General features: G+C 35.8%; 1 long non-coding RNA gene across 1 annotated transcript; it reads left to right on the top strand.

Annotated features, from left to right (window-relative positions):
- The first annotated feature begins 25,363 nt into the window (after positions 1-25,363).
- Positions 25,364-96,037, top strand: LOC118148911 (uncharacterized). The gene is made up of 4 exons (XR_004735982.2): positions 25,364-25,432; positions 30,162-30,303; positions 46,778-46,870; positions 93,348-96,037. It is a non-coding gene; the product is annotated as an uncharacterized LOC118148911 (long non-coding RNA).
- The last annotated feature ends 48,142 nt before the right edge of the window (positions 96,038-144,179 follow it).

Raw genomic sequence — 144,179 nt, 5'->3', positions numbered from 1 at the left:
CTTTACCAACAATATTAAAACTACATTTACCAAAAGTTATTAAAGTCATAAATTTGACTTAAATTGTTTTGAAAAGCATTTGAGTTGGTTTTTAAATTTATGAGTATGTATGTATTATAAATGAATGGTGCCATATAGCAATATATAAATAGACACTTAACACTTGCATTCATAATACAGACAGAAACACCTAAAGACTTTATAGCTTTAATTTTAAAATTTTAGCTGTGAGACCAGCAATTCACTAATTTAAAAGGATAGTTGTAGTCACACTGTGCCTTTATAAGTAGAAATGTTTAAAGTTTATCTGTCATACATGAGCAAAGTCATTACAGACTTTTAGAGAAAATAGGGTAGCAAATTTATATCTCAAAGCACTGACAGAATTTAAGCTTTTCAGGAAGGAGTTTGGATGTGATAGGTAGAAGAAGATTAAAAATTAATGCCAGTTTGGGCACAGTGGCTCACGTCTGTAATCCCAGCAGTTTAGGAGGCCAAAGGCAAGGAGGATCACTTGAGGTCAGGAGTTTGAGACCAGTCTGGCCAACATGGTGAAACTCCATCTCTACTAAAAATACAAAAAATTCGCTGGGTGTCCTGGTACACACCTGTAATCCCAGCTACTCAGGAGGCTGAGGCAGGAGAATCACCTGAGCCTCAGAGGCGGAGGTTCAGTGAGATGAGCTCGCACCATTGTACTCCAGCCTGAGTGACAAGAGCAAAACCATCTCAAAAAAAAAAAAATGCAAAGGTAGTACAAAATCACAGGATTTACCATAGTATTTCATAAGAAGACCCATTTTATTGAAGTTAGTAGCTTTTAATTTAGTCTATTTTCCAACTGGACCACTAAGCTTAGGGTGGAGCACATTAAGGAAGAAGGCCAACAAAGCATTTGCAGTTTTTACAGCCTAATAATTTATATATGTTCAGTTTTTAGGGCCTAATAATTTAAATATGTGAAAAGCAGGCACCATTCGAAGGCAAAGCATGTAGATCTTTACACTAAAATGAGCGTCCCCCACAAAGAGTGAAAAGCCGTGGGACCAGACCAAGCAATGCTGTCACAGTATGCTTCACTATGAAGACATTTATCTAAGTGGTTATGCCTTTATCTAAACATGCAAAGACAAAAAAAAAAAAAAAACCACAAAGTAACCTCCTGTAGTAATAACCATTTATCATTAACAACTGTTATTAGCCACCTCCAAGACAAGACTGCAGCTCTCACCTACAGCTCACCAGCCACCATATACACAAAGGTCAAGTACTCTCACAGTACAATGTAATCTCTGCTACCTCAAAAGCCAAAGACATCAGGCAGTGCAATACAAAAACTAGCAGGATTTTAGAGCTGAAAGGAACCTGTTCATGATTCTTCAGACTCTGAGGACGGAAAAAGTCCTTAATAAAAGTGGTCAGTAGTTCCTTTTTCTGTATCCTGTAAGGAGTCTCAGTCATTAGAAGTCTCCTGTAGCTCTTGTCATGCGGTACCAAAGATAGCAAAGACAAAAGAGGAGCTTGAATATCAGCTTTTAATTGAGGTGACTTTTGACCACAACACTCTTTAAGAAAATACTTGTTTCAAAACTTTTACCAGATTTTAGCAAGGACAAACAGCTATATTCCTGGCTCTTGAACATTTTTTTTAAATCAAAGATCCCCTTTCAAACAACTCATCCAAACCAATAAGACTAAGCCAAGGTTACAACTTAACCAAAGATGCATGAGGCATCTTCAAAGAGGTGAAAAGCAGTTCTCACAACATCCAAAACCACTCCCAAAACAGTCAAATAAAGGAAGCTTTCACTAGCTGCAAATGGAGTACAACCCACATTAATGTCAGCCATGTTTTCTATAATCTCACCTCATCTGAGCACCTATGTATGAAAGCTCAGAAGCCCCATCGGCCTCACATGGAAAAAAAGACAGGAAATCAAAAGCTGTTCATGGAAGGAAAAAGGATCAATAACAAATAGGTAACTCTACAAGTGAATAATTATACATATAATTTCAAACGAATGGGATTTATTTCCTTACCAGTAATTGAGCCCAAACTACAGTGATAAAAGTGCTGAATCCCAGGTTGAACTTTTTGTTGTTGTTGTTGTTTTGTTTTGTTTTTCAAAAATAAATTCTATAGGGGATCCAAAGTAGGCAGTTTCAGCATCTTAAGGATTTTAACTTGTTTCAGATCTGATCTCAGTTGGAATGCTGCTTAGCTAATTTCCTGGACATTAGCATTTCAATGATATTATATCATTTATATAGTATTGTGTGATATTGAGTCAATAAATTAGTGTCATTCATTTGTTCTGGCTTAGAAAAATAGCTATAGAATTGGCATTTATATAATCACAGTGTGAAAGAAAAATAAATCTTGGGTTCCCCAAGGTAAACATTAAAGTCAAGCTGGGAACTGCTTAGGGCAAACCTGCCTCCCATTCTACTGAAAGTCACCCCTCTGCTCACTGAAATAAATGCATATCTGTTTGCTTCCTTTGGAGAGGCTAATTAGAAACTCCAAAGAATGCAACCATTTGCCTCTTATCTACCTGTGACCTAAAAGTCTCCTCCCCACTTACAGTTGTTCTGGTCTTTGCTTCCAGTTGTCCCACCTTTCCAGACCAAACCAATGTTCATCTTGCATATGTTGATTGATGTCACTTGTCCCCCTAAATGTATAAAATCAAACTGTGCTCCGACCACAATGAGCACATGTCCTTAGGACCTCCTGAGGTTGTGTCATGAGGGTGTCCTCAACCTCGGAAAAATTAACTTTCTAAATTAACTGAGACCTGTCTCAGATAGTTGAGACTTAACAACAGGAGTATTATTCCTATCCTGTCTCATTGTTCCACTTTTCTTCTGTTCTAGATTTAAATTTATTTCCCTTTTCTGAAAAGAAGAAATATGTGCATTGTGAATTTCCTAAAACCTCTCTGCCTAAGAGATGCATGGTAGCCAAGGGAACAAGCAGATCAGGGGGTAGAAGGAGAAGGTGCTGTTAGAGGAGAGAAAAAGCAACTGAATTCTTTTTAATATTTCAAATATCCTTTTGTTTACCTCTTGAATGGAGGCAATTTCTTCATGATTTCTTTTAGAAGTTTTTAAAGCCAAATACTGGTCAGTGCCTCTGCTTCCCAAATAAAGAAAAAAAGTTATTTTTTAAAAAATGTTTTTAGGTTCCATTCGAAGTCTCCAATTTGTCTGGTTCTAAAACCAGCTCTTTACAATGGTGTACAAAATCAAATTAATTTAGATATTTTTAAAAATCCCCATTTTTCATCGTTGTTGTCTATGACCATCCTGGGTTAGGTAGATTTATTTTCCTAGATATCTACAAGAGGGTGCTTCACATGGATTATATATAAATCCAACTGGTGTTTCTAAAAAGAGTGCTCATATTTTGAAGATTGATTTTCCATAATTTAGGAACTTTTCAAAAGTTGACAAAACTGAGAATGTGTTGTTGAGAAAGGAGAAAGGAAGAAACCAGTCAGGCAGGCAGTTAGGGTGGGTCCTTAGTTAAATTCTTTCAAATGAAAGAACAGTCTATAGGCACAGATAAGGGAACTTGCACAGGGGGACTTGCCTAAGACATGCCCACAGCTGCCAAGATAAGAAACGCTACACAGATGACTTGCACAGATATGCCTACAATGGAAAATTCCATCCTCTGACACATGTGCAGTAAGGGGAACAAAGCAATATGAAGTAACTTAACACAAGCTCACAGCCCACATGTGCACTATGAGGACGGGGTAGAGTTACCAGAAATTCATGCCTTATGCAAATAAGACACCCAACCCTCATCAGTTTCTTGTAAATGCCTTTGCATTCAACTGTAAAAATGGCACCCTCTTCCAGGTCCCCTCTCTGTGGTGGAGAGTTTTCTTCTTTTGCTTATTATACTTGTAAGGTTTATTGCTGGGGTAAAATGAGGAAACTGAGGCAAGTATAAGAAAATGAGAAGCTAATTTATTCAGCTCCTGGGTGAGGTTCTGTTGTCCAGGAAGGGGCCAAAGAAGTTGCCCAGCTGTTTAGGGCGTGGAGTTTTATGGGAAGGGAAAGCAATTGATTGGCTATTGGGGAAACAAAGTGAAGGCAATTTCATTGTCTGTGAAGAGGCAGGAAATGTCTGGAGTGAGCTGCCATTGGTAGGCGGGCGAGACCTCAGGTAAGTGGGCCTTGGTTGGCTATTGGGGAAACAAAGTGAAGGCAATTTCATTGGCTGTTGAGAGGCAGGAAATGCCTGGAGCTAGCTGCCATTGATTGGTAGGCGGGTGGGACCTTGGGTAAGTGGGCCAGCCGGGGTCATAAGGGTCAGACTGCTACTGGGCAGGGTTTGGTGGGGCTTCTTTAAAAATTCTTTTGCAGGTTTTTTCAACAGCGGGCTGGGGGTTGGATGCATAGTTTAGTGCTGAGTGTGGGCTTAGGTATGGTATGCAGAGGTGAGTTCAGGGAAGCCATGTGGTGAGGCCAGGTAATGAGCTTGGGTGGTGAGATAGTTATCAGGTATGGAGAAGGATGGATGTGTTCCTTTGACTCCCGGTGAGGCAACCAGCCTTATCATACTTCCACTCCAACCTCACCCTTTGTGTCCACACTCCTTAATTCTCTTGATCATGAGTGGGTGTTACCTCACAATGAGAGACTGCTACATTGTGGTGCATTGGTGAAGGTTGAAGTTAAATATGTCTTGGACTATCTCTTACCACCAAGTGATAGCAGAGTGCTCAAGGTATGGGAGACCTAGAGTCTCATATTATACCTGTCTGGAAGAGCAAAAAAGGGTATACTTTAGTTAGAAACTAATGAAGATTGATCTAAGTCTGAATTTTCAAGTGATAGAAAACGGCTGCAATTTTAAAAGCAAGCTGTGCAACTGCTATGGTAGCCCCTAACTACCAATCCTTTGATCCAAACTTCTGCTATGAGACAGAGGTGGAAAAACCTTGACCAGACTTACCAGAACTTCTGCTGTGACAGAAAGGCAGGGAAAAAAGGCAGTTCCCTACAGAGCTCTTTACCTGAATATCATATCCAGAGACAGAGATCGAAGCTTTCACTCTTAAAGGAAAGACAGGGGTTGGAAACAGCCCCAAAAAAGTCTAGAGTCAGAGTTCCAAATTCAGGAGAACTCACCCCTAATGCCCAATGGGGTTTTTGAAGCCAGAGTTTATGAGGCTACCAAGTACTACTTTCAGAGACAAACACCAGGGGGCTGAAGGGAGTCACACTGAATCCTGTCAATATATGCCAGATGTGTTGACCTGAAAAAAAGAAGCTGAGGCGCCGGGCGCGGTGACTCAAGCGTTTAATCCCAGCACTTTGGGAGGCCAAGGCGGGTGGATCACGAGGTCAATAGATCGAGACCATCCTGGCAAACATGGTTAAACCCTGTCTCTACTAAAAATACAAAAAATTAGCTGGGCATGGTGGGGCGTGCCTGTAATCCCAGCTACTCGGGAGGCTGAGGCGGGAGAATTGCTTGAACCCAGGAGGTGGAGGTTGCTGTGAGTCGAGATCGCGCCATTGCACTCCAGCCTGGGTAACAAGAGCAAAACTGCGTCTCAAAAAAAAAAAAAAAGAAAGAAACTGAGGCAAAATCAATATGAGTAGATAGCTTTTGTGCCAATCTTAAGGACTGCAACCCAGGAGAATAGATTCAAGTTTCTCTGAATATACACTCTGATTAGCAGCAGTTACACGTGGATTTTTTTGAGACGGAGTTTTCTGAACCCTCCTGGGTTCAGACAATTCTCCTGCCTCAGCCTCTTGATTAACTGGGATTACAGGCACGCGCCACCATGCCCAGCTAATTTTTTATACTTTTAGTAGAGACGGGGTTCCACCATGTTGACCAGGATGGTCTGGATCTCTTGACCTCGTGATTTTTAAAGGGAAGGAAGAGGTAGTTCCTGAGTTGTTTATTAAGAATTTACATTAAAATGACATAAGCTATTCATTGGCTACACATTGTTAAGCTATACGGTGTTGGTTGTAGTATCCGGTGTGGCATTATTGGTTAATTTGTAGCTACTTCTGGCAATAGTAAGCAGTTAAAAAAGACAAATACATAGCTTGAAAGGGGGAAGGCCAGACATGATTGCTCTCTTGTTTTAATGTCTCACCGAGCCTAGTAATTTAAAAGGACTTGTATTCCTCAGATAAAACTCTTTTTTTTTTCTAAATCTCCACCTAACCCCTGAGTCTGTCTATGTGGTAGCTTTTTGTAGGTGTTCATAGTCAGACCCACTATGGTAAAATTACCAGTTTTGCGGACCGAACTGAGCTGGGAAGTGGCACCCATAGAGGCAAGGATTCAGACTAATCTCTAGCAGATTCTGCAGAATTTACTGATCTCTTCATGAAGGCTCTCTTAAATTTTTGCAAAAGCTTGAGTACTTTCATAATAACAAAAATATTAAAAAATAAAAATCAGAAAGGTTGAGAAAGTCATCTATTTTTCCACCCCAGAGTAGATCTTGAATCCTGCCTTATAACTAGATCCTAAACCTTAAGAACTTTTTCTTCAAAGCTTTTCAGTATTTAAAAAAATATTTTGCCAGAAATGGTGTATTGTTTCCTGATTTGTTCTGTGACTTTGGCCAAGCCAACTATTGTTGCTGTATCTTTTTTTTTCTTCTGCAAAGAGAAAACAGTAACATTCATTCCAGAGAACACTATATGAGTTCATTATTTTTTGTTAGGGAGTTCTGAATAAACAGTGCTGGGATTTAGTCTTAAATAAAACACTAGCCCTAAATTATTATTTAAAAAGATCACAAAACAGTACAACTAATTTGGGGCAGTGGAGACACTTGTGAAGGAACAGAAAAACGTCAGAAAGAGATTCCTGAGAACCTGTAGGTTTTTTGAAGGACTTTTAAACTTGGAGATTTAAATGACCTAAATTGAATCTTAATTGTTCTTCCTCTGGAGAAAAATAGTGACACCCAGGTGGGTGGTTGCTCTTTATGATGAGAAAATAAGGTAAGTCAGTCACTCCTTTTAGAAAAACATCCTGTTTTGGTTTTTAGTAGCTCCGGGCAGTAGGCAAAGTTCAAATGGGTAAATTTGTCTCTAAAGCTCGTTTAATTTGAAATTTCATTGTCTTTTTCATTTGAAAACACACAAATATTTACTGGACATGGGAGTGTGTGTGGGCGGTGGTGGTGGGGAGGAGAGAAGAAAAAAGAAAGCATATACCCACATTTTTTTACTTTCTGTAAGCACACAGTGATGAGGGAAAGGAGTGAGCTAACACATGGTATAAATCTAGTTACTTCAGACCAATAGGTCTTATCTATTGGCGTTTTTCATCTGTGAGAAGGAGAAATTGCCGGTTTTTGCTCAGGCAAGGGTGAGCAGGTAGATATATCCCAAAAGTCTTTAAGTGACTTTCTGATTAAAGAGGAATGTCTTTTGGGTAGTTGCACCATCAAAAAAATTTATTCTTCAATAAAATATTACTAACTTTAGGAAAGTGACATCTGGATTAATGAAGTCTGAGGAGTCTTCATGAAGCCCTTCAGATCTTTTTTTTTTAATTTTACATTCACAGTGTAGGGCCTACTAGCTAACTATTACCATAGATTAGACCTGCTTTAGGGAATAGATAAAATTGTATATTTGCTTATAATTAATGTGTTTATGATTTTTAAAATGACTGATTCTTTAGAACTATTTGGGCAGTCTTTGTAATGTTATATAAGATGTTAATTTGGATTACAAAAAATCCGTGGTCGTAGGTAACCTGGATTGAATGGCTTTTCAGAGCATTTTAGAGTTGCCAGGAATCTTTCAGATATGTGGCCCTATCTCCTTTCTTAAGCAATTTCTGTCAGATGGTGGTACACTTTCTGGGAATGCTTCCCAGCAAGTTCCAGCCTCATTTTTCCTAGCTCTCACTCAAGATGGAGTTGCTCTGGTTCAAATGCCTCACGCATCAAGGTTCCTGTGAAGAGGAGGTTCATTACACATAGAGGCCATCAATTCCAATCTTAACACCACTGTACAGTTGGAGGTATATCATTGGCATCCTATAAATAATTGGAATAATGAAATTGTATCAAATATGGAGAAACTGTCCTGTCCTAACCCCAATCACACCTGTCAAATACTTGTTAGGGGTAGTCTGTGTGCTTTGCTTACATAAAGCTCAGGTTGATTTTTCTGTTATTTCTAGTTTCAAAGAGGCTGAATTGTGTAATGGTTAGAAGCAAAGAATCTGGAATGACTGCTTTCGTTAGCTTTGTGACAACCTTCTTACTTTTCAACTCGAAATGTGAGGTTGAAGATTAAATAACATTTACCACTTATTATGTTTTAGACATTGTTTTAAGCTGTTTGTTTCAACTCTTTTAAACTTTAAAATATTATAACCACTTTATTTAACCCTACAGTTTTCTTATAGTTGGATACATGCTTAAAGGGTTGGATGCCCAATTTTCCATGATGCGATTATTATGCATTACATCCCTGTACCAAAATGTCTCATGTACCCCATAAATATGTATACCTACTATGTACCCACAAAAGCAGAAAATACAATTACAAAATAAACTAATCATCATACACAGTGACAAGAACATGACATAAAACTAGAAAACATTATGCCTTCAAATATTTTGAGATATGGTAATATTGGGTAAATAAATAACTTTCAGCCTTTTCCAGCCCAAAGAACTTAAGTATACCTCCCACCCCCCAACACACAAAAGTAGAATCTAAATATAGCAACATTGTTAACAGAAGCCAATATATATACATAAGGAAGTCTATATAAAAATCTGACAATTTAAAAAGTTTTAATTAACAACAGAACATATATTATTTCCATTAGATATTTATTCAAAATATCACCATTAAATTTACCAAAGTTTTGATTGATATTGTCATTCTGCATTTTATACATTATCTTCATGAAAGTATTTGTTTAAATTATTTATTAATGTTTTTAAATTTTCTTTCTGAAATGTTTATTCTTGTTTTTCTTATTAAATGCATGACACATCTTTTTATTTAGCAGTTCCTCTAGAAGTACCTAAATTGCTTTTGAAATCTTCTTTATATCTTTACAGTATCCCTGAAGGGCATTGTGATGGTATATTCTAGTTTGGGAAAATAAACCCAATAAAATTTAAATCATAATTTTGATTACTAGTGACTCTGACTGAGAAACAAGATCATTTTGCTCTCTAGAACCTAATGCAAAATAAGATTTTTATGAATCACTGATATTTTCTTAATTCACTTACATTCAAGTCTGAAATACTTGAATTTTCCATAGGCAAAGAGTCAATACACCAAAAACAAAACTCCAGAAGATGTCCAAATGTTGATGATTATCAGTGGACTTTTGAGAGAAGCCATAAGTGAAAAATTATTTTGCATTAATAATTTTGATATTTGTTACCTGGTTTAGAGTAGGAAAAAATTGTGGATTTAAAATTATAACTCTTATTTTCAGAAAAAAATAATTATTCTCTATCTTGTTTGTAATATGAGTATTAGAAAATAATTATAATGGATCAAATAACATTTTTCTTGAGCTGTTAGATTACATATGATTTTTGAAGTCTAATGTTTCAGTGTATCCTTATGTCTCCATTTTTAGAGTTAAAGATGGATACCAGATGGACACCATCTGTATCTGTCATTAATGGACTAATATTTCTCTACAATTGGCTTAAAAATGGGAAATTGAAAAGGTAAACCAGAAGTTTTCAAAATAATGTATAATAAACTATTTTGCACTATTTGGAACCAAAGTAAAATATATAGCTTTAAAGTTGAACTATATGCTACACTGTGTATTACTATAAAAACAAAACTAGCAAACGTTTCAAGAAAGTAAGAATCCATCAGAGAATATAATTTGATGCCATCTTTAGTTACTCTGGACCTCAAAATCAATCATTTAAAAATATAATTTAAATGGCAATTAAAGTAACATGATTTTATTCTGAGATGTATGAGGAACATATTTCTTGTGCTAAGACTATGTATATAAAGTATCCAATAAAGGGAAGGGAGAGTCACAAATCTTCCTTAAATATTTTATCCCTGAAATGATTTGTATATGACTTCATTGCTCTAAGGAAGATAAAGATAACTGAAATGACTTTCTCCAAACAAAAATCTCCTTACATAATAGAAAACATGTGTTATATAAATACGTATAAACTGTTTTTAAACAAGTATGATTAAAGAAAAAATGTTTTCAAAACTTGTGGACACTCATCTGATGCTTACATTTTTTTCCCTGATAGCCCAATCAAATAGTCATCTATACTGTATTTGAATACTTTCACTGATGTAAGTTTAGGAATTCATATTTGCATAGAGGACTTCTAATCTTTAAAGGCGTCTACATAAATTATTACTTATGGCTTTTACCCATTCATTCTTGCTTGTTTTTAGTAGTTACAATAGTAATACAAATAAATATTTTTAAAGTATCATTTGCAAGTATTTCAAAATATTTTCACCTATGTTCCTTTTATAGTATTTGGTCTGCACATTAGCCTTAAAAGATAAATTTAGTCATTTTTATATCTATTCTTAGATAAAGAAATTGAGATTCAGAGAGATAGTAGTTGGTTAAAAGTTATGTTGCTAGCCAATAACAGATACTAATCATAAACTTAGATTTCCTGATACCAAATTTTTCTATATTTTCATAATAAAGTATCATAATACATATGATACTCTATTGTAGAAAATTATAATCCTTTTTGCAACTATTAGTTTCTCAGATATTTAGTAACACCAGCTAATGACACTATCAGGCAGTATCACGTTTAATAACTCGAATTCTGGAGTTATACAGACCTAGGTTTGAAGCATCAACTTATAATTTAGTGACCTTGGACAAATTATTAGACAAGACAAATCTTATTTCTTCGTTTACAAAAAAAAATTTTTTAATGTAACAAATCACTTAGTACAGACTTATATAATCTTAATAGAAAGGAATGCCTGATACATAGGTAATATTCAATTAGGGTTAATTATCTTTATTTCCATAAATTATCATTACCATCGTTATTATTATTTTTTAGCATCTCATCCAGTTTTCACTTCTGTAAACAGGACATCAATTCTTCATATGATATCATTTAAATTCTCCTCATAATCCTAATTGTACTTTTCTGGATTGACTTTATCTGTATTATTCTTTAAGTGAGGCATACAAAGTTCTTATCATATATTTCTTAATATAAGCAAGGAATAAATTTGATTAAGAAATTATATTAAATATTTTCTAATTGTTTGCCTTCAAGACTAAAACCTCCTTGAGCACTGGGTCATGACATATTCTACCTTTTACCTGAAAGCCTAGTAGAAAGGCAGGCTGACCATTAGCTGTCAACTAAAACAACTAAACTTTATTCACCTGTGTATTACTAGCTCTAGCACATTCTATGTTTCGTACATTTGTTTGTTTGTGGACCTATCAGTAGTGTTTTACATTCATTACTTTTAGATGATATACACTGCCTCAAATTCTTTCAAATTTACATTTATTTTTTAATCATCCATTATGATCACTAAGTTTTTTCTGTTTTCCAGCATCTGCAGTTTGCAATGACATCTTTCAAATAACCGTTTCAAATAGAGAGAGTTATCAGTGAAGTCTTGCTGTATATTACTAGAAATTTCCCTCTACTCTGATACAGATCATTTAATTAATGATATGATTTAAGAAGATATTCACCTACTATTCTCAAATCTATATTGTTTCACTTTGAAGTATTTTCAACTGTGATTAGAAAGCTTTATTGAAAAGAAAGTGGTAGAACACGAGACTGGAAAGTTAAAATATATCATATCATTTTTTGGTTAATAAAGTCAAATATTTTTAACTTCATTGCATAGGTAATGGAAAGATTCTTTAAAAATTTATACCTGAAAATGACTTTTTTACATTATTTATTTTAGAAATACAACTCTGTTGGGAAGATGGAACATATATTAGAGCGTTATGAGGCTGCAGGCTTACTATTTGGGAGATTAAAATAGTCATTCAGAAAAGAGGATATGAGCATTAGAACAAAGGAGGTGAGATTTCTGCACGGTTTCTAGTTATTCCCAAGATATACTATAAGATATATGTCCACAATTTAAAGATATAATCAAGAACATAGATATATATCTATGCAAAATATCAGCACATTCTAAAAATAAGATACAGGTGATCTAGCATAAATATGTTTACAATAAAAGTTTCAATGAATGAAGTTTAGAATAGTGTAAAGATTATAAGTTTTTGAAAATGTATGAGATGTTGAAAGTAAATCACTTAGGACTTGTACCAAATATAAACTAAATTGTGATTACCTGCTATGTTTTTCTTAGGAATTCCACTGGTTTCTTACTTGCGTTAAGTTTCTTAATTTTCCTTAAAAATTAAGTATTTGGATAAATTCCTTATCTGGTATTTAATTACCTTTCTTATAATAATCAAATTGTCACAACGTATTACTCAGATTTTATAATTCTAAGATTGACTTAATTCATTTTAAAAACTATAATGAATCTCTTAGTAGCATCTCACATATATATGTAGTATCCATTGATGACAGTTTCTTAGGAAAAAACATGCATATTAAACTGAAATAAACATATTTCATACATCTAGGCAATATTGATAGTGATAATAATTATACCATTATTGTAAACATTGCCTCATTTGTCTGGGCAATGCTGATAGTACATTTTTATAATATCAATATATCTCTTTAACAAAAACAAAATCTTAATAAATTATTGGCTTGACCTAAACTGTTTCAAAAGATTATGATGTTGAATCTTAAACATGAGAAAAGTGGAGAGAAACTAAAGGAGACATAAAGAGGGCTTAAAAGTTTAGAAATGGAAACTGTCAGAAAAGGTAAATCAGTTAATGACACATCCAAGCTACTCCAAAACTCTGTGACATACCATAGCAACCCTTTTTTTCCTCCCCTATCTGCAAGTCAGCTGAGATTAAGCTGATTAGTCTTGGTTTAGCACAAGTTGGTCTAAAGCCATTGGGTGGGTTCAGGTTTCCTCCATGTGCTTCTCATTCTTTGCATATTGGTGGCCTACCTTAAGTATGTTCTTGTCATGGTGACAGCAGAAGTTCGACATATATTTTAAAATTGTTATTTATACACACATTCCATTGTTCAACAGAAGTCATATGACTGAGCTCAAAGCCAAGCCATAGAGTAAGAAAAGACAGCAGTTCTAGTGGGAGCAATTGCAAAATTACATGTCAAAGTATACTGATAAGGGAAGGAGGAAATATTGGGGTCAGTTATTCAATCTACCATAAAAAAGCTAATTGAAAGTCTGATGATAAAATTTGGAGAAGAAAGTGTCATGGATAAATTCAAATTCAGCTATTTCTCAATCCTAAACATATTTCTGAAAAAATTACTGAGTATTATGTCACAACTATGAATTGTTTGGAGACTCACCTAAGCTATGTGATTCTGTTTCATGACTGCCCTTGGAAACCTCTACTAAGGCCTCTGCAGGCCTCCAGTACTGCCAGAGGTGCAAGGTCATTAACAAATCAATGAAAAGAGCCTTCAAACTTGAGCTAATACCTGAAATTACTTTATTCATAGTGACTCTTCATAGTCAGAAAATAACCAAGTCATATTTGATTTTGTAGCTCTCTACCACAGATTTATATCCTCAAGCTTTCTTGCTGTTAGATGAAAGATACCTAAAATTTCAAAAATACTGTCCAAGCAAGCCACTCACCTGGAAATGAGTCTATTAGCTTTCTTTTATATCTTATCAGCAGAGGAGTAGGAAAAGCAACAAGGAAGAAGGGTTGCTGGGCGCCACATACCCTCATTTGCTGAGCTGCAGGTGGCAGGACTGAAAGAGTTGTGACACACCCCTGTTTGCTGAAGCTGTGGGCAGTGAGAATGAACGAAAGCTGTAACACTTCCTGTGGTCTCAGACCTTGGGACTCCCCAAGAAGAAGCTGAAACAACCCTTGGGGGTCTGCGGTTGCTGGCATGTCCGAGTTTTCAGGAGCCACCACTTCTCCGTCGACTGAATGCTAGCACCCAGTCACAGAAGCCACTTACAGCATGCCTGGTCCCACCACGGGCTGAGCATGGATTCCCATGGGGATCATGGGATTCAGTCTGGGGAGTGAGCCCAGCGCAGCGTGCTGGGTAAAGTGGGCAGAACAAGCCTGCTGGGCACAAGCAAAGCCCAGGCAGAGATGCTACCGGCCACAGAGATTTCCAGCTGTGGAAATGGCACCGAAAGAATTCTGTATGAAAACCTAACCTAAGAAGACAGGGACAATAATAACATAATAATAAAACATTTTTAGTGGATGTTTACAGCAATGCTGAGTGTTTTCATTTCAGTCATTTCCCTGTTGTCCACTTCACAGATGAGGAAATTGGGCAGGAAGCTTGCAGACTCATATTCTTCACCATTATGCCATCTTGCCTCCTAGAAGGTGAGTTGAAGAGTACTTTTGCTAAAGTCTGGTATGTCTGGGATATTGTATGTCACTTGTCTTTAGACATACTGATGCTTAGTGCACATTGCTGGATTCGCACTTTAGTTTTATGAAAGGTATTACAGTTCTAAACCATTCTAGTTCTAAACCTTACCTAATTGAAATCTTGAAAATCTTCCTATTTCTGCCAAGGTTATTTGCTTTGGGAGTCCCACTTACTAGACATTGCACACCTGGGTACTGGTTTGAAAGAAGCTCAAGTTTGCCTTTCTGTTGCCATATTTTAATTTGAGTAGCTGACCACTCTCAAAGGAGCATGGCACAGAGTGCAACCCGTGTTCAATGGTTTCTCCCTTTTCTAAGATACACATTTAAGTTTTATTACAGGAAGTCCTCACTTAATGTCATCAGTAGGTTTTTGGAGACTACAACTTTAAGCAAGTTGTAAATCAAGGGTGTCCAATCTTTTGTCTTCCCTGGGCCACATTAGAAGAAAAATTGTCTTAGGCCAAACATAAAAACTAACACTAACAATAGCTGATGAGCTATAAAATAAAATCACAAAATAATTTCATAATGTTTCAGGATAGTTAGCAAAATTGTGTTGAGACACATTCAAAGCAGTCCTGGGCCACATGTGGCCCATGGGCTGCGAGTTGGACAAGCTTGAATGAAACCCACTTTACCACATACTAATTGGTATAAGCAAGAGTGAAGTTCCCATGGTATATTTCTGGTCACATAAACATATTAAACTTCTAAATAAAGACTCAAAAATACTTTTAATATTAAACACTGAATTGTGATCCATACATACATTTAAGAAATATTAATGAAAACAAGATAAGTCTGTACTCAATTTTTGGTAAATCAGTGAGTGATGGGCATGTTAAAGGGTGTGTTAAATCAAAGGAGAAATGTTAGCAGCGAAAACCATAAGGAGCATCTTCTTCAGAAGCAACAAATATTGTGTAGGCTTCCTTTCCTACTGCATTTTTTGTCATGCATTTATATGATTATTATAGATTTTACAAATTTTTATTTTATATATAATTTGTATTCATTCATTCATTTTCCAACCTGCTTATTCCACTTTAGGGTCACCAGTGGCCAGATCCTCTCCCAGCAGCTCAGGGTACAAAGCAGGAACTGCCCTGGACAGGAAGCTGTCCCATTGCAGGGCGCACCCACATATACCCAATACTCACTCACATTGGAACCATGTAGACACACTAATGAACCTCATGTGGACTTTGGGATGTGGAAGGCAGAGAAAACCCAGGCACATATGCAGAGAACATGTAGACTGCACATAGACAGTGGCCGTGACCAAGAATCGGTGATTTTCTTCTCATCAAAGTGATGATAAAACAACTTTGAATGAATGGTGTTATTTGAGGACTTTCCCTATCTCATAGCTAAGCCTATCTGAATTGTGAGAGAAATGAGTCTGGCGTGAGTCATCTACTCTCTTGTTATTCACTTATCACCAATAAAAAGCATCTTAACTGAGATGGTTGGTATTGTTGTCTTCAATTGCATCCAGATTGAACCTGTGACATCTTTATTAGCATTATATTATATTCCAAAGTTTCTAAATTCATTACTCAAAATGCTAGCAGGTCTCAATCAGTTGTTAGGTGCCACAGTATTCAAAATACTCATGGTTGTGAATGACTTATTTTAATTCTGTAAATTAGGTCATAGGCAATATTTCAGCACAGAGACATTATTTTTATTCACTTGAATCCTAGCATATTTGCTTAAATTGTAGGAAAATCTGGTTACATCTTAGTCAGCAAACCAGAAATTATATCTCACTGCTACCTCTTATAACTACATCTTACACAAACATTCATAATATGTAGTATATTCTCTCTAAAAATATATAGGTTTTGTGTTCATTTCTTCTAATTGATCATGTCTGCTTAGTTTTCTCTGGATAAAGGGTCAAGGAGATAGTGTATTAGATGATTCGATAAATTTCCAATGCTTTGCAAAATAGTTGAACAACTTTTTCTTTGTGATGCTAGGTGGCACTACTAGTCAAGACTTAGTATTTCATAGCTGGCTTTCTTATTCTGAAGATTGTAAATAGGCATATGAAATAATATTTAACCTTGAAAAATTGATAATCAATTTGATTATGAATTCTCATAAACATTCAGAGTAAACTTTCCATTAAAGTTAAAAATCTTTCAAGTGAAGAAAATTAGAAAGTCACATGTAAACACCAAAATAAGAGGAATAGAGCAATAGGACATTTTTGGCTTTATAATTCAACTTAAAAATTAAGGTGCATTTATTTTTTTGGCAGCTGGTCATAAAACTTTAATGTCCAGTAAGCAGTTGCTTTGAAAAGGAAAACAAAAAGGAAATATCAGTCTGTAGATTTCAGTGCTCCTCGATACGAGTGTTTTCATAACACCTAAAATATTTCTTCAGAGTATTGTCACATACCATTTCTCTTAAATCCTATAGTCATTAAAAAAAAAAAAAGCTGTAACTTTCTTTTATTTTAGAGGGATATCACTGCATGAAAGCATTATCTCATTTTCTAGGCAATTTATATTGTTAGATGTCTGTGGAAATGAGTATGTTTTTTGGTAAATGGCAATGGGTTTACACTCAAGGAGAATTAAAAATCTAATACAGAAATGTAGGATCCTGAAGTTGTTCTTCCAATGCCACATAAAGATTTGTATCTTGAATATACTCATCCGATGTTACTTTCCTTCTCCATGTTTGGTTAGTATCAAATACCAGTCTTTTGTTTATTGTATAGTAAGCTTACAAAGAAAAGGCAATTTCTCAGCCATTTATGTAGACATTGAAGTCCCATGTTTTAACGTTTGGATCATCCAAACGGAACCTACAGCATTCTGACCATTAGCTGGGTCACTAGCTAGGCACTGAGGGCCTCACCTGGGTAACTTGAGAATCTCCTCAATCTGGCTCTTTGATTTGGCTTTCACAGGCCAGTACTTTTTATTTCTTCTCATCTGTCTGCTATCATGTTAACAAGCCAAGGCAACTCTCAGCATCTCATTGATAACATCATAAAACAAGATTAGGATTTCACCAGCTAAAGAATGCCTTACTTTCAGGGCTTTAGGCTTGAGACGAATATTTGCGTGTGCCTTGGTGATCAAATAAGAAAAAAAAAGATCCAAACACCAATCAAACACACAAGTAAAACCCATAATTGTTGCCCACAAGAACTACGTGCTCAAGTTGGCTAAGCCTGATTGATAACCCAGATACATTCCAAACCAAAAAACCTAGCATTTGTCATGTTACTGACGTATTATGGCTAGACTCATCTCAGTATTGTTGCAGCAGTAATAACTTATCGAATTTATATTTTGTTAATATGAACTTTGGTTCAAGAAAAATCAATTGATAATGTTTGTAGCTGCTGGACGACTGCCTTTAAAAAAATTAAAAAGAGAATTTTGAACAAATAGGTGAAATACATGATCACTGAGTTACTGAGGTGGATATTGTATTAAATTTCTCATGGTTTCTGAAGATTTGGGGAACTTCTAAAGCCTTTTTTCTCCAACCTAAATAAAAGTTTCAAAAAAACTGAAAGAAAGATAATGTTGTTTACTGAGCAAGAACAGTCAAGACTACTTAAATGGGATATTGTGACACAATGCTGCCAATTCATGCTGTGTCTAATCTCAAATACATGCAAGACTTTTATCCTTCTTAGTAGGCTGACCAAAAAGACTAAAAGAAGTTGTCTTAATTGTGTTTATATTTTCAAGCCACATTTTCCATATACAATTAAGCTATTTAAAATTCTACAATTGAAGTACTTGTCTTTAATGATAAGGTCTGGCTTTATTTGATTAAAATGTGATTTGGTATAGTTGCATGACTGACATTTTAATTAAGAAAATTGCATTTGTTTTTTGATATTTGTCTGTATTCTAACTAGTTGTTTTATCAGTTACACATGACACTAAACACATTTTGAAAATTAGTTCACTGGATATTCCTTATCCTGCAAAATTTTAATAGCAGAAAGATGTACACTGTATGTAAATAATATATGTGTGTATTGGCTTGCATGCAATGGGAAGGTAGATAAATAAAGTAACTTTAATGTACTCTATTTATTATTGATTAGTGCAACACAAGAACTTAAATAGCCCAGGCCATTTTAGGAGGAATAAAGATGTTTTTAAAAGACTAGCAGACCTGTAGCAAATCCTGTTTCTCTGTTATACTAACTGCTTTTATTGCATTTAAAACCTTGCTAGTGCTGAAAGGTAAAAGCAAGCTAGGAAGCTGCATGACTGAGAAACCCAAACAACTCTTTATTTTTTTTCTTTTTCCTTTTCCAGTCCTTTGCCTTGAGAATTTGCCATCTGGATTGCATACTGTAGTCAGTATTTTAGCTCTTGAGGTTTTTAAACAATAGCAGTGTAGCATTTTAACATGTTTCAGGCTAAAATCAATATGCCATGCATTAAATTATGCAGACATATATTTACAGCTCCTCATGTGCCCAAGGTACATAGTGAGGACAGTCACTTGATGCTTCTATATGATATACCACAGTGTAGAGTTGATAATGTATAATGCATGTATTATTAACCCTGCATTTATTAGTATTTAGGGGAAAATATTTCAGAGAAAATACATCAAATTTTGCTTTGATTTGGGCTTCTCAAGGTTAATCAGTATCCAAGTGACTGAGGTGCTTTATTTCTCTTTAATACGTTCATCTCAGGGATATTTGCCTGAGGTTGAACTGTTTTTGATTAACTCTATGTGATAATGAGAACCATGAAAATAGCCTTGTGTAGGGAGTTCCTTCTTTCTGATGTTACATATAAAACTGCGGAAGTCTTACAATATTTAACACTGAACTTTTTCCCGTTCTGCACCCAGACCTCAAACTAATTATGAAAGTGTAGGGAATTATTTTATCTAAAGTCGTTGCTCTTTTGTAAGGTGTGCCTAAGTGAGGAGTTCAACTAGTTTTATTGGGGTGAAGAAAACACATTCTAATAAGAGTTCAAGGAGATTTTTTTGTGCTCTCCAAGGACAGGCATGGAGTCAGGTCAGCAATTGTGGACCTACACTTCCTCTCTTATGATGATCTGCATGTTTTTAGCTAATGGCTACTGACTAGTTTTTAGCTAATGGTGTTTCCTCCATATTCTGAATTTATAGTAGAGAGACAACTGACTAGGTAAAATTGTCAAACTTGTTTGAGGATGGCTCTAAAAAAATAACTTTTTCCTTCAGAACCTATATAAGATTGTGGAAAAAAGGAAATTCCTTTCTTCTATTTGATTTTACTTGTGTTTTGATGAGCTCATTTTGATGCTGATTTTTATCAAATGAAATGGTTAATGAGCTCAGTGTCCACATTCGTCACATAATCACAAAGAGGACTGAATATATCTAGAGCTGCCTATAACCTTTCCACCCCTTAATTTATTCTTTGCAAAGCTATATCTGAAGCCAAATGGGAAAGATAATTCATAAACAAATTTGTAAGATTATTGTATTTTCAAGAAGCTAGCACTTTCTATTACATATTCTCTTCCATTTAGTTTTCTCCCATTGATTGGAGCCATTTTTATCAATGAAAAATGTTTATATCCAATGAACTTGGACATAATAATTTATATATTGTTTGATGTTTTTCAGGTTGTAAGAATAAATTCAGTTTGTTTCCACAAATGGTTTGTTGGAAAAGTTGCGGGGTGGACAAAGAAAATGTCTCAAATGTCTTAATGAGGCATTGCAGATAACTATAACATCTTTTGTTGCCATTTAGTCAAACAAAATTAAGATTTATAGTTCAAGAGCACTTCCGGTGACTCAACAGCAATTCTATTAGCTATTGCAAAAGCATTGAGCCACTTCTCTACCTTTATTCAACCAGTTTAGTCAATTGCCAGCTAACTTATCTTTTTTTCTCTTTCTCTCTCTTAAGTGGGGAAAAAGAGGTTGTAACAGGTTTGGCTGGTCGCCCCAGAGTAGATAGACACATTGGTCAGAGTCTCCCTCATACTCTCCCTGCAGGATGGTTGCTTTGACTTATTTCCCATGTCTATTTCAATTAGCCGTAGTCCAGGCAGACCACACATGGTAAATCTAAGAAAAGAACTTTTTAGAAAAAGCAATTCAGGCATAACAAACACATCAGATGGGTTATGAGCATGCTAGCACGCCCATGAGTCTGAGATTTCTCACAAGACTGCTGTATAACTGGCAGATAATTTATGTAGCCTGACCATGCATATGGATCCAGAGATCATGTTATTAAAATTTTTACTATTTTAGTTGCCCAAAGTATAACTAATTGATAATTTTAAAAACAACTATTTGAAAAAATACTATACAGTTAATGAGAATACATATTATAAGAAATACAAAAATCATTTCAGATTTAAAGTTACTTGAAATGCATAGTCCCTTCCCCTCATCAGTTAGTTGAGTGCCATAAAGTACTGATATTCATAAAATTCAGTTGCTGAGACCTTCTAATGAAAACTGACATAAGCCTGCATAATTGGGTCCTTTAGTTTCCTTAAAGAAATACATTTAAAAGAAACTGAATCATAATTGAATAAGCTAATTCTAGCAATTAAGGTGTTATTTAATGGACTATTTCCTATATAACACAACAAATGGAACATTTTTCAAAAGGAAGGAATGTCATGAAAATGCTTAAAGACACGAAAGAATAATAAAATTTTTAACTACAAAGCTAATAAACTAGATAAACTGATGTCATGCTAAGGAAACCCATCCTAGTTCATTAAAGTCTGACATCTGAAACCACTAACTGATCCATACCTTTCCACTACCACAGTACAAAGGTGCTAAGTTACAGGCATCAGATGAACTCCTCATACATTTAGGCTAAACTTTGCTTAAAATGTCACCATACATGTTTAAAGACAGAATGTTTTCTTTCCAGAGTGTTTGTGAAAACTCTGATTATATTTATATGTGTATATGCATACATGCATACATAATTTTATTTCCATTTTTTTAGCAAGTCAGTATCTTAAAAGGAAAATCAAATCCAATGGCCTTTTGACAATTAAAAGTTGTACTTATATCATTCATGAGATTCTGGGGTCCCAATACCACTGCTGATGCTATTTTCAGTAATATTAAAACCTCTTAATTCTTGGTGATCAGATTAAGTAGTTTATATTTGGCTTTTGTGTAAAAATATATTGTAAGAATTAATATTTTGAAATATTTAATACAATTTAGCACTGATTTCTTTTTTATAAAAAGCATTGAAGTACTCAAATCAATGATTCAGTGAATATTTAGTATTTCCATAATATCAATCCTGGACTAATGAACAGCTGCTTCTGTTTTTATATGCATGTCATATTTAGGTCTAGTCTCATTTATTCTGATAATTTTGAAAACATTATAATTTAGAATAACCTGGCTACAAAGTCTTAAATTTTGTTGCATCTTTGAAAGTAAAGGGTATTTTAAACCTTTATTGGATTTGTTATTTTACATGAATTAATTACTTTAAATTTTACTTTTTGGGCAATAAACACATAAAATGGAGAAGCTGCAGAGATAAGTAAGACATGGTATACAATTTTAGTATGGAAAATATACTCTTTTAGAAATATTTACCATTTGAAAAAATTTTGGAAATAATGACAAAAACAAGAAATGTGTTTTCTGTATTTATTATAATTTTTCATTTCTGCAAATATAATTGTCTGAACTGTTTAGACTCACTATACAGCACTGTCCAATATAACTTTTTGCAATGATGAAAATGCTCTATGTCTGCATGTTCCAAAACAGTAGCCACTAGACACATTTGGTTTTCTCCAAAGACTTGAAATATGGCTAGTTCAACTGAAGAACTGAATTTTTTATTTTATTTAAAAAATTAACTTAAATTTGAATAGCACATAGCTAGTGACTACTCTGTTGGACAACATAATATAGAATATTGGCTCAATAAAATGGATAATTTCCTTAGCATTGACCTTGATTATTACTAGGAAGAGTGAGGTGCTACAGTAATTTCTAAAACTATTTTTGGAGACTAAAAAATTAAATATAAGGAAACACTTGTGTTTGGGTAATGAAAGAGACACTTCAGCCACACTATTGTGGACATTTTTTGTCAGTGGACAAAATTTGTAACTACTGATGTAGAAAATAATATCTGTAATTCTTGTGGAGTTTCCTCTAAGGCTATTACCAGGTGCACTCTAATTTGCTCTTTAAATGCATGGGCAAGCCTTTGGAAATGAATAAATATGTAAAGTATGTTACTATGACCTGACTATGCAACATGAAATCCAATATCCTGAAAAATTTTCAGTAACTCATGCAGCTCTAAACAACAAACTACATTTTAAAGCAAAATCCAGAAATCTACCTGTATCTATATATGATCCAGCAAAATTAAAGTAGGCAAGTGTTTCTAAATACTATATTTCTTTATTCCAGTGTGTTAATTCATTAACTTCAGAATAATAATCCAGTGTCAATACTTTACAGCCAAAGACAAATTGCTGTATTAATTCTAACTCCTTCTATACCTGATTACCTCCCTTTTTCCACTCTTTTCTTTCCAGAATGCTGATTTTCTGTACAGGCCCCATTAGCCTTTCTCTCTGAATACATTATTGCTCCCTGGTTTCCAGTAAAGGCTCCTGGTTTCTGTGTTTCTAATCAAGGTCTCCATTAAACAGTCACAGAGGTTATTGTTTGGTTATGTTTGTAGTTAGTAGCTCTTAGCTTTATCTACTTAGTGGTGGTTTACAAATTCCTGCTAATGCTAAATTAGAACAGTAATTTCTGGTGGCTTCTACTTATTTTCCCTTTCCCCTTCCCTGTTGCAGATCAGAGATGGGGGGGGTGGGTGTAGGGAAAGCCACTGAGAGGGGATGAAAATCTTTAACAAACTCACTTTGTGGGACAGTGGATAAGGAAGATCGCAGTTGTTTGGCCTGGGGATCTGGATCTTATTAATGTCACCAGTCTTCCCCAATTCTCAGTGGCAGAAATCTGAATTCTTCTTGCTGTTAATAGGCCTTAACGTTAACTGAAGTTCAATAAACTTTCTGTAACTAAATAAATTGAAGGTTGTTGAAATTGTCCTCTTTCCTTTAAACGTACAGTGAATGGAGTAGTGTGAGTATCACCACCATGTCGTTGTTTAATGTCCAAAACCTGACAGATGCCAAAGCATGTCATTTGGGCTGCCCTTCTATCAGTCATAACCTGGTTTTCTAAATTTGAGGTTTAAACATATAGTTTGGTAAAGCATATGAAGGGAATGTGCTATAATAGATTTTCTGCATTGTGTTTGCTCTTGCATTCTGACTTAGAGCAAACTTCTGCTTTTGCGTTTTAGTTGAGACCGCAGATATTTTGAGAACAAATAAGGAATCAGTTAAAGGGAAAAGGAGCGTTAAATATTATATATGAGGAATGAGCTTTTATTTATTCTCTCATAAAACATTTAGAGTATTAATAAAAGTAAGTTTTCTTTTTGTCCTTCTTTTCTCTTTTTTTTTTTTTTTTTTTTGAGACAGAGTCTTGCTCTGTTACCCAGGCTGATGTGCAGTAGTGTGATCTCAGCTCACTACAACCTCTGCCTCCGGGTTCAAACGATTCTCATGCCTCAGCCTCCTGAGTACTTGGGATTACAGGTGTTCACCACCAGGGCTAATTTTTGTATTTTTTTTATAGAGACAGGGTCTTTCCATGTTGGCCAGGCTGGTCTCAAACTTCTGCCCTCAAGTGATCCGCCTGCCACAGCCTCCCAAAGTGCTGGGATTACAGGTGTGAGCCACTGCTTCTGGCCATAAATTTTCATTTTATTAAATCCAAGATATTTGTTCATATGCAGCAGTAAATCAGTAAGTGTTGTATGATTTAAAAGTATATACATAGTTTGTATATGTGTATTTATACAAACATATATAATCATATATGCATATATCTGACAGCAAGATAGCAAATATATTTATATATTATTATAATAAAAATGATGTGATAGTTTTAGCTATGATTTAATTTGCTTCAATATTTTAGAGAGGAAGATAAGCTTTTATGGCAGAAATTAAACTTAACTATTTGTGATAAATGAAACTAGTTTTGATAAATAATGGAAACTTGTCATATAATTTCTAATTAGTGCAGTTCAGTAAAATTAGTACAATAAGAATGTTACTTATTAGATATATTGGAAGGAAAATCAATAAATACTTGTGAGAAGTTTCATAGTTTGTGGGATACTTTCCTTTTTCAAAAATTATAGCAATGTATGGAGAATAATATATCAATACAAATGAAATAATTCAATTTAATTAAGTATGAATGTGAACCTCAAACTTAGTCAAATGTAACTGGTTAATGGGCATCAGTACAGTAGCTAATACTTATATAGTACTGACTTCATGCCCCTACTTTACATATATTAGCTTATATAATCCTCTTTCCAACTCCATGAGGTAGGTACAGGTATTAGCTCCATAAACTAAGATGTCAAGATGCTTTGTTCATGATCACACAGTTTGTAAGCTGCAAACTGATTTAACCCAGGCAGTCTAGCTCCAGTGTCTGTTGTAGTATTTTTAATTATGATACAACATCTGTCTCTTTCAATTAAAAAAAAAAGGATTTTTCTCTCGTTACTTTCAACTCTTTTCTATTACGTCCCAATCCCCTTTAGTATGTATTGATATGCTGAATAATTTTATAACTCTCTGGTGACTTCTGGTTATTAAAATTAAACTACACCTTTGCAATTACTGACAGAGAAGATGACTAAGAGGGCTCAGAATAGAGAAGCTATGGCTTGGTTCAGAAATATTTTTTCTCTTTCTTTTTTTAAGGCTTGTATTCTTTATTGAGTGAAGTGAAGATGAGGAAGAGAGAAAGAGAAATCTCTACTTTAATTTGGTATGTACTTGTGGTCTCCCTATAGGTGGTGTTGATACGAACAGGAGACAGGGAAATACTGGGTGGAAGGCATCCCGTCCCCGACAAAGGCCCCACCCTCAAGCCTGGAAACCTGCAATCTTAAATAAGAACAGGCATTCCTGTTTCCACACCCAAAAGTTGCCTTTTGGCCTGACATGCCCCTCTATCCTATACCCGTGAAAACCCCAAACTCCAGGCTCCATGAGGAGATGAACAGAAGAACAGAAAAATGGCAGAATGGCACAGCAGAGAAAATAAAAGGAATGTCAATATGCCGAGAGGAGTTCAGCTGGGGAGGTTGGAGAAGTGACTGGCCCCTGGATGGCCAAAGTCCGGGAAAAGATCATCCTCTTACTCCATCCTCTTTCCAGCTCCCCATCCATCCCGCTGAGAGCCTTCTATCTCTCAGTAAGACCCCCGCAGTTATCCTTCAAGTCTGTGTGTGACCTGATTCTCTCTGGACACCAGACAAGGACCTGGGTACCAAGAGCGCACTGAACTGGTTAACACTTAAGCCATCTGCAGATGGCAAGGTTAAAAGAGCGCACTGTAACACATACCCACCTGGGCTTCAGGAGTCGCAGGCTTCCACCCCTGGTTGCTGCTGTGTGGCCAGAACTCAGGGGTACTCACCCCAGTTCCTGCACCTTCTGTCTGCATGCTCCCTGTCTCATGAGGGGTTTGAGCATGCATGGTGAGCCACACCTCTGTCACACATCCTGCAGGGGGGTCAGGGAATGCTCTCATTTCAGTATATGTGTGATTTTCCAGTGGTAGTGTTCAGAAGTGTGTCTTTGAATGGGCTATAATTGTAAAATAAAGGGAGAAACAAATTAAAGATGTAATTTGTAACCAAACGCGAAGCAGAACTTAAAGAGTTGGAAAATTATCAGCCTGGTCATGTAAAGAATGAAAAGGCAAAGCATGTTGGGGAGAAAAAGAACCAGAATGTGGCCAAGCAACCATTTAAGGAGATTGGTATGGATGAAAAAAAAAAAAGGAAGCCAGATGCTATTCATGAAAACAATGGAAGCATGACCGCATGACCCCAGGGACATTTCAGAGAGCTTCAGGGCTGACACTTGACACTCCCATCAAAGGCCCAAAGTGCCAGGACCTTGAGGGCAGAATGAATTTTGAGTGCAGGTGGGGGAGTCCCAGGGCACATATAGGACCCCAGGCTTATTACCCAGAGCTGTCTCAGGCTCCTATTTCCCAAATTTTGGTGCAGCACTCCTCAGCTGCCCCAGTTGTGGTTCAAGAAAGTGCATGTGTGGTTTAGGCTGCTCATCCAGAAGGCACAAGCCATAAACCTTGGCAGTGTCCCCTTGGTGCTAATTCTGCAGGTTTGCAGAGTGTAAGAGCTGTGGGCACATCTTTACTTCCACATAGATTTCACAGGCTATTTCAGTCAGCCTCAAGGCCTCAGCAGTGACTTGCTGCAGGAGTGGGGCTGCCACAGAGTGTCTCCACTAGGGCAAGCCCAGCAGAACTAAGGGGTGAAGACCACCACAGACAGTTCCCACTAGGGTGGTATTTACTAGAGTCATGAGGCAGGGCTGCTCCTGAGATTCCAGATCTGTAGAGCCTTTTACATGCAATACTAGCCTGGGAGAACCACAGACACCTGACTATAACCCACAAGAATAGCAGCAAGGAATGTGTCCAGCAAAGCCATGAGGGTGGGGTCCCTCAGATCCCTGGGGATCCAATCTCCTTCCAGTACTCCTGGAAGTTGGGACGTGGAGTCAAAGAAGATTATTCTCAACCCACGATATTTAATGATTTTTGCCCTGTTGGGGTTTAGACTTAGAACCTGTTACCTTTTTCTTTCTTTCTTTCTTTCTTTTTTTTTTTTTTTTTTTGGAATGAGAATGCCTATCCAATGCCTATTACACCACTGTATTTGAAATTACATAACTTGTTTGATTTCACAGGTTCATAGCCAGAAAGTAATTTGCCTCAGGATGATTTCTAGGTGAGACCCTGGACTTTAGACTTTAAATTTCATGCTGGAATGGGTTAAGATTTGAGGCTTTGGGATATAATGAATATATTTTTTACAAGAGAAGGACATGAATTTTGAAGGGCCAGAAATGGAATAATACAGTTTCAATATGTACCCTCCAAAGTTTAGGTGTTGCTTATGTTATAGCATTAAAAGGTGGGGCCTTTAAACAGTTGTTAGGCCATGACAGTTTCTCCCTCTTGAATAGGATTAAGGCCCTTATGAAAGGCTTCATACAGTATTTGATCTCTTGCCCTTCCACCTTTTGCCATGGGAGGACACAGCATTCCTCCCCTCTAGAGAATGTAGTCCTCTCCAGACAACTGATTTTGGACTTCCCAGCCTCCAGAATTATGAAAAATAAATTTCTGTCCTTTATAAATTACTCAGTATGTGGTATTTTGTTATAGCAGCATAAATGAACTAAGACAGGTGAGAAATTATTCTGAAATTTCCCTATTACTGAAATTTCATCATAATAGCAGATTTGAATCCTTGAAAATTGTTCAAGTTTCAGTGGGTTATTGTGACTGATAAAAATTATTTTTAACATGATACTTACCCAATTGTCCATAGCACAGTCTTGTGAAAAATGTTGGCTTTGTATAAACAGAAGTTAGAGAAGAAGGGACAATTTATCTATTTTTCTTATTTTAATGATATTTGATAAAAGACTTGTGTCCCTGCATTAACAAAATTGCAAAAGATGAAATGCCTCACATTCTGAGTGGATCATATAAATCAGAAGAGACTTAGATTTTACCAACCAGAAAAATACTAGCTGCGCAGTCAGCATTGTCTCCAGAGACCTTCAGCTCCTAAGGCAATGTTCACATCTGGTAATTCCTAGTGGTGCAGCCATTTGAAAACCCTAACTTTTGCAAAATAAGGAGGTGGAGATGGAGGTGATGGTATATTGTGCCTGCTAGAGACTTATATAAAGATGGGAGTAAATGTCTTATTTGTCAGAGGACTTAAAGATAGGAAGGTATAGTGTCCACCTTAGGCATTGCCTGGAATATATGCCAGTCCCTGCAGTAACTGTTCAAGGAAGTGGAAGATTGTGCAAGATTCTGCAGAATTGTTGTGGGACTGTTTCTCTTCTTCCGCACATAACTTGTGACCTAGTTTTCGGTATTCAGTATTTTTCAGTATATTCGCTATAACTGTTTATCATTCATTTTATTTGTAACAGGGGCCCCAGAGAGTAGACACGTTTTTCCTTTGAGAAAAGGAAGGTAAAAACATGGGAGTGTAGTTTTTTCAGGAGCATTTTGCAAGTTGAGGGCCTAGTGAACTCTACTTCTCTTAGGTCTTTTCACACATCTTCTGCAAATATGATTTCTCATATCATCTGGTTGTCTATTGGGTAATTGGTGGAGCAAACACATGCATTCATACTGAAGAAATGGGTTAATGGTAGTTCTTCTTTGTCTTTCTTCAATTTGTTATTTTCTCCCAATTGGCTGGTTCTTTTTTTATGCTCTAGCTTTGTTAGTCACACTGCCATCTGTTCATACTCAGTCACCAAAGTGAGAAATGTAGAAAATCTCCTTAAGTTCTTCTTTTCTTTATGATCTCTTCTTAGTGAATAACCAAGTCTGGAGTATTTTACCAAATACTACCAAAATGTTTTCAAATATATATTTTTTTCATCCTCAATACCGCTATTTGTCATTTTTTATATATACTACTTTTTACATATACTTCTGAATAGTATCTTCACTCAGCTTTCATCCTCTTTTCACCACAAAACACAGTAAAAATGTTTTTGTCTTGATTCATTGTGCACACATGCATATGTAACTATGGTCCAGGACACTAAATCCCTTGTAACATGGGATCATCATATCCATATCATTGTTCAAGTTGCTATTTTATCCTAGAACTTCCCAGCCTGCACCCTTCTTGCCATTTACCCAGATTAACAATGTCTTCTTGTGAAAAACTCATCACATATGTGAGTGCCTCCAAAACAACTTCTTGCTCTTCTCAGACTGAGTAATGATATGAACAGAAGGCAGGGAAATACTAGGCAGAGAAGGGTGGGGTCCCTGGTGAAGCTCCACTCTCAAGCCTGGACCCATGGCACAAAGTGAGAACATGCATTCCTGTTTTCCTGATTCATTGTTGCTTTTTGGCCTGCCCCACTCCTCATCCTATACTCATAAAAACCCAAGCTTCACTGGCAGAACAGCAGAATGGCAGAGAAGGAGAGAAGAAAAGAAGTTACTGAGCATTGAAAGAAGCAGCTTGACTTCAAAAGGATGGCTTGATGGCAGGACTTTGGATAAGAGTTTAGTTAAGGATGGCTGAACTCCAGGGGAAGACTACCTTCCCTTTCCATTCCCTTTCTAGCTCCCCATCCCACTGAGAGCCACTTGTACCATTAAATAAAATCCTCCACATTCACCACTGTTTAATTCATTTGTGTAGTCTGATTTTTCCTGGTTGCCAGACAAGAGCTCAGATACCAAGAGGGCAGGTAAAAAGTTTGTCACTCTGATCCTCCACTGAGTTATTAAACACTTAAGCCATCAGAGGATGGCAAAACTAAAAGAGAACACTGTATCACACACCCTCTGGATGTTTATACTACTTTTATATACTGTTAATTTCAATTAAAGTACCATCCGTACCAGTTTTTACATTGAAAACTTTTTACTTTTTATTGTTGATATGCAATTTTTGTCTCCTTAGGAGATTTGGAGCTGAAACGAGATTGTTCCTTAACCTCCCTCATGACATGCAAGAAGGGTGTGGCTCATCTGCTCTGCTACCACTCACACTCAAACACCTTACAGGAAGGGAAGCACAAAGAATGACAAGTGCAGGAGCTGGGGTGAGTACTTTTGAACTCCAGCCCTCTGGTAGTGTCTAGGGGTAGGTGCTTGCAATTCCCAAAGCCCCAGTAGGTATGTTACAGTGCTCTTTTAGCTCTGCCATCTACATATGGCTTAAGTGTTAACTAGCTAAGTGCCCTTTTGGTACCTAGGTTCTTGTGGCAGGCCAAAAGACAACATTTGGGTGCAAACACAGGAATGCCTGTTCCATTTAGGGCCACAGGTTTCCAGGCTTGAGGGTGGGGTCTTTGCTGGGGAGCCACCCTCAAGAGCTACCCAGTATTTCTCTGCCTCTTGTCTGTACCAGAGCCACATAATATCACAAACTAGGAAATCAAGAAGTTCTAGAATTCCTGTAGTGCAACATTTTTATTTATCAGTAAGAAGACTGAGACATACTGAGGTCGACTGATTTGCCCCAAAGCAAATCATTGATGACATAAGCTAGCCTGGATTCTGCATGCTCCAATTTCTAGCCATTAATGTTTCCATTATAATATACTGCCCCTCTGGTGGGAAAATATGTTGAGCAACCATTGAAGGATAAAGGTTATTCAAATCATAAACAATGCCTAAATGCCTACTTTTAAAATTAGCACTCAGACAAACCTAATGTGGGATGGTTGTATGGATTCAAGCCCTCTTTCTTAAAGTCCCCTGTGTCCTTTCTTCAAGTTTCTCTTTCCTTTCCATGTTTGTGTTCTGTGCAGATCCCTAATTTCACTCCATTCACTTAAATCCAATTTTCTTCAGCTTTCTTTTTATTATGGTTTTTATTTGACACTCAGTGCCAAGGTGAAAGTTTTTCTAACAAATCACTGTTATTTCATGTTTTTTTTTCTTCTTCATTTGCAATGTCTAGTCAAATCCCCTTTAGAAAGCCCTTTTATTTGATGATGATAATCAATAGCTCTCATCAAGACAAAACAATTCTGATGTTTTTCATCTTTCTCACATAGATACCACTATCATTTTGATTATTTTATTCATTTTAATTGTGGTAAAAATTATATACATTAAATTTACCATTTTATCACCTTAATATAGAGTTCAGTGAATTTAAGTACATTCACTTTGTTAGGCATCTATCACCACTGCCCATTTCCAGAACTATTCTCATCTTCTCAAGCTGAAGTTTCATGTACATTAAATGGTAACTCCCATTCTTCCTTTTCTTTCACTCTTGGCAACTACCATTCTACTTTTTATCTCTATGAATTCGACTACTCTGAGTACCTCAGAAAAATGAAATCATACATTTATCTTTCGATAAATGGTATATTTCACTTAGCATAATATTTTCAAGGTTTATACATGTTGTAGTTTGTGTCAGAATTCCCTTCCTTTTTAAGGATGAATGATATTCTATTGTTATTTATATACCACATTTTGTTTATCCATTCATTAGTTGATGGACATTTGGGTTGTTTCTATCTTTTAATGTGAACAATGCTGCTATTAATATGGGTGTTTAAATATCTATTTGAGTCCCTCTTTTCAATGATTTGGGGCACATACCCAGAATTGGAATTTCTGAGCTATATGGTAATTATAATTTTAATCTTTTGATTAGCTGCCATATGGTTTTTATATAGTGGCTGTACCATTTCTCATTCTCACCAGCAGTGCATAATGATACCAATTTCTCTACATCCTCACTAATTCTTTTTGTTTTCTATTTTTTTTGATAGTAGACATTCTAATGGGTATGAATTGCTGTCTCCTTATAATTTTGATTTGCATTTCCCTGATGACTAGTGACATTAAGTATATTTTCATGTGTTTATTGACTGACATATCTTTTCTTGAGAACTCTCCATTCAAGATAGTTGCCCATTTAAAAAGTTTTTGATTGTTGTTGAGTTGTAGAAGTTCATATATTCTGCATATTTGTATCTTATCAGGTATATAATTTGCAAATATTTTCTTCCATGCCTTGGGTTGCTTTTACACTGTTTTATTTTTCTTTAGCCTATTTGAGTTTGATATGCTTTTGTACTCTGTTGATAGTATTCTTTGATGAATAAATTTTTCAAATTTTGATAAAATCCAATTGATCTCTTTATTATTTTGTTCATTGTGCTTTTGGTATCATATTCAAGAAATCTTTGCCAAATCTAGTGTTCTTAAGCTTTCCTTCTATGTTCTTTCTAAGATTTTTACAGTTTAAGTTCTTATGTTTAGATATTTGATCCATTTTGGGTTAATTTTTGTGTAAATATAAAGTAAGAGTCTAACTTATTTCATCTGCAGATATCCAGTTTTTCCAACATCTTTGTTGAGAAAAATTGTCCTTTTTTCATTAAATGGTCTTTCATTCTTGTTGAAAATCATTTCACTTTATATGTGAGGGTTTATGTCTGGGATCTCTATTCTTTCTCACTGGTCTATATGTCTGCCTTTATGCCAATACAACATTGTTTTGATTACTTGGGGTCAGTTGAGATTCCATATGAATTTTAAGATGACTTTTTCTATTTTTGCAAGAAAATGAAGTCATTGGGAGTTTGATAGGGATCACATTGAACTGTAGATTGCTTTGTATGGTATAGACATGTTAACAATATTGGCTTTCAATCCATAAACAAAAGTTGTCTTTCCATTTGTGTTTTCCTTAGTTTCTTTCAACAGTGTGTTGTAAGTTTCATCCTACGTGTCTTTCACTTTCTTGGTTAGTTTATTTCTGAGTACTTTATTTTTTATGTATATGTAAATAGAATTCTTCACTTAATTGCATTTTTGAATTGAAATTAAGAATTAAATTATATTCAAAAATTAATTTCGTTTTTGAATTAAATTTTCATTTGTTCATTACTAGTGTTCAGCAAAGCAGATAATTTTGTGTGTGGATTTTATATTCTGTAATTTTGCTGAATCATTAGTTCTAACAGTTTTTTTGTGCATAGCATCTTCAGGATTTTCTACATATAAAATTACATCATCTCTGAATAGAGATAATTTTACTTCTTGCTTTTCAACTTGGATGCCTTTTACTTATTTTTCTTGCCTAATATCTCAGGTTAGAATTTCTAATACTATATTAAATAGCAGTGGTGAAAGCAGGAATTCTTGCCTTGTTCCTGATATTAGAGGAAATATTTTCAGTCTTTTATTATTAAATATAATGTAAGTTGTGGATTCTAGCTATTACTACTTTTTAGTATTATTACATCATATCTCAATCTCCTTCAAGTTTGAAATCATGCTACAGTAAGTCTATTTCACTTAAGACGTTTTTCTAATGCAAAAGCAATTTCCTGAAATGTGTCTTCTCCCTTTTTGCAGATGTTTAGCAAGTATGAGACTAGAAAGCATTAGAGTGTGTTTGCTTCATTATAATAGCCCCGTCTCATTGTTGATGTTCCATACCTCACCTCCTCAAGGCTAATTAACTACTAGATGCCCTTTGTTCACCACCACTCCCTTCCTTCGGGTCCAAATGGGAGTATCATTTTCCTCCTTTGGATTATTTTATGTTTTATTTGGCCACACTTCAGACATACATACTTAGCTTATGTGGCATTAATTTATCCCCACTGATATACAGTAAACGTAATTTAGCACCTACATTTTGCATCCTTAGTTAAATTAAGTTTTGTGAGTGTGGCAGAGTCAGTACTTTGTAAACAGTAGGTTTCAGTAAATGTTGACTGAAGACTGGCTGAAGCCTGTGAAGTAATTTTATTATCACAGCAATTACATCTCAACAGTCATCAACAAATGCTGCTACGTAGGACAGTAGCGTTTCACAGCTGCTAATAAGTTCTGTGAGAAAACACAGCTGTTGATTATCACTGGGGATAACAAAACATTCCAGTAAGAGCAGGAGGCAGGAAAGAGAGCAAGTGCAGCGCAAAGAAAATATAGATCTGCTTCTAATTTTAGAAGTATTTTAAAGAAGATGTAACAGGAGAGCACTCAATGTTTTTAAAAGCAGCAACTGCAACCAAATTGAGCTAAAAATAAAAATTGAATCTACTTATTTTACTGTCTGAAATTCTTTATTTTAAAATCTAAATTGTAAAAACTTTGTAAAATAATTTGTTAGAACTAAAAAAAAAAACAAACTTTCAGGAGAACTAAAGTTGTGTATTATCTAAAGCTATAGAACCAGAATATCACAACCTCAAAATATTTTCTTTAAAAAAAAATCTAATTTTTTTCAAGTCACCATTGAAAAGTAACTCACAACAGTATGTAAGAACAGCAGCCTGGTTTTCCTTTTGGTAATTCAATCACTGACATAGTGAATATTTAATTTCTTAGAAAATCAACTAGACCTGCTTTGAGCCAATTCATTCTATTTAGAAGAATCAGTAACTGTCAAAAATGGCAGTTATTCCCTAATGTTGTTATTAAATTCAATGAAGCCTTCAAACACATGTTTCTAAGGAAAATAAAAGAGGAATCAGTTTGAGGATAATACGTTGAGAGTGATGCGGATGACCTGAACATTTTCATTTGCATTGCATGGTTCCAAAGCAATGATTTTTAAATGTATTTATGGAAATATTTGAGAATGAGTTTAATAATGTATTAAGCTATTGGACATTCTAAGAGCTTTTTATCTTGCTAAAGAGAAGAATTTGTAGGTGTAATTCATTTTTATAGTAACATATATCATGGGTTGCAACATTTTTAGCATTTGCTAAATGGAGCCATGTTATTACATTTGCCCAGTTTTAGAAAGGATTTGCCCCGTGTCAAACAAGTTGAGAAAGAAGAATAGAATATTACAACTATTAATAGGTGGCCTACTGATAGGGGGAGAGTCTACAAAGAAGAGAGAGTGCTTTCATTCAATCACATTTCACGGAAAATTCCAAAATGGACACAATAATTTTTCTTCCCAGAAGGTAATTGAACAAATAAACCTGATGAGTTGTCACAAAGATGGAAGTTGTACGCTGATATCTCAATGGCTGTGTTTCCTGGAAAGATGACTTTTGTGGAATAGGATTAAATCCTTCACAGCCTGAAATTGGTTACATGCAAGAGTCTTCACAGCATTCTGTGCATAAACAAGTAAATGATGCTTTATTAAAATTGTAGTACTTTTATCAATAAGCATTTTTGTTGTTCAGAGGCAATTCTATTTTTTGTTCACTTTCTGAGAAAGTGACTTATAAATGATCACTGGAGTTATGTTTTTCTGCATTAGTTTCTTGGAGAATTTTTTTTTGGTGTTTATGTTATTAAAGGGAGAAAAATAAGGTAGCATGGAATTGTTTGAGGAACCATGGGCTTTCGTATACGTTCTACTACTCTCCTGTAGGATTTTCTTGGACAAATCACTGTTCTAGCTCAGATTTCCCATGTAAAAAAAATGAAGATAATATTATTTATTCAGCTTTTTGATAGCCAACAACATTCAGTCTCTCTGCAACATTAAAAAATTTTATATAAATATATAATTTTTCAAGTAGAATGACATATGAACAACACTAATATGAGTTAGACACTCTACTAAACACAGAATATCAGCAACATAAATTGGAACTGTTATGTCGATCTTAGAGAAGCAAAGTTAGGACACAAAAGCATTAAGAAACTTGCTAAATGCCCCCTATTACACATCATTATGACAGTTCTTAATACTGAAGATACCGTTGGGCCTGAGGCATTCTCTTTGGATGGGATGGCAAATATCAGCCTTCACTGTTGAAGACTTGGCTAAAACAGGCCATAACATTCAAGTGTCGGGTTAGTGAAGGTTTTACTGTATCACTAAAGTGGAGAAACAACTTCTTTTCTCCATAAACTCCAACAGGCTGTGACAACCTAATGCTCCAGCTCTACTTTTTTCTATTCACTATTTGCTGCATTTCTTTCTTTCTAGTTCCCAAGAATATATGTATGAAACTGCATGGTGGCTTAACAGTAGACCTGAATTTTTCATTCTGCTGCAAGTGCCTTTCTTTTTGGTTCATTGTGGTGTTCCTCTTGTTACTGGACCTTTTGCAGGAAAGCTCTGGACTGCTGTAACATATTTTGAAAGGTCCATGGAAATTTCTGTTATTTTTCGTCCTGGAAGAAGTAATTTGTTACATTATTTTGGGTTAGGGAAGAGTTTATTTTAGATTGCCACCTCTATATTTAAGCAAATCTAGACATTTTGGACAAAAATGTAAATATATTGACAAATTATCAAGGAAAATAGGGTTATCCAGCATGATTTAGGCTGCAGAATCTGTACAGTGACCCTAAGGTGTGTCCTGCAGAGGATAGGGAAATGCAACTGCTGCCTTGGTCCTTGCATTGCAGCCTGTTAAGCCACTCATCACTTCACTTAGATTTTTTTTTTTTTGAGACAGAGTCTTGCTCTGTTGTCAGGCACCAGGCTGGAGTGCAGTGGCGCGATCTCGGCTCACTGCAACCTCCTCCTCCCAGGTTCAAGCAATTCTCCTGCCTCAGCCTTCCGGATAGCTGGGATTACAGGCGCATACATCACCATGCCCAGCTAATTGTTTTTTGTACTTTTTAGTAGAGACAGGGTTTCACCATGTTGGCTAGGATGGTCTCGATCTCTTGACCTCGTGATCCGCCCGCCTCGGCCTCCCAAAGTGCTGGGATTACAGGCTTGAGCCACACTTCACTTAGATTTTAAAAAGATATCTCAATAAATTCCCACTAAATGTCCACTCTTTGCTCCTTACTAGGACTTCAGTCCTAAATTCTTAGCTGCTTTCAGTGAGCTGGATTAAATGGTCATACAAAGACTTTGAAACTTCTCTGTCAAAGCATAGATTAGAACCAACTAATCTTTGCTAGTCCACATGATGCGCTTAGAAAATCCTAAGTAGCCTCATCTATGTACTCTAACAAAGGATTAGAAGGTAGGGAAACAAGGAAAGCAAGATGCCTTTTACTATTTTTTTTTTTCTGCAAAGCTTTCTCTCATTGATTACTTACCTCTCAGCCTGCCCCAGGTGATCTCTGGACCGGTCTGCCTTCATGGCATCTCTCTTCTCCCAGGAGACTGGAGCAAATGAAGCCTTTTCCAAAGTTTTTGAGGTTGCTAATGCCAAATTCTGCAAGGTCATGGCCAATGCATGTGCTGGGTATAAGTACATCTGAAAGCATTGAGTGAGTTGATGGAGACCTTCGTGATTGAGGTCAAGTTTAAAGGAAGCAGCAGCAACTGTTCAGCTCCAGCAGATTTGTGTTAAGGAAATGCAGCCTCAATTTTAGCAAATCTTTAAGATTTTTCAGAGAAACCAGAACCATAGATTTCTTTTTCAATATGAAATCTTCTATTTTAAAAAGTTGTCCTGTATGTTATGTAAAACTCTGACATAGGCCAAAGAAAACATTTGTGTCCTTGATTTGCCCAATGGAACACAAATTTGTGCCCTCTGCAATAAGAAGTGACATTTATTATCTGTTTGATGATGGGTCAGACAGTGTGCTCAGTGCCTTACAGAATTTATCCCAAAAAAGTTTTTTTCAGTGTGTTCGTATGTGTATTTGTGTGTAGGATGTTAAGATGTGTATCCTTGGCAAACTTTTCCTTTGGCTTAAGTAATGATTCTCAATTTGCATAAATTTGAGCAATTTGTACTAACTTGGTTTAATTGTCAGCTGCTCCATATAGACTACCATAACAATGATGTCTCCTAGCTCTGAAATTCATTTCCATATATTTTCTATACCATTAATTTACTGTTTAATAAAATCTATTTTGTGGCATCTCTTATAACTATTACTTTTTATATTGCTCAACTTTTCTTTAATATCTTTTTTCCCAAGCTAAATTACAAGTTCTTTTAATGAAAGAGTCACATAGACATCTTAGTCTCTTCTAGTGAAGTGTATATGTGCGAGGTAGTTTTTGACTATTTGGGTTAATATGTTTAAAGTCGGTGACTCTATTCCAAGACATCAATAGATACTTAATTTCTTAATTAAAATGTGATAATAACAGCTATCTATTGGGTTCTTAATAGTCACTGTGATAAAGGCTTAAAAAGCTCATTAGCTTGGTATTATTGGCTCTATTTTGTGGAGGCAAAAAAAAAAAAATCCTGAGGCTTGAAAAGTGTTTTGGCCATCACATATAAGTTGCAAAGTGGGTATGGACTATAATATTAAAAGCACCAAACATAGGCACTAATATTTGTGTGGAACGTATAACTGAAAAGATAAACTAGCTTCTAACCACGAGAGTATGTCATCCATAAGGTAGCAAATAGTATCATGAAGAGGATTTAAATACAGGTATTAAAAGTCTCCATCCTCAGATAAATGTGAATACTAATAAAGACTCATTATTCTGAATGCTGAGCCCAGTGCTGTAGCTATTCTCAGCTGTTTAAATATAACATTGCCTTTTCTGCAAATACCTATCTTGAAAAAATTAATTCTTTTCAAAACTAGTTGCCAGAGTTATATAAAAAAAGAACATTGGAATTAGAAGAGATTTAAAAATTTGTTTGGCCTAACCTATTCATTATTAAATGAAAGCTATACACATAGGATGAGATTTCCTTAAGTACATACTACCCAAAAATATTAGAACCAGTACTGCTTTTTCACGTAAAATAATAAAATAATAAAAACATTTTATTCTTAGAAAATGACTACAGTTTATCTTACATAGCCTGATATGGTTTAGCTCCCAAATCTCATCTCAAATTGTTGGGAGAGGGATCTAGTGGGAGGTGATTTGATCACGGGGGGCGAATTTCCCTCCTGCTGTTTTTTTGATAGTGTGTTCTCACAAGAGAGCATTTAAAAATATGTGGCGCTTCCCCCCTCCTTCTGCTCTGCCACGGTAAGACATGCTTGCTTCCTGTTTGCCTTCCACCATGATTGTAAGTTTCCTGAGGCTTCCTAGTCATGCTTCCTGTACAGCCTATGGAAATATGAGTCAATTAGACCTCTTTTCTTCATAAATTACCCAGCTTCAGGAACTTCCTTATAGCAGTGTGAGAATGAACTAAGTATGCTGGGTCCTCATCTCTTGATTGAGAGAGAAGAAATGCAAATAGTTTTCAGCAGAGAATTCTTGATCCTGATTGACAATGGTAGTTCTCTATATTCATCTGGGCCAGCTGGGTGGAGGAAGATATGGTAGATGAAGCTTGTGATAATAAAATGATGCAGGAAATATATAGTTCCTAGATTCTAGTAAATATGACTGACCTCTTCCAGAAAAAAATTGTATTTTGCTGGGTTTGATTTTTCAGCAAACAGCTAAGTGCATGACACTTGTTGCTAAAAGGAATGATGGAGATTTTTCTTCTTCTCTGATCCAATTATCATTTAATGGTTGTTTTCTGCCTGTCATACCCTGTGCCTTGAGCTTTCATCTATAGTAATCTCATGTAATCATCACCAAAAGAGAACAAAACAAAACCACCAACACAGAATCCCCAAAAAACTTTTTGAGATAAATATCATTCTCATTTCACAAATAATGATGCAGATGTAGAGATGGTAATTTTCAGTACCTGCAATTAGTAAAACAGATGCTAAAATACGTGATTCAAATTCCAGAACCCTTTCTGTTACACTGCTTTGTCTCTCACACTGTCTGTTAAAAATACTTGTATTTGAAGCTGTTTGAGCAAACATCATGTCACTGAGCCTACTATTGTACATTTATTATGATGAATACAATGTTATGACCATCTTAGCAGGAGGTAGCTATTGAAGATGGTAACAATGTTAGGAGTTAATTTTTTGAACAGAAATACAAGACTTAGCCATCAAAACAAGCGTTGCCCCTCCCTGGGAGGTGGTACTATTCAGTCTTAGAAGAGCCACAGAGTTACTAAAATATCACCAAAATGAAACATTCCTTTTCCATCTACAATAAAGACATAGGCATTGATAAAGCCCCTGCTGTACCAAGAGAACTGAGCTACATCAGAAAAGAGAAGACACTGGGACTCCATGTTTGGGTCACCTTCCACAAACATTCTCATGGAAGCTATCTTTCTCTCCCCTGGATTTCCCCTCTGGAGCCCCCTTCCACACACTCTCATGGAAGCCTGTCTTCCCCTCCTAAACTCCATCTCTCTCTATTCCCTTCCACTCAGTGTGGAAGCTGCTTTCCTCTACTGGATTCTATCTTTCTGGATTCTCTCACTCAGTGTGCTAGTTAGCTGTTTCTTTCTCTCTCCTTCTCCTATTTCTCTCTCTCTTTAAATAAATCACTTTCTACAAACAAAAAAGGAAAAAGAAAAGAGAAGACACTAAGATCAATGTTGAAGGAAATATAGAGTGCTGAAAGGATAAACAGTATTTCTATCTTGATTCCGACCACGTTTCCATCTCTGTGAAACCAGATATATGACAGTTGCTCAATATTTTGGGAGATGAATCCTGGATCTAATTATAAAAACAACAAAAAATAATAACAAAATTCCCTATTTTCTCTTCCTGTTTCACAGGCAAGGTAGGCAAGGACACCTGAGGGGGACAAGATTATTTTTCTTCAAACATTTTATTTTGGACTGCAGTTATCAGATTAAATGATTATTATAAATTTTCTCTTGTTTAAAAAAAAATACTCAAGTATAGCTTTATTTAGGAGTATCATAAATGTGTATAAAAATATTCTTAGAGGTTTGTAGAAAGCAGTTCAGTATTCATTACCAAGTAATATTCTTAAGAGTTTGTAGAAAGCCATTCAATATCCATTAAAGCCTGTGGCCCGATTTCACTGTTCTGTCTTTGACATAGCTGTGTTTACAGTGATTAACTCTAGTTAGTCTTATTCTTAAATTAACTAGTTATCTTAGTAAAATTTAATGAAAAAAGAAAAATAACTTGATTAGACAGCTATAGAGATGTATGTAACATGACATCCTGACTTTTGAGAGTAGATATAAAAGCAGCAAAAATTGGGTTAATTTAAACTCAAACAAAAGGTCAGCTGGCAAAAAGTAAAGACCTATGTGACCTCTTGTTCAAATCCTGGAAGCTAATAATCCTACTAAACTACTTAGGGCTTTAGAAGGCAAGCTCAACAAAAGATAATCAGCATTGTAATTATTGTTCAATTGTGGACTGAATAATAAGCCTGGTTTTTATTTGTCAAAGCAACAGACCTTAAGTCATTTGCAAAACCATTCTAATGAATAGTAGAAGGCTGTGGGTTACATAAGCAATTAAATAAAAATCATAAAAACCAAACACCTAAGAATTGGTTAAAACCTTAAAAGTATCCATTAAGTGTTTGGAAAGTCAAGCTTGCAATGGTAAATAAAATGCACAATAACAGGAACAAAATCTGTTTAGGTTTCATAATCTCCAGTGTCTCATTTTTATCAAAAGTTCAGCCAAATGAAGAAGAAATTAAGAAACCTGTAGGACTCCAAACCACAAGTGAAGTGACCTTGGGTTTTTGTTGTAAAGTATCTCAAAAACAAGCAGCAAGATGTTCTATAAACCAAAAGTTTTTAAATCTTGGTAATACTTTATGGTGTTTTTAAAGTACTTTAAAAAAAATAACAATTAACAAATGACGAAGAAAATCCTATCTTTATTTTAAAATGTATTTTGTGTTTCATCTCTCGTACAACATATAATGCAAAATGTTTTATAAATGCCCTTAAAATTGACTATTATTTTGAAGTGCTATATTTGTTGAAAGAATGCTAACCGATTAGTTCTAATCATTAATAGAAATAATTTTGAAAATACACTTTTATTGAATTCTAACATTTAATACTACCCAATTATTGACAGCAGCATGCATTTCCTTTGCAAAGGAAATTAGAGATGCCTTCCAGTAACAGTTATTACTTTCAGTTATTGATTAAAAAAATTACAAATGGAAAGACAGAATGACACCTTTTGAAAAGAATTGGGGCCCCTCTTGAAATGTAAACAGCTTGTTTTTTGGTCTGTGGGTATAATGTTTTAAACATCAAAAGTTTCTGTTTTTGGCTTTGTATGATAATTTATATGAACAGTTCTGAGTGGGCAGTATCCAAGTTTACAGAGATCTTATAAAATTATTCTATAGGAGAAATTTTATAAACACAGAGCAAAATGTCAAACCCTCCAGTATACTTCTACAACATGAATTGAAGAGGAAAGAGTGTCATTGTAAAGTAAAAATATTTTCAGCTGACCTTTGGGCTTTGGTTTGGTTTTATGTGGATCTAAAGAAAAAAGCTTTCTATGGTAATGTAGAACCCACTGGTTTTGTCATTTGGACCAAAACTCAAATGTCTGGCAAACACAACATTCTTTTTCTAAGAAAAGAGGTTTACAAAGTTCAAAAAACCTTGGACATCAATAGCTCTTATGAAACAACATTTTGATGATTTAAGTATAAATGAATGAGAAACATATGATTTAATTTCTCCTAAAATACACATGGGTTTAAATATTAAGGGCAAAAGTGCTTGGCAAAATATGAGTTTTTTGTTTAACAGAATCCAAAGATTTGAAAAAGGTTCAAGTTGTTTGACAAAGCAGAGGTACATCTGGATTCTTTACTATTTTGTTGGTAGCACCAATGAATTCTGACCTCATACACTGGGTTTCTGTCTGATTCAAGTGATGAGTCAGATGTATTCTTGACATTGTAGTGTAATCATCAGCAAGGTGGGTGCACCAATCACTGAGGTCTGATAGTTCAGATACTATGTTAAATCATCGAATACTCTGTTTATATCTACATTTTACAGTCATTCATTCCAGGAAACCAGAAAGAGCTCCCAAATATTTGAAGACAGATTTAATCTCCCCCTACTTTTTCAAAATTCAGAAGTGCTAGTTAGATCAAATGCTAATGTTATCTACATTTTACAATCAATCATTCCAGGAAACCAGAAAGAGCATCCAAATATTTGAAGACAGATCTAATCTCCCCCTACTTTTGCAAAATTCAGAAGTGCTAGTTAGATCAAATGCTAATATTTTCAACAGTGTGGAATGCAGACTGTCTGTGTCAGAAATACTAAAAATGCAGACTTCCAGTTCTTTTTTCAGATCTACTATACCTAAATCTCTAGAGGCAGGGGTGAGAATTTTCATATTATACCATCTCTGATTCGTATGCCCTCTACAACATTGAGAATCACATTTCTAATATATGAGGCAAGTACTATTAGATTTCACTAGGAAAGGGCCAAGATCATTTTCTGTGGATGACTTGAATGTCACTTTGGTTCCATTTCTAGATTGAAAGATCCCCATGGGCAGGAGCTGTCTCTGCTCATGCTTACCATTGCATCTCCAGTCCTGGATCATTCATAGAGTAGGCTCTTGATATTTGCTCAAATAAAAATAAATAAATAAAGAGGTACGCATTTTTCTTTAAAACTTTTGCATGCAATAACATATTTTAAAAGATTTTTGAAAAGACCTGACAGGTATTAACTATTCCGCTGTTCAACACTTTATTTTCTATCTGTTTTTACTATTGGCTCTGAACATGTAAATGAACGAACATTTAAATAACTTTGTATACCAGAATTACAAAGAAATAACAACATATTACGGCCTTTGTCTAAGTAATATCAGTCCACCTCAATTGATACGCCTTTTCTAAATCTCATGAATAATTCTGTCAGGAGAGTAAATGTTAAATCCAGGATACAGTATCTTTACACAGTTACTTGCTTAATGACTCCCGGTCTGTATCTGGTGTCACAGGAACAGGCAGAAAGTTTATCCCTGTAAGGTGATACTATGAAAGAAAAATAAGTGATGAATCACAATCAGTTAAAAATTTATGCCAAAAGATACAAAGAAATGTAATGACAGGAGAAAAAAATACTGTAGCATACATAATTACTATTAAAAGTTTTTTTCCTTAGGTATAAAAGTTGCACGTCCTCTTTGTCTCTCTAGAAAAGAAACATTTCATGTTTGCTTAGTTTGGTGACCATCCCCAGCACACCACCTCGAGTTATCAGTTTGTTTATATGTTTACACACACAGGCACACATACCACACAGATGTATTTTAAAATTATATTAAAACTAGAATATATAACCATAAATTTATTTTTTCCAGTTAATCCAAAGTAATATTTTCCTGTTAGCAAATATGTCAATATTTCTTTTGTTAATGATTACAAAATAGCTCATCACGTTACTTAACTGTCCCCTTATTTTTAGACATCTAGGTCACTTAGCAATTTTACCATTATACAAAGGTTCTCTCGAGGTCAGACGCAGTGGCTCATGCTGTAATCCCAACACTCTGGGAGGCCAAGGTGCGTGGATCCCCTGAGGTCGGGAGTTTGAGACCAGCCTGACCAACATGGAGAAACTCCATCTCTACTAAAAAAAAAAATACAAAATTAGCTAGGTGTGGTGGAGCATTCCTGTAATCCCAGCTACTCGGGAGGCTGAGGCAGAAGAATCACTTTAACCCGGGAGGTGAAGGTTGTGGTGAGCTGAGATAGTACTATTGCACTCCAGCCTGGGCAACAAGAGTGAAACCCCAACTAAAAAAAAAAAAAAAAAAAAAAAAATTCTCTCTTAATTATTAGTGTGTATTTTGAAGTACATCTCTAATGATTATCTTAGGAGGCAGTCAATAGAAAACTGATAATGAGAATGAATATATACTGAGCATTTTCTATTGGTCTGACCCTGAGCTGAATTTTTTGTTAGTAGCTCATTTATCTCCCACAAATTACCTATGAAGTAGGCATAAGTTACTATCTTACCTTGTCAGGGTCAACAAGCTAGGAAGGAGTAAAGTCAGAGTTTGAACCCAGGATCAGCCCTTCCAAGGCCTGCACTCTTCACCTCAATGAAATCAGCATGTCAAAGAATGTTTGAACTATCATAAGGTTTAATATTGAGTGGCTGTGCCACAAAGTTACACCAATTTTTGAGTATCTTGTAAGACTCAATAGTGTTAATTGGTTGAACAGAAAAATAAAAATTTTTAAATTTATGACATAACTAAACATAAAAATATTTTAACCTGTATTTTTCTCATTAAGGTGGCTGAATTTTCCTGTTTATGTATTTATTTCCATTTTCATTTCTGTAAAATCTTTTTTTGTTTTTTTTGCTTTTTTAAAAAACAGTTCTTTTCTTTATTGATTTGTAAAAAAATATGTTTTTTCCATTTTGCCTTTTGCCTTTTTCTATATGATATTGTTGATTTACAAAAGTATTCATTTTTGTGAAAAAATGAAATATTGATTTCCTGTGTGCTACCTGGGGGATGGGGTTATAATAAGTAATCAAATCCCTTTTTGTGTGCATGTAAAGTTAAAATTCTATTTTGTTTTTATTCATATTTAACTCTACTTCATCTGGATTTTGTTTTTGCTATCTAAGAACCATTTGTTAAATATTAATTTATTCCTCATTATTTTGGATTAATTAATATATATTTTGTAGACTTTCTGTATATAAAAGAGTATACAATCAGCAAATAGCATTTTATTTCTCCTTTTCAAGTTTTACTTTAATTTTAATTTTTCTTTTCTGATTGCACTAAGACTGGCTATGCAGCAGGCAACTAAAGTAACAATAGTGAATGTCTTCATCTTGTTCCTTAGTTTGATGCTTCTTACTGGAGAATGCTTCTAACAGCAGCAAACTTCTAACATTTTTGAATTTATTTGTTTATTCTTATAGTATATATTTTTTGAGCAACAATTATTTGTTGACTCATTTTAAATACTTGAGATATATTTATGAACAAAATCCCCAGCCTTGAAGAACTCATTCTATGATTATTACAGATTATTTTTAGCATTTCCAAGACAAACACAACTGGGTCACAACATATTTCTTATTCACACAAATTTAATTTTTGGTAATTACTAATGAGTGAGATAGAGCTATAATTTTCTTTCATATTTTAATTTTTATGTCTAATTTTGTTATTAGAGTTATATTGACTTTTAGAATAAAATAAGAAGAATTCCTTTTTATTTTTTCTGCAAGAAGTTATATATTTATATGATTAGAAAAATGTGTTCCTTGAAAATTTGGTAGAAATCACTTATAAAACAATTTGGGCAGGATATTTTCTTTGTGGTAGGACTTAAAATTGTGGATTCACTTTTATAGTTATCAAACAACTCAGGATTTCTTTGTTTTTTTAAAATCAGTTTTATTTCCTTCATTTGTTTCAAATCTATTGGTAGATTTACTGATAGTATTCATCTTTTTTTAAAAAAATTTTAGTGTTTGTTTACTCTTTCATTCTTAACATTGATACTTTCTTTCATTCTTAACATTGATACTTCTGTTTTCTTTCTTTGATTAATAAGATGTTTATCTAAATTGGAAATTTTAAAAATCAACTCATTTGATTAAATTTGTTATTAGATGTACATTATTTCTTTTCTTTCCCCCCGCTTTTTTTTGAAATGAGATTTCACTCTGACACCCAGGCTGGAGTGAAGTGGTGTAATCACAGCTCATTGTGACCTCCACTTCCTGAGCTCAAGCCAACCTCCTACATCAGCCTCTTGAGTAACTGGGACTACAAGCACATATTGTCATAGCCAACTAATTTTCTTATGTTTTGTAGAGATGGAGTTTCACCATGTTGCCCAAGCTGTTCTCAAACTCCTGAGCTCAAGTGATCCACCAACCTTGGCCTCCCAGAGTGCTGGGATTACAGGTATGAGCCCCCATACCTGACTATATTTTCTTTTACATTAATTTTAGTGCTGATATCTATTTTCTCTCTCAATCTTTTGGGGTTTCATTTTCTTCTAATATTCTGAGGTTTCTTATGTTGTTCTTACTCTATTCTAGCTCCTTAGCGCATTAATTTTCAGAAGTTTAAATTATTATTTTCTAATAAGTATATAAGGCCACACATTTGTCTTAAAGTACAGCTTTTATACAGCCCATTATTTTTATATACAAGTTTTTATTACCCCTAATTCTACATAGTATTCTAAAATTTCCATATAATTTCTTCTTTGAACCATAGCTATTTAGAGTGTTTTCAAATATAAAATGTTGTATAGTATCAACCTTATTATATTGTAGGTAGAAAAAAATATCTGTAGACTACCTCTTCACTGAAATTTGTTAAAACTTTTTTTATTGACCAGTAAATGACAGATTTTTATAAATACTCCATGTATGCTTGAGAGTAATGTGTATTTTCTAATTGTTAGATGTAGAATTTCTATGTGACCAACAGATCAACCTTTCTGAGTTTTTCAAATATTCTCTATTTTTGTTGAATTATTTCTTAACATATCAATAATTAAGAAGTTTCTTACTTCTGTAATTATTAAGATGAATATCTTCGTTTCTCATTATAATCCCATTAATTTTTAAAAAATATTTAGAGCATATGTTATTATGCAGGTATGTATTTAGAATTATTTTATCTTTCTAGTAATTCATTCTTTAATTATTTGGAACAATCCTCCTTACTTTGCATTTGTAACTCCTCCAAATTCTGCCCTGTGTCTCTTCCTTGGCTGACCATAATAACCCATGACTGTGAGTATAAGTTCTCAGTGAATTCCGAGTCCTTCTAACAAATGATGGAAACTAAGTGTGATTTTGGAAAGCCCCAAAACTGGTGGTTGGTTTTGGAAGTGTTTGGAAAACTTGGCAGTCTATAAGACTACCCACAAACTTTGTAGTTTGGCAATCTAGATTATCCAGATCACTTCTAAAAAATAAACTGTGCACATAAATTCTAATTGAGCACGTATAGTTTAGGTAACACTATAATAGATATTTGTTGTTATTGATTTTTATGATAATTTCTTCCCAATATGCTGGAGGAGCTCAATTCAGGCCTTTGGAGGCTGGGATCCTAGACCTGAGCAAGGAGTTGGAGTACAGGGAATTGGAGCAGCAGGGAACTTGGACCAGGAGGTAGCCAGAGCCAATCAAATTTCTATTACAGCAACACTCTTCATATCTGGAGAGTGAAACTAAGAATGATGGCGAAGTGAAAAGCTGATCTCATCTTGAAGAGAATTGAAGTGGTTGTAGATAAGGAGGATTTCTGACTACCAGCATACATCTCTGGGGTCAATTTCCTCAAGGCAAGTCACTGTGAGTAAGAAAGGACAGAAATAAAATGCAAGCTATTTAGATAATTGCTAGGAATTATATTTTATCTCCGTCAAATTCATATGTTAAATTTCTAAAATCCAATTTGATGGTATTTAGAGAAAGGCTTTAGGAAGCAATTGGCTTTTGATGACAGCATGAGGATGAGACCCTTATTCTGAAATTATTGCCATTATATGAAGAGAAAGGGACACCATATCTCTCTGTCTGTATCATGTGAGGACACAGTGAAAAGGTCACCATCTGCAAACCAGGAGGGGAGCTCTCATCAGAACCTCACTGTGTAACACCCTAATTTTGGACTTCCTTCTTTTAGAATTTCAAGAAAATAAAGTTTGTTATTTAAGCCACTGAGTCTATAATATTTCATTATGGCAGCCCCCAAAAACAGATATTATGCAAATGTTGAAAATTAGAGCAACAGAATGTGGATATTAGTATACATATTTAAGAAAAGTAAGTTTGAAATTAAAATTTTTAAAAAAAATCAGAAATTGTCATATTAAAAACGTTCAATAAATGAAAAAATATGAAAGTAAAAGCAAATACTCAATAATTTGGTTCATTAACAATTTAGTCATAGTTGAAGAAAGAATCCATAAACAGAAAAAATACATTGGAAACTTATGCAAAATGTTGCAACATTAAGAAAATGCAAAATTTTTTTTTAAATGAGCTTAAGGTATAGGCAGGATCAAATAAGAAGGTCTAATCTATGTCTTTTTGGAGTTCTGAAGCCCAGATACAGGAAGCACAATATATAACAAGACATACAAATAGAAAGAAATTCATATCTGGACACATTATAGTAAAACTAGGGATAAAAACCACCAAAGAAAAAGAGAAAAACTTTAAATCATCCAGATAGAATGAGTGGATTAATTACTAAGAATGGCAATGTTCTCAGTTATGACAGTGGCACTAAAACACAGTTAAAATTTTTTCAAAGTGTCAAAGAGAGAAAATAGCTACCAACCTAGACATTTATTTTTAACTAATTTATCTCTCAAAAACAAGAGTCAACTAAGTACATGAAGGGATAAACACCATCAAAAATGCTTCTAAATAAAATTCTGAAGGATAAAAAGTAACACCAAAGAACATTAAGAGATTCAGAATGAGCGGTGAACAGAAACATAAACATATAAGTAAAAGATGAGAGAAATTGTCTTTACAAATATGACACTTCTAAAAATAGTTTTTAAATTGTGGGGTGAATAAATACAAAACCAAAGCATTAAAAAATAATGGTATATGAATTTGGAAAGTGGAACATGAGAGTTAACTGTTCAGTAATCCTTTTATTACTTGAGATGAGAATGAAACACCAAGATAGGGTGCAATTTCAGGCTTTAAATGTTCATGGTGTTAGAGTTTTATTTCTGCTTATAAAAAGCCATAAAACAACTTTGTACTCACCTAATGTTGAGAAAAAGCCAGATACGACATCATAATTGTTCTTTAAATTATTAGAAAATGACCAGGTTAATTAAATTCGAAAGAATGACAAGCCCCTCTAAGGAGCTATCAGGGAAATAAATTCCCCATATTTCCCCTATGACAAACCATGAGAGGATGCAAGAACCATGATAATAATGGCTAAGAAAAGATAGCTAAGTTTTAAAAAAATTCTTAAAGGCCAATAATGATTTAGCAAGACACTATAGAGTAACTGGAAGCCCCAGATACAAGAAGAGTTTTACACCAATTTACAAACTCATTCCTAGCAATTGTCTAAATAACTTGCATTTTATTTCTGTTCTTTCTTACTCACAGTGACTTGCCTTGAGGAAATTGACTTGCTTATCAGCAAATTTATTTGCCTGATATCTCCTTAGAGGGGCTCATCATTCTTTCGAATTTAATTAATCTGGTCACTTTCTAATAATTTAATGAACAGTTATGATATTGTATCTGGCTTTTTTCTCAATGTTAAGGTGAGTAATTGACTGCTGGTAGTCAGAAATCCTCCTTCTCCACAACCACTTCGATTCTCAAGATGAGACCAGCTTTCCACTTCCCCATCATTCTTAGTTTCACTCTCCCACAGCAGTGTTGCTGTAATAGAAATTTGATTGGCTCTGGCTACCTCCTGGTCCAAGTTTCCTGCTGCTCCAATTCCCTGTACTCCAAGTCCTTGCTCAGGTTTAGGATCCCAGCCTCCAAAGGCCTGAATTGAGCTCCTCCAGCATATTAGGAAAAAATTATCATAAAATCAACAACAATGAAAATACATTATAGTTACGTGAACTATACGTGCTCAATTAGAATTTATGGGTACAGTTTATTTTTTAGAAGTGATCTGGATTATCTAGATTCTTTATTATTACATTATTTTCTAGGTCATTTATTTTTAATATAATGATAAAAATAGAAGAATTAATTATAATAGATTGTTCTTTTAGAATCATCTTTTTTCCAGCTGCCATTGATGTGGAAGAGAGGATAAACTCTCAAGTAATTCTTATTGTATAATAGAGGAAATTAAATTTCAGGATAAAAGATAATTTTACTGTGCCTTTCAGGACTATAATACAGCCAGAGAATCACACAGTTTTGATATTTCTTTTAACTAAATAGTATCTTCCCTTTCTGAAATATAAGCACATCATGTTTAGTCTGAAGTTTGCTTAAAAATTCGTTCATGACTTGATACACCTGGCCAAAAGTGAGCAAATACAGACATAGTACAATAGTTAATTTATAGCTACTTTTAGCACCTTTTCTCTTTACTGAACTGAAATTAAACAGGATCTTTTGGTGTGTTTGTGTCATAGATAGATGTATATGTTTTATCTGTACATTTTTTACTTTTACAACAGAATGTTAACAATAGGAGAAAACATTGTGACATCCATAAGCAAATACAAAAGAACACAAAATCTTAAAACTCTATAAGGCTCTACCACATTGTCTATTTAATCTTCTCCAAATACATTATTCTGAAAAAAAATTAAAGCACATGAAACAATTGAAAGAATAGTTTAATAAACACAAATGCACATGTCACCTAAATTCAACAATTGTCAATGTTACATTTGTTTTCTCTTTAAGCATATACACACATACACACACACATTTATTAGTGTGATACTATTTGAAACTAAGTAGCAGAGATCTTGCCATTTCACTCCTAAACAGTTTAATATGTACCTTCTGAAAATAAGGACATTCTCCTATGAAAATAAGTAACTCCTCAATAAAATCAGGTATCTAGTACATATTCAACGTTCAATTGTCCCCAAATGTCCTTTACTCATTTTTATTTTCTATCCAAGATCCAATCAAAGATCATGCATTCCACTTGGCAATTATGTCTCTTTAGCAGTTTTACATCTAGAACAATCTTTCTGCCTTCTTTTCCTGTCATTGACTTTTGGAAGTTCCCATGACAGTGTTCTTTCTGCATGATCCACTTTCTGAGTTTGTCTGGTTGTTTTCTCATGTCACTGTTTAATTTGGTTCTTTATTGTCTATAAACTGGATATTCAGAGAGTTTAGATTCAGCTTCAACTTTTCTGACAGTGATACTTCATGGACAATACAGTTCACTTCAAATTTTATTGCATCAAGTGACACATGCTAGGTTGTCTCTCATGAACGATGCTAAATTTGGTCACTTAGTAAAGGTGGTGATTTCCAGATATCTCCATGGTAAAGGTATATTTTCTTTTCTTATAAATTGTGTTTGGGGTGGTTATACTTTCAAACCAAGTTTACTTTTTCCCCTGCTATCTTTCCCTGAATGACTGTAACATACGTTCATAAAAACTACTTAAATCATGAAGCAGCTCCTCATCTTGCATGGGACCAAAGCCAAATCTCATGTTCTCTTGTGACTGAAAACCTTTAGCTTCTGGTCATTAGTATATGTGCTTGACCACCCCACCGCTATTCTCAGCTTTGTATAATATCTTAAACACTTAAGATACTTCATGGTATCTTGTACACCAAAAACTCCCAATTTCAGTATGCTTCTCACTTTTCACAATTTTTCATTATTTCTTTTGAGCTTGGCTATGTAGTTTAATTTAATTTTTTATTATTTCAATAGTCTTTGGGTAACATGGTGTTTGGTTACATGGGTAACTTCTTTAGTGGTAGCTATTCTGAGATTTTGGTGGACCCATCATCCATCCCCTTAACAGTGTACACTGTTACCAATGTTAGTCTTTTGTCTTTTACTCCACTCCCAACCTTGCCCACTGAGTCCCCAGAGTCCATTATATCATTCTTATGCCTTTGCAGCCTCATAGCTTAGCTCCCAGGTTGCTGCAAATGCCATTATTTTGTTCCTTTTTATGACTGAGTAGTATTCCATGGTGTGTGTGCGTGTGTGTGTGTGTGTGTGTGTGTGTGTGTATGTATATATATGTCACATCTTCTTTATCCACTCATTGGTTGATGGGCATTTAGACTGGTTTCATTTTTTGCAATTGCAAATTGTGCTGCTATAAATAACCATGTACAAGTGTCTTTTTCATATAATTGTTTCTTTTCCTCTGGGTAGATACGTAGCAGTGGGATTGATGGATCAAATGGTAGTTCCATTTTTAGTCCTTTAAGGAGTCTTCATACTGTTTCCCATAGTGGTTATACCAGTTTACATTCCCACCAGCAGTGTAAAGGTGTTGCCTTTCCACCACATCCACACCTACATATATTGGTTTTTGATTTTTTAACTATGGCTATTCTTGGAGGAGTGAGGTAGTATTGCATTGTGATTTTGATTTGCATTTCCCTGGTAATTAGTGATGCTGAGCATTTTTTCATGTTTCCTGGACCTTTGTATATCTTCTTTTGAGAACTGTCTAATTATGCCTTTAGCCTACTTCTTAATGGAATTATTTTACGTTTTCTTGCTAATTTGTTTAAGCGCCTGGTAGATTCTGGATATTGTCAGATGCATAGCTCGTGAATATCTCTCACCCTGTGGGTTGCCTGTTTACTCTGTTATTTCTTTTGCTGTGTAGAAACTTTTTCAGTTTAATTAGGTCCCATCTATTTATTTTTGTTTTTGTTTCATTTGCTATGCCACAAAAGTTAGTCATGAATTCTTTGCATAAGCCAGTATCTGGAAGAGTTTTAATGATTCTATCTTCTAGAGTTTTTATGGTTTCAGGTCTTAGCCTTAAATCTTTGATCCATCTCAAGTTGATTTTTTTATAAGGTGAGAAATGAAGATCCAGTTTCATTATTCTACATGTGGGTAGCCAAGTATCGTAGCACCGTCTGTGGAATAGGATGTCCTTTCCCTACTTCGTTTTTGTTTGCGTTGTTGAAGATCAGTTGGCTGTATTTGGTTTTATTTCCAGGTTCTCTGTTCTGTTCCATTGATCTGCATGCCTATTTTTATACCAGTACCTGCTGTTTTGGTGACTGTGGCCTTGTAGTATAGTTTGAAGTCAGGTAATATGATGCCTCCAGATGTATCATTTTGCTCAGTCTTGCTTTGGGTCTGTGGGCTCTTTTGGTTCCATATGAATTTTAGGATTTTTTTTTTTAGTTCTGTGAAGAATGATGATGGCATTTTTGATGGACTATATATATTTATTTTAAACCAGTATTTGTATATGTTTTGGTGGTAGGAGGTCTATTTAAGCTCATTTGGGGCCTAAGATTGTCCCAGCAGGTACATGAGTCCAGGAGACAAATCCAAGGAGGGAGAAGAAGAAAGGAGGAGAAGGGAAGGAAGCGAGGAGAAGCAGAGGAGCAGGAAAGGAAGGAGGAGAAGGAGGAAGAAAGAGGAAGAGGAAGAGGAACAAGGAGGAGGAGGAGGAGGAGGAGGAGGAGGAGGTCGTCAGTGGCTTATTAGAAAGGATTCTTAGATAAAAGCAAGTTATTCTTTGCGTATTTGTATGCCTTTCGTTACTTTTGGCCATAAGGACAGTACTCCACTGGTGAATTTATTTTCTAGATGCAGAAAGAGTGGGCATGCTATGCTTATGTGGGAGCAGCTGATTGGGTCAGGAGGGTAAGCAGAAAGATTTTGAAACTGACTCTCAAGCTTCTGTCTTTGTAAGCTAACTTATCTTGGAATAATTGGTTCTTTTTTATTTTTTTGAGACAGAGTTTCACTCTTGTTACCCAGGCTGGAGTGCAATGGCGTGATCTCGGCTCACCACAACCTCCACCTCCTGGGTTCTGGCAATTCTCCCTTCTCAGCCTCCCGAGTAGCTGGGATTACAGGCACGCACCACCATGCCCAGCTAATTTTTTATATTTTTAGTAGAGATGGGGTTTCACTATGTTGGCCAGGATGGTCTTGATCTGTTGACCTTGTGATCCACCTGCCTCGGCCTCCCAAAGTGCTGGGATTACAGGCTTGAGCCACTGCGCCCGGCCCTGGAATAATTAGTTCTTTTAATAAAAGTCATGACTGTCAAAATGGAAGTTACTTTAATAAATTCAATAGAAATTATTTATATAAATTGGTTTTGATTTCTCTACTGTTTTGAACTTCTTCAATGTTGAAACATTTTCATTTTCTGAAGATGAACTTGATTTCTGAAAACAGTTGGAATTTGTGAACTAAGCCTGGTGACTAAGAACTGTGAAATAAACAACATAATACCAACTTGGTAACATCAAAAATATTTTCACTGAAAGTACAAAAAATACTGAAATGAATTACAAGCCAGTTATGCCATAGTTTGCGCCTATTTATGAACATCATATGTTTATGATCCATAAATAACATTTATTGATTTACTGTTAGTTTAATAATCATACAAACACAAGAATTATATTTTCAATTGTAACTGTGGGAAAGTTTAAAAAGCTTTTTTTCGTTATTCTGTTCCCGTTGAGAGCTAAATAGAGAGCTGCTTCTCTTCCCTCTCTCCCTTCTTCCTTTCCTTCCTTTACCACCTTTCTCTCATCATGTCACCTGCTCAAAAACACTTTGTGTGTTGGGATGGCCTTTGGCTTAAGCCCAATATCTATCACTCAGGACACTATAATCTAGCCCCTTCTCACTTACTTAACATATTTCTTTTTATTTTTAATATTTCTTTTGAGACAGGGACTCACTCTGTCACCCAGGTTGGAGTACAGGTGCATGATCATAGCTCACTGCAACTTCGACCTCTTGGGCTCAAATGATCCTCCTGTCTCGGCCACCTGCGTAACTGGGAGTACAGGTGTGTGCCATCACACCTGGATAAATTTTTAAATCTTTTTGTAGAGATGGGGGTCTCACTATGTTTCCAGGCTGGTATCAAACTCTCGGCCTCGAGCAATCTTTCCACCTCAGACTCCCAAAGTGCTGAGATTACAGGCATGAGCCACTGTTCCTGGCCCTGATTTGACATGTTTTTTTATTGTTTCTTCCATATATCTGGACAGTCTTCTTACTTTTCCTTTTTGTGCATACTAGTTATCAATTTGTTAATAATGCATTTGTTAAATACCTACGTTTATTAAACACCTATGAGGGACTATGCTAAAATCTGACCATGGAAAGATAAATAAGATAAATAAGAGCCTCAATGAGCTCACACTGTAGTGGAGTTGCCAGATAATGAACAGTAATTTAACAGAAGCTAAGAAGTGCAAATGTAGCCTGGTTCTCAGACAAGACTGTGAGAGATTATTCTCCCATTTATTATTGTTTCCCAGTACTATTTGTTTCTTTCCAGCCTAAAATAAAATAAAAGATAAAGAGTGAGTGAAGGCTCAATGGCACCTTATGGAACATAAAATCCAACCTCCTAATTTTTCAGTGAGCAAAACTAAGTCTCACAGAGGACACACAATTAATTAACAGGATTAGAATTCAGCTTCTAAACTCAGCCCAGTGCCTGTTCAAAGTATTAGGCAAGATTAATTGGTAGCCCATGATAAGGTAATACAGGCAGTATTAGACAGACACCTGGAATGTTGTAACTGATATTGTGACAAGAACTTGAACGTAGGTAGCTTTTTTTTTTTTAAGACAGGCTTTACTCTTTTGCCCAGGCTGGAGTACAGTGGCGTGATCACAGCTCACTGCAGCCTCAATCTTCTGGGCTCAAGTGCTCCTTTGCTTCAGCCTCCTGAGTAGCTAAGACAACAAGTGTGTGCCACCATGTCCAGCTAATTTTTTATTGTATGTTTTGCAGAGACAGGGCCTTGCCATATTACTCAGGCTGGTCTCAGACACCAGAGCCCAAGCATCCTCCTACCTTGTTGAGATTACAGGCATTGAGCCACCAAGTCCAGCTGCAGGGAACTTTTTGAGGAGCTTCTCAGGATAAGTATCTGTAGAAAGGGAAGACAGAAAAGAGATCACAACCCATAAAGAATGTGAATGTGAATGTGAGTTCCCAGTGTTAGCACCTGGGGCTCAAGCCTACTGGGGACCCTCTGTGTCACTGTGCAGAACTGCCTCAGAATTATACCACAGAAGGACAAGGCAGCTGAGGTATTTACCAGTGACTCATTTGCCTTGTTTAGAAGGTTACTCTTGGGGCCATTAAATCCCCAGATTTAATCCCCACTCTTGAGCTGTGGAAAGTCTGAACAAGTACTCTCAGAGCCAGAGAAAGGCTTCAGGCAGTAAAGCAGAAAGATTCCCTGTCAATGGTTATGGAAAATGTCCATCTTAGCTGCAGGTGAACTCAGAGGTAACCTGGAGGTATGGCGCAGGGCATTCAAGACATCTGCTATCTGGATGGATGAAGATTGTTTTGAGAATTGAAAAATAAATATGTCACTTTTTTTTATTATTCTGCCCTGTGCCAGATCTAACAATGACTACCCTTATCATTTCATAGGACATCATTGGATGTTACTGTTCTTGAAAATTACTCCATTGTGAGGGTTTTGCTCTTTCTATCAAAAAGAAACATTCAATCCATTTGCTGAGTGACATTACAAAGAGTTATTATCATTCTCCTTACCCAAAATTTCCTCATCTAAGAGGTATTTTTATATTGCCCGATATTTTCATATTATTTATTGTATAGAATTATGTATCTGGGACTTCTTAACTACCCAGGCAATGGTGATATTTTTCAAATTGAGGAGGAAGTGGTCATTTTTAATTTTTTTGCTCTAATAGTGAGAAGACAGACTAAAGATGTTACTTATATGGTTAAATTTATGAGAAGTTAGTTATTCACTGTTCAAGGAAGTATCCAAGCAATCAGAACTGAATCTAAATTTCCTTAGTTTGGAAGTTGGCCCTAAGCCCTTTCTGTATTCGGGGGTATGATTTGAGTTAGAAGTCCTGGGAGAATTGTTTTGTTTCTGTCTTTGTTTGCCTAGTTTTTGTTTGTTTGTTTTGCTTGTTTTTTGCTTGTTAATAGACTGTATTTTGATACTTCTAACTTGTGGTTTGGGTCGATTTCATAAAATTAGAGGATATGTGCACTTTCAAAAAACTTTTTGGTAAAAAGTCAGCCAGAGTATTTAAAACATCAGAAATATGATTTGTGTTTAAAACTTTTGAAACTTAGTCTGATTCTTGTATTGTGCTAATGTGGAATGGGCTCTGATCTACCTGCCCTCCATTGTTTTGGATGCGTGTTAAAAGGATTTTTTGGTGATAACTTTATTTTCTAAACCTACGTCATTCAGAGGAATGTGAAAATTACTTGAGTAAAACAAAATTTTAGCCAGATCTTTATTGGGTTCTCACTATACACCATGTAACTGTGTATAAACAAAGGGAGGCGAACCTTTCTAGGCCTTGATTTCTTTATCTGCTAAACATATCTAAGTAAAAAATTAGCACTGGATGATCTCATAGACAATTTTATTCCTCAAAATTCTGGATTTTATAGGTGTCAATAACTTTTGCTGTTTCATGTTCCTCTTCAGTTTCTCAAACTGATTATCAAGGTGTTTCTCAAACTGAATATCCAACTCAATACTAGGATGAGAAAGAGAACGCTAGGCAGTCTTTAATACTCTTCTCATTCCCATTGTAGAGATGCTTTTTAGTAATCTAAATTTTAAGACTAATTAATGTCACAATAATGCAAAGGGATTGGAGATCGTTTCCTATCTTCTATTGAGTCCTCTGCAATTGGTCTCTTAAGGTAGCAGAAAGGAAAGGAAAGTGAAGAAAAAATACGGCAGAAACTGCAGGAAACCATGTTGCCAGCATGCTCCTAGCCCAAAAAATTAATTCAAGGAAGCAGGGGCCATTAACCTACTGGAATCGTTGACTATGTCGTAGAAGTCCAGTCACCCCACAGGAACAAGATTCTTCCCCATGGATTTTTAAACCCAATTAGAAATGGCCACCAGGTGGCGCCAAACTGCAGCTAAGGTCCAGGTGCATTCGAAACGTGCAATCTCTTGGATCTTGTGGCTCTCCTGGTGATTTGTAGAGGTTTTTTCAACATTAATCCACTTATGAATAAATGTTGTCAGTTTTGATAACTCTTCCTTATTGTCTGTAGGTAAAATAGAAGAAAACCTTTAGCATTGTATAAAGCAAAAGTCTTCCTTATTTTTCATCCTGACTTCTTTCCTTGAATCTCTAATATTTAATCACATGGGAACGCCAACTGTTTACTGAATTTCCATTTCTCCATGTCTTTGCAAATGCTATTCTTTCTGGAGTGCCTTTCCTGCCACAGGCCTTGCACTTTAGACTTAATAAAAAGCCTTTTTTTGAAAAAGAGATCAAACCTGTAATGATCTGCTTCAGAGGTGTCTTCATCTGTGAAACTTCTTGGATTTCTTCCATCTTACAAAAAGCAGGATTATTAATACTGACTTCTCTGGTCTGCCAGAACACTTTGTTTATATTTGCTAAAGTTATGATTTCTCACATTAAGTAACTTTATTATCTTACTCAGTTTGCCTCTTAGAATGTAACCCAGTCAGTATAAGAACAAACCAAACTTTTCACCTTTATGTCATTGTTGACTAAAGACACATCTATTATATACCTTTAGGAACTGTGTCTTCAGTAAATAAAACAAGTATTTTAATAAAAATGTGTTTATTATATGTACACGCATTTTCTAGGTCGGCTAAAGTAAAAACAAATTAGGATGGCTGAACATCTAAATGAAGCAACTGGTGAGTTTTTAGATGAATAAAATAATCATTTCTAATGTGGATGAGCACTGCATTTCTTCTTTCTTTTGCGTGCATACAGTTGTCTTACAGCAAAATATTCATGAGTGTTATGTCCTATTAGTAGTATATCAATGGTTCAGAAATAAATGTGTATTACCCTTCCCAGAATTAGTAAGATTACATGATACAGCAAATGTTCTTGGTAATGGACAAAATCCATTCAATTACGATCTTGGTCTTGTAGAAAGAGTGGCATGCCATATATTCCCTAATTTTGGCTTTTTGCTAATTCAATTCTTAACGATAGTGATTACCACTGAATCGTCATTGGCCTAAGGGGTTTTACGGATACTAAAATGCTACAGCTGAGATTAAGATCAGAAGATAGTTAATTTCAAAATTAGAAAACACCTTAGTTCATATCTCTCATTTTTTACAGATAAGGGAACTATGACATAACGCAGTTAGATGAATTGCAAATAGCTTATTAATGGCAGAATTGCAACCAGACCCCTACTTACTCCACCTTGCTACTTTCTTCTGACCCACAGATTAATAGATCACTTTGATTGACTTAGTTTTTGAAATGTATTAACAAGTAAATCTGAATGGTGATAGAATAAAAGCCTTCAAATGGTATATTTGATTATAAACTATACGCTGAAGTCCTTCTCTCAATATCCTTCTACTACATACTGATCTTGATACTCAACTCTATTCCAGTGCTTTGGTTTTAAATAACACTGCTGCTTCTGAGAAGCACTCATAGATATTCTAGAATTCTTTCTGCTCAGAAGTACTCATAGATACTCTAGAATTATTTCTGCTTTTGGTCTAGTATGGCACCTTATTTTGGCACTTAAAGAACTTGAAGTGTCCCGTGAGGGTCTGATTGCTTTCTTCTCTAATCTTCAGTGCGGGTCTGAGTGCTTTCTTATCTAATCTTTAGTGCACCTAGCAGCAAAACAGGCCATTTCATGGTATCATTCTCCCGGGAGAAGGTTGTTCAAGGATACACAACTCCTGTCACTTTGACTGTGTAGTCAAGTAAATAATTTGAGGCATCTTCAGCTCCTGACTACATCATGTATTTGTAAGTTTCTTTTTACAGCTCCAGTTTACATCCATCCTGTAGGGATAGGTTCCAACTCAAGATCAGGCAAATGTTTTCTGAGTAGGAGTGGCCTTTCTCTGCTTAGGCAACACAGATTACGAAGCCTTGCAAAAGCAATTTGATGCTGTTTTCTGAATTCTGTGCTACCTCCTGAGTTGTGAGGAGGTACTTTGTCTAAACCTTTCCCTTGCTTCCTCTTTTCCCATCTCTTCCATGACTTGTAAAAGTAACTTTAAAGAAAAGGATCCTATTGCCATGCTGTATCCTTGTTGGATCGCACACGAGGTGTTTAGATGAAGCTTTATGCCCTACGGGCCTGTCTGCCCCATACAAACATTAAAGTTCCCATGAGGCTCTGTAATATGTAAAAGGGCTGATACCAATTTTGGAACCTGGTTAAACCCTGGGGGAGATCCAAGACCATGAGTTCTTTTTGGCAGGCCAGGCCACCTGCTCACAAATAAGAAACATGCAGGGGGTTTGCAACCAACTATTCAGAAAGCAAATAAAGTTGTTGATGCCAGAAGCTTCATAAATTAGTACACAATCTTAGGAAAGGGGGAGTGAAGAGGGTAGGAAGTGGACAACTGCAGGATCACCTGAATCTAATAACATACTGGAACAGTTTCAATTGGCAGAAAACTTGGGCACGAAAAAAGGAACAATTCTGTTTGCCTTTGGTCTGTGAATAAATGCTACTTTATGATGCAGGTAATCAGCCTGATCCTGACCTCTTCCGACTGTAGGTTATGCTCCTTGACTCCTGCTAACAGGGCAGCAGCTGACCCGAGGACTGCTGTGGTCCTGTCTTTTGAGCCTTGTCGTCATCACTTAAGGGAGATTCTTGGATGCAGCAACTTGACAGGTGCTGGGTTGTTATCAGTCAGTGGTAAAATGAGAAACCCAGTGAGATCTCCGTAACATTAAATCTATTCAATTTAAAGGACTGTCCATTATGCTAAGAAACTTTTTTTTCCTACTTTTATTTGCTATTAAAATACCCTTTTCTTTGTGAAATGATGGAGAAAGTAGAGAGTAGATGGCAAAATTTTCATTTAAATTTCCTTTGTTGGCAAAATTACAAGTTGGCAAGCCAAAGTTCTTCTTTAAAATTAGTTTTCAAAACAATGAGCCAAGAAATAGCTGAAATTCATTTTAGCAGATACAGTTATTCGAGTTCTTCATTGACTAAGGACTTGGGAGATTATGGTCTCTTCTGCAGCAGATGTGGTTTGATCTAATAATCTCCAAGGAAGAGAAGTGAATATTGGATCCAGTGCTGGATTATATCTCACCTGGACAATTACTGAGATCATAGAGCACCTGCATGTCTGTTTCTCTCTTCTTGGATGTCCACACCTAAAATTAACCACATTTAAAAACTGTGCTCAACAGATTTCCTGTGTCTATGGTTCAGGTCCCCTTTCCTGATATTCCTCAGTGCTGGTGCTAGCTTGAGACAGATGCTGGATTCAGCTGGGGGAGGCTTCTAGAGTGTTGTGCCTCTCTCTCTCCGCCTTCTCCCTCCCTGCTTCAACTTTCCTCCTCTAACTCCCTCCCCTCTACCAACTACATTCATTTTTTCTCTTTGTATCCTGAGCCTTAATCCTGAGTCTCTGTTCTCAAAGTCCTCTATTGCAAAAATAGAGGACTTTGTCTTAGGCACCACACCATGGATCAGTCTACTCTTCATCAAACTTTTCATTCTTTGTTTCTTCCCTGAAAGCCCAAAATCAGGCTTCCCATGATAACTAATAACCTAAAGCTTATTAGTGACTGACTGTAATTTAATATGTAATAATCATTGGGAATATTTGCATGCAAGGAGATAACAGCACCTTAACCTGAAGGAATGATTATAAAAGTACAATTTTGATGGGGTGGATTTAAATTCACTGTGCTTTATTTAAATGTAAGGGATTATGCTATTCTCATGGTGTCTGGGGTTAGTAATACAGGACTTTTTTTTAAGTCTTCTCTAACTCTTTCAGCTCCACCAGCGATTCCTGCCAGTTGTTCCCTGTTGACATCTTTCTCCATAACGCTTATGTCAGTCCTCAGCTGAACCACTGCCGTGGCTTTTTAACCAGTTCCTTGTTTATAGTTTAGCATCCTACCCACTCCTTACCCTTCATTCTTCTGGTCTGCAGTCATCTAACTATTCCTTAATACAACTATTAGAGTGCTTTTTTTAAAAAAAGAGAAAGATAATTGTGTAGCTACATAACATGAATGCCCTCATTAATTCCCTGTGGCCTATCATGATTATCCTCTTGTCTCCAATAGCCTCATGGCCAGTGAGAATTGCAAAAGATGCAGGTCATTTAATAATCTACATTCCTGAGTGCTGTCCCCTATTTCTAGAACACTCTTTCCTCAACCTGTACTCATTCAAGATGCAGTTAAGTGTCACTCCTTACTGTGTTGTATTTTCCCTGCAGAACAGAGCAGTCTACATTGTAATCATAAATGTGTCCACCTCCCTTTCTAGGCAGTGATCTCCCTGAGGCTGGGATCTCTGATTATCAATGTCCCTTTATATTTTCAATGCTTCAATCCTTGGCATCAAGGAGTTTCTGGAGAAATATGTGTTCAAAATACCCAAGACTTCTCCCCTAGCAACAGAACTTTCACAATGGGACTTTCAGTTAAGTAATTTATTAAGGCTCTGTATTACGTGCTATCTGTATTAAAACCTAGGCTTTTAGATACTGGTTGCTGGAGAGAATCTTAGAAGAATTTACTCCACTTTTCTCATTGAAATATGGGACTCACAGCACTGATGTGCCACCATTCTTATACCCCGTTCCATCTTCCAGGCTCTGTATTTCACAACCAACCCTTTTCTTTCACTTTTAAGTCCCTTAAATTAGGAGGTGCTGGAAATGGAAATTAATAATTGATGCTGGATAAGAAGTATTTCTTGCCCCTCTTCCCTCATACAGAATATAGGAAGCATGAGAATAAGATTCTATAGGGTCACAAAAATAATAAAAACCATATTAGAACTTAGACAAATACTAGAGCTTGTAACCCAGGGTCTGGTTCCAACTATGTCACTATTTATGTAACAAGTCATTAAATTTTTCTGGATCTTGGTTATTTATCTGTTAAATATTAGAATTAGACTATGTGATTGCTGGGAACCTTCTGACTCAAAAATTCTATTATTACAACTTTACTTATATAAATAAAATGTTTATGAATCATTGAGGCATAAATGGAAATGCCACAGAGATGAATCCAATGATAAGGGGTATTAGAAGACATTTAAAGAATGGAAAGGGGCCTTAAGATCATGTACTGAGCTACTGACATTAAACATGGAAGAAAATGAATCTCAGGGAGTCTAATTACTTTACAGAAATTATCCAGCAAAAACATAGGTGTCCCTATTCTGTATCCAATGACCTTTAATGTTCTGTTATGCTGTGGTTGATGAACACATAATACATGATCAAGATAAAAGATACTCAGGATTTATTAAAATTTTAAAAATCACTTAAAAGGAAAATGTGAGAAAAATACTAACCATTTATCAGATGATGAGAAAAGCGCTTAAGAAATGACAGTGACAGGAAGGACCTTTTAACCTCTTTCTTCCCTCACAAATGTCCGCCATGATGTCTTCATGGGTGCAGGCAATATGTGATGGGAAGAGGAGAGCCTCTCTGAAGCGGGGACAGGTGAAAATGACTGACTACGCTGGATAAGTTGAATGCATACGCCTTGATAACTTTCATACTCAAGCACTTAAATGGACCACAGTCTTTGCTGAGTCACTAACAGTTATCTTCAAGAACTCACAGAGGGCTTAAGTGACATAAACTAGAATATATTTTATCTGTTATTTCAGAAGAAGAGTATGGGCCATCCTGGGCATTGCTGATTTACCAAAGTGGGGAAATAGATGAGCTCAAATGTTGCCTTTTCAATGCCTAGAAAAAAATGGGGTTGAAATTGGCTGAACTTATAGAAATGAAATCATAAAATTGGGGGCTGGATGTGATCTTAGGGATCACGCAATATGTTGCCTTAATTTATGCAAGAATTAACTGAGCCTTTGAGAAGTCAAATCTTAAATCTTTAGAAGAAGTTTATTTCCTAATTGGAAGTACAATGCGGCTAGTCTGGGAAGCTGAGGTGAATAATAAATGCAGTATCTATTGGCTTTCTTTTTGATTTCTATCAATTATTTTCTGCTTTTGGGCAGATGTTTCCTATTCCTGGAACATTTGTGTCTGTGAAGAAAAGAGGCTATTCCTGCTTTCCATGTCATAGCTAGGAATTCTAACATCGCACTAATAGGAGAAGGAACCTATTAGTTACAAATTTCAAAGTAATCAGGGTCTTGATAGCCTTAGACAGCTTCTTAACCCTTTAACTCTGAGAGAGCTGAATAACTGAACAACAGAGCTTGTTCACCATCTGCGAATTTACCTGAAGTGAACATTGAATACAAAAATATGGCTTTATAAGGAATTTCTGCCAGATTCAGAATAGTCCTTGTTGAATGACAGGCATTTCAAATAATGAAGAGAATGGCACTGAATTTCTGTCCTTTGACTTCTACTTGTTTTAACTGAACTTTTATCAGGCTTTGGAACCTACTTTTCCCAATTTTTCTGAGGTTTTTGTTGAAAATTATTGACAGAGCCATGCCTCAGGGAGAAAAACACACACACACACCAACCAACAAATCACAGATAAAGTCCATAGCTCCAATAACTTGTTGCTACCCTGAAGATGCTTGAGTGATTAACCAAGTTTTTCCTCTATGGGCACCACTTCTTCTTCTTTTTGTCTCTCCAAATTTTCTTCCTTAATCAAAACTATTGTCCTGAACTTTATCGATTTAGGACCCTACTATGGTTTGAATATTTGTCACCTTCACAACCCATGTTGAAAGTTAATCTCCAATGTGGCAGTATTGAGAGGTGGGGCCTTTAAGAGGTGATTGGTCAGCCAGGCACGGTGGCTCACACCTGTAATCCCAGCAATTCAGAAGGCCGAAGCAGGTGGAACACAAGGTCAGGAGTTCGAGACCAGCCTGGCCAAGATGGTTAAACCCTGTCTTTACAAAAATTACAAAAATTAACTAGGCATGGTGGCCCACCCCTGTAATCTGAGCTACTCAGGAGGCTGATACAGAGAATTGCTTGATCCTAAGAGGCAGAGGTTGCAGTGGGCCAAGATCTCTCCATGGCACTCCAGCCTGGGCCAAAAAAAAAAAAGGTGCTTGAGGGTTATGCTTCATGAGTGGATTGATAGTTTAATTAGTTAATGTATTAATGGTTTATCATGGCAGTGTGGGAGTGGGACTGCTGGCTTTACAAGAAGACAAAGATAGACCTGAGCTAACACACTCAGCTCCTTCACCCTGTGATACCCTGCACCATCTTAGGGCTCTGCAGAGAGTCCTCACGAGCAAGAAGGCCCTCACCAGATGCAGCTCCTCAATCTAAGATTTCCTGGCTTCCATAACTATAAGAAGTACATTATTTGTCTTTAAAAATTACCTAGTTTCAGGTATTTTATTATAAGCAACAGAAAACCAAGACAGACCTTTCTTAGCAGTGTTATATACTAAATGAATTCTGGCTAAATGAGTTAATTCTTATTTATACTATGTTATATTTAATATATTTATAAGTAAGTACTCTTTAAGCACATTTCTTTTGAAGAGGATACCTTAAATTAAAGCTGTTCTTCTCTCTGTTTCTGGTAAAGCTTGCACTGTCCTTGCTGGACAGTGGAGGAGCTATAAATTACTATAAGGAAAGGGCAAGAAATCAGGCAACACAAGAGGATATGAAAAGTAAAGATGGGGATGGAGTAAGTCATGAGAGTGACTATTCTTTTTTCATTGAATAAATACCTATTAACTCTCTGCTAGAATCTAAGACAGTCAGGTTTGTAGAAAACAGATATTTTGAGATTAACTTGTCATATAATTCCTTACTTCTATTTCAGTTTAGAAGACAGCCATTCTATGTTCTGAGAGCACAAGGCTTCATAGTCTATTGAAAAAAGTATACTGTGTTAAAAATGTATCTACTTATACTTTTTACCCATTGCCACTACTTTCATCTTTTATAGTCATGATAGCACTAATTTGCTTTTTCTTGTATATATCATTTCTTCCAATAGATTTGAGTACAACTTTTGTATTCTGTTACACCTACTTTCTAGGGGTTTCATATATGTTTGATACTTTCTTGTTTTGGAAAATGTTTCTGGGACATAGGCATGGGCAAAGTTTTCATCATGAAAACACCAAAAGATTTCACGATTTGAACACCAAAAGCAATTGCATCAAAAGAAAAAATTGACAAATGCATTTTAATTAAACTAAAGAGCTTCTGCAAAGCAAATAAAACTTTCATCGGAGAAACTTTCATCAGAGTAAACAGACAACCTACAGAATGGGAGAAAAGTTTTGCAATCTGTCCATTTGACAAAGGTCTAATATCTAGATTCCACAAGCAGCTTAAACAAATTTACAAGAAAACAACAAACAACTCCATTAAAAAGTAGTCAAAGTACATGAACTGACACTTCTTGAGAGAATGCATACATACTGCCAACAAAAAGAAGGCATTCATATGGCCAAAAAAAATATGAACAAAAGCTCAACATCACTGTTCATTACAGAAATACAAATCAAAACCACAATGAGATACCATCTCACACTTGTCAGAATGGCAATTATTTAAAAGCTCAGAAACAATAGCTGCTGATAAGGTTTTGGAGAAAAATGAACACTTACACTGTTGGTGGGAATGTAAATTACTTCAGCCATTGTGGACAACAATGTGGTGATTCCTCAAAGTAGAAATACCATTTGACCCAGCAATCCCATTACTGGATATGTACCCTATGGAATATAAATTACTCTATTTTAAGGATACATGCACAAGTATGTTTGTTACAGCACTATTCACAATAGCAAAGACATGGAATCAACCCAAACATCCATCAGCTGATAGACTGGATAAAGAAAATATGGTATATATACACCATGGAAAACTATACAGCCATACAAAGGAACGAGGTCGTGTTCTTTGCAAGGACTTGGATGGAGCTGGAAGCTGTTATTCTCAGCAAACGAATGCAGGAACAGAAAACCAAATGCCACATGTTCTCACTTACAAGTGGAAGCTGAATGATGAGAACACATAGACACATGGTTGGAAACAACACACACTGGGACCTGTTATGGAGTATGGGGGAGGGAGAGCATCAGCAAGAATAGCTAATGGATGCTGGTATTAATACCGAGGTGATGGGTTGATCTGTGTAGCAAACCACCATGGCACACATTTACCTATGTAACAAACCTGCACGTCCCGCATATGTACCCCAGAACTTAAAATAAATGTTGATTTAATAAAAGAAACTGTTTCTGTATAATGAAAAGCCTTCTTGCTCATACTTAGTTAGCAGCTATACTCTGATAAGAATAAAACATTGTGCAGTATTGCAAAGGATTTACATTTTCTGTTGATGTCATATGAATGTAAGAAAACTTTGGAAGTTTTCTGGTAGACGTGTTGGTTCTTCTAACTCAGTTTGTGAAAGTCTTCACTTATATACACCTGCTTAGATAGATTGTGGGAAAACCACAGACAAGTGATTAGACTTGAGATGTTTAAGGCACAGCATACTATTTCTTCTTACTGTAAAAAATAAGGAACATTTCTGAGTCATTGCAGTCTTGGAATGTAATACCAAACAAATGAGAACCAGACCACAAACAGTGGGGCCAAGTACATCATTACTGAGTGAGTAATGTGAACAACTTACATAAACTGTGGCTGAAACTGAGTTTTTAGCAGATGACCATAACCTTTTGATTCTATCAAGAACAGTTAAAAGCTCTTTAATCTGCATGTTGTCCTTTAGGAAAGAAAAAACTCATCAATCCAATTCATAATCTTTAAGACTTGCAATTTTTCAGTAAGAGTTAATCTTATTTTTCCTCTGATTATTTTTTCCCTGGTAGCCAGCAGTGGAGGCAATGTAAGAGAATAAGCTTGGGTCCAAATATGTTTCTCCTATTGACCATATAGGGAAAGCATGTTACAATAACAGCCTTCTTCCTTCCTTTATAGCACTGTGGACTGGCCCACTCCAAAACTTTAGCTAATGCAATAGTTTATGTCTTTTTTAAAAAAACCTGTGTTGTATACTGAGTTTCTCATCATTTAGGAAATAGATTTTCATTTGTATCAAGATTATTTTTTCTTAATTGGAATGAACCCCACCTACCCACAATCCAAGTTCCTTGGGCTCTACCATTTTCTTTAAACAAACAAAAGACAATGCAAGTTTTCACCAGGACTCCCTTTTAAATGGAAGCAAATGACATCAGTAATTTCTTCTGGAAAAGAGATTAACATTTTTTTTCCTTTTCGGTTTAACTATCTAAATAAAATGTTAACATTCAAAGCAACACATTTTCAGATATATATTCAAAACACCTGGCTATGTATCAGGCATCAATAATAACTATTCCATAGCTGGGTTGGTTTTAGAATTTGGAAAGTTTTCTTTCCTGTGTTCATATTTGAATGATAGTTTAATCTGGTCCTCGGTACTTGGGCAGAAAATAAGAAACACAAAAAGGAAAAAACAAGTTAAGAGTCTCCAGAGTGGTATTTGGTATTTTCTAAACATAAATCTTGTTCCAAACACTTTTTCTCTCTCCCCTCTCACCACCCCACACCTTTCTCTCTCTCTCTCTCTCTCTCTCTCTCTGTGTGTGTGTGTGTGTGTGTGTGTGTGTGTCTTAACTTTCTATACTATAGTTGCAGAATCTAAGCTTCTATCCCTGACCAACTAAATCAGAATCTTGATTTTTAATAAGTTCCCCTGGTGGCCCACAGCACATAAAATTTAATTAATGCTATCCATTGACTGTCTAAATTTATAATCAAGGTAAAATATTTTTACCTGGAAACTCTTATTGTCCTGCCTCACTTACATGTCTCTTTTTGTACTCAAACCTTCCCAGTATTAATTTCTTTCTATTCTCAACTCTTGGAAATAATTCCATATAATTTTGATTCCATAAACAGAATTTTTAATATCTTGGCTTTTCATCTCTTTTGGATTTCTTTGTTTCATTTATCTCATTCTCTTCCCTTCTCATCATATAGTCTCATGGTTATATCTGAAACCCTGACACTATTAAAAACGGCTAATCTAATGATATTAGTTTTGATCATCCTCCTCATCAGTATAATCTACTACTTTGCAATTTCACTCCTTATGGTATTCAATCTTTAATGAATTTTTGATAGCACTAAGGACCTACATTCCATTTGACTCTCCTATTTTTTTTCTTTTTTCATTACTGCAATCACATTTGGCTTCTTATCTGTCCTGAATGCCATGGCCCATAAGTAATCACTCAAAAGAATCTCTCTTCGGGGTCCTTGATTTTGTCTTGCTTTGGTATACTCATCTTACAAAAGCTCATCACTAGCTAAATTAAAGTGTTTACCTACTTCCTTCAAGCCTTACCTCAGCTCAATTTGCTTGAGCATCCCCCCTCAAAATAATACTAATAGTCTTACCTTAAATTAGATATCTTAACCTCTAACAGGATCTTGGGATTACCTGAAAAATCTACTGCATTTTTCTGTCCCTGTACATACTCTTCTCTACTGAAATCTTTAAACAGCGTCTCCAGCATGTCATCTTTCCCAATGACGATGTATTCCTCTATCCTCACTTTTAGTTGCTGACGTTGCTTCTTATTTCACAGATAAAATGAAGAAGCGTTGAGAAAAGATCTGTCCTCCATACACATATGTCTGTATACCTACATGTGGGTGAATTTTTTCCTATTAACACATATTAACTGTCCTTACTGCTAGTAAATTCATCCTCTTCACTTGGGCAATAGTTGCTAACTTACAGCCCACCTAAAGACTTAGATCTGGAAATTCTTGTGTATCTCTTAAAGGATTATTTTTTTCTCTGTGTGTTGGATTCATCAACATATAATACAGGGTAATAATATACCATTATAAATTAGCCTCCTGATGTTCATTTATTGAAAGATATCATCCTATTTTTCTACTCTCTTTTATTGTAACTTCTTAAATAAGTTATCTATATTTGGCTTTATTTTTCTTTTCCTCTTCATTAAATTCACTTCCCTAAGGATTTTGCTTCCAGTTCTCCACTAAAACGTTTTTTTCAAAGTTAACAGTGATCTCCATGTTTCTAAGTATAATAGTCAATATTAGGGTCTCATTTTGCTTGATCTATCAACAGTATTTGATACAATTGACCTGCTCTTTATTGAAACCACTTTTGCACTAGGCTTTCAATATACCACACTCTGCTGGCTTCCTTATGTCATTGGCTATTCTACTCAATCTGCCTTACTGGCTTCTCATTGTTTTGCTGACCTCTTACTACTGTGTGTTCCAAAGGTCAGTACTTGGCCTTGTCTTTATTTGTGCTCTCTCCCTTGGTAACGTCATTCATTCCTAATTTTCTGTCTACAGCCCAGAACAGTTTCCTGATTTCTAAACTCTTTTATGCAACTGCCTACTCCATATCTCCAGTTGATGCTGAATATGCACTTTGAACTTAACATGCCCAAAAATGAACTTCCAATCTTTCTTCCAAAACCTTCTTCCACCTACAGTCATCCACATTTCATTAGATGGCAATTTCATCTGTCCAGTTGCTCAAGTAAAAGACAAAGTCATTTTTGGCTTCTCCACCAAAAAAAAAAAAAAAATCCTGTCAGCCTTATCAAAATGTATCCTAAGTCTGACCACTTTTTCACAATTACTTCCCTCATCCAAGCCTCCACTGTTCCTCATTTGTGTTATTGCACAAGTCTTCTGGGCAGTTTATCTACTTATGTCCTTGTCAACTGACCTTCTAGTCCCTTTCTAATACAGTAGCCACAGTGATCTTTTAAAATCACATGAAAACTTATCTCTGAAAACCCTTCAACATGTCCATCACACTCATAATAAAAACTGAACTCATCACAATGGTCCTACATAATCTATTCCTTGCTATGTTTTGAGCTGATGTCTACTGCTCCTTATTTTATTTATTTTAAACTGGCCACAGATGTTCCTTCCTGAGGGCCTTTGTACCTGTGATATCTTCTTCTAAATTAGCCTCTTGATGTTCATGTCTTGAAAGCTGTCATCAAGATAGCTAAAATATTTTTCTCTCACATTCTCCCAACATTTTAGAAGACTCTATTCCAAGAATGAATTCTACTCACTGGGGTTCCAGCCTCCTAATTTATACTCTGCCTACTTTCTCTTCAGATATCTATGACCGTATCTGTTCTTATTTATTTGTATAAGATGTCTCCCCTTGACAGAATTCAACTTCCATAAGAGCAAGGATTTGAGAAAATTTTGTTCCCTGCTGTATCCTTATGTTTGCTCGGTGCCACACACATGTTTGTGCTCAATATGAATTCTCTGACTGCATGAATACATGAATTTTCTATTATCCCAGTTTGGAAGTGCGAGAATTGCTTGTGGCCTGGACATAAGTATATATGTCTGTAATTAGGTAGGAATCTTACCTAATTACAGACATATATATTTTTCAAACTTTGTAATTTATCTATTTTAATATCACTTCCAATGATGGAATGTTTAAAGGTCTACTTTTCTTGACTGGACATTGAGTACAATTATTTAGTTGCTGATCAGATCACTGCTGGGTGTTATCTTTGATATGGACTCAGCATTGATGAACCACAGGGAGCACTGGCTTTGTTTTTTTTCATATTCTGATGCCAATTACAGATTACTGTGGTGGGAAAAAAAAAATCTGTCATTAATATCTTTATGGATTTTTACAAGAATCTAGTAAAGTACAATGTGCCCTGTGGGTGCTTAATAAATAGTTGAGGAGTGATTGGCTATAGTAATTGAATCTACTTGAAATTATTTTATCTTGATTTTTTTTTCAGTTTCACAGCAAAGCAATCTTGTTTCAATTTGTTTTTGGTGTTATATATAAGCGTAGTGCCCCATGGAGATCCCAAATGTATGTGAAGTGATAATAAAGTAGATATTCCTCTTTCTGGCATCTGTTATAGATTTTCAAAGAAATCTCATTGGTATATTATCATAGAATTTATTAAACCTGGAAGCATTTCCAAAATATATTGTTTATAGTTTTATATTTTGAACAATTTCAAGAATGAACTCTACTCACTAATATTCAAACCTCCTGCCTGTCTCCCCTCCAATTCATTCTTATATCACTGTTGAGTTACAGTCCCTCATTGTGGCTCCAACAAAGCCATTTTCCTTCTGGAACCATATTGATGGCTCCCTACTGAATGCCAAATGAAGTCCAAATTCATCAATATATGTGTGAAGTGACGAGCTCAATAGCTGTTCCATTGGTTAGATTCGATACTGCGCAAACTATATTTTGTCAAATACTTGAGTCACATTGGAGTTTAATCATCTTTTAATGGAAAAAAACAATGATTAGAATCCAAGTATGTATGTGAGATATTGAGTTAATGTAAAGCCAGCTTTTTGACTTCAGGACTTTTTGTTTAAAATTCTTAATGGGATCTCTGAAAGGAAAATAATCTTGACTATGGAACTATGTTTTCTCAAGAGAATCTGCTTTTTCTGCAGGAGTTTAGTCTTCTGCAACAAGGTAGGAGATGCTAATGATAACTTAATCTTTAGCTTGTTATCATGTAATACAAGATTCTGTTCACCACCTAACTGGCTGGCCCCAGTCCTTGGTACTTCCGACAGCCCTTTAGTATTTCTAAAAGTATATAGAATAGTACTTTACACCCGTGTCTGAAATGCTTTGATGACACTTCTCTGTGTGAAAGTCCACCTAGCTCTGTTTCTCCAGAATTGGTCCCTGGTGGCTTTGGTGATGTCATGCTTTCCTGGATGGTGCTGATGCTAGTAGATGTTCTTTGGTGTCTGGGCATTGCAAAGTTAGATATTTATTGTAGTTTTCAAAGTCTGGGCTTGTTTGTACCCATCTTTATTGGGAATGCTTTCTAGATATTTGAAAATACATGGGTATTGTGATCTAAGCTGTATCTGCTTTAAGGGGAATCCAAAGCCCAAAAATGCTTTGGTTCTTGCAGACTCATAGAGGTACCACCTTGAGGGTCTTGGACAAGACCTGGGAGGATTCTCTGCATTACCAGGCGGAGACTCTTGCTCTCTTCCATTACTTTCTCCCAGTCAAGTGGATTCTCTTTCTCAGAGCCACCTAAAGCTGGGGGTGGAATGACACAACCACCCTTGTGGCCACTGCCACTGTGATTGTGCTGGGTCATACCTGAAGACAGCACTGGGTCTCATTCAAGGCCTGCTGTAACCACTCCCTGTCTACTGGGTATGTCTGCTCAAGGCCCTGGGGCTCTACAATCAATTGGTGGCAAAACCAGCCAGGCCTATGTCTTCCCTTCAGAGCAGCGAGTTCCCCCAGACCATAGGTGGGTCCAGAGGTGCTATCTGGGAGTCGGAGTCTAGAGTCAAAAACTTTAGAAGTCTACTTGTTTGTGATGGTTAATACTGAATGTCAACTTGATTGGATTGAAGGACTCAAAGGATTAATCCTGGGTGTTTCTGTGAGAGTGTTGCCAAAAGAGATTAACATTTGAGTCAGTGGGCTGGGGAAGGCAGATCCACCCTTAATCTGGTGGGCACAATCTAATCAGCTACCATTGAATATAAAGCAGGAAGAAAAAGGTGAAGAGGCAAGACAAGCCTAGACCTAACCTCCCAGCCTACATCTTTCTCCCATGCTGCATGCTTCCTCCCCTCAAACATAGGACTCCCAGTTCTTCAGTTTTGGGACTCAGACTGGCTCTCCTTGCTCTTCAGCTTGCAGACAGCCTATTGTGGGACTTGTGATTATGTAAGTCAATACTTAATAAACTCCCCTACACATATATACATATATTATATATATATATTAAATAAAAATATGTGTTTATTATATAATAAACATATAATGTATACATATTAAATTAAAAATATGTTTATTCTGTAATAAACATATATATATGTGTGTGTGTATGTATATATATATATATGTCTTACCAGTTCTGTCCCTCTAAGAGAACCCTGATGAATACAGTGTTCTATTGTACTTCAGCTGAGCTGACATTCAAACCATGAGACCACAGTCCTTCCCACTTTTCCCTACGCTTTCCTCAAGCAGAAGGAGTTTCACCCTGTAGCCACCACAGCTGGTAATGTGCTGGGTCTCACCTGAAGCTAGCAAGTCTCAGAGGCTCACCTAAGATGCTTGACATAATACCTGGGTATTTTTGCCGGTTATTCAGGGTCCAAAGACTCTTCAGTTAGCAGGTAATGAATGCTGCCAGGACTGGGTCCTTCCCTTCAAGGGAGCAGATTCTCTTCTTGCCCAGGGTGTGTCTAGAAACAAACATCTGAGAGATAAAGCCTGGAATGGAGGCCTCACAACTCTGACCAGTGCCCTATCCTGTTGTGGCTGAGGCGGTATCCAAGATGCACGACAGAGTCCTCCATACTCTTCTCTCTCCTGTCCTTAGGTGAAAGAAAGGTGTCTCTTTTGGAGCAGCAAACTCAATGATGGGATGGTGATACCAGCACCTGAGACCAGGTATCTCAGCAGGTCATGTTTCCTCCCTCACTTCCCTGGCCAGTTCATTGTCTCTGGGCCCAGTTCAGTGCTAGGACTCACCTAAGAATTGCTGTTTTTATGGCTTAGTTGCCTTTCAAGTTTACTTAAAAACCCAGAGCACTTTAGCCCTCAGTGTTAGGGCTTGTGAGAACTCAAGTTCCAGCCGCTGGGATCAGCCATCCCCCTCTGGCTAGGGCTGGTATAAATGCTCCCTCCATGGATGGGCATCTGCTGAGTTTGGTTCAGTTTTCCTTTCTGCTCCAACAGGACAGCACTGAGTTCAGGGCCTCACAGTTGCTCTGCCCTCCCTCCTACTGCACCTGCAGCTGCTCTCTGCATCACACTATTGCCAGGGGGTGGGCAAGCAGTGGCATCAGTGAATCAAGACTTTTTCTCTCTAGTGTCGCCTCTTTCAGCTATAAAAGGATAAAAGCAGGTGCTGTGAGTGTTCATCTGTGATTTTTGGTTCTTAGGAAGGTGTTAATTTTTGTGTAGACAGTTCTTAAGTTGGTGTCCTTGTGGAGTGGGGGGGGATGAGAGGTGGAGCACTTTATTCCACCATCTTGTTCTGCCTCTCCTCCTTAATGACAATTCTCTGGTTAAGTCATAATCACCTTCAAGAATATGACCATGGGTGAGATCATCATGGAAGCCTTTCCTGGAACCCCAGTATGTGTAGTGATACCCCTTTTCAGAGATCCTACCACATTATATTGACATTGTCTCTTTAGTTGTTTATTTCCTCCACTGCCTCCATTGCACTGAGATTAGAGTGTGTTTATTTATCTTCATATGTTTAATGTCTTATATCCTACCTAGAAAATAGCAGAAACTTGATAATTATGTGTCAAAATAAACTAAAAATACCAGGCTATATATATTTGAAAAGTGGATTATGGACACTATTTGCACATTGTATTTTACGTACACAAACATATTCTTTAGTTTATATAGTAATGCATGTCTGTGAAAACAGAAATAATTAGGATAAAATAAATCATTGCTAAAAAGTATATTATCTTCATCCTGTATGTGATAAGCACACTCTATTTCAGTAATCTATTAGATGTCTTTTCTTTTTTAAGCATGCATTTCGGTTTTTAACAAAGAAGCATTAATGCTATTTAAAACGGTTTTGAAATACTTTAGAAACCATATGCACAGACCAGTGTTGCTAATGAGTTTAGTAGGTAGTGATTTCATTAGCTCTTTTGCAGTAGTGCCCTGTGATGATTTAGCAGATGGCAGTAAAGAAAGAGGCAATGGTGGTAGCTAAAAAGTTTACTTATTTTGTTGCTTCTTGGAACTTGGCTGATGCTATGAATATAGAGCATAGATGGAGGAGGCCACAAGCTGCACCTCTTTTCTCCCTGTCAGCTGATTGTTGGAAGGAGTCCCAATATACCCCACCCAAGAGAATCACTGCATGCAGAGAGTATCTCTCCTGTATTAAAAAGGCATAGTGATCTTCTTCCAGGAAATACAAAAGTAATTGTTTAACCCTATTTCAGTTGATTTTAACAGGTATATTCTTGGAAATGATTAATTAACCTAATGTTTTCTGAATAATCTTTTGTTTAGTGATGTAGAATATTAAAAAGTGGATTAGATAATTTCCTCCCTCAAAGAACATACAGTATAATTGGGGATGGAGAATAAACCTTCAAATAACTAAAAGCAATTCAACATTAAGATGCCTGCATTTTGAATAATACAAAATGCTTAAGAGTGCATAGAATTGTTTCCCTCTGAGCTTCCCAATGAGGTCTTTGTGGAAGAAGGAACATTTGAACCAGACATGGTTCAAGTTGGTTACAGAAAATTGAAGACTGAGGAGGGAATTCAAGGCAGAAATAACAAATGGCAGAGAAATAGAGATGGCTAATGATGGCATATGTCCAGGAAGTGTCCTGTAATCCAGTTCAGTCGAAGGGTGTGCTTTAGGTAGGGAAATAGGAAACAGTGGTGAATCAGACTAGACTACTTGTCTTGGGTTAACATTGATTAAAGTCTTAAATATTAAACTCCTTATTCTTAAAAAAATAAAATCAGAAGTCATTGAAGGTGTAAGGGCAGAAAATTTTATATTAACCGTGAATACCAGAGTTTCTCTTAGGGCAAAAACTGTCTATCATTGGAAAAAATATTTTGACTTATAAATCAGGATGACAGAATAAACCATGGTTAAAAAGTATTCCTTTCATGGCAAAGACAGAAGATGCTGGATGTGGGTCCTACAGAAAGTGGGACAAAGTAGAAGATGCTAAGAAGTAAAATAGTGCAATATTCTCCATAGATTTTTAAGAAAAAAAACAGAAACACTGATTTTTAAAAAATATAAATGTATTAGTTTGATATTTTGTTTTAAGAATATAAAGAGTGATAATTTGCATTTTTAGAGATAGGCTGCTAGAATAAAATTGGTTAATTCAGTAGGTGCTAGGGAAATAGTAAAATGTTGAGACAAGGCAAATGAATAATATATGAAAAACAGCAAAAATTGTAAATATATGTTGAAATATATCAGTAATCACAATGTATTATAATGTAACTTATTAAACGTGTGAACTAAGAGATTGAATTTTTTAAAAATTAAAAAATATATATGCTCTTTATGAGTCAAACACTCAATGTATTAACAGAAATGTTGCAAATATGTATTTTAAATTTAAGTAATGGCTCTTGATTGCTTTGGTTTAAGCACCTTTTGTACTCTTAAAAAATGTTGAGAACTCTAAAGAATATTTGTTTATATGGTTTATATTCACTGGTATTTACCTTACTAAATTCAAAACAGAGAAATTAAGAGAAATAGCTTTAGTGCCTTTAAAAATAACAATAAGCCCCTTATATATCAATATAAATAACTTTTTTGAAAAATAACATTTTTAAAACAAAAAGTTTGAAGAATTGCATTGATTTACAGTATGAATCACTTTTAATATCTGAGTTAATAGAGGGTGGCTAGATTCTCAGATCTGTGTCTACGTTCAATCTCTTGTGTTGCCATACCACACGTCATGTAGTATTTGGGAAACTTCACCATCACTCATAAGATATGGAGAATAATAATAAAAGACATCTTGGCATTATTTAGAAAATAGTTTTGCTGCCACAGAGTCTCTGAAAGGTTCTCAGTGGCCTCTAGGAATCCCTGAACAACACTCTGTGGACTTCTACTATTGAGAAAGCTGGAGGGCAATATTATTGTCAGGCAAAATTAACTTAATATGAAAAACATTTAAAAAGAACAAAAGAGAAGTTTGTGCAAAAAAAGAAGCAGTATCAGGAAGATATAATTATTATAGACTTTCATGGGCTTAATATCAGAATTTTGAAATATACCAAGTAAAATTTGATAGAATCACAGTGAATTACTTAGAACTTCATAATCATTCCAGGAGATTATACCCTCACATAATCATCAGATGAGAAGTAATGTTGACATAAATGATTTAGTAATACAGCCAGTAAGTCTGAGCTAATAGGTACACAAAGACCTTTACAGAGCCAAAAAATAGAATACACATTCTTCTAAAACAATGAAAATATTGAAAAACACATTGTTTATGTATGTGTAAACCTAGATGAAATTGGTAATTTTCTAGAAACATATACATTACTAAAATTGAACAAGATGATTCAAAAATATATAAACCTTGATGGTATATTATGCCATAAAGATAATCTCAACAAATTCAAATTATTAGCCTTTTATAGATCATATTTATCTGAGGATGATGCTTTAAATTAAATACCAACAACTAAAAGATAGTGACAAAAATCTACATACATTTGAAACTTTAAGAATAGACTTCTCAATAATTCATGATTTAAATAGAAAATCATAGGAAAAATTAGATGGTCTTTACATCACTTTAGAGCAAAACCACTATGTTAAATTTATTTCTTAAAAGACATACACTGATGGTAATGAAGCTAATTAATCAACTCAAAAGTTGGGTAGGATTGAAAAGAAATATAACTAAATACAAGAAAATTAAAAAATGAAAATTTAAACTTAATGAATTTGAAAACAGTAACAAATGGAGAAACAAATGTGAACAAAACCAAACTTATCTATTTCTTAAATAATAATAGATGAAATTCTAGCAAAGTGGCAGAAAGAAACAATAAATTTATAATATTAGAAATAAAAGGGCTCCACAGGCAAGTAAGATAGTTTTGAAAATGTCATAAACAATCTGAAAAAAGTTATAAACAATGTGAAAAACTGGGTGAAATCAAAAATTTTTTAGAAACATGGAAATTGCCAAAATTGATAATTATGTTTTTTAAAAGAACTGACTAGACAAAACAGTATACAAGAATATAATCAGTAGCAAAAATTTCCTCCTCTATGTGCTGCCAAATCCACATGTTTTTATGGGTTTTAGTAAAGTTTGAAGAATATAATTTCTTTTAATCACATGCAACTTGTTTTCTATATTGGGAAAGAAAAGAGAGCTACAAAAAATTTAGCAGGACAAGATAACCTTGATATCTAAACTAGACAAACAAAACTATTAGCTAATTTCATTTATAAATTGGGTTCAGTGTACACTGCTTGGTTGATAAGTGCACCAGAATCTCACAAATCACCACTAAAGAACTCATTCATGTAACCAAATACCACCTGTTTCTCCAAAAACCTATGGAGAAAAACCTATCAATATAATTGAACACATTAAAGGATTAAAGGAGGAAAACATGATCAGATCAGTAGATACAGAACCAAGACTAAAATATTTGATAATTACTCATTATAAAAGAACTCTTAAATTATAATTATAAGGGATCTGGCTTAGTCTTATAAAAGGTAGCAACTAGTAACCTGCTGTAAAAGCCTTACTTTATAGTGAAACTTTAGAAGCATTTCTGTTGAACTCAGGAATAAGATAAGATTACACCTTTCCTGGAGACACATCAGTATATAAAGGGGAAACAAGAGGAATGCATTATAATAGAAATAGCTAAATTGATGGTATTTTATAGACAATATCTCTATATTTTACATAGAGATATATAATTTTATAGATAATATCCATATATATCATTTTACAGATATATCAAAAATTATTAAGAAGTAAAACTTCAGAAATTACAAGAGAATTTAGAAAAGTATAAATTCTTGTTCAAGACCCACTTATGCATGAGACCATACCGTGTTTGATTTTCTGTTTTTGTGTCAGTTTGCTGAGAGTGATGGTTTCCAGCTTCATCCATGTCCCTGCAAAGGATATGAACTCATCCATTTTTAGGGCTGCATAGTATTCCATGGTGTATATGTGCCACATTTCCTTTACTCAGTCTATCATTGATGGGCATTTGGGTCAGTTCCAAGTCTTTGCTATTGTCAACAGTGCTGCAATGAACATACATGTGCATATGTCTTCATAATAGAATGATTTATCATCCTTTTGCTATATCTAGTAATGGGATTGCTGGATCAAATGGTATTTCTATTTCTAGATCCTTGAGGAATTGCCACGCTGTCTTCCACAATGGTTGAACTAATTTACACTCCCACCAACAGTGTAAAAGTGTTCCTATTTCTCCACACCCTCTCCAGCATCTGTTATCCTCAGATTTTTTAATGATCGCCATTGTAACTGGTGTGAGATGGTATCTCGTTGTGGTTTTGATTTGCATTTCTCTAATGACCAGTGATGATGAACATTTTTTCATATATTTGTTGGCTGCATAAATGTCTTCTTTTGAGAAGTATCTGTTCATACCCTTTGCCCACTTTTTGATAGGGTTGTTTTTTTTCTTGTAAACTTGTTTAAGTTCTTTGTAGATTCTGGATATTAGCACTTTGTCAGAGGACACAGGGAGGGGAATATCACACACTGGGGCCTGTGGTCGGGAGGGAGAGCCAAGAGAGGGATAGCAGGGGGTGGGGGGATTGGGAAGGGATAACACTAGGAGAAATACCTATGTAGATGATCGGGGGACAGATGCAGCAAACCACCTTGGTATGTGTATACCTATGTAACAATTCTGCACAATCTGCACATGTATCCCAGAACTTAAAGTGTAATAAAAAGTATAAATTATTCAAAATTAACATAAAAATAAAAGTAATAGCACTTCCTTGTAGACATTACTCTTGCTCACTGCTTTTCCTTTTCTTCCTAGATAACATAGAAAACTATATTTCCCAAGGTTTTTCAGAGCCAAACAGAGACATATGGGTAGATCTTTCAGGTGTTATTGATCCAGAATGCTTTTCAGATGGACTTGTCTTGTTTTTGAAAGATAACTGCACATTGAACTCAATATGCCTACCCTTCCTTGAAGATGAAGGTCATTTCACATACCTGGCACATTCCAGTTCTCTCCTGGGAGGCTCATTAGCCCATGCAAAAGAAATTTTGCAAGGCTTTTGTGATTCCCACTAATTAATGTCCAGTCATATCAAAACTTTAGGAGTGGATATAGTTTAAGTGTCATTTGGTAAACCTGATATTGATCCATTTCAACATTTTCACCTAAACAGAGTTAAAGACTACATAACAGCAAAAAATTAATAGCTAAATTAAACATTTCCATTAAGAGTTTCTTCAATAATACCACTTTTAAATTTGAACTAAAAATATCTATTGTGAGGTCAGTCATTTAGCATATACCCTTAATTGATAAACACTTATTCACCTTTAGTGGACATAAATGACTGTGATATGATGCAGCCCACACCCAAAAGTTTGTTTTAAAATTTCAGCATTATTAAAAGTCAAAATACATTTGATGTTGGTGTGTTTTGTTTCCTCATAATTCTACTTCTAATTTTGGCTTGCCTTCTTTCCATGTTCTGTAGCTTTTCAAGATGTTTGGTTGTACAAGTTAGTTGAGATTCCTCAAGAGAGCCAAGACAAAGGTTTTTTTCTTTCTTTCTTTTTTAAACCACTGCAGGAAAGACAAACACTGGTTTTAAAAGATGTTTGCTATGGCTATATTTGACTCACTTGTGATGTGAATATTAGTCAGTGTGTGGGCAGAATGCCAAAGATGTCCCCCCAAAATTCGGGTCCTCTGGTTATTCAGTCAAATGGTAATCTAGACACTGCTGTGAAGGGTCTTTGCAGACACCTTAAAGGTACTAATCAGTTGACTTTTAGGGCAACGCTCTTGGATTATCTGGTTAGGTTCAATGTCTCATCAAATCTTTAAAAGCAGAAGAGGAAGTCAGTGAGATTTCAAACATGAGAAAGATTAAATGCACTGTTGCAGGGTCTGAGATGGAGGAACCCATGTGCAAGAATTGGAGAGAAGTCTCTAGGAACTAAAGGTGGCCTCCAGCTGACAGCCAGCAAAGAAATAGGACCTCAGTTTTACAATGCCAAAAAACTGGATTCTGCCAACAACCTGATTGAGCTTGGAAGCAGATCCTTCTTGTGGACTCAAAATAAAAGACCAGTGAGCTGATAATTTGATTATGTCCTTGTGGGATCTAGAACAGGAAAATGAGTGGAGCCAATCAAGATATCTGACCTACAGAACCCATGGGATGATTTTATATGGGTGTTTGTACTCCCCTGATGACACATGATTGTGGAGCATCTTTTAACATGGGTGTTTGTTGTTGTTGTTCTTCTTCTTTTTTAAGAGTAGTTTTAGGTTTACAGAAAAACCATAAGGAAGGTACAGAGATTTTCAATATCTCCTGCCCCTTCACATGCACAGCCTTTCCCATTATCAATACCCATGAGTGAAGTGGGTACATTTATTACAATTAATGACCCTACATTGACACATTGTAGTCACCCAAAGTCCGTAGTTTACATTAGAATTCACTCTTGGTATTGTACATTCTATGGGTTTGAACAAATATACCATTATAGTATCATAAAGAATCTTTTCACTGCCCTAAATGTCCTCTATTCATCTCTCACTTCTCCCATCCTCTGACAACTACTGATCTTTTTACCATCTCCATAGCTTTGCTTTTTCCAGAATGCCATATTGTTGGAATCATATAGTATGTAGCTGTCTCAGATTGGCTTCTTTCACTTAATAATACACATTTACGTTTCCTTTATATCTTTACATGGCTTGACAGCTCATTTCTTTTTAGTACTGAATATTCCATTATCTGGATGTACCACAGCTTACACATCCATCTACTAAAGGACATTTTGGTTGTTTCCAAGCTTTGGTGATTATTAATAAACCTGCCATAAAAATTCATGTGCAGGTTTCTGTATGGACATACATTTTTCAAATCCTTCAGGTAAATACCAAGGAGTGGGATTGCTGGATCATGTGGTAAGTGTATGTTTACTTTTGTAAGAAACTGCCAAACTGTGTTCCAAAGTGACTACACCATTTTGCATTCTGAGAAGCAGAGAAGCCGTGAATTAGAGTTTCTGTTGCTCCACATCTTTGCCAGCATTTGGTATTGTCAGTGGTCTAGGTTTCAGCTATTCTAAATGTGTGTAGCTGTATCTCTTTGTTCTTTTAACTTGTACTACCCTGATGACACATGATTGTGGAGCATCTTTTTATATGCTTATTTGCCCTCTGTATATCTTCTTTTGTGGGATGTCTGCTAAGATCTTTGGTACATTTTTCAGTTGGGTTGTTGGTTTTCTTATTGGGTAGAGTATTTTAAGTATTCTTTATATATTTTGAATAGCACTCCTCTATCAATTATGTCTTTTGCAAAGATTTTCTCCAAGTCTTTAGGTTGTCTTCTCATTCTTTTGACATTGTTTCTTTTACAGAGCAGAAGTTTTTAATTATAATGAAGTTCAAGTTATTAATTATTTCTTTGATGGATCATGCCTTTGGTGTTATATCGAAAAGTTGTTGCTGAACCCAAGGTCATCTGGACTTGCTCTTATGTTATTTTCTAATGTAAATGGTATTTTATATATATATATATTTTAATTTTTTATTGGATTTTAGGTTTTGGGGTACATGAGCAGAGTATGCAAGACAGTTGCGTAGGTACACACAGGGCAGTGTGCTTTGCTTTCCTTCTCCCCTTCATCCACTTTTGGCATTTCTCCCCAGGCTATCCCTCCCCACCTCCCCCTCCCACTGGCCCTCCCCTTTTCTCCCCAATAGACCCCAGTGTTTAGTACTCCCCTTTCTGCGTCCATGTGTTCTCATTTTTCATCACCCGCCTATGTGTGAGAATATGTGGTGTTTCATTTTCTGTTCTTGTGTCAGTTTGCTGAGGTTGATGTTCTCCAGATTCATCCATGTCCCTACAAATGACACAAACTCATCATTTCTGATTGCTGCATAATATTCCATGGTGTATGTGTGCCACATTTTTCCAATCCAGTCTATTATCAATGGGCATTTGGGTTGATTCCAGGTCTTTGCTATTGTAAACAGTGCTGCAATGAACATTCGTGTATATGTGTCCTTATAGTAGAACGATTTATAGTCCTTTGGATATATACCCAGTAATGGGATTGCTGGGTCAAATGGAATTTCTATTTCTAAGGCCTTGAGGAATCGCCACACTGTCTTCCACAATGGTTGAACTAATTTACACTCCCACCAACAGTGTAAAAGTCTTCCTTTTTCTCCACATCCTCTCCAGCATCTGTTGTCTCCAGATTTTTTAATGATCGCCATTCTAACTGGCGTGAGATGGTATCTCAATGTGGTTTTGATTTACATCTCTCTGATGACCAGTGACGATGAGCATTTTTTCATATGATTGTTGGCCTCATATATGTCTTCTTTCGTAAAGTGTCTGTTCATATCCTTTGCCCACTTTTGAATGGGCTTGTTTGTTTTTTTCCTTTAAATATGTTTGAGTTCTTTGTAAATTCTGGATATCAGCCCTTTGTCAGATGGGTAAACTGCAAAAATTTTTTCCCATTCTGTTGGTTGCTGATCCACTCTAGTGACTGTTTCTTTTGCCGTGCAGAAGCTGTGGAGTTTCATTAGGTCCCATTTGTCTATTTTGGCTTTTGTTGCCAATGCTTTTGGTGTTTTGTTCATGAAGTCCTTGCCTACTCCTATGTCCTGGATAGTTTTGCCTAGATTTCCTTCTAGGGTTTTTATCGTGCCGGGTCTTATGTTTAAGTCTTTTAATCCATCTGGAGTTAATTTTAGTGTAAGGTGTCAGGAAGGGGTCCAGTTTCTGCTTTCTGCACATGGCTAGCCAGTTTTCCCAACACCATTTGTTAAACAGGGAATCCTTTCCCCAATGCTTGTTTTTGTCAGGTTTATCAAAGATTGTATAGTTGTAGATATGTTGTGTTGCCTCCGGTGCCTCTGTTTTGTTCCATTGGTCTATATCTCTGTTTTGCTACCAGTACCATGCTGGTACTCATTAAAAAAACCCTTTTTTTTCTCAAATTCTCTGTGTTGGGGGGTTTCGTCTTTATTTTTGGATGTCTGTTGAGGTGTCCTGCCCAGCTAGGAGGCAGACTAGCCACTGTTTGCCTGCCGAGGCTCAGCCCTGCTGTTGTGTGGTTCGCCCTGATGCTGCAGGCTCTGCTGTTCTGCTGTGGTCTCCGCCACGCCCTGCGGAGGAGTCTCTCTGTTGTAGCGGGTTGCCTCGGCAACGGCAGGCTGCGTCAGCAGTGGGCGTGTATCTCAGTTGGGGCAGGTTGCCTCGGTAATGCTGGACGCCCCCCCCAACAGAGCGTCTCGGACCGTCTGGACGGGGATTGTTTGAAATCGCAGTTTTGTTCGTCCCACTGGGCTAGCCCAAACGCTCTGTCCCTGCAATCCCCTGGGCTGGCCCACTGTCCAAGTCTCGTTCAGTCTCAAGTCCAGCCCTCTCAAGTCTCAGGTTGCCGGTTCAACAGGGCACCCAGACAAGCGCGCCCTGTGGGAAGCGCTGGGTAGGGCCGGCCGCTGCCACCCCGGCTGCCGCTCTGCCTGGCGACCCGCATCTCCTTTATACTTGGGAATTTCCCCATTCTGTGGGCAACTAAGATCAGTCTGGAAATGCAGCTCCGACTCACCTCTCCGCGGATTGAAGGAGAGCTCCAATCCTGGGTTGGTCTCACAGCGCCATCTTGAGTCCTTCCCCGGTATTATATTTTTAATTTCAAATTCCATTTGTTCATTATTGGTGCAATGTATCCCTTTATCATTATACAAAACCTTTCTTTATCCATGATAACGTTCCTTGATTTGATGCCTGCTTTGTCTGAAATTAATTCCTCATTCCTTTTCTATTCCTTACGTCTTTGGATTAGTTACTTCTTTTCTATTCGATTCCTTATTCCTGATTCTTTATTCCTTTTTTGTATTTTCTTTTTTTTTTTTTTTTGAGATGGAGTTTCGCTCTTGTTACTCAGGCTGGAGTGCAATGGCGTGATCTTGGCTCACCGCAATCTCCGCCTCCTGGGTTCAGGCAATTCTCCTGCCTCAGCCTCCCGAGTAGCTAGGATAACAGGCACGCGCCACCATGCCCAGGTAATTTTTTGTATTTTTAGTAGAGACGGGGTTTCACCATGCTGACAGGGATGGTCTCGATCTCTCGACCTCGTGATCCACCCGTCTCAGCCTCCCAAAGTGCTGGGATTACAGGCTTGAGCCACCGCGCCCGGCCCCTTTTTTGTATTTTCAATTCTTTATTTCTTTTGATTAGTGTTAGCATGGTGTATTTTTTCATATCCTTTTACTTTTGGTTTATGTGTTTTTATACCTAAAGCTGGTTGCTTTGGAAAATATATATCTGGGTGTTTGGAACTTATTTTTTTAATCCACTCTGACAATATCTATCTTTTAATTCATGTAGTTATGTTATTCACACTTAAAGTAATTATTGATGTAGTTGAATTAATATCTACCATATGTTACTATTTTACATTTGTTGCCTTTGTCTTTATTTTGATTTTTGTTTTTCGCTCTCTTTCTGCCTTTTCTGGTTCTCATTGAGCATTTTATGATTTCACATTCTCACTTTTGTTAACATATAAGTTATGCATTTAAAAAAAACTTGTTAGTGGTTGTGCTAGAGTTTGCAGTATACATTTACAGCTAATCTAAATCCACTTTCAAATAACACTATCCCACTCAGCAGTTGTGTGAGTACCAAGAATCCTAATTCCTCCATTCTGTTCCATGTTTCATTACTGTTACATATTTTACTCATGTACATATTTATAAACACACACATATATATATGAGGAAATATAAATGAATACATTTTTGCTGTTACTAGGAACAAATTGTTATATGTTAGATAAATTAAGTAAAAAAAGAATTCATTTTACCCCCATTTATTTCTTCTTCAATGCTCTTTTTTAAAATTATAGATCTGATTTTGTGACCTATGTAATTTTTCTTCTCTCTACAGAAATTATTTTAACATTTCTTGCAAAGCAGATCTACTGGCAACAGATTCTATCAATTTTTATTTTCACTGTTTGTTTTTCACTGTTGAAGGATAACTTCATAAACTCCAGAATTCTAGGTTGGTATCTTAACTGTCTGAATGCTCAAAATATTTCACTCCATTCTCTTCATGCTTACATGGTGTCTGAGGAGATGTTAGACATAATTCTCATCTTTGTCTTTGGATAGGTAAGGTATTTTTGTCTTCTCATTTCTTGTGAAATTTTTTCCTTGTCTTTCATTTTCTGTAGTTTAAAAATGTCATGAATAGGTGTAAAAGGATAGGTATTTTTAATTTTATTTTTTATTTTTGCATTTATTCTGTTTAAATGTTCTCTGTGATTCCTGGGTTTGTCATTTGGTATCTGATATTAATTTGGAGAAATTCCCAGTTATTATCATTTTAAACATTTCTTCTTTTCCTTTCTTTCTTCTATTTCCAGTATTCCCATTATATTTATTTGCACATTTTGTAGTTGTGTCACAATCCTTTTTTTTTTTTTTTGAGACGGAGTTTCACTCTTGTTACCCAGGCTGGAGTGCAATGGCACGATCTCGGCTCACCGCAACCTCCGCCTCCTGGGTTCAGGCAATTCTGCCTCAGCCTCACAAGTAACTGGGATTACAGGTGCACACCACCATGCCCAACTCATTTTCCTATTTTTAGTAGAGATGGGGTTTTACTTCATTGACCAGGATGGTCTCAATCTGTTGACCTTGTGATCCACCCGCCTCGGCCTCCCAAAGTGCTGGGATTATAGGCGTGAGCCACCACACCTGGCGTCACAATCCTTAAATATTCTTTTCTGTTTTTTTCTTTCAGTTTTTGTTTTATTCACTTTTTAGTTTTATTACTAAATAAAGTTTCTATTGAGATAAAAAAAAATCTCAAGCTCAGAGATTTTTTTCCTCAGCTGTGTTGTTTCTACTAATAAGCTCCTTGAATGCATTCTTCATTTCTGTCACAGTGGTTCTGATCTCTAGTATTTGTTTTTGGTTCCTTCTTAGGATTTCCATATATCTACTTACACTGTTCATTGGTTCTTGAATGCTGTTTAGTATCTATTAGAGCCCTGAGCATATTAATCGTAGTTGCTTTATATTTCTTGTCTGATAATCCCAACATTTCTGCCATATCCGGTTCTGATGCTTACTCCATCTCTCCAAATTGTATTTTTGCTTCTTGGTATGCCCTGCAATTTTTCCTTGACAGCCAACCATAAGGTACCTAGTAAGAGGAACTGATATAAATAGGTCCTTAGCAATGTAGTGGTGAGGTGTGCAGGGAGGAGAATGTACTGTATAGTCCTGTCATTACGTTTTAGTATTTTATGAGACAATACTGCTGAACTGTGAACATCACAAATCTTTCTAGGCTTTTTTCTTCCCCCTTATGTGGAACAGATTGACTGATGTGAGCTGGAATTGGATATTTTCCTTCCCTCAGTCAGTCTGTCTCTGATAAAATCCCAGCAGATCAGGCTCTGGTGAAATCATTTCTCTTGAGGTAAGGCCTTGTTAAGAACAGAGTACTCTGGTGAATTGCAAAATGGTTCCTTTTCCCTTTCCCTTACTGGAAGCACGAGAGAACTTTTCTCTCATATTTACCGTGGGAACCTGGTGGAGTTCCTGGAGATACATCTCACAATATTGTGGCAGTCTCCTTATAACTATGTCTCCTGGAGTTTTTAACTCTCAGACTTTTCCACACTGAGCCTTTAGAAATTCATCAATAATGGCCCAAGTTTTCCTATCCTGGCACTGGTTCCCATAGCAGTTTCTCCCCATGAGTCACTGCTCAGTGAAGCCAAAACTCCCTGTATTTGTCTGTCTGTCTGTCTTTCTAATCTTGGAGCTAATAGTTTGCCCTATGTCCTCATCTTTATTATAGATTCAAGAAGAGTTGTTGATTTCTCAGTCTGTTCAGGTTTTTACTTGTTGGAAAGAATGTTGATTTGAACCCTTTTCCCATTTAGGAAAAATAAGTGCAGCTCACTGCCAGCACTCATTTAATTTTACATAAACATGTTCTTTGAGGCTGAAGAAAATATGACTGATTTTTAACATGAAAATGAAATATCAAAACTTGTATTGGAATTATTTCCAAATAGAACTAACATCAGAACAGTCTGAATCATCAGAATCATCTATTTTGGAAACATCATATTCATCAAATAAATCTCTGGCCAACCACTGTTCGAGAATGATGTTAACATCATGTGTATGAACGCTACCTTTTCTAGGATTTCACATTTTCAGCCATCAAGAATTACTATATTTTGTAAATGGAAATACCACTACTAATACCAGAATGCTGTAAACAGAATGATGTCCTTTGTTTCCAAAGTTGATACACTAGAGTGATGCAAAAGTAATAACAAAAGCGGGATATTTTGTGGCAAAGTTATCTCGGTGTAAGTGCTGCAGCCACAAGCACGGCTAGTGAGTATTCTTTGGGCAAATAGAAGGCTTTTACGCTCCTTTAAATATAAAACTAGAAAGCCAATGTCCCCACAGGTATTTCTTTAAGCTGCTATGTTTGTGGTAATTTGTTATAGTAGCAATAGGAAACTAATATAGCCAGCATGAAATCACTTCAAAGCAGAGTATAAGAAAAGTTCATAAGTCAGTGTGATGTCACTTCAGGAGAGCCTATGATAAGACTTACTTTTCCTGAATTAAATCACTATTGGGAAGATAGTTAACATCATTAGACTAATAAATGAGTATGGCATAAGTTTTGCATAAAAATTTGAGACTGAGATACAAAAAAATTTGGAGAAGTGTTTTCATTTTTTGGTAGGTGTGTTTATATGAAAGATCTATTTGCTTTCTCTAAGGATCATCTTAAGAGTATCTGTACCTCTTAAAACTATTAAGGTATTTAATATGATTCTTTTTTAAAAATTTAAATTTGCACACAACTTTTTGAAACATATCTATTGAATATAAGTGGTGAGTTTATAGGACATTATACTGTTTTATTATTTTTCAAATTAATTGACTTTTGAATATTAATTTCTTATTAGCAACCATTCCAGAAAATAGATTACCAAAGAGGACAAGGAAAAATCCTCTAACTTTACTGATTTTTGAAAGTTGCAGCCCTATACCTCCAATTATTGGTTGAAATAAAATTCAAATATCCATAGTTTTATTTGTATTTAAATAAGAACACTTACTTTACCTACATTTTGAAAATGTATGAACTATTTGTGAATTGTTTGATTAAAGATCTAAATGAATCTTGTTTGATAAAAATGCAAAAAAGGGGGCTTATTTGCCCATGTGGTTTACTGTTTCAGGTAGGTAGCTATATCAAGTTGGCCAAAGCATATGCTGTGTCACTAATAATTATGTGTGTAGTCTCCTGAAGTTGTGGTGGACTACCCTAGGGGGTAATTGACATTTGTTTGTTGGCCTGTCAGGTAACCTGTACTTCTGACTTTTCACTATTCCCTGTACCTCCAAAGGAAATATGACCTGACATGCTTGGAAACTCCATCTACTGACTATGACTTTGTATAATGTGAGTTTACTGGGCCTGCTTTGAAGAGGTGACCTGACTCTGAGCAGATCCCCCAAGTTAAAAAAAAAACAAAGCTAATTAGGCACTAGGAAAAGTCCCATTCTTTTGAGACTGAAAGCATTCCATTTTGTTTTGTTCACATTCAAATGGTCTGAAAGAGTTAATAGTTTCTGAAAATCATGTCTTGTTGAAAAGTAATGATGATTTTGCATTTATTTGGGTTATCAATGGAAGAAATAAATTTAAATTCTATTTTCCTAGTACACGCATTCTGGGGTAATCTATTTTGTCTCAGAGAGCTGCCGTGAAATTATTTTCTTGATAAGTTTAGAATTTTCTACAGTTTAAACTAAAATGTGAATTAATCATTGATTACATTACAATATATAGCTTTGTTTTGTTTTGCATACTAACATATTTCTTAGAAAAATGATTACTTAGCTAAAATTATCTGCTTAAAGGCCCAGGATTGAGGGAGATTTTCAGAAGCTATATTACAAAGCAGATCAAAATCAACTAGTCATTGTTGATAACAGATTTTTCATGTTAATAGTCTTAATGTTAATAGTAGATTTTAGCCTGATTCTCCATGAGATGACCTAGTGAAATTTGATCAGAGATTCTCATTTGACCAGTCACCGTGCCTTTTCTCTACAGCTTTAAACTGGTGTCAAACTCTCCCCCGTTGATGACCCAGATATTTCTGCACTTAATCTTCTTGCCCTGAAATGGGTAAAGATGAAGTTTCTATTTTGTCCTTCTTAGCCTATTTCCATGATCAGTCATGGACCCTGGTTTTAATTATCATGAAGGGTCTTTATCTATGCATGCCAGAGATTCTGGACAGACAAGTATATGGACATCCCTTTCTTTATTTGATTCATTTGTCAAATTTTATAAGTTTTATTGCTTTCAGTTATGTATTCTTTCCTTTGGAGAAAGGAAAGCTGAATGCTAAGCCCAAGGACTTCTGTTGCCTACCATGAACTGGGGGTGAAATAAGAGTTTCTTAGAGAAGTAGACACCTTGAAGTTTCTGGAACAAAACCTGGATTTCCTGTGATGAAAAAAAAAAAGAATTGGCATAGCCAGAATACAAACTGATAATGGATTAGGTCCAACTGGCCAGTATCTTAGACTGTGGAAATTTGCTGTTGAAATTAAGGCATTACATAAGTTACCAAAGAAGACAAAAACTGGCACAGTCCATACCAAAAAGCCATACTGTTAGCTAGCCAAGCACACACACAGAGGTACCTGAAGAAGAGTTAGTTTTTCCTTCTCTTCCCGTTCAAATGACATAGTGTACCTCATATAGACACTTTTACATGGTAAAGATTAATTAGAGATTTCCATGGACTATATCCTTGCTCCTGGGCTACATCAGGACATGAGACTTAGCCTAACTCTCTCCACATGGAACAAATTGCCACCTTTGTTTGGCAAAAAGCTTTGCTTATTTTTTTTGAGACGGAGTTTCGCTCTTGTTACCCAGGTGCTGGAGTGCAATGGCGTGATCTCGGCTCACCTCAACCTCCACCTCCTGGGTTCAGGCAATTCTCCTGCCTCAGCCTCCTGAGTAGCTGGGGTTACAGGCACGAGCCACCGTGCCCAGCTAATTTTTTTTTTTTTTTTTTTGTATTTTTAGTAGAGACGGGATTTCACCATGTTGACCAGGATGGTCTCGATCTGTTGACCTCGTGATCCACCTGCCTCGGCCTCCCAAAGTGCTGGGATTACAGGCGTGAGCCACTGCTCCCGGCCCAAGCTTTGCTTCTTTTGGACCTTCTCGCCTTCATCTTCTCTATAGTTTCAGTGGTTCAGCCTCCTTTCATTCAGTCTCCAGTGTATGCATTCTCTACTCCATATAAAGGCAACTGCTGAAGTGAGGCAGCAAGAGATGAGAGGAGGAGAATCTAAAAGGCTCAGATTCTGAAGGAGAAAGAAGAGAAGACTTTAGAATGGTCTAACCTGGGAATTGAATAGCTGAAAGCAAACTGAGCATTAACCCTGAGGAAATTAACATCAATTTCAAGCTTATTATTTAAAAAAAAAATCCATGTCTATGGAGCATCTTTTCTGGATTTAAGTTAAATAACAAAAAGAAATAGGATCGGATTTGAGAAGTAGTAGTGTAGGCAGTAAGAGAGAAAATAAAAATTGTGGCATCACATTTGCAGCGGCATGCACAAAATTGCATTGCCTGTATTACATAGTAATGTAAATATTTTGAAATAGGCTGTGTGTTTGTAGGCATACTTTGTACTTTCTAAATTATTAAGAGCCAAGTGATATACTAGTATAATTTTAAAATAAAATAAAAGGAAGACCTGAGACCTAAAAGGGCTGGCATGGCAAAATATCATAGCAGTTGTGGCTTAAACAGAAATTTATTTTCTCACAGTTCTGCAGCATGCAAGTCCAATTGAAGGTGTCAGCAGATTTGGTTTCTCCTTAAGACTCTCTCCTTGGCTTGCCAATTGCCACCTTCTTGCTGTGTCCTCACATAGCCTTTTCTCTGTGAGTATCTCTAATGCCTCTTTCCTTATAAGGACACAAATCATATTAAAATACACCCTCACCTTTTAACCTTAATTACTTCCTTAAAGGGCTTATCTCCAAATACAGTCATATTGAAGATTAGGGCCACAATTTACGAATTTTGGGTGACACAATTCAATCCGTAGCAACCTCTCTCACTCTCTGACTCTAGGCCATCGTGTTACTGTTTTTATGAAGCTCAGACTCTGGTTCATACCTGTACCTTGTTTTTTGAGTTTTTGCCATCTGAATCTATAAAAGGAATCCTCTGGTTCCTACTGATGACAGCGGTAATCACAGTTGGACACAAAGTCTGCCTGATCTTTTGATTAGCTTGGAAGGAATTTTGATCTTTTGATCAGAGCTGATTTAGACCACACTGTGACAAAGAAATATCTCCACTCATGAAATTTTCAGGCCTCTAAAATGATCAAAATGACTTGAATACCCATTCAGACATGACATATTTCAACAGCCAAAAGGGATCTTTTTCATGGGATTCCTTCCATCACTCTGTAGAAAAGCATTATAGAGGGGTGCTTGCATGTGACTTTCTGGGCTGAAGTGACTATTAACAAGAATATATTTTTGCAGAAAATGCTATCATAGTCTCATTATATCTTATCACTACAAACATCACTTCTAGAGATTATCAAATCTCTCTGGATGTAATAAAATAAGTTAGGCTGGATATCAGTACAAAGCCATATTTTATTATTTCAAATGTGCTGAAAGCTGAAATTTTGCCGGCTACTGTAGAGAATAGTAGGTCAATTGGTTTAAGTCATAACTCATTGTTCTCCTTTTTCAGTAGTGCCTCAGACAGATAAAGCCTCCATGTGTATATGACAAAAGGCACTCAATGACATTTTTTACATGTAAATGGTAAAATAGATATGGTGATGTAAAGAGGGCAGAGTGATATTGAAGGTTTGCTTTTTGATTGAGTATGTAAGTTGAATTTCACAATACACTAAAAGAATGGAAGAAGTAGAATATAGAATCATTCTCTTTTTAAATTCTAGGAATGGGAAAATTAATATGCCTCACAGGATATAGAACATTTTATCTGGAAGCTGTTGTGAGAGTCACCCATCACGATGCTTACTGCTTAAACATTTTGACAGCTGTGTTGTGATAAATGTCAGGTGCATTTGACGCTTCACAGATGCTAAAGTTGTGCAAATTTATTAAGTCTTCTTAATTTACATTGCTATTATTTCATTGACAACATTAATAACTGTGTAACAAACTATGCAAGTTTTATTGCCCTCGTTTTGGAGAGGAAAGAAAAGGAGAAGTTACGTATGAGTGACAGTTCCAATTCTGTAGCGTCTATGTCTTTCTTGGAAACCTATACTGTTATTCCTTAGATTTTTGACCTGGATTTAAAAGCAAATAAAATAAAAGCCATTTTGAGTCCTTGGACTCAGATGTGACAGTCAAAACATTTAGCTCCCAGAAAGGCAGGAGCAACATTCTCTCAAGATGGGGGCACTAGCTATGAGCAACCATTATGGCCAAGCTCAGACTGACTGACTGAATATCAGCTTGGCAAGAGGCACTTCTCATTTTGTTCCACTATTCTATTCTCTCCAAGCAAATAAAACAAATTAAGGTCAGATTTTGGCTTTTGATAGAAATTGGGGTCTGGGTAAAGTTTTTGTTGATTTCAATGAAAATTCCCTTGTCTTCATATAAAAGGGAGTAGAATTTGGCACCAAGAAGCCTGACTCCCCATTTATGCACTATCAGCAGCTGTCTGCTACCAATCTTGATGAAAATTTGACGTAGCAATATTCACAAATAAGGCCAATTTCCAACATGCAAAATGCTTCTTATTTCACAAATTCCAAAAATAAATTAAATAAGAAAACTCAAAAGAGATTAAAGTTCTGGATAGCAAAGCAGTTTATATTAGAAGCAGAGAATATTATAAAGTTCTGTGCCAGCCCTTAATAGGAAATCACACACACACACAAACACACGCACACACACCCCCCACACACAGACACAAGCAAAAAGATGTCTCCTCTTTTAAGTTCTGAACAACACATGCATTCTCATGTTGTATTAACAAGGATACAAGTTGGCCAGGCACGATGGCTCACATCTGTAATCCCAGCAATTTGGGAGGCCAAGGTGGGTAGATCACCTGAGGTCAGGAGTTTGAGATGAGCCTGGCAAACATGGTAAAATCCTGTCTCTACTAAAATACAAAAATTAGCTGGGCATGGTGGCATAGGCCTGTAATCCCAGCTACTCAGGAGGCTGAGGCAGGTGAATTGCTTGAACCTAGGAGGTAGAGGTTGTAGTGAGCTGAGATTGAACCACTCCACTACAGCCTGGGTGACAGAGCGAGACTCCTTCTGAATATATATATATATACACACACACACACACACACACATATATACACACACACAAATTATATATCCAAACAGTCAATAAACATAAGAAAGGAAATCTTAAAGAAAACTATAATTATATATATCCATTTTCATATCCATATGCATATACACATCAACATCTACAGCTGCAACTTCAGCTATATCTACAGCTACTTCTATGTCTATCTATCTACATTTATCTATATACTTAAAAATTGCGTTTAATGATGCAGCTCTTGATGACTCTATTGATGAGACATAAAGATGGATTTGTGAAATATTATCCCAACTTTACCCTTAACCTTCCTTGTGAGACTAGGTACAGACCCAGTTTTCAAAACCCAGGAACATATTATTCTATTACTCCTTAGATTTTGACCTAGGGGTTATGTTTCTGAATCCAGGAACTAATAAGGTTTGACTGTGTCCCCACTCAAATTTCATCTTGAATTGTGGCTCCCATAATCTCCATGTGTCATGGGGGTTATGACAGGAAGACCCAGTAGGAGATAGTTGAATCCCAAGGGCAGTTCCCCTGTACAAGCTCTTTTGCCTGCACCATGTAAGACATGACTTTACTTCTCATTCGCCTTCCCCCATGATTGTGAGGACTCCCCAGCCATGCGGAACTGTGAGTCCATTAAACCTCTTTCCTTTATCAATTACTCAGTTTTGGGTATGTATTTATTAGCAACATGAGAACAGACTGATATACCCACCAAAAGACTGAACTAATTATTCATTCTTTTTCTAACCAAGAAAAACACCTAGAGGAGTATAAAATTGTAATAGGTACCAGTTTTATTTACACAGTACATCTGAGAAAGCAAGTCAGATTGAGTTACTCCCCTGATCAAACCCTCTAAGAGTTTTTTAATCTCACTAAGACTATAAGCCATGCCTCTATAATGACTTGAGGCCCTACCTGATTCCCCCACTTACACTGCATCTCACCTGAATGACTCTTGTTCCCTGACAATTTGCCTGCTCCACCCATACTGGCCTCCTTGCTGTTCCTGGAATAGACATTCATACTCCTGCCCTAGGTCTTTGTTTCTGCTATTCCGTTGTCCTTAAAAGTGTTTGTTCTGCGTGGCTGCTCCCTCATCTATCTTGGATCTTTACTTCAATGACAGTGTCTCAGAGAAGCCTTTCTGGGTTACCTTATCAAAAGGTACATAGCTCTTCTTATTTGTCTTTCCTACTGTTTTTCTCCTTAGAGCTTAAAACTAACTTTCAATGCATTTTACATATTTAACATGTTTTCTCTTTATCCCGCCAAAGGACAATACAGCAATGGTTTGCCCACCGCTGTATCCTCTGTGCCTAGACCAGTGCCAAACATAGAGCAAGTGATCAATAGAGAATCAAATCCTTCTCCCTGCTGCTCTAATTCTGTATTTCTCATAAGGCATTCCCTGCAATGCTACTAGAGTAACACAACATTTATAATGTCTTTGTTTCAAATTTTGATAACTTGTTCATCATTGATTTTTTGCATTAATTTGGATTTTTAATAATACCATATCAAAATATTATCTATGCTGATTACTGAGATTTTTGGTGTTTCCTTAAATTCTGAGCCTTAGTCAAGTATCTCACTCACTTCATTGCTCTTATTATAGTCCTGGCTCTTAGTGAAAAAAATGATTCTTGAGTCTAATATTGGGTTAGACTAAATGAACCAGTCTTCTTTATGGAAGTTGACTCAGCTATTTCAAAAGACAAAATTGCATTTGAATTTTTACAAAGGAGGAGAGATTCTGCATTATTTTCCAAACTTGTTTGAACTTGAAATCTTCTACCATGGAGCATTTTGTGAAGCTGGGGCACGTTGATCTTTCAAACCAACTGTCCTTTTTATTCTGCTGAAAGTCTAGATCTTTTATAATAACTGTAAGGAAATTTTAAAAATAACAACTAGTTTTGAAAAATGGGATGAAACATAAAGTTAATAACAGATTCAGGAAATATAAAAATGGCACAAATTTATTAATAATAGTTGTGAAACATAATTTCTATTTTTTTCCTCAATATATGCATGTAGGAATAACTAAGGAGAGCCTTCCCAAGTTTGCAGCCAGTGCCTATGTCATCTCGATTCTTCACATATCATAAGCACAGCTCCAAATCCTCCCTAACTCCTCCAATCCAGAAATTCTTTTGATATCTATAGGGGAAGTAGTTTCTTGTACTCAAATGTAAACAGACTTATGCATTTGAAAAACAATTCAAGTTTACAATAGTGTCATGATAACCAGAGGTAAAATAGACATTAGAAAAGAGCTTAGGTATACATCGGAAATCAACAGAATCAAAGTAAACAAGGTAATGTATACATCTAAAAGAATATTCAGATGTACATCTGAAATGAAAGCAAATTACGGTATATGCTCAGAAGAAAAAAAGGAAGCTTTGCATTGAGGTTTGTTGATTGAGGTTTTAACTATTGGAATACTCAGAATAAAGTTCTCTTGATTATGGAGGGGCTGGTTTTCCCCATCATTGACCACTTTGTGGATGAACAGATCATTAGCCACTTCAGGGAGAGGTGAAGGAGACTGGCTGGGAAGGAGGCCCTACCTTCTAGGCAGCTGGAAACTGCAGTTGTAAGCAAGGTGAATATTTATGAATTATACAATCAGCACTGCTCCTATTTTTCCTGGCCATATCACTAGGCCTTAGACTCTTGATGGGACATAAACAGAGTCCCTTATCTTCCCAGTTCTTGGAGTCTTCATTTTGGTCTAGTCTTGAATGCTAGACCAAAATGAAGACTACAGATTAACTTTTTTTTTTCCTTCTAGTCCATAGAAGCCTAGAACAACCCTTGGACATGAGAGACCTTCCATGGTGCAACAAAACATGGGGCTAGCCTGCTGCATATGTAGGGTCAATAAAATTAATAGACAGCAAGTTAAACACCCTAACCTCTAACTTGGACTTGTTTCCCAGTGTTATAAGAAGCACAAGTAGGCAGGGTGCACATGGGACATGGCTTCACTGGAAAACCCAGGAGAAAACCCAGTATTTTTAAGTACAATGTGACTCTTCCTTTTGGGTACAATGTCTGGATTAGGATAGGGAGGAAGAATTTAGAGGCAATGACTGTTAGCTGGAGGCTGGAGTTTGTAACCACAGGGCTCCTGAGTATCCTGACAGCACAGCAGCTAATGTCATTCAGAGTGAGTGAGACACTGAAAGAAGGAGGTCAGACTGCCTTTTACAACCTAATTTCTGGAGTCTCACACAATCACTTTCCTTTACTGTTTTTGCTAGAAGTGAGTCACTAGGTCCAGTCCACCCTCAAGGGAGGGGAATTATAATAGAGTCTGCCTCTGGAAGGGAGGAGTACCAAAACATGTGCAGACATTTTGTAAAACTACCACATGTAGGAACCAACTTTCCTTTTCTTCATATTCTATTGGAGGAACATTTCTGCTCTGTCCCTATTCCTCTGCCCCATCCTCCATCTCTGTCATTTTCAGGGTCAGGAGTGAGGTATTTGATGACTTAGAAAGAAGGAACTGGCAAAGTGGTCTCATCCCCTTTCTCTCCTCATAGCTGCCTGGTTTAAAGACCATGGGTTTCCACTGTTCCTGGCCAAGTGGTGAACTTTTCAGATAAGCTCTGTTCCTATGACAGCTCAGGCTGCCTACAGTTGGGTGGTACCTCTATTTGAGGGGTGAAACAATAAAAAGCCCACCTGGTCCCAGGCCTAGGACATATTCTCTTATATCACTTCTATCAACTGAAGGGGTGGTATTTTGACCTCTGTCTGCTTGATTTCTCTGTTTGCCAATTAGTTTTGACAGACAGGGCAAAGGGGTGCCATTGATTGACCTTATTGATCATCAACTCATGCTCCCATGTGCAGTGTACAGAAGAAATATGTACATACATAAATAGATGTAACATACCCAGGTGTCCTCAGAGAACGTGGACATATTTATTGTGACTGAAACTCAGGTAAGATAGTAGAATGGCATGAAGCAGAAAGGAGCAGGAAAGGTGGGAAGAAGAAACTATGAAGCACTTTAAAAACAGAAGTGAGATTAATTTATACTGCAAACTCAGGCAGTATAAATTTGGCAAACTCAGAGATTATTTAGCAAACTCAGGCAACAATGAACTATAGTACAGAAGACAGGAAGGAGGTCAGTTTGGGTGATGCCACAGAGTGTTTACTGTTGATAATGTTTTATAAAGTAGTGACAGTGAATGATGTCAAGGATAGTCACACATTAGGCATTCACCCTTTGCTTGGTTTTATTCCTTTCAAACTAATGAACGGAGAAAGCAGACAGAGATAAACTTTTAATGGAATACTATTTTTTATTTTACTTGTGAAGATTTTTACCCATGAAAGTCGGTTGGCTCAAGATCATTAGAGTTTGGCTAGAGATAGAAATGTATGTCCTGGTATCAAAAGAAACATGCTGCTCTTGTTCTGATAAACAGATAAAACAAAATTACAAAAAAAACTTCTCTGTGATGAAACTGATCCTCCTAGAGAGAGTTTTCCTCAAGAAAAGTCTTTATCTTCCTAAATTTGCGTTTGAAAGTGGTAGAGGTGGATGATAGTGAAAAGGCAGAGAGTTAGATGGAAGGAGAGCTTTTTAGTTAAGAAAATTAGCATGATTCTAGACATGCTTGGAGATCACAATCCCTACATATAAAAGACTAGAAAAGAAAAAGGAAAGAAGAAAAGCTTCTTGAGTTACATGAAATGTACAGAGCATCATGAGGTAATTTAAAAGTGAAGACTCAGAAGTTGCAGTGGCTCAGGCCAGTTGTCCTAGCACATGAAGCTACAAGTTCAAGGCCAGCCTGGGCAACATAAAAAACAATTAAAAAACCTCTCACCATTAAAAAACAGCAAAGACTCAAGGGAGCATATCTTCACCAGGTAAAGCTCATACCACAAAATGAAGGGAGAGAAGTTAACTGTGAAAATCTCTGCTGGGAGAGAGATCCAAGATGGCTGATTGTAGCTCAGGATTGTAGCTCCCAGTGAAAGCACAGAGAACGAGAGGATGCCACACTTTCAGACAAATTTTTGTTGCTCACAGACCAGGAGATTACCAGCAGAGGAGTCCCACAGGTCACCAGTGCCACTTTTGTGGCCAGCGTGGTGGTTTTACCTGCGCCTTGGTGCGGTGGTTCTTGGTGCAGAGTAAATGGGACTGGGTCCCTTTTTTATCGATGTTTGGAGCTCCGGGAAGGCAGAGTCACCTATTCAGCTGATTGAAAAAGAGACTCAGGAAGGAAGCCAGACCAGAGACTTCTGGGCAGAAAAGCACCATGAATCTTAACACCGCTGTTTTAGCCAGTGCAGTGGGTTGCTCAGATTCCGGCACTGGGAATCAACAAGTTGGACATCCACTCAGAGATCTAATTTGAAAGTGGGTAATTACAAAGACAACAGGTGCATAAATTTAAAATGATGGGAAGAAACCAGCATAAAGAGGCTGAGAATACCAAAAATCAGAATGGCTCTCCCTCTACAGAGGATCACAGTTCCTCATCAACAGGGGAACAAGGCCTGATGGAGAACGAGTGTGTTCCATTAACAGAATTAGGCTTCAGAAGGTGGATAATGAGAAATGTCTGTGAGTTAAAAGAACCTGTTCTAGCCCAATGTAAAGAAACTAAGAATCTTGAAAAAAGGTTTGACAAAATCCTAATGAGAATAGACAATTTAGAGAGGAATGTAAGTGAATCAATGGAGCTGAAGAATACAATAGAAGAACTCCACAAAGTACGCACAGGTTTTAACAGTTGAATTGATCAAGCAGAAAAAAGGATATCAGAGGTTGAAGACTAACTTAGTGAAATGAAACGAGAAGATAAGATTAGAGAAGAAAGAGTAAAAAGGAATGAGCAAAGTCTCCAAGAAATATGGGACTATGTGAAAAGACCTAATTTACGTTGGATAGGTGTACCTGAATGTCATGAAGAGAATGAATCCAAGCTGGAAAATATTCTTCAGAATGTTATTTAGGAAAACTTTCCTAACCTAGTAAGACAGGACAATACTCAACTCCAGGTAATATAGAGAACACCACAAAGATATTCCTCAAGTAGAGCAACCCCAAGATACATAATCATTAGATTCACCAGGGTTGAAATACAGGAGAAAATTCTAACAGCAGCTAGAGAGAAAGGTCAGGTTACCCCTAAAGGGAAGCCTATCAGACTCACAGCCGATCTCTCAGCTGAAACCCTATAAACTAGAAGAGAGTGGGGCTCAATATTCAATATTCTCAAAGAAAAGAATTTTCAACCCAGAATCTCATATCCAGCCAAACTAAGCTTCATAAATGAAGGAAAAATAAAATTTTTCATGAACAAGCAAGCACTCAGAGATTTCATCACCACCAGGCCTGCTTTACAGGAGCTTCTGAAAGAAGCACTATACACAGAAAGGAACAACCAGTATCAGTCATCCCAAAAACTTACCAAAAGGTAAAGAGTATCTCCATAATGAGGAATCTATATCAACTAATGGTCAAAATAGCCAGCTAGCATTAAATGACAACATTAAACTCACAAACATCAATATGAATTCTAAATTTAAATGGATTAAATGCCCCAATCAAAGACACAGACAGGCAAATTGAATAAAAAGTCAAAACCCATCAGTACACTGTATTCAAATCCATCTCATAAGCAAGGACACACAAACACTCAAAAAAAAGCATTGCTGAAAGACTTACGAATCAAATGGAGAACAACAACAACAACAACAAAATTAAACAAATAAATAAATAAATAAATAAAAACAGGAGTTGTAACTTTCGTCTCTGACAAAATAGACTTTAATAGTAACAAAGACTAAAAGAAACAAAGAAGGACATTACATAATGGTAAAAGGATCAATGCAACAACAGGAGTCAATGATCATAAATATACATGCACCCAATATAGGAACACCCAGATACATAAGACAAGTTTTTAATGACTTATAAAGAGACTTGGACTCCCGCACGGTAATAGCAGGAGACTTTGACACCACATTGTTAATATTCGACAGATCAACGGGTTAGAAAATTAACAGGGACATCTATTATTTGAACTCAGACCTTGAACAAGTAAACTCAGTGAATATTTATAGAATTCTTCACCCCAGGTCCACAGAACATACATTTTCTCAGTATCACATTACACCTATTTTGAAAGTGACCCGATAATTGGAAGTAAATCACTCTTCAGCATTTGCATAGCATTTCACAGACTTACATGAAATATTGTTTGGCTGTTAGTTATTTTCTTCCCTTATTCCATCCTGTATTCACTGTTAAGCACAATTATTGGCATAAAAGAGGTTTTTAATACCTATTTTTAGATTGCATTCCAGCCTGGGCAATAGAGCAAGGTGGTTCTCTCTCCCCCTTTCTCTTTCTTTTTTCTTTCAAATAAGAAGAAGAAGAAGACTAAAACATAATGGTGTTAGAGTTCTGACTTCAATACAGGGCACTGAAAAAAAAAAAAACCTCTGCTGGAAGAGAGCAGGTGTTGGTGAACTGAGACATGGGAAGTATATTTGGCAATTGATGGGGAAAGGAAAGGAAAATACGGAAAGAGGAAATTCAAATTCACACTGTAGCCTGCCCGTGTTTTATTGGGTAAAATTTAAAAACTGGGAAGCTGGCCATCACATTGCAAAGTCAGAAAATCATTTATATGCCTTATGGAATCCAGTGACTCCTCGCCAAAATAATAACAAATCTATTTTTATCTTCTCTTCGGGACTGTCAGCCATTTGGCTATTTTAGCTGTTTAGTCACCTTGTATCTAATATTAGTATTTTAAAAGAGATGGTGCCATTTGCTTGATAGCAATATTAATATTATTTTAGAATAAGCTAATGTTTTTATTGATCATTGCTCTTTGACCTTTCAGATATTTTTCCTTTCTTTTATATGCAGTTTCTCCAAAGAAATAAATTTTATTAATTAAAATATTTTATTATTTATAAGAATTTCTTATGTGTAATACCTACAAGCTGTTTCCAAAAGTGAAAATTTTAATTGCCTTTCAATGCCTGAGACTGTTTTAACATCAAACATTTCATCTGTTAATCAATAAATTTTTCATTTAAAAAATTACTTATATATGATTCAAATTGTTTAATCTATCTAGGGGAACAAATATGTAAGACATTATGCCTACATTTAAATTTACATTAGAATTACTCCAGTGAGTTGTAATTACTTCTAATTATTCATTATGTAAATATAATTACATTATCCCTCATCTCAGTAGTTTGAAGGAATGATAGCTTCTGATGAATAAAATATTATAATTAAATCATTAGAAGGATCTCTAAAAGTAAGATCCTAGGTAGTTTTAGAAAATCCTCTTTTTTAAAATAATAAGATGAATTCTAACATTTATTTGTAGGAGCTTTTTATAATAGCTCACAATATAACTTGTACATTAAAATTTTTGATTAAATATATGTGAGAATCATTGAGTATGATATACCTGGAAACCTACAGGATGTAGGAGAAGATGGCGCTGTAGGACCAACTCAGAATTGCAGCTCCCAGTGAAAACGCAGAGGGTGAGTGAATGCCGCATTTTCAGAAGGATCTGTATTGCCCACAGACCAGGAGATTCCCAGGTGTAGGAGCCCCACAGGCCACCAGCGGAGCTGTTTGGGCCAGTGCAGCTATTTGGGCCAGGGCCACAGTGCAGCGGCACTCCGTACAAAATACACTGGTTTGGTTGCCCTGTTAAACTGGCAATTGGAGATTTCAGAAGGCAGATTAACACATTCATCTGATTAAGAGGGACTTAATCAGAAAGCCAGGCCAGGAGATTCCCAGGCAGCAATGTTGTTGCAGCCAGCGCAGTTGGTCGCTGCATGGGAAATCACACAGATCCTGGCACCCTTTCAGCAGGCGACTGGAACACCTGGGAGAGAGTCAACCCTTCAACTAAAAAAAGGGCTCTGAGGCAGGGAGCCAGGTGATCAGGCTTAACAGGTCCACCCCCACAAAAACAAATGAAACAGCAATTGGAAGTGCTCGGGGTTGAGAGTTTCATGGCAAGCACAGCTGAACCCACGACAGTGCAGCTCAGTGGGGGAGGGGCGTCTGCCATTACCAAGGCACTCGACCCCTATGGAGGTACTCTGCCATTGCTGACACAGCCTGCCAGTGCTGAGGCAACCCGCCATAACAGAGAGTCCGCCACTACAGAGGTGGGCTACCATCTCCACAGCAGTTCTAACCACACCCATATAAACAGGACTACAAGGAATTACACATGGCAGCAGGGTGGAGCCCACAATAGCAGGGCAGAGCCCACGACAGCAGCGCGGAGCCCATGACAGCAGGGCAGAGCCCAGGGCAGCAGGGCAGAACCCACGGCAACAGGGCGGAGCCCATGACAACAGGTCAGCAAAGCCACTACAGGTAGGCAGTGATTAGACTGCCTCTTTGCTGGGCAGGACAGTGCAATGGATACTCATAAATAAAGCACTAACTCCCCAGGAAAGAGCACCTGAGGAAAAAAAAGGGGGCTTTATGAGTTCTGCTGCAGCAGACTTAAACATACCCGCCTAGCAGCCCTGAATGAACAACAAAGCTCACAGCTCAGCACTTGAGCTCCTATAAAGTACAGACTGTCTCCTCAAGTATAAAGTACAGACAGTCTCCTCAAGCAGCTCCTTGACCCTCGTATATCTAAAGAGTCACCTTACAAAGGACTGATTAGACTGACATTTGGCAGGCATCATTCAGGGACAATGAAAGCAGAAGAAGAAACTGGTAGCAACCCTCATGGTTCCGCAGCTGCTACAGGTGTAAGCCAGGCAAGCAGGGCCTGGAGTGGACCTCAGCAGTCCTAAAGAAGAGGGACCAGACAGTTAAAAGGAAAACTAAGAAACAGAAATACTTCATCATCAACAATCTGGACATCCACTCAGAGACCCAATGGGAAAATCAGCAACTACTCAGATGACAGGTGAATAAATCCACAAAAATGGGAAGAAACCAGCGCAAAAAGGAGGAAAACACCTGAAACCAGAACACCTCTCCTCCTACAAGGGACCACAACTTCTCACCAGCAAGGGAACAAAGCTGGAAGGAGAATGAGTGTGATGAAATGACAGAATCAGACTTCAGAAGGTGGGTAATGAGAAACTTCCGTGAGCTAAAAGAACATGTTCTAACTCAATGCAAAGAAACTAAGTACCTTGAAAAAAAATTTGAAGAAATGATAACAAGAATAGACAACTTAGAGAGGAATGTGAGTGAATTGAAGGAGCTGAAAAACACAACACGAGAACTTCGTGAAGCATGCACAAGTTTCAACAACTGAATTGACCAAGCAGAAGAAAGGATATCAGAAGTCAAAGATCATCAACTCAATGAAATAAAATGAGAAGCCAAGATTAGAGAAAAAAGTGCAAAAAGGAATGGAGAAAGTCTCCAAGAAATGTGGGACTATGTGAAGAGACCTAATCTACATTTGATAGATGTACCTGAATGTGACAAAGAGAATGAATCCAAGCTGGAAAACACTCCTCAGGATATTATCCAGGAAAATTTCCCCAACCTAGCAAGGCAGGCCAATATTCAAGTCAAGGAAATACAGAGAACACCACAAAGATATTCCTCAAGAAGAGCAACCCCAAGGCACATAATCGTCAGATTCACCAGGGTTGAAATGAAGGAGAAAATACTAAGGGCAGCCAGAGAGAAAAGTCGGGTCACCCACAAAGGGAAGCCCATCAGACTCACAGCAGATCTCTTGGCAGAAACCCTACAAGCCAAAAGAGAGTGGGGGCCAATATTCAACATCCTTAAAGAAAAGAACTTTCAACCCAGAATTTCATATCCAGCCAAACTGAGCTTCAGAAGTGAAGGAAAAGTAAAATCCTTTGTGAACAAGCAAATACTCAGAGATTTTGTCACCACCAGGCCTGCTTTACAAGAGCTCCTGAAAGAGGCACTACACATAGAAAGGAACAACCAGTACCAGCCATTCCAAAAACATACCAAATGCTAAAGAGCATTAACAAAATGAAGAATCTGCAAAACAGCCAGCTAGCATCAAAATGGCAGTATCAAATTCACACATAACAATATTAACCATAAATGTAAGTGGGATAAATGTACCAATCAAAAGACACAGACTGGCAAATTGGATAAAAAGCCAAAACCCATCGGTGTGCTGTATCCAGGAAACCCATCTCACATGCAAGGATACACAAAGGCTCAAAATAAAGGGATGGAGGAAGATTTACCAAGCAAATGGAGAGCAAAGAAAAAAAGCAGGAGTTGCGATTCTTGTCTGTGATAAAATAGACTTTAAAGCAACAGAGATCAAAAGAGACAAAGAAGGACATTAAATAATGGTAAAAGAATCAATGCAACAAGAAGAGCTAATGATCCTAAATATATATGGACCTAATACAGGAGCACCCAGATATATAAGGCAAGTTCTTAATGACTTACAAAGAGACTTAGACTCCCACACAATAATAGTGGGAGACTTTAACACTCCACTGTCAATATTAGAGAGCTCAACCAGACAGAAAATTAACAAGGATATCCAGGACTTGAACTCAGACCTGGAACAAGCAAACCTGACAGACATTTACAGAACTCTCCACCCCAAATCCACAGGATATACATTCTTCTCAGCACCACGCACATCTACTCTAAAATCGACCACATAATTGGAAGTAAATCACTCTTCAGCAAATGCAAAAGAATGGAAATCATAACAAACAGTCTCTCAGACCACAGTGCAATCAAGTTAGAACTCAGAATCCAGAAACTAACTCAGAACCGCACAGCTTCATGGAAACTGAACAACTGGCTCTTGAATGTTGATTGGATAAACAGTGAAATAAAGGCAGAAATAAATAAGTTCTTCGAAACCAGCAAGAATGAAGGCACGACATATCAGAATCTCTGGGACACATTTAAAGCAGTCTCTAGAGGAAAATATATAGCAATAACTGCCCACATGAGAGGAGTGGAGAGATCCAAAATGGACACCCTACTGTCAAAATTGAAAGAGCTGGTGGAACAAGATCAAAAAACTCATTACCTAGCAGAAGACAAGAAATAACTAAGATCAGAGCAGAACCGAAGGAGATAGAGACACGGAAAACCCTTCAAAAAAATCAATAAATCCAAGAGCTGGTTTTTTGAAAAGATCAACAAAATAGACAGAACACTAGCCAGATGGATAAAAAATAAAAGAGAGAATAACCAAATAAATGCAATAACAAATGATAAAGGGGAAATCACCACAGATTCCATAGAAATTCAAACCATCATCAGAGAATATTACAAACAACTCTAGGCACATAAACTAGTAAACCTGGAAGAAATGGATAAATTCCTGGACACTTGTGTCCTCCCAAGCCTAAACCAGGAGGAAGTCAAAACTATGAATAGACCAATAACAAGGTCTGAAGTTGAGGCAGCAATTAAGAGCCTAACACACAGAAAAAGCCCAGGTCCAGATGGGTTCACAGCTGAATTCTACGAAACACACAAAAAGGGGCTGGTACCATTCCTTCTAAAAGTATTCCAAATAATCCAAAAAGAGGGAATCCTTCCCAAATCATTTTATGAGACAAACATCATCCTGATACCAAAACCCAGCTGAGACTCAACAAGAAAAGAAAACTTCAGGCCAATATCCATGATGAACATAGACGCAAAAATCTTGAATAAAATATTGGCAAGCCAATTGCCACAGCACATCAAAAAGCTTATCCATCATGATCAAGTAGGATTCATACTGCGGATGCAAGGCTGGTTCAACATACGCAAGTCTATAAACGTAATTCACCTCATAAACAGAACCAAAAACAAAAACCACATGATTAACTCAATTGACACAGAGAAGGCCTTTGACAAAATTCAACAGCCCTTTAGGCTAAAAACCCTCAATAAACTCGGTATTGATGGAACGTATCTCAAAATAATAAAAGCTATTTACGACAAACCAACAGCCAATATCATACAGAATGAGCAAAAACTGGAAGCAATTCCTTTGAAATCTGGCACTAGACAAGGATGCCCTCTCTCACCACTTTTATTCAATATAGTCTTGGAAGTTCTAGCCAGAGCAATCAGGCAAGAAAAAGAAATAAAGTGTATTCAAATAGGAAAGGAGGAAGCCAAATTGTCTCTATTTGCAGACGACATGATAGTATATCTAGAAGACCCCATTGTCTCAGCCCAGAATCTCCTGAAACTGATAAGCAACTTCAGCAAAGTCTCAGGATACAAAGTCTATGTGCAAAAATCACAAGCATTCCTATACATTAATAACAGACTGAAAGAGAGCCGAATCAAGAATGAACTGCCATTCATAATTGCTACAAAGAGAATAAAATACCTAGCAATACAACTAACAAGGAACATAAGGGACCTCTTTAAGGAGAACTACAAACCACTGGTCAATGAAATAAGAGAGGACACAAACAGATGGAGAAACATTCCATGTTCATGGTTAGGAAAAATCAATATCATGAAAATGGCCATACTGCCCAAAGTAATTTACAGATTCAATGCTATCCCCATCAAGCTACCATTGACTTTCTTCACAGAACTGGAAAAAACCATCATGAACTTCATATGGAACCAAAAGAGAGCCCGCATAGCCAAGTCAATTCTAAGCAAAAAGAACACAGCAGGAGGCACCACACTACCAGACTTCAAACTATACTAAAGGCTACAGTAATCAAAACAGCATGGTACTGGTACCAAAACAGAGATATAGACCAATGGAACAGAACAGAGGCATCAGAGGCAACACAACATATCTACAACCATACAATCTTTGATAAACCTGACAAAAACAAGCAATGGGAAAAGGATTCCCTGTTTAATCAATGGTGTTGGGAAAACTGGCTAGCCATGTGCAGAAAGCAGAAACTGGACCCCTTCCTGACACCTTACACTAAAATTAACTCCAGACGGATTAAAGGCTTAAACATAAGACCTGGCACCATAAAAACCCTAGAAGAAAATCTAGGCAAAACCATTCAGGACATAGGAGTAGGCAAGGACTTCATGACCAAAACACCAAAAGCATTGGCAGTAAAAGCCAAATTAGACAAATGGGACCTAATCAAACTCCACAGCTTCTGCATGGCAAAAGAAACAGTCACTAGAGTGAATTGGCAACCAACAGAATGGGAAAAAATTTTTGCAGTTTACCCATCTGACAAAGGGCTGATATCCAGAATTTACAAAGAACTCAAACAGATTTACAAGAAAAAAACAAACAAGCACATTTAAAAGTGGGCAAAGGATATGAACAGACACTTTAAAAAAGAAGACATACATGAGGCCAACAAACGTATGAAAAAATGCTCATCATCACTGGTCATCAGAGACATGCAAATCAAAACTACATTGAGATACCATCTCATACCAGTTAGAATGGCGATCATTAAAAAATCTGGAGACAACATGCTGGAGAGGATGTGGAGAAATAGGAACACTTTTACACTGCTGGTGGAAGTGTAAATTAGTTCAACCATTGTGGAAGACAACGTGGCGATTCCTCAAGGACCTAGAAATAGAAATTCCACTTGACCCGGGAATCCCATTACTGGGTATATATCCAAAGGACTATAAATCGTTCTACTTATAAGGACACATGCACAGGAATGTTCATTGCAGCACTGTTCACAATAGCAAAGACCTGGAACCAACCCAAATGCCCATCGATGATAGACTGGACAGGGAAAATGTGGCACATATACACCATGAAATATTATGCAGCAATCAAAAACAATGAATTTGTGTCCTTTGTAGGGACATGGATGAATCTGGAGAACATCATTCTCAGCAAACTGACACAAGAACAGAAAATGAAATACCACATATTCTCACTCATAGGCAGGTGATGAACAATGAGAACACATGGACACAGGGAGGGGAGTACTAAACACTGGGGTCTATTGGGGGGAATAGGGGAGGGACAGCAGTGGAGGGGGGAGGTGGGGAGGGATAGCATGGGGAGAAATGCCAGATGTGGGTGAAGGGGAGGAAGACAGCAAATCACACTCCCATGTGTGTACCTGTGCAACTATCTTGCATATTCGGCACATGTACCCCAAAACCTAAAATGCAATTAAAAAAAAAGGACTTCTAAAAGTTCTATCATAAATTGCATTTAATTTTTAAAAATACAATGAAAGTTTCTCAAGCCTACTGGAACACTGAAATCTTTTCTTATGCTACATGCCCTAATATCTTATAGGATTCAATTTGGGGAAAGCTAACTTGTTTCATAATAATATAATTAAGGAACCTAGTATGATCTTCAGGAAGGTTAAGCAGCTGGCTCATGGTGGCGCCACTGGTTTATGCCAAGATCCAGAATAACCCATACGTCTCTCAACTACCATTTATTGACAATGTGTGTTAATATTGGCATAGTGACATTGTGATTTTTCATTTTTGGGCGTATCTTATAACTTAATTTTAAATCACCTGATACTTGATGAAATAAGGTAATATCACACATTTCTCATTGTACTTTTTTCATGTCATAAATGATATGGAAATAATTGGTAATAATATAGCTAAGAGACAAAAAAAAAAAAAAGGAAGATTTAACTCTAAGGCCTGGTTTATCTGCTTTATTTAAAAATGTCCCCTTCTCATCCACATACCACACTTACTTAGATCCAACAGACACAAAGGCTTGCATAGATTCCCCCTTCTCTCCTCGTCATCCATCCCTGCACACTTACCTGATAAACAGCTGAGCATTGTTTCCAGGATTTCCTAATGGGCTATGGAGCAAATGTAAATACACAGTGCTATTCTAGCCAATTGCTCTGAACGGGGTTATATGATCATATTTGTTTCAATGACTTTCCTGAGGTTTGAGTTGAGATTTTTTTCTAGGTCTCCTCCTTCCTCATGCTGTATAATCTGGGTCTATGTTCAAGGTAACTGTTGAGGCTTTGCAATGAATTTGTCATCTGAAAAGACCAGTTGATAACAGAGCCTGGATCCCAGAGTCTCACCACAGAGAGGGTGCTCATTATTTGCATGTCAGCATCTATCTCATCAGTCTCTAGCAGCCACACTCACCCAGATGAAGCTCCAAACCCAGGTCTTGAGGATCATGTATGGTCCATTTGTTAAAATGAGTCAATAAGCCTCAATTCCCGGACATCTATTTTAAGCAAATTGAAAGTGGCACTCTCTTTCCTGCAGGGCATGAATCTGAATGCATATTGAGCTGAAACAGCTACAAGCATGTTTTAACTGTGAGGGGAGAATCTGAGAATGGAGCCAAGATAACATAAAGTCGATCCCAGAAATGGAAAGAAACTGGGTTTTGCTAATATTGTCTGATTGAGTAGTACTTGAGGCTAGTTGCTTCTTAACCTTTTTTAGTTTTTAATTTATTATTATTATTTTGAGCTGGAGTCTGACTCACTCTATCACCCACACTGGAGTGCAAATGGTACGCTCTAGGCTCACTGCAACCTCCGCCTCCTGAGTTCAAGTGATTCGCCTGCCTCAGCCTCTCAAGTAGCTGGGATTACAGGTGTGCACCACCACCCCTGATTAATTTTTGTATTTTTAGGAAAGACAGGATTTCGCCATGTTGGCCAGGCTGGTCTTTATCTCCTGACCTCAGGTGGTCTGCCCGCCTTGGCCTCCCAAAGTGCTGGGATTACAGATGTGAGTCATCACACCTGGACCCTTTCCTAACTTTTTAATTACATGAACCAATAAATCTTTTTCCCCTACATTAGGGTATTTGGGTGGGTTTTGTACTATTAGCAATGGAAAGCCTTAACTAAAACACATTGCTTGCCACTCTGTCACTACATATCTTTTATCCATGGTATGGTTGTCAGCTTCTTAGATTATGTCACCTTCAAAACAAAGGGGATAGGATAATGCCTGAATGATTTATAATTCCCTTTTACTTGTAATATTCTTTGATCCCTCCATGGTTAGTAGTAGTGGCAGGCACTTTGCAAAATTAATGACTTTTGACTTTTGGGTTTGAGCTCAGAATGTATTCCTTAAAAATCATTTTAACATGGTAAGAGTTATGAAAGACTTCTGCTTTACAAAGTTTACACAGTTCTTCTACTCACTGACCCTTATGTTAGAGAACTGGGATTAATAAATTTTTATATTTTTGTCATAAACAAAATGCAGTTATTATAAAGATGTGATTTGAGGATTGCTTAGCCAGATCTCAGTCATGTGTGAAATGAGAAAATAAGAAGCCAAGAAAATTATTTCTTTTTAATAATGTTTAATATATATGGTGATTTTATGTCACCAGTGGATCCACTTAAAGTAAACATATCTATGTTTAAGCATCTACCTGACAGTAGAAGAAAATTGTTAGAAAACAATATCATAAATTCTGGGCAAGTGAGGTGATTCCTTCCCAGCCTGTCTCCCTTCCTTCTTTCTTTCCTTCCATCCCTTGCATTTATGGTGGTAGGCACTCTGCAAGTTATCAAAAAAAATAGTGAAACATACTCAATTATATTTTCATGGAAACATAGTCTAATAATGGAACTAGTTATAAATCAAACAACATAAAATATGATTATTATATATAATGATAATTTTCTTGAAGAACATGCTAATGTGAAACAGGAGGCTCTGACCCTGTGGGGAGGAAGATATCCTTAAAAGAGTAATCATTGAACTCAGATCCATAGCAAGATTTGGAACTAAGTGGTACAGCGGAGAGCGGTGCTAATGTACTTACAGAGAGTAGAGCATGTGCGTGGCTCCGAGATAGGAAAGCACACAGCATGTTTAAAGGATTAAAATAGGAGAATCTAATGGGTTTGGAGTATAGACAATATAAGAGAGGCCAAAGCTGAGGCTGGAGAGAGTCAGGGGCAGGTGGTCATGAAGAACAGTGTGTTCTATGTTAAGGAGTTAGGTCTTTATACTAAGGATAATGAGAAGTCATGAATATTGAAAACTGGAAGAGGCATCATGAAATTTGGATTATAAAATATTACTTTGTAGTATGAAAAATGACTTCAGGGCATGTGTTGAGATCAATAAGAACATTCTAGCAACAGTTCAGACCAGAGATACTTCAGGATTGTAGGGTGGGTGGGAAGGAAATAAATCAGTCTACACTGAGGGGTCCATGCAGAGGACTTCATGAGATTATATAGCTCATTTACCTTTGACCCTCAGTATTTAGCACAATACCCAATGTTAAATAGTAAAGAAAATAATTTTATCCAATATATTAATAATTTATGCACTATTTGATTTAGAGAGAATTGACTCCAAAGAAATAATAGTTTAAATAAATGTTAACATATTCAATAAATTCTTTCTCTCTCCTTCAGGAAATCTTGATATATATGTCTAGTAAAATATAGAACTGAGTAATCATTATGTGTAAACAGCCAATGTGGCTTATTTAGACTCATGTTCCTGCATTTTACTTTGAGCTGTGTAGACAGTCGCTGGCTGTGGTTTTTACTTAAGAACACAAAATTTTCTCACTTAGATGATGACTCCTGGAACTTGTTCTATGTTCATTTACTTTAAACATCAGAAACAATTTCCAGGATACAACTGAGTCTTTTTGGCAGGAATTTTTATCACCAGAAACTCAGACATTTTACAGAATGTAACAAAAAAGTAATACAAATATTGCATACTCAAAGAGAATTTTAATTTTAATTAAAGTCCATCCCCCATTTTTAAACAAATCTTATTAAAAGTATTTCCTGTCCCTAAGATGTTTGTAATTTTAGGGTAATATTCTCTAACAAGAGCCATAAGTGTCTGTGATTCAGTGTAAATGTAACATCTTAAGTATAAAAACGAAGGCAAAAGTTATTGAATAATAACATTTTAGGGCTGACTGAAAATGATCTGAAGTATTTTAATGAATAGCTGTATTACATTTATTTCTCTGAGAAATTTGTTAAAAAGGAATCTCTCTTATCCAATGTTTATAAGATTTATCTCTAATAAGAGACAACATTTAACCTAAAGTTATATTAAGGTGTTAGATTAACTCCAAAGGCGAAATAAAATATCAAGCCATTCATGCATGTCTTACATGAAGACTTTAATAATTTCACATCACCTTTAGTATACAAATTATCTCCTCTTACTTACAATCACTGGCACATCATTCCTTTTACAGAATGTCACGGTAAAACTTAGTCATAAAAGATGCTGATTTTTGTCTATTCCCAAATTCATGCAGAATATGCCTCCACTGGGTTAAAAAGCTTCCCCAAGGCTATCTGCTTGCACACTGATACCTAATAAAACCCTTCCGATCAGCCCTTGAAGACCTATTAGTTCTACTGTTTAGGCTCTGTTTCCAGTTGGGAGGCATGCCACCTGATATGGTTTGGATATTTGTCCCCTCCAAATCTCATGTTGTAATGTAATCCCCAGTGTTGGAGGTGGGGCTTGGTAGAAGGAGGTGTGTGGATCATGGAGGGGGATCCCTCATGAATAACTTACCACCATCCCCTTAGTGATTAGTGGATTCATGAGAGATCTTGTTGTATAAACGGGTGTGACACCTTTCACTCTCTGCCTTGATCCTACTCTTACCATATGATGCACCTGCTCCCACTTCACCTTCCACCACAATTGTGTTTCCTAAGGCCCTCACCAGAAACAGATGCTGGAGTCATGCTGGTACAGCCTGAAAAACTGTAAGCCAATTAAATATCTTTTCTTTATAAATTCTCCAGTCTCAGGTATTCCTTTACAGCAATGCAAGAACAGCCTAATTTACCACCTCTTCATATTTCACATCCTGAATCTCAACTATGAGTGACCAATGGTAGTGTGGTCAAGGCGGCCCTTTTGGGCATTAGTACACAGTATGAAATCTAATACCAGTTGCTGGCGAGTGCCCTCTTAATTCCTCTTCATTCTCTTTGATACGTTATAGTCCTCTAACTTTGTTAACTAGAAAGGGTATACGTCTTTTCCCAGTATTTTTTTCTATAATGTATCTATAGAATTTATCCATTGAGCAACTTTCAAATGCATGGCATTTTAAAAATTGTTACACAGTTTATTGCTAAAATCTTTCACGTATTTTAAGTCACTCACTTCCATCTTTTTTTCAATAAGGAACCATAGACACAATGAATGTAGATGACTTATTCCAGGTCACAGAGTAAATTAATGATAGGACTAGAACTGCAAAACATTTTAATGTTCTACAAAAGTAAAATTTTACTCTCTACATATATATGTAGGAGAGGGTTTTAAAGCCATAGTTCTAAGAAAAAAAGTTGAGAAACAGATTGATATGCATAACCCTATTGACAAAAACTAAATTTCAGGCATCAAAGGGGCCATACACATTAAATTAGTTAGGGTATTGGCTTTTAGAGTTGAGAAAAGGGAATAAAAGTGGAACATAGTGAAAAAGTACAATAATTGATTAAAAGCACAGTAAAGGCTTTGCATGGATGAAATACAATAATGTGCCATGAACTGAATGTAATTCTCTTATTGATTTCTTCCTTGGGTACCCTTTTATTGCCAAGACTAAAACTAGCTTTCTGTCACTTGCGACCAAAACAATTCCACCAAATGCAACTTATACTTAAAGATTTTGCACAAGTTTGTAAAATTAATTGGTCATTGAAACCAAATCAAGGGTACAGATCTCAATTTGTCAACCGGGAAAAGAAGAGAAAGGTGCCAATGAATACAGAGAGAAGGAAAATATCAAAAGCCTGAGTAGTCATCATTTATAGCAGAAAAAACATACTGTTATTGCCAATTGGTGTAGTCATGACAAATGAACACAGAATCTAATCGTGAATAAAAGAATAACTTTGCTTAAATTGAAATACCTTGGACCAATGTAGTCACAAATAGTTGTATGTGTTTTTATGAAGAAAAAACAAGCCATTTAACTAAAGATAAAGGATGAATTGTATTTGAAGATAGGCTTTTGAAGAACTTTTTGTAAACTATTATTTTTTACTTTTGTGTGTTAGCACAGAATTTTTTGCTTCTACATAGGAAGTAAAGAAATAGATATAAAAATATATTTAGAAGAATAATAAAGATAAAATACCTTATTAACATTGATTTTTTAATCAAAATGATTTATATTATTATTCCACATTTAATATTTAAAAGTATGCAGTTAACAGACACTTTGCACATGATCTGCCTCAATAACAGTTGATCAATTAATACAGAAGAGTATTGACTACCTGAGATTATATAGAAAATATAATTCAAACTATAAAGTCTCAAGATTACTTCTAAAATATCATGTAGAAGTCCACAAAATGATAGGAAATTAGTTATCTATTAAAAAGACAAGATATCTTTAGCTCCTTTAAGTTAATGACTAGTAAGTCCCTTCTTGTGTGGATTAATGTAATTTATGAATCATATTATTGACATTGTAGATGCTATATTAAAAGATTCAATATTATAGAGCTTTAAAAATTAAAGTCTCCCTCCTTCTTGTCTCCCAAACAGATTTCTACTTTACTCTATATTACCTCTACTTAAAGTAACGCTCCTTCCTAGAAAATACTGCTTCCAAATTTTGCATTTTAAATCCCCTCCAAGTTGCGTATTTAATGACTTTTAGGAAAGCCTTCGCACCAGCAATGCTGTCTGTTGGGCAAAGACACATCTATAACCCAAAGTATCTTTTATCAAAGGTGATCAAGATGCAGAAAAGAGAAACAAGTGTCACTGGCAATCAAGACGTGAACACTGGAGGGTCCATTGTGCCATTGGAACCAGCCTAGAACATAACAGTTACGTTTTTATTAAAAGCCCCTTATGCAAATATGTGTGGATGTCGCTTCGTTTACTTATGCTACTTCTAGGGTCCTTTAGGTTTTCCTGAAGGCCCAATATGCTTTATTTTGTTTGAAGTGAAACTGTATGAAATCCTTGTGCAGACTCACTTACATATTCCCTAATATCCTTTGGTTAAGTTTTGTTAAAATGTTCATATATTATATGACATTGTAATATGAAACAGAAAAGAGATCAGATGATTATTTTGCTAGAGAATGTAGAGACTTTGGCATACTTTCATATTCTCAAATGTTATTTATTTGTTTAGAGATTCTTATATTTTAATGGTTTGTAGGGCAAGTCTGAAATTCTATGGGGTTTTGTACTTAAGTTCACTATTTTGAATCTGGAAAATTGTAAATAAGAACATTCTGTATATCAAGTAACCTAGTGAAAATCACTTAGCATCTCTAAACTTCAGTCCCCTCATTTGTCAAGCCAGGCAAATTCCTCTAATGGGATACCATGCATATTAGTTTTTAAACCCATTCATGTAATTTATATTTATGCAAAAATAGTAAATATGGGTGTTTGAAAGTTCCCTTCAAGATTATCTGTTTCAAAACCCCTTATCTCAAATGAGAAAATTGTCATCTTAATTGTTAATAATGTATGATTTTACACATAGAAGAAACTCAAATGATTTCAAGAATATTTGATTCAGTAAGACTTTTATTGTTAAACAGGCCCTCTTTACTTCTGCTTGTATCTTATTTCATAATCGACAGAATTTTCCTTCTCCTTCCTCACTCTACTTTGATTGCTGTTTTAAAGAATAACAATGTTTTTTTCCAGTTGCCAGAGTGATGGTATTTTGTTGGGAAAGAGCACAGGACTTCTGAGATGCAGTTCTGCTTTGCATCACTATAGTTTTTTGAACAAGTTGCTTATCTATCTGCACTGGTGTTTTTTCTCCATAAAATAAAGTTTGTCTAAAGGCTTTACAGACTCACAAACACCCACAGTGTTTTTTCTTCTCTACCCTTGCTCACCTTTACTTACGGGAAGCATATGGGGTTCTTTTTAATCTTTTGCTTTCTTGACTCTATGGTTCTGTGTTATTCTGGGTTATCTCTTACCTTTCTGTTTCTGTCCTGGCTCTACCTCTCAAAGTCATAGTGTTTTGTGAGGTTCTATGCTACTTTTTTACTCTCTTTTTATCAAAATAGAATCTCAGCAAACAGTGGTAAGTCAGAAAGGAAGACTGGGACTGGAATTCTGGAAAAGCTGCGGGGTTGAGAAAATGCTAAACATTCATTATTCTAGGCAAGATGAACATGGATGTCTGAAAGCAGGTGCTAAATCACTGGCCCATGGGAGGATAGTCAAGTAATGTCCAGACTGAAGGTACCTATCTGAACTTGGGTTTGGAGCTTAGAAATACAGACATTGGACTTTACAGAAACATGTTTGCAATGAGCAAAATGCAGAAAGCTATTTCTTAGAAGTCTTGATTACAGAGAACCAGTGAAAGTGAATGAAGTCCTATAAAGATCAGCATGTACTGATCTTTACTGATCTCAATTATTACTGGCAAGGGTATGTGGCTTTTTCCATTAATATTTACCTCTACTGACCTCAACCACCACAGCTGTGTTCTCACGCACGGCATTGCCAATACCAAAGACCAATCTTTTATTTTTCTTCAGACTAAAATTCAAACTATTCATTTATTCCTAGGCACAAATACCTCACCTTTAAGTGGAAATATTATACAGTACTTTATGAAAGCATGTTTTCAATTGTGTCTGAGCTAGTAAATTAAAACTTCTCACTAAAATATGGAGCAAATAAATGTCACCTTGAGCATTGTCTAACTCTGATTGTAAACCCATAAAATAGATAGAATTTATTAATACTACAGTTTATTTGTTTTATATTGAGTTTCCATTTTTGAAAGTAAGAAGAAATCTCCATGGTACTATAAAAGAGCATATAGATTTTGTTGTTGCTTCTTTTGTGGTGGAAAAACAAAGATATTTTTGGCAGTGTGTTCTAGTTCACATAGTTTATCACAAATTAAACTCAGGTTTCTTTTATTGCCTGGGAAAATTCCAAATAACTTATTCTTCACTTTTATTCAGTCACCCAAACAATTACCTTGAACAACAGAGTGGGCTGTTATAGAACAATTCTGAAAGAACCACTGTATTAGTCTGTTCTCATGCTGCTAATAAAGACATACCCAAGACTGGGTAATTTGCAAAGCAAAGAGGCTTAATTGACTCAAAGTTCAGCATGGTTGAGGAGGACTCAGGAAACTTACAATTATGGTGGAAGGGGAAGCAAACATGTCCATCTTCACATGTTGGCATCAAGGAGAAGTTGAGAGCAAAAGGGGCAAAAGCCCCTTATAAAATCATTAGATCTTATGAGAACTCAGTCACTATCACAAGAACAGGAAGCATGGGGGTAACTGCCCCCCCCCTTTATTCAATTACCTTTCATCAAGTCCCTCCCATGACATGTCAGGATTATGGAAACAACAATTCAAGATGAGATTTATGTAGGGACACAACCAAACCATATCATTCTGTACATGATCCTTTTCAAATCCCATTTCCTCACATTTCAAAACAGAATCATGCCCTTTCAGCAGTCCCCCAAAGTCTTCACTTATTCCAGCATTAACTCAAAAGTCCAAGTCCAAAGTCTCATCTGAGACAAGTCCCTTCCACCTATGAGCCTGTAAAATGAAAAGCAAGTTAGTTACTTCCTAGATACAATCAGGGTAGAGGGATTGGATAAATACACCCACTCCAAATTGAAATTATTGGCCAAAACAAAGGCATTACAGGCTCTATGCAAGTCCAAAACTGAACAGGGAAGTTATTAAACCTTAAAGTTCCAAATGATCTTTTCTGACTTCATGTTTCACAACCAGGTAAACTGATGCATAATCTCTGTCATTTTTATGGCTGCATATAGTATTTCATGGTGTATATATACCACATTTTTCTTGATCCAGTCTATCATTGATGGGCGTTTAGGTTGATTCTGTGTCTTTTTTATTGTGAATAGTGCTGCAATAAACATATGAATGCATGTGTGTTCAAAATAGAAAGATTTATATTTTAGAGGGTATACACCCAGTAATGGGATTGCTGGGTCAAATGGTATTTTTGTCATTAGGTCTTTAAGGAATTGCCACATTGTTTTCCACAATGGCTGAGCAAATTTACACTCTTACTATCCATGTATAAGTTCTCATTTTTTACCCACAACCTCACCAGAATCTTATTTTTTGACTTTTGAATTATAGCTATTCTATCTGGTCTGAGATGGTATCTTATTGTGGTTTTGATTTGCATTTCTTTAGTGATTGGTGATGTTGAGATTTTTTTAATACAATTGTGAGCCAGATGTATATCTTCTTTTGAAAATTGTTCTTTTTCTTTTTTTTTCTTTTTTTTTTTTTTTGAGACGGAGTTTCACTCTTGTTACCCAGGCTGGAGTGCAATGGCGCAATCTCGGCTCACCAGCAACCTCCGCATCTTGGGTAAGGCAATTCTCCTGCCTCAGCCTCCCGAGTAGCTGGGATTACAGGCACGCACCACTGTGCTCAGCTAATTTTTGTATTTTTAGTAGAGACGGGGTTTCACCATGTTGACCAGGATGGTCTCGATCTGTTGACCTTGTGATCCACCCGCCTCGGCCTCCCAAAGTGCTGGGATTACAGGCGTGAGCCACCGCGCCCGGCCGAAAACTGTTCATTTTCTTTGCACACTTTTTCATGGGATCATTTGATTTTTTTCTTGTAAATTTAGGTTCCTTATGGATACTGGATATTAGACCTTTGTTGGATGCATAGCTTGCAAAATTTTTCTCCCTTTCTGTAGGCTGTCTGTTCATTCTGTTGATAGTTTCTTTTGCTATGCAGAAGCTCTTTAGTTTAATTAGATCCCATTTGTCAATTTTTGCTTTTGCTGCAATTGCTTTTGGTATCTTTGTCATGAAAACTTTGCCCATACCTATGTCCTAAATGGTATTGCCTAGGTTGACTTCCAAGGTTTTTATAGTTTGGGGTTTTAAATTTAAGTCTTTAATCCTTCCTGAGTTAATTTTATTATATGGTGTAAGAAAGGGGTACAGTTTTAATTTTCTGCATATGGGCAGCCAGTTATCCCAGCACTATTTGTGGATAGGGAATCTTCTCCCTATTGATTGTTTTCATTAGGTTTGTAGAAGATCAGATAGTTTTAGGTGTATGATCTTATTTCTCACTTGTGTATTCAGTTCCATTAGTCAATGTGCCCATTTTGTACCAGTACCATGCTGTTATGGTTACTATTGTCCTTTAATATTATTCAAAGTCAAGTCGTGTGATGCCTGCTGCTTTGTTCCTTTTGCTTAGGATTGCCCTGGCTATTCAGACTCATTTTGTTTCCATATAAATTTTAAAATAGTTTTTGCAGTTTGGTGAAGAATCTCAATGGCAGTTTAATAGGAATAGCATTGAATCTATAGATTGCTTTAAGCAGTATGTTCATTTTAACGATATTGATTGCTTCTACCTATGAGCATGGAATGTTTTTCCATTTGTTTGTGTCATTTCTGATTTCTTTGAGCAGTGGTTTGTAGTTCTCCTTGTAGAAATCTTTCACCTTCCTAGTTAGTTGTATTCTAAGTTATTTGGTTCTTTTTGTGGCCATGTGAATGGGGAGTTCATTCCTGATTTGGCTCTCAGCTTAACTGTTGATTTTTAGGAATGCTAGTGGTTTTTTTTTTTTTTTCACATTGGTTTTGTATCCTGAGTCTTTGCTGAAGCTTCTTGTCAGCTTAGGAAGCTTTTGGGTTGAGACTATGGGGTTTTCTAGACATAGGATCATGTTGTCTGTAAGCAGGAATAGTTTGACTTCCTCTCTTCCAGCTTGGACGCCCTTTGTTTCTTTCTCTTGCCTGACAGCCCTGGCCAGGACTTCCAATACGATGTTGAATAGGAGTAGTGAGAGAGGGCATCTTCATTTTGAGGCACACATTTTTCATTGAAGTCATTCTACCACTGCATATACTGAGAAAATGATTTGTATCATTTCAGCAGTTTTTCAACTTTTGATCATAATCCCCATAAAAATAATTTATGTATTGCAAACTAATACATACACACCTAAATATATGACTGTGTATATGTAAAATATGCATTCATATATAAAAAAGAAAAACTTAAATATCATTACTATTTGTGATACAACTTTATATTCTCTATTCTATTCTATTCTATTCCAAATACTGATAATAACCTACTAAACAGTTGATGAGAAATATATCACTTTGAAAGATTGACCTTAATTTGAAGGAAGGATATAGGAACCTCTTTCCCTTATAACCAGAGAGATGTTGAGCCTAACTAAAAATGTGGAATTGGCCTATTTTATGTCTAACATTCACCTTTCTTTTTCTTTACTCAAAATGAAATTTTCCTTCTCCCCCTGTTTCAATTTGACTTTCCACTTAATTTCAATAAAGATACAAATGCCTCAAATGGAGAGCTAAGGTAGTGGGACTCAGATATCAGTCTTCGGCTGTTCTGCTGAAGGAACCCATGATTTAGTGGAAGAGACTAAAACAACACCCCGGTTGCTTTTCAGACTCTGAAAAACTCAGTCACCTTCTTGCCTCAGGGTCTTGCACTCCCTCATCCTTCTATTGGGAAAATCCTTGCCCCATACTTTTCATCTTGCTAGGTAGTCAACATGACAAAAAGTTCAGGTTTCAGTTTTAATGTCGCTTCTTCAGGCTGGCTTTCCCTACGACCACAGTAAAAACTACACCCTCTCTGCTAAACCATCCCACTGCAGCTATATCCATGGTGTCACAGCAGCTGTGTGGCTTGTTTAATGTCCAGCTCCTCAACTATACTATGGAATGTGTGATGATACACATCTCTGATTGTCATCGTTGTATACCCACCATGTCACATAGTACCTGGATTAATTGTAGTTAAGTGTTTGATAAATATCTGTTGAAAAAATATAGTTAAAACCACCAGGCAACGATTGAGGAAGCAGAGCCTTGAAGAGTAGTATGTAGAGGTAGAGATTGTTAATGACCTTTTTATCTGGATCCAAATTAGCTGCACATTAATTAATACTATTTGTTCCGTGGCTTCTTTGCAGAACTTCAGAAAATGCCTTTCTTTCTCAATATAGCAGCCTCCTCTATTCTCACTCCTTAGTTTTTGCTTTTGCTCTTAGTCAAAAAGAAATTTTTGAGTCATTTTAACTCTTTATTACCTCCACCTGAAGATCAGTTTTTTTCTACTTTTGAGATTTCTTAAACTGATATTTTCTTTTCCATTTCTGGTGTCAGTATCTTATTATCTTTTGCCTGAATTATTGGAATTATTTTCTAACTTATCACCTTGTCTTTTTTGTTACACCTCTCAAATAAATTTTCATACTTCTTGTCAGAATTTTTTTCCTAAAAATCAAATTATTTCACAATCACTTCCTTTTTCAAGATCCTGCAATAAAAAATTGCCTTTAGAAAAGCACAACCTCCTGAGCATTGAATGTAAGATCTGTAGTGATCTGGCCTCTGCCTATCATCCCACTTCTACTCTCTGAGACATGTTCTGGGAATTTTTGAGGTCCTGATAGCACTATGAACTCTCAAATATGTGCCTTTTTTTATTGCCCTCCCTTTTCTTGGAATTGCCTTCTTCACTTTTTCCTAAAATCTCTCTTCATTCTTCAAAGGCCAGCTCAGAGGTCTCCACCTTCATAAAGTCATACACTCCCTGTTCCCTTTAGAAATTCTTACTCTCCTCCTCGTCTTTGCTTCTGCAAATATTTTCAAACACGCACAGAACTGCACTAAATGATGTCATACAGATCTTTTTCTATGTAAACTGCTTGACATTACATGGCTCCCAGAATCTCAATCACTCTAGCTTTCTTTGGATGTTCCTTGAGAGTGTATACTTCAGAAAGAGACTGCCTTGGTGCAAATCCTGACTTTGCCATTTACTATTCCTGTGACCCTAGGCAGTGTATTTAATCTATCTTCCATTTTCTTCTCTGAAAATGAGAATATTAATGATAATACATTTGGGATCCCTGATTATTAAATGAGATAATGCATTGAAAATGCATAGAATAGTACCTGGTGCTTAATAAGTGTTCAATAATTTAATAATTATTCGCTATTTTATTATTATTATAATTTTCATATTAAAATATAGTCCCAATAACTGATCAAAGATTAATAACAATGATCATCTTTGTCATGATTAAGACTATAATTATTGTTACTTCTACTACAAGCACTATTTTTTGAACATATACCATGTTCCAGTCTTGGTGATATTTAGAAGTGTTTCAGTTAATCCTAAAATATATAGTGAGTGTGACTATTGTCCTCTTTAGAAGAAAAAGCAAACACTATGAGAGCTTAGACAATTTTTCTAAGGACACATAGGTAATGAGTATGACAGCCAGGACTGAAGCTTCAAGTGGTCTCAGGCAATCTCCTCTCATTGTCACTCTGTTATAATATCTCACCACGGGGCTAATAGGTTACTTCACCTAAAGCTTAAGATTCTATTAATACACTGAGAGCATCTTGTGACAAGTAGCAAAATATTAAAAATTTAGGTTAGCCATTTATGTGAGTCCTCTTTGACTAAATTTAAACCCAGTGATTCCAAAAATTATATATGTTCTTCCATGGCCTAATGAGAGAGCCAGGGTAAAAGGATCCTTCTTTTTTTTTTTTTTTTTGGAGGTTTCAGTGGAACAGGAGAATCACAAGGAATCAGGTGTTCAGAGGAATGTATTGAGTAGAGGTGAGGAACTAGGATGTTGAAAAGTAAAAAAAGAAGAGGAGAGGAAGAAAGAGGAAGAAAAAGAGGGAGAGAGAACAGAAATATTGCTTCATTCTAGAAATGGGTATTAATAATGGCCGATCAATATTTTGTGTATTTAAAATGAAGAATTCTATAAATATTTATTGAATTTACTTGTTCCGGATCTGAGTTGAAGTCCTGGATATCCTTATTAATTTTCTGTCTCATTGAGTCTAAATCTTGTTATGGGTCTTATGTATCTGGGTATTAAGTTCTCTTATTGTTGCATTGATCCTTGATTGTTACATGGAAATGTGAAACAGAGAATTTCAAATAATGTAACAAATCATAAATATAAAGTCAAATATTTTTCATTCATAGCACTGGTTATTTCATTGAACTTTCATGTATTTGCACACTTAATACCAATATATAGCTATTGACCAATATATGAACAGCAGGTGGAAGAATAAGGGCAAATATATTGAAATAAACCCCTAAATAATTGAGAGTGTTACTACTATTTTTTAATAGACAGCTATTTCTTCCAGGTTTATCTCTGGAAAGCCAGAACATTTGCTACAAGGTATGCATAGTCATTTTTAACTGATTTACAAGTTGAAATGACCATTTTCTTGATCACCAACAGCTGACTAGGAATAGTGACCCATGCTTAGAGCAGTGGCTACTTTCTCATTCTTGACTTTGATATGAATGAAGGTGAGAGAAGTGTAACCCTATAAAACAGAAACTCCTATAATTTAAAAATACATTGAGACACATATAAACTAAAAGTACATAGTTCACTGCAAAATGCCAATTCAACAAAACATCAGGAAACATCTCAGTTCTATAAAAGCTTTTCAAAATTGGTAAACTATTTTTCAAATGCAGTAATTTATAGGTCTTGAGTAGTCTATTGCTATTGGAGCTGTTGTCAAAGAGGCCATGATATTAAAAGATGATATATGAGACTGAGAGTACTTCTGCTGCTTCTGCTATTTGTTATTGTATTGCTGATACCTTAATATATGGGACTGTTGCTCACATCTGCTTTACTGAAAGTGTTTCTGTCCCCAACATGTACACGTTTGTAGTTTAGCATTTCATAATAGCATAATAGTGCTCACATAATTTAGCTTTAAACAACATGGCAGAAGAGATGAAAAAAATAATGGCGGATAGGAGGCAAGACTAATTTGCAGCTCCTGATACAGGATGTGAATGGTAAAAATCTCCATCGAAATAGCATAAATAAAAACAGTCAAAAATTCTGGATATCAAGGACACACTTGAAGAATTGGAAAATGCACTGGAAAATCTCAGCAATAGAATTGAACAAGTACACAAAAGAACTTCAGAACTAGAGGACAGGATTTTGAATTCACCAAATCCAAGAGTCAAAAATAAATAAATAAGGAAAAAAGCTTTCAAAAAGTTCGACATTATGTTAAATGACAAAACATAAGACTAATTAGTGTTCCCAAGGGAAAAGAATCAATCTAAAAGTTTGGAAGATATATTTGATGGAATAATTGAGGAAAACTTCTCTGGCCTTGCTAGATATCTAGACATCCAGATACAAGAAGCTCAAAGAAAACCTGGGAAATTCATTATAAAAAGATCACCCCCTCAGCACGTAGTCATCAGATTATCTAAAGTTGAGCTGAAGGAAAGAATCGTAATAGCTGTGAGGCATCAGGTAACCTACAAAGGAAAACCTATCAAATTAACAGCAGGTTTCTCAGCAGAAATCCTACAAGCTAGAAAAAATTGGGGTACTATTTAGTATCCAGTGAAATTAGATTCATAAATGAAAAAAAGATACCGTCTTTTTCAGACAGACAAATGCTGAGAGAATTCGCCAGTACCAAGCCAGCACTACAAGAACTGCTTTTAAAAAGCGCAAATCTTGTAACTAATCCTCAAAATACACCAACATAGAGTGTCCTTAAAGCATAAATCTCACAGGACCTATCAAACAACAACACAATGAAAAGAAACTACAGTATTCAGGCAAAAAATAGCATGATGAATAGAATATTCATCTCAATACTAACATTGAATGCAAATGTCCTAAATTCTCCACTTAACAGACACAGAATGGCAGAATGGATAAGAATTCACCAAACAAGTATCTGCTCTCTTCAAGAGACTCGCCTGACACAAAAGGACTCAAGTAAACTTCAAGTAAAGAGGTAGAAAAAGATATTTCATGTAGATGTACACCAAAAGTAAGCAGGAGTAGCTATTTTTATATCAGACAAAACAGATTTTAAAGCAACAGTTAAAGATAAAGAGGGACATTATATACTAATGAAAGGACTAGTTCAGTAGGAAAATATCACAATCCTAAATGTACATGCACCGAACACTGGAGCTCATAAATTTATAAAACAATTGCCTGGCTCATGCCTGTAATCCCAGCACTTTGGGAGGCCGTGGTGGGTGGATACGAGGTCAAGAGGTCGAGACCATCCTGGTCAACATGGTGAAACCCCGTCTCTACTAAAAATACAAAAAATTAGCTGGGCATGGTGGCATGTGCCTGCAATACCAGCTACTCAGGATACTGAGGCAGGAGAATTGCGTGAATCCAGGAGGCAGAGGTTGCGGTGAGCCAAGATCGTGCCATTGCACTCCAGCCTGGGTAACAAGAGAGAAACTCCATTTCAAAAAAAACAAAAAACAAAAGAAACAATTACCACTAGACTTAAGAAATGAGATAGACAGCAACACAATAATAGCGGGGACATTAATACTCCACTGATAGCACTAGACAGGTAATCTAGACAGTCAACAAGGAACAATGGACTTAAACTGTGTCCTAGAACAAATGGACTCAACATATATTTACAGAACACTCTACCCAATAACTGCAGAATATACATTCTCTTCCTCAGTACATGGAAAATCATCACGTTAGACCATATGATAGGCCACAAAATAAGTCTCAACTTATTTAACAAAATTGAAATTATATCAAGTACTCTCAGAGCACAGTGGTATAAAATTGGAAATCAACACCAAAAGGAATCCTCAAAATCATGCAAATATGTGGAAATTAAAAAACCTGCTCCTGATTTACCATTGGGTAAACAAATGTAGATGGAAATTAAAAAATTCTTTGAACTGAATTATAATAGTGACACAACTTATCAAATCCTGTGGGATACATCAAACGTGATAATAAGAAGAAAGTTAGTAGTATTAAATGCCTACATCAAAAAGTCTGAAAGAGCAGATAGACACTCTAAGGTCACACGTCAAGGAACTAGAGGAACAAGAACAAACCAAATCCAAACCGAAAAGAACCACAATCAGAGCTAAACTAAATGAAACAACAACAACAAAAAAAAAGCAGAAGAAAAAATAAACAAAGAGCTGGTGCTTTGAAAAGATAAATAAAATTGATAGACCATTAGTGAGATTAACCAAGAAGAGAGAGGATCAAAAAAGCTCAATTAGAAATAAAACAGGTGATATTGCAACCAATACCACAGAAATGCAAAAGATCATTCACGGTTGGTATGAACACCTTTACATGCATAAATTAGAAAACCTAGAGGAGTTAGATAAATTCCTGAAAATATGCAACCCTCCTAGATTAAAACAAAAGAAATAGAAACTCTCAGCAGATCAATAACAAGCAGTAAGATTGAAATGGTAATTTAAAAGTTACCAAGAAAAACAAAAAAAAGTCCAAGACCAGACAGATTCACAGCTGAATTCTATCACATTCAAAGAAAAATTGACACTATTTTTCCAATCATACTGGAAAAATTGACCAATCGTATTAACACTATTCCAAAAGATAGAGAAAGAGGGAATCAACCCTAAATCTGTGAAACCAGTATCACCCTAATACCAAAACCAGGAAAAGATATAACAAAAAAAAAAAAAGAAAACCACAGACAAATATCCCTAATAAACATAAATGCAAAAGTCCTCAATAAACTACTAGCTAACTGAATCTAATAGGATATCAAAAAATGATCCACCATAATCCAGTGAGTTTCACACCAGATATGCAGATATGATTTAACATATGCAAGTCAATAAATATAATATATCAGATAAACAGAATTTAAAATAAAAACCACATGATCATTTCAATAGGTGCAGAAAAAAAGCATTTGACAAAATCCATCATTCCTTTATGATTAAAACCTTTGGCAAAATTGGCATAGAAGAGACATACCTTAAGGTAATAAAAGCTATCTATGACAAACCGACAGTCAACATTATACTGAAAGAGGAAATGTTGAAAGCATTTACCCCAAGAACTGGAATAAGACAAAGATGCCCACTTTCATCAGACAAGAGAAAGAAATAAAGGGCATCCAAATCAGTGAAGAGGAAGTCAAACTGTTGCTGTTTACTGATGACTTAATTGTATACCTAGAAAACTAGGTATACAATTTAGAAAACTCTAAAGACTCATCCAAAAACTGCTAGAACTAGTAAATAAATTCAGCAAAGTTTCAGGATACAAAATTAATGTGCACAAATCAGTAGCACTGCTACACACCAACAATGATCAAGCTGAGAATCAAATCCAGAACTCAACCCATTTTACAATAACTGCAAAAAAATTAAAATACTTAAAAATATAGCTAACCAAGGACGTGGATGACCTCTACAAGGAAAACTACTAAACACTATTGAGAGAAATCATAAATGACACAAACACTTTCTGGGTTCATGGATGGATAGAATCAATATTGTGAAAATGACCATACTGCCAAAAGCAATCCACAAATTCAGTGCAATTCCCATCAAAATATCACCATCATTCTTCACAGAACTAGAAAAAAAAATTCTAAAATTCATGGAACCAAAAAAGAGCCCACATGACCAAAGCAAGACAAAGGAAAATGAACAAATCTGGAGGCATCACACTACCCAACTTTAAACTATATATAAAGTCATAGTTAGTGAAACAACATGGTACTGGTATAAAACTAGGCATATATACTCATAGAACACCATAGAGAACCAAGAAATAAAGCCAAATACTTATAGTCAACTGTTCTTTGACAAAGCAAACAAAAACATAAATTGGGGAAAGTACCCCCTATTCAACAAATGGTGCTGGGATAATTGGCAAGCCACATGTAGAAGAATGACTCTGGATCCTCATCTCTCATCTACACAAAAATCAACTCAAGATAGATCAAAGAATTAAATTTAGACCTGAAACCATAAAGATTCTAGTAGATAACAAAAAACCTTTCTAGACATTGGCTTAGGCAAAGATTTTATGACGAAGAATGCAAAAGCAAACGCAACAGAAATAAAGATAAATAGATGGGATTTAATTAAACTAAATAGCTTCTGTGAAGCAAAATAAATAGCAGAGTGAACAGAACCCACAGAGTGGGAGAAAATATTCACAATCTATACTTTCCAAGAAAGGACTAGTCTTCAGAATCTACAAGGAACTCAAACAAATCAGCAAAAGAAAAACAAACAATCCCATTGAAAAGTGGGCCAAGGACAGGAATAGACAATTCTCAAAAGAAGATATACAAATGGCCAATAAACATATGAAAAAGAGCTGAACATCACTTATTATCAGAGAAATGCAAATCTAAATCACAATGCCACAGCACCTTACTCCTGCAAGAATGGCCATAATCAAAAAAATAAAAAAATAATAAATGTTGGTGTGGATGTGTTGAAAAGAAAACACTTCTACACAGTTGGAGAGAATGTAAATAATACAACCACCACGGAAAACAGTGTGGAGATTCTTTAAAGAACTGAAAGTAGTGTCCGATTTGATCCAGCAGTCCCACTCCTGTGTATCTACCCAGAGGAAAAGAAATCATTATACAAAAAAGATACTTGCTCACACAGGTTTATAGGAGCACAATTCGCAATTGCAAAAATATGGAGCCAGTCCCAATGCTCATCAATCAATGAGTGGATTAAAAAAAAAAGTATATGTTTTACATGCCATGGAATACTACTAAGCTGTAAAAAAGGAAAGAAATGACATTTGCCACAAGCTGGATGGGAATGGAGACCATTATTCTAAGAGAAGTAATTCATGAATGAAAAACCAAATATTGTATGTTCATATCCTCCACTCACAAGTGAGACCTAAGCTATGAGGATGCAAAGGCATAAGAATAATATAATGAACTTTGCAGACTCCAGGGAAAGTGCGGGAGGAGAGCAAGGGATAAAACATTATACACTGAGTACGGTGTACACTGCTCAGGTGATAGGTGCATCAAAATCTCAAAAATCACCAATAAAGAATGTATTCATGGAACCAAATACCTCCTGTTCCCCAAAAATCTATTGAAATTAATAAATAAAAATAAATCAATTTGGCCAGACTTTATGGTAGAAAGAAATGGACAGTTGCATTTTTTCCAAGCTCAGTCAGCTAAATTATCATATAGTTTTATCGTTTGAGATTTTTCAATATTAAAATTAATAAATTAGAATTAAAGATTTATGAAAGTTAGGAAGAATACATTCATTGGGTTTAACCACTGGTAACAACAGTAAGAATAACTTTAGTGGTACACTAGGGGTGGAATTCTGTTATAAATAAGTTGAAGAATGGGTGAGAGATACCTAAATGAAAGTGAATTTCACAAACTTTTGATAAAACCTTAACTGTGAGTAGAAGAAAGATTTAAGGAGGTGCTTCAAGAGGGAGGGAAATTTTAGGAAATGATACAAATATAAAGATAGAAGTTGTAAATTCAGACAAGTAGGAATAAAAGGTATAAAATAGCCTTAGATAGCAGGGGTACCTCTTTCAATCAGAAGAAAAGAGGTCAAAAGTGTATGTAGGTGTGTATGATGTGGTGAATTATTAATTCCTGCAGGCCATTTTTTTAAGTGGAAAATGATAATATACATGTGATTTGGGCAGGGCTTGGTGCTTACGAAAGATACTACCTTTCTACCAGTACCCCAGATTCACCTTTTCCCATTCTCTGCTCTTTCCTGTATATTTCTCTTTGTATTTCTACATGTTTGTTATTATTCTGCATTTCCACATGTCACTGAATAGTAGCTGTTGATATGCTGCACTAGAAAGCTAGAAAAAAAGTCACTTTAACAGGAAATTCTCTAAACGGTTTCATAACATTGGTCCCATGTGTCAGTAATTTTGGGGATGTGTTTTTCTATCTGAGCTCCTTCATTCTTTTCTTAATCTCCTAATAAAAACTACTATCAAATGCTAGGTGTTCAAACAGCTGAGCAGACTAGCCATTTTAGGACTTTGGTGAAGCTGATGCATTAAATAATAAGATAGAAACACAATACACAATATTTTGTCTATAAATAAAAATTAAGCCATTTATAATGAATGGGAATAGATAACTAAAGAATGGCTCTGATATGAAATGCCCATATGGCAAAAGTTTTGTCCCCCAAATCTTAAGAGTCATTTTTATTTCCATTGAAGTACTTTTTGCATTGTAAGATGGGGATGTTCTTAGAAATCTCATTGGCTATCTGCCGAAACTTTCCCTGTCATCTTTCCAAAAAGATTCCTGATAGAATTTAGAATTGCGGTTTTCAAAAGTTAAAGGGCTTAAGAATAATTTGGAAGGCTTAATAGTTAAAACAACTGGACCCTACTCCCAGAAGTTCGATATCAGAAACCACTCTTGTTAACAAATTCTCCTAGTAATTTGGCTACATGCAGTCCTTGGAACACAAATCTAAATGGCGAATATTTTCTATTTATCTCTGTCAACTAAGCCAGAAGTAGGCTGAAGATATTTCTTATAGTTACTATACATCTGTAGTCAGGTTTTTTAAACTAGTTGAAAGTTTTCCTCATAGACTCCTTTGAAATTATCTTCTGTGAAGACTTAGTCCCTATTCCAGGGCTATTCTGTTTTACAAAATCATGCATTCTACGCTTATTTGTGTTATTTCATTTATATACAATTACAATTAATATCTTATGCATAGTATTTGTACAGTTGTCTCCAAATGATAAAAAATACACACTAAATTCAAGTTGATTGAAAATGTATTAATACATTCTTATCCTTTTAGACAAAATATACTGAACATAATTGAAATGATTTATTTCGACATCCATTGTTACACTGCTAATCAATATAATTTTTGTCTTTTTTAAAAAATTTTCTGTGTCCTCCCTTAATGTAAAACTTTTAGCAGTTACAGCTTCTGCTGACATGATGCTTGCTCCATGGGCTCTTAACTCTCTTTTGAGAACCCACAGGACATTTTCTAGAATGATTTTATATCACATTTAATATTAGCTTTTAATACATGTCTTAATTCAGCCAGTATAGGATAAACTTTTTTAGTAAAAACAACTCTGACTAAATAATATTTGTACTTTTCTTGTACCCAGCATTGTTTTGCTCCTTGTAGGTATTCACCAAAAACTTGTGGAATAATTGAGTGAGTTGTATGATAAATATGAATCCAAAAGACTATGAATGAAGGGTTAGAATTAAAGTGCATATCCTTAGTACATGAGTTTTATGACATTTCTTTAGGCGGCTAAGAACATCTTTGGTGATGTTGAGTTCCAGAAAATTAAGGTTGATGGAAGACTAAATTATTGTCAAGTGTTGTGGTTGTATTTTTTGGCTTTAAAAATATATGTATGCTCCATATAATAGATAAACTGAAAAATTAGCCATTTAAATGTGTGTTCAAATGACTGTATGTAGCCAAATTAGTAGGAGAGTTTGTTAACAAGAGCCGTTTTCTGATATTGAACATATTTTTATGTAAACATTTTCTATTTTATAAATAAATTATCTCTCAACTCATTATTTGAAAGAAAACATTACTTATTTGTAATCTACTACTTACATAAGCAAATAAACTGAGCCAATTTCCAAAAACCTAACCACTTTGAATATATATGTGTAAAAATATGTTTATATACCCTTACTAATTTCTTATCACATTGCAGAAAATAGTCTATCATTACTCCATAAAATAACAAACTGTTTTCATATGGAAAACATTTTCTAATATTCAAGGTTGACATGGTAAACTATCATTCCAATATATTGTTTCAAGAAAATATTTTATATTTACATTTTATTTGTTACAAAAAATCACATTTATGTTGCACTTTAGATGCTATCTTTAACATACCATCTTAGTTGAAGACATTAGCTAGATTTTATAATATGAATGTTTTGGGCTGTAATTTGAAATCCTATGAGCTACTGTCATGGGAATCTATTTACTTTAATGTGACTCAATGATCTCTGTCTCTCCCTGGTTGGAAGAGAAAAGGAAGATGACATATAAGTTTTTTTCTCTACATTTGTGTACTCACAAGTAGGGAATTTGTCATAAATTCAAGTGAAAGACAATTCAGGTACTAGTGGGAGTTCCCTAAATCAGGAATGAATAGTTGATTTTTAGCATACTGCTGTATTCATATACAGCATTCTTTCCAGCTCATTCTTTCCATTTCTTGTGTAGGAAAAACAGTTAAGTTAGAAAAAGAAAATAACATTTTATAATATTGATTATTGTACATGTTGGTTTTTTTTGAAACAGAGTCTTCTTTAGCACACTTTGTTAATGTTAGAGATAATTGATAAACTTCTTACTCTATTGTTATTCAACTGAATAGTTACTGAAGTTAATGATGTCTGTGTGTATCTCTTGATATACTCTAGGTGGCAAAGCTCATGATTTCTCTTCTTCAGTGAGTGAGTAAATAGAAACTGCTATACAGTAATTATTTGGAACCACACCCTTCATATAAAACACACATTTTATAGTCTTTAAACAGAGATTATAAAAAGCACATAGCACAAATTTAATTTAGCCAAGGTAAGACATTCTCAAGTTATCTAATAGTTTAGGATGACCATGATAAAACCTGAACTAGATTTATGCACCTAAAATCTGCCTCTGCCTGTCCTTTGCTATTACCACAGGGAATTAAGGATGGGTGAACCCAGCCATGTTTTGGGTTCATCAAACATCTTGAACTACTTTTCCAATGTTCTGGGTTAGGCAAAACCCAAAATGTGTTTTGCCAAGCACATTTTCTCTTAATTCTTAAACCCAGGAGTATTTTAAGGTAAATTTAATCCATATGCTTCTGATTCATTTACACTAAACTCATCAAAATGTTCTGTCTTAAGAGCTATTTGATGTGTAAGGAGCTTTTTGAATATTTTATAAGCCTTTTAAAATCCTATGAATTGGGTTTTTACATTCAACCCAAGAGCAAGTGAACTCAAATCTTAAAATGAATAGGTTTGGTTGCAAAGTCCAAAACCTCAAGGTTTGTAAAGGTTCTAAACTTGGTTATGCATAGTTCAGACCTTCATAAGAATATATATTAACATTATTTTTGCAAAATGTAGATTGCATAACAGAATGAGTAGTGAACAAAATGCAAAATAGGGCATGGAAATATAAAGAAGCCAAGTGACAAATAATTCAAAGCAGATTGAATGTCTGTTCTTTAGCAAGAACCATGCATGAGCTAACATAATGGAGGATGACATTGCAGCTGTTTTCATTTTTCTTTCTTTTGGGAGGACTTTCTTCTTTTTGGACTGTATTTGGACTTTTTCTGCAAGTTCTCTCTATCTTTTGGGCAGTTACAGAACTTATAGCTAGCATGCTAACACTAACACAAAATAGAAAAAAAAAAGTTTAATACCATAAATCAAATAGGTAGCTTTTGTTATGAATAAAGCTATACAAAATTACTAACTTCATCTCTTAAGATATAATCATACTCTTATAACTCTTCAGTTTGTAAATAGTCATTAGATTGATATTAATTATTAAATTCACTATCAAATTCACAAACTGAATTTACTGTCACTTGCCAACTCCTGTAAATTTAAACTGGATAATACTAAAATTTATAATAAACAATATTATATTTTATTACACCTACATAAATTCATTTTTATCTCTCATTGTTATTTCTATCTGATCCAGAAGACTGGACTGTACTTAAGATAAATTAGTACATAACAGTAGTTGGGGACTTAGCAAAGTAAATAAGAAAACTCAGTGGTAAGACAGAATTAGAGAAAGTAGAATAAAAAACTGTCATGGATAAATCATTTATCACATGCTAAAAAGTTGAAATCTTGTTCTTCTCAGTTACAGAAATTTCTGAACAGCAGATCCAGACATTGAATAAAGTTAAATAAAAAGCAATAATAATTTTAACATAAGCTTTGACAGTTGCACATGAGAAAAGTTTGTTTTTCCTACTGTTGTTGGCTTAAAAAGTATTGTAGTGGCTTTCAAAACAGTCTGTTGTAATAAGACACAAATGATAATAAATATCTTTATAATCATTATCTCAACCATTGTATCTTCTGTTTCAGCACTTTCTCAGGAATATTGAGGAGTGACAGGACAAGCGCATTAATGGAGAGGGTGAGATAAGATCAATGTCAATGAGATTAATTTCTTGACTAAAATGACACATCCGAATATTTCTATTATTTTTTCTTTTATGTCAGTTTCTAACTGACAATGTCATACTAGCATTATAGTTTTGAAGAGCTAGGGTTTTGAAATTAATATATTTTAGATTTTAATCCTCACTAGCTGATTCATATTAAATGTGATTAAGCCTTTTTTAGCCTCAAGTTTCTCTTCTGTAAAATAAGGACAGAAACACAGCACTCTTAAAATTGAAAATGATACAGACTTTCGACCCAAATCAGTGCTAAGTATATGGGACTTGTAAGTTGGACAGTCTACCTCTACTCAAATTCTTGGTGATGCATTATCTACCACCAGAAAAGGCAACGCACATCCCATTTGTTCAGGCATTTTGCTGTGCTGACTTGACTAGGCTACAGCCATAGTTTTCCAGTCAAATACTGATCTACATGTTTCTAGGAAGGTATTTTGGAGATGTGATTAAGGCCCATCATCAGTTGCCTTCAGATAAATTATCCTATATAACCTAGATCCTGTTTTAATACAGGGAAAGGCCTTAAAAGCAGAGGTGATTGAGGCCTTCCTGATGAACAAACTCCTGTAGACAGCAGGCAATATCAGCTCCAGACCAGGATTCCAGCCTGCCCTTCCCTACTTCCTGTCATATGTATTTTGATTGCCTAACCAATCCCCACAGTTGCATAGGCCAGTTCTTTGCAATAAATCTCTGAATATATATCTCCTGTTGATTTTGTATCTTTGCTTGAACCCTGACTAATACAAGGCCCAATCATGAATTCATTCAGCAAATAGGAAAGATTTTCTGTGTACTGAGAATTGTCCTAGTTACCAAATACGCTATAGAGAACAAACTAGGTATTGCCCCATCATCATTCGAACTAATAAGAGGGTATTTCCTTATATATATTTTTGTAAACATAATTATTTGGTTAAAATAATTAATAGTGCTTTGAAGTAGAATTACAAGTAGATAGAACTTTATTTCCATATTTGCTTTTTCAGTTTTCATATAGAAGCAGTTAAATTTGTTTCTCTTGAATTTAAGTTAGACCTATACTTTAATACAGTTACATTTTTTTCTCTTGAATAGAAATTAGGCCTATTCTTAAGTTCAGTGATGCTTTTGTTTCTATGAATCTATTATTAAAATGCAAATATAGATTTTTCTCCAAGTGGAAAAAAATAAATATTATATTTTCTGAATTTGATGTATTCCTTGAACAAATACTAATTGAGTGCTTCTAAGTACAGGAAACCAAGATGAATAAGACAGAGGTCAATTTTACCTGCTTTAGAACCTGTTACTGTTGCCTCAGTGATCATCACTGCCCTTATATTTTTTAAATTGTAGTGTCATGTAGCTAACATGGAATGCTCATTCATGTGACTATAACATAGGCCTTTTAAGACTTTTGGTGGGAAATCTTTTTTTTTTTAGTTATGAAATATGTTTATCAGAGCAATAAAAAGAGGCTTTGGAAAAACAGAGTTATTATCATTAAATGATGAAAATAAGTATTAACATTTTGAGATTTGAGGACACCCTTTTGCATATGTTTTTTATTTAAACTTGAAGAAAATAAGCAAACATTATCAGTAAGCAAATTTCAAGGGAATGCAATTCTTCAAATAAAAGTGTTACAACTAATTTTTCTATTAAAAACATTATTTTCAGTTGCTTCTACACTGTTCCAATATTATAGTCTAGTTAGCCTTTAAATCATGAGTATTTTAGTTCACAAAAGTTCATTACTGTTTCTCATTTATAATTTCATAGAATTCTTCAGAAATTTGCTATTTGATTGGAAAATAATCAAATGAATGTTCCCATTTCTTTGATTGTCCTCTCACACCCACCTCTTGCCCCATGTGCAATTAACAAGGCCGTTTTACATGTCTCCTTAAATTTCAAAATGCCAAGTCTTTTAGTAGCCAAGTCCTAGCCTAGAATTTGTCAGATGTTACTCAGATTGAAAAAATAAGAGTTTTCTTCAATTATAAATGAAAATGCTTTCTTAATGAATTGGATGGAGAACAAACAAAGCATATATATGTTCTTACTTGGAAACAATAGCTTTGGTGACTGAGAAAACAAGATGTGTACAAAAGCATTTTAAACATGGATGACCAATTTGCAAATCATTTTTAAAATTTAACTTTCCAGAGACAGGTTGTTTAAAACAATTTAATTATAGATTTAAGGGGTACGTATGCAGGCCTGTTACATGCGTATATTGCATAATACTACAGTTCGGGCTTCTAATGAACTCAGCACCCGAATAGTAAACGTAGCGATCAATGGGTAGCTTTTCAACCCTAGCCTCTCCCTGACCCATCCTACTTATGGAGTCCCCAGTGTCTGTTATTTTCCTCTTTATACTCATGTGTACCCATTCACAAATATGTTTTTAATTACCCTGAACTGAAAGGAAATATAATAGAAGAATCTCTGATTTCTCAGACTTTCATAATTTTGAAGGTTGTAAACAAGTTCAGTGTTGTAATTTTTTTTGAAAAAGACATGTTCTATACAATCGGCAAGTATCAACAGATTCCCAGGAAGAACATTAAAGGAACAAACTTTTTTACATTATAAGATTATTCATATATAATCAAACAATGTAACTATTACAGAAATGGGAATTTAGTAATTGATATTAAGACTATTATTTATTGTAGATCTTAATAATTGCCATGAATGGGCTGCTTGTGCACCATGAAATCATTTTTACAATGTTTCATATTACAGCCATTTACTTGTTTATAACAATTTAATTATTTATACTTAATATGTAATATAGATAATGTTATAAATTAATTTCGCCATGCCTCGTATAGACATCCATAGATCCTGTCAGTTTACTCCGCCATGCCCTACCATTAGATTATTCTCTCTGAGTCATGATGAGTTCCATCACCTTATTGTGTAAATTTTCTGAGGCAACATTCTTTCTTTAATTAGTCTAGTTTTATTGTTTCTTGAAAATCCAAATACCCACAACTTAATAATCCTAAAATCCTTATTAATTCTTACAGAAAAGATTTAGTGTCGAAATAAATATAAAGAAAAGAATAAGGATCCCAAAGCACCTCATTTAAATATGTGGCATAAAAGTAGAAAAAATAATAATATAAAGTGATTCTACAAGTTACTGTCTTTCAAGTTTTATTTTTCATTGACATGCCCAAACAAGAAAAATGTTTGCATGTGACCAAACAATATATTAATATGCAGTTTAGTAAGAAGAAAATATTAAAGCCTATCTGTAAGCAGTTAAAAGACAATGGAATCTTTTAACCAGACCATGAAAATAAGTTTGTTTGACAGAGTTGCAAAACTAATTAGATAAAGAGGATACAACTGATGTCATATATTTGGGCCCCAGTGAAGCATTTGAAACAGTGAATTATGTACTTTTACTTACAAATTAATTATAATTGCCTTGGATGAATATAATAGAGTCACATGGATTGAGAACTGGCTGAAAGAAAGATCATAAACAGAAATAGTAGATGGCAATGAATCCAGTGGGAGGATAACTACAGTGAGTTTTCACAATGGTCAAAAAGTTTTGTAAATCTCTATTTACTGATTGTTGAAGAGGATTTTTCCTCAATAATGTTGAGGTAGAAATGTTTTGCAGGGTACCCAGTATAATAACCAAAGAAAGAAATTAGACAGACACTTAAGATTTTATATGAATAAATAGCTAATTTAGAATTTATGCATTTCCTCAACCTTTGAAAATGTTTGTCATGTGAAAAGTATGCATCATAAAATTCAGGTAACAGCTGGTGCCTTAAGAGAACAGAGTATTTCAGAGTACCACTTGCTATTTAGATACTATTAATTCTATATTTTATCTGCTTTTTAAAGTAGGTTCAATAGCACCTTATTAGAAACATATCAAAAAAATAAAATGACATTTTCTAATTTTTACTAATTTCTGCTTATATTTTCAGCATATTTGTTCAAATAGATTTTATAGTAACAACAGAACAGTTATAATATCTATAACAGATTTTTAAGTTGTAGCAGACTATCAGAAAATAGCTCTGAAAGTCTCCTTCATGAAAAAAGAAGGAAATTACCTATAGATTTATAATAAAGTATAGTAGAACAGTTTTTCCAAAATGTGAACCGTAAGATATTTTAGGAGTTGTGTAATAGTGCTTTAAATTACATGTATTTGTGTATATGAGTAGGAAAAATAAGATATTTAATCCATAACATAAATATTTCTTTAAAATATATCTGAGTTAAAATAAGTCATCTCAAGGAAATATTAAGTGAAAATTGGTTCACTTAATATTTATGAGTATAAAATATAAAATAATATAAAATATGGCCAACTTCAAGTAATTGGTAAACAAGACTAATCTTTGGGAAATTTTAGAGATAAAAGGTAATTATTGCCTTATATTGAGCCAGATCTATTTTTAGTGACATGAATGGGTAACATTGAAATGGTACAGGTAAGATCTCAATAAGAAATAAAATTAAAATGATAAGCAAACAAAAATAACTTTCATAACATTTGAAATAGTGCAAAAATGTTATAGCTTCAGCGGATAATTCATTTATTTAAGCACTATTTCATTAATTGTTTCTGTATCACAGCAGAAGAACCTAAAGAGTCTCTGGATGTTTCCTAACATTTAACTTACTGAAGTGACATATTCTTTCTCTCCCTTCCAATTTTTAAACATTGATAGAATTTAAAAAAGCATATCAAACATACAATAGAAGGAATTATTGTCATATTAGCTATAGCTTTAAATACAAAGAGTAAATTTGCTGCTCATAACTCAGCTAAGTTGAAGAAAAACTATTGCTCCAAGAGTTTATTATCATTTATATATTATTTTATATAACCTAAGAAGACGGACTTGATGAGGCAGAGTAAAATGCACACATTAAGAAAAAAGCATATTTAAAAATATTTCATACAAGCAGAGGCAAAAAAAAAAGAAAAAAAACCCTTTTGGTTTGCACAGCCTCCCAAGGGTAAAGATGGGATTTACATCACTGGTTGTACTTAAAATTTATCCTGATGAGCATTTACGCCAACATTTGAGAGAGTATTCTCATAAGAGAGATTAGATGACCTGTCATGCCTTTTCAATTTCTTATTTATATGATTTTGTTGTCCTAATAATCATTCCTTGTGAAAACAATTTGCTGGCAACCTGAATGTTTGTTAGTTATGTCCTTGGGAACTGCCTGGCTGTGTTCAGCTAGAGCTCAGCTGTCATCTCCAAACATGGGGAAATTAGGAAATGGCACACCATCTAATTCTATCTTTTTCTTGAACATTTCTACTTGCAGAAGCTGTTTTAATAACTCTCAGGTTTTGGAGCTGAAAAACAAGTACTGCAACTTATCTTACAAATAGAATAGCAATAATGACATTAACTCTTATTTATACATTTCTGCTTCACCATAATTCTTGGTTTGAATAAGTTTATGACCCTTGCCTTGCCATAATTTTGCCTCAAATATTAGCATATATTCATCAATCTATTAATTTTTTCACTTAGGATAAGTTTCCTAAGTGTCTACCTTGCTAGTTCTGCTAGATATTAAAGACACAGTGATGAAAAGACACACATTCTTCATGGCACTGGAGGGCATAATTAGGCAAATGAATACTATGGTTGATGTTTGTGTACTCCCAAAATGTATTTGTTGAAATCCTAATTCCCAGTGTGATGGTATTAGGAGGTGGGACCTTTGGATTGTGGTTAGGTGATGATGGTGAAGCTTTCACAAATGGGATTCGTGCCCTTATAAAAGAGGTTCAAGAGAGACCCCTTTCCTCTTTCAGCATGTGCGCAAGGCAGTGCCATCTATAGAGAAAGTGGAGTCCTCATAAGATGCTGAAACTGCTGGCACCTTGATCTTTGACTTCCCAGACTCCAGAATTGTGAGAAATAAATTGCTATCGTTTAAGCCACCTAATTTATTGTATTTGTTATAGCAGCCCAAAGAGTTCTAGACAGTGAATAATTATAATAAAATAATATTTATAAGATTAGAAAGTAAAATGTTTTGGAGTGAGATTGGAGAGACACCAAACCCAGCCTTGTTGATCATAGAGGCAATGATGAATTATTTCTCAAAACAAATTATTAGTGTGTGTATGTGTGTATGCATTGTACATATATGTATATGTATATATATGTCATAAAAGCTAAAAGAGTACAGCTGTCTGAAATGTCCAGGGTAAGAGAGTATGAAATGTTTAAGGTGTTAAAAGATGTTTAATATACTGGAGAGCAGAGTTTTAGTGGAGGATAATGAGACAAGGCTAGAGGGGCTCTGTCTTGGTCTGTTTTATGTTTTTATAACAATATCTGAGACAAGGTAATTTATTATAAACAGAAATTTACTGGCTGATGATTTTAAGACTGGGAAATCCAGTATCCGTGTGCTATCATCTCATGAGGGCTTTCTAACTGTGTGATCACATGGTGGTAAGCAAGAGGGCAAAAGAGGGCAAGAGGGGGCTGGACTCACCTTTTCACAATGGCGCTAATTCCACCTGTGAGGATGGAGCTCTACAGACCTAATCACCTTTTAAAAGTAGCAACACCACATACTGTTACAATGGCAATTACATTTCAACATGAGTTTTAGAGAGGACAAATGTTCAAGCCATAGCAGTCTCCAAGTGTTGTACACTCTACAACCCCAGAAGCACTCTTCATATACACTATACGACCAGGTGAGACAAGTCAGAATCTAAGTTAGAACAGAAACAGTGAGGATGGAAATAACTATCTAGGAGGTAAATTAAACAGAAGTTGGTGATTGGACAGTGGAGTGAAAGAGAAAACTAGATTTTTGCTTAACAATTGGATGGGCTGATGGCACTAAACGTAGAAGGAGGAGTCAGTTTCAGGTTTACTTGAGGTAGTGAACTTGTTGACTTTGAGGTATACATGGGAACGCTAGTGGCTAGTTCTAGTAGATAGTTATATATGAAGGTTTGCAATTCAAGAGAAGAATCTGGATTAAGACATATATTTTGAAAGGATAGTCATTGAGGCCATGGGAGTTGAAGGACCACGGCAAGAGAGAACATGTAAACTGAGATCAGAAAAGGGTTCAGTGTACCCTGAAGATCAGCAGTAAATGAAGGATGAACACAAGAGGAGGAGAATGCAAACTGGTATGAGACACAGCTACTAGACAGAGTGAGTTTTTAGAAATTGGTTGATATACTGAAAGGTTAGAAAGCAGTATTAGACAT

The sequence above is a fragment of the Callithrix jacchus genome, chromosome 2 (assembly GCF_049354715.1).
Source record: "Callithrix jacchus isolate 240 chromosome 2, calJac240_pri, whole genome shotgun sequence".
Taxonomy (NCBI): domain Eukaryota; kingdom Metazoa; phylum Chordata; class Mammalia; order Primates; family Cebidae; genus Callithrix; species Callithrix jacchus.
This window is presented reverse-complemented; position numbering and strand designations above follow the sequence as displayed.